Consider the following 144,179-nt stretch of genomic DNA (forward strand, 5'->3'; position numbering starts at 1 on the left):
ACTTAATGATCAGTCAGTCAGTATTCACTGAGCACTTAGTGTGAGCAGAACACTGTACTGTTTTGGAAAGTACAATACAACTATAAACAGACACATTCCCTGTCCACAATGAACTTACAGTCTAGGACTTCCTACTATGGTGGTGAAGCCATTTGCTAATGTAGAAAATGTATGAGACATTAGTTTTATTTCCCTCTATCAGCACTCAACAAGTGCTGAAGTGGACCGTCTACCCTAAACCCTAAATTACATAGAAAAAAGCTTCTTAATTCACCTGGCCAGAAAGAATTTGTGCTTTTCATAGCTGTACTGTTATGAGAAGACACCAATTTGCATTAATTAGAATCATGTAATTAATGTGATGTAATGAAATTAGTTTTGCTTGTGATGTAACATGCTAATTACAAGAGATAACAGTATCAATTGACTAAGATATACTGGCACAATGGGAAAAAAATAAAACTACACTTCTGCTTTTTTCAGTTTTACCTTGTGATGATCCTTCTGTTAGTACTTGTCTGCCATCAAAGTTGCTTAGATTCATTAGTAATTTATTTGAACACCAACAGGCTCTCATAATTGAGCTTCTGTTTGTAATTGAACTGTGGGTTAACTTAAAAGACCTAAGAGACCTCAGTAAACTACCGAGAGGATAGGCAAGAAACATGCTATAATTCATCTTGCCTTGTTACAAGTGGAAAAAAGGGGTGACTAGCCAGGCTGACCCAACCACCCACACAATCCTATTAGATGCTTTGGGCAGCTGTCTTTAATAGCAGGCCAGCTGGTAGAGAGAGTCTGGTAGCATGAGAACTACAACTTCAATCCTTCCTTCCCACCCAATAATCTGCCTTCCCTGCTTCAGAAAAGGCTGTAATGACAAAAGGGTTACAGAGAATAATGCAAGATAATCATCTTATCTTTCCCAATGGAGATTGGGAATTTGGCCAGGGGGAACCTCCAGGCTTGCATAATCAATAGTACTGGTGGTGAGCATATGCTATCATTCCCACTAGGGACTATGCAGTCAAAATACCAGCATAAAGTAGAATTAAGAGAGCAAGAGAGAGTGAAATTTAGTGGTATTTCATTTCCAAATATAGGGCTAATGATGATGAGACAACAACTGTGTATATAAACTGGATAAAAAGATCAATGCCCAACTCTTTTGCATTGTATGCATATAAACTTACTGTCCTATTGCAGTCTTTATATCCCAAGCCAGAAAATCTCTGCTGAAGGAGAGTAACCTCTCATCTGATTATTGCTCTCCTGTAATGCATACAGTTAAAAGTCCATTGCTTTGTCACATGTGCTTCACCATGTCTTGAAATTGCTTTTCCTGCTCTTCCTTCCCATTGCTCCTTTTTAATCCACTTCATAATAGCTGCCTATATGCCCTATTATCCATTCCCTCATTTATATCCCATCCAGGAAGGTAGATGGCTATGCACATTGTCTCAAGCCTAGTTTGCTGACTACATTCCAGGGACTCATGGTTGTTAGATCTGCCATTAGATATTGAATATGGGTTTGAGCATGTAGTAGTTTTTGGATGACTGTCCAAAGACTTTACATTATAAAAATAATAATAAAAATAACTGGGGTATTTAAATGCATACTAGGTGTCAATTACTATTCTTTAGCCTTTTGAAATGGTGTCCTGATAGATAAGAAGTATATTCTGACCCCAGGCCATTGGAGTAACTACTTTGGAACTACGAGGAATTGAAATGTGACTACTCAGACACCAATGAGAGAACCTTTGGCATTTCTTGTACGCAGAGATGAAGGGATAATTGACCAGATAGTTTACAACTACATACAGATATTTATACAAGAAATGAATTGGTGAAAAATAGTGACATCTGGTCCTACCATTAGTCACATAAAGGTATAGTGCTGTAGTCCTGTTCATTTTTACACTATGATTTATTGTATTTTTCTGTAGGAAAAGCACATCAAGCATCGAGAGCTACATGCTGTTGAATATAGTCTCATCTGTCTGTATTATACCAACCCAAATATTGCCTCAACACAATATAGAAAAACACACCAAAAAAAATTAACCTGTCTCTCTTCTGTGGAGAATGGAAGTCCTGACTCAACAAAACACATGAAGAGGTGACTCAGTGTTCCACTGTAGCTATCTCTAGGAAGTAGAACTTTACTTGCAAATCCCAGGTATTAAGGAATGAGAGCTGGAAGAGCTAAGAGAAGGAGAGGAAAGGGAAATAGAAATTAGTCTGTTTCAGTTGCCACTAATACCATCAACCCCTATACCACACCTCTCTTTCTACCCCCTCACCACCCCCTGCCCACAAGTTTGGCTTCTGAGAGTTGTGAAGCCAACTCTCTCTTTCTACCACCCACCCTGCACGCTCTGCTCCTCCGCCGCCCACCTCCTCACCGTCCCTCGGTTTCGCCTATCCCGCCGTCGACCCCTGGGCCACGTCCTCCTGTGGTCCTGGAACGCCCTCCCTCCTCACCTCCGCCAAACTGATTCTCTTCCCCTCTTCAAAACCCTACTTAAAACTCACCTCCTCCAAGAGGCCTTCCCAGACTGAGCTCCTCTTCTCCCTCTACTCCCTCTGCCATCCCCTCTTTACCTCTCCGCAGCTAAACCCTCTTTTTCCCCTTTTCCCTCTGCTCCTCCCCCTCTCCCTTCCCATCCCCACAGCACTGTACTCGTCCGCTCAACTGTATATATTTCCATTACCCTATTTATTTTGGTAATGAATTGTACATAGCCTTGATTCTATTTAGTTGTCATTGTTTTTACGAGATGTTCTTCCCCTTGACTCTATTTATTGCCATTGTTCTTGTCTGTCCATCTCCCCCGATTAGACTGTAAGCCCGTCAAACGGCAGGGACTGTCTCTATCTGCTGCCGACTTGTTCATCCCAAGCGCTTAGTACAGTGCTCTGCACATAGTAAGCGCTCAATAAATACTATTGAATGAATGAATGAAGGCCTAACTCATATCTCCATGGCCAGAAACTTGGGCATCAGCTTGTCAGAATTTTCTGAGGTACCAATGGGAGACAGTATAACCCAACTCTTGGCAGCAGGTAAAGAAAGATTCCTGTGCATGATGAGATAGACTTTCAGTTAAGGTTGTTACAAGACAGGAGGGTTTCCCTTATTGGTTAAGTGAAAAATTGAATATTCATAGATCACTATTTCATTCACATCCAAATTGTTAAACACTAACTTTAACTTCTATGTAGTTTAGGCTCAGAGCACAGGGGATAGTCATCTTTTCTAGTAGTCAACTTATGACAAAAACAAATTGCACATTATTTTCCCCAAAAGTACGTTGGGCTTTTCGCTCATGGAAAAAAAAAAAAAAGCAAAGTACTATTTACGTGACCAGATCACATTGTATCATCAAACTACAGGGCGCTCAGAGAATACTACAAGATGAACCCAAGCAAATCTCACTTCCTTATCATACTTCAAAGTACAACTGTAAATGGTTTTATTTCAAAAAATGTAATTTTCAAGTTAAAGACATACAGTATAGAAGGTAAAGCTGCCTCACTTAAAAGTTGCATTTATTGAACCATGACTACAACAGAACTCATGTCTAAAACAAAATGTATTTTCCTAGCAAGCTCTGTCCTACCCCTGACTATCCCATCACTGTAGACAGCACCACCAACTTTCCTGTCTCACAAGCCCATAGCTTTGGCGTTATCCTTGACTTCTCTCTCCATCTCCAATCTCCAAGGGCTCCTTCCCCTCTGCCTTCAAACATGCCCACGTCTCCCCCATCCTAAAAAAACCCGCTCTTGACCCCACTTCCCCCTCCAGTTATCGTCCTATCTCCCTACTACCCTTCCTTTCCAAAATCTTAGAACGAGTTGTCTACAATCGATGCCTAGAATTCCTTAACTCCCATTCTCTCCTAGACCCCCTCCAATCTGGCTTCCGTCCCCTCCACTCTACCGAGACTGCTCTCTCTAAGGTCACCCATGACCTCCTTCTTGCCAAATCCAATGGCTCCTACTCCATTCTGATCCTCCTTGACCTCTCTGCTGCCTTTGACACTGTCGACCATCCCCTCCTCCTCCATACCTTATCTCACCTTGGCTTCACGGACTCTGTCCTCTCCTGGTTCTCCTCTTACCTCTCTGGCCGATCATTCTCGGTCTCCTACGCTGGAGCCTCCTCCCCCTCCCATCCTTTAACTGTTGGAGTTCCTCAAGGGTCAGTTCTTGGCCCTCTTCTGTTCTCCATTTACACTCACTCCCTCGGTGAACTCATCCGCTCTCACAGCTTTGACTACCATCTCTACGCAGATGACACGCAGATCTACATCTCCGCCCCTGTCCTCTCCCCCTCCCTTCAGGCTCGCATCTCCTCCTGCCTCCGGGACGTCTCCACCTGGATGTCGGTCCGCCACCTAAAACTCAACATGAGCAAGACTGAGCTCCTCATCTTCCCTCCCAAGCCCGGTCCGCTCCCAGACTTCTCCATCACCGTGGATGGCACGACCATCCTTCCCGTCCCGCAGGCCCGCAATCTCGGTGTCATCCTTGACTCGTCCCTCTCGTTCACCCCACACATCCTATCCGTTACCAAGACCTGCCGGTTTCACCTCTACAATATCGCCAAGATCCGCCCTTTCCTCTCCACCCAAACGGCTACCTTACTATTACGGGCTCTCGTTATATCCCGGCTAGACTACTGTGTCAGCCTTCTCTCTGACCTCCCTTCCTCCTCTCTCGCCCCGCTCCAGTCTATTCTTCACTCCGCTGCCTGGCTCATCTTCCTGCAGAAACGATCTGGGCATGTCACTCCCCTTCTTAAACAACTCCAGTGGTTGCCTATCGACCTCCGCTCCAAACAAAAACTCCTCACTCTAGGCTTCGAGGCTCTCCATCACCTTGCCCCTTCCTACCTCTCCTCCCTTCTCTCTTTCTACCGCCCACCCCGCACGCTCCGCTCCTCTGCCGCCCACCTCCTCGCCGTCCCTCGGTCTCGCCTATCCCGCCGTCGACCCCTGGGTCACGTCCTCCCGCGGTCCTGGAACGCCCTCCCTCCTCACCTCCGCCAAACTGATTCTCTTTCCCTCTTCAAACCCTTACTTAAAAATCACCTCCTCCAAGAGGCCTTCCCAGACTGAGCTCCTCTTCCCCCTCTACTCCCTCTGCCATCCCCCCTTTACCTCTCCACAGCTAAAGCCTCATTTTCCCCTTTTCCCTCTGCTCCTCCACCTCTCCCTTCCCATCCCCACAGCACTGTACTCGTCCGCTCAACTGTATATATTTTCGTTACCCTATTTATTTTGTTAATGAATTGTACATCGCCTTGATTCTATTTAGTTGCCATTGTTTTTACGAGATGTTCTTCCCCTTGACGCTGTTTAGTGCCATTGTTCTTGTCTGTCCGTCTCCCCCGATTAGACTGTAAGCCCGTCAAACGGCAGGGACTGTCTCTATCTGTTGCCGACTTGTTCATCCCAAGCGCTTAGTACAGTGCTCTGCACATAGTAAGCGCTCAATAAATATTATTGAATGAATGAATTCTCTCTCATTCAACCAACATGCTCAATCCATCACTAAATCCTGTCAATCCAACTTTCACAAACCACTAAACTCTGCATTCAATTGCCACCACGTTAATCCAAACATTTATCCTATCCTGCACCTTGATTACTGCATCAGCCTCTTTAATGACCTCCCAGCTTTCTGTCCCTCCCCACCCCAATACATACTTCACTTTGCTGACCTGATCATTTTTCTATAAAAACACTGAGGACCTTCCCCCACTCCTCAAGAACTTCCAATGGTTGCCCATTGGAACCCTTCCACATCAAAAAGAAACTCCTCGCCATTGGCTTTAAAGCACTCAATCACCTTGGGCCCTACTAACTCACCTCACTACTCTCCTACAGCAAACCAGCCCTCACACTTCCCTCCTCTAATGCTAACCTTCTAACTGTACTTCCAATCGCCTCTATCTCACCACTGATCTCTCACCCACATAATGCCTCTGGCCTGGAACTTCCTCCCTCCTTATAGTCAACAGACATTACTCTCCCCACCTTCAAAGCCTTACTAAAGGCATTTTTCCTCCAAGAGGCCTTCCCTGATTAAGCCATTCTTGCCTCTTCTACCACTCCCTTCTGCATTGCCCTGCCTTGCTCTGTTTATCCCCCTTCCCAGACCTACAGCACTTATATACATATCTGTAATTTATTTATATTAATGTCTGTCTCCCTCTAGACTGTAAGCTTGTTGTGGGCAGAGAATGTCTCCATTATACTGCTATATTGTACTCTCAAACACTTCGTACAGTTCTCTGCACACTTTAAGAGCCTAAATACGACTGAATGAACTGAGATATATCTTAGACTTTTAAAGATAAGAAAATCTTGACTTTTAGAAAACCTCAATTCACATTTTCTATTAATGCGCATGAGTAATATGCAAGGGCATAACACTGGACTCTGCCAATTAATAAAGTCTGTGCTCCAGAATTTTAAAATCCTCATAATACAGGATATTACTGAAGAAAATGTACTTTAAAGAGCAAAAATCTCTATCTACAAAACAGATCTTAAGCTCCCCAAGGGCAGAGATCATATTAGTTGTGTTCTTTCAGAACCTTGTACACTGTTCTTACAGCCAAGAAGATACCCACTGAAACAATGGTGAATACACAAAACAGTGAGCACTGTTTTATCAGCTTTCATTACTGAGAAAAAAATTAATGATAATTCATTCCTGATCTATCTTAGAGAATGTTACTTTGAAGTTTTTTGGGGTTTTTTTTGTTTTTGTTTTTTTTTTTTTTAACACAGCATGGATACTATTTTACCTGTAATGTCACTTATTTTCCAAATTCAAAAATGTTAAGTAATAGTTACATATCAATTCAAAACTACTAGGCAATATTCAAATATTTTATTGTTTAAAATAATTTTAATCTATACTTGAAAAATAAAATTGAGAAAGTGTAAATTAAAATTACTCTTATTGCATATAGAAAGTAATTATTTTCATGTTTTAATCACAGTATATTTAACATCTCTATATGGACTCCACTTAGCCTTCTTAAGCCTCCTCAACCTTTTAAATACGCAGGTTCGAAGAGACATTCAATGTTAATGTTTCATCTATCATGTAAAAATAATGGGTTTTTTCCATAAATTATCCACTGGTAGTAAGTCATATTTACATATTAACCCAAGGTTATGATTTTAAATTATTTGGGGTTTTAAAATTATCTGGCTTGAGTTTCTTCAAATTGTATTTGGAAAACCTAGCACTTTGACTTATTCATATTAATTTGTATGAAGTAGTTTATTGTACCTTAGTAAAGATTTCTATGAAAATCAGGATAGCATTCATTCAAGCCTCCCAGTGATTTGTTGTTAAATTCCTACTAATACTGAAACCCTGTGAAACTCATACGCCTCTTCATAAGGTTTAAAGTAGTTTTAAATCTATGAGTAACAGCTGTCAAGACTTGTTGTACTCTCAGATTTGAAATTTGTTACAGATTTCAGTAATCCTCAATAGAAATTTGTTGAGATTATTTGCAGTTGCCAAAATAATTATTTTAAGCAACTAGAAAATGGTGAGCAGAATAAGTGCTAAGGTATGGCATAGTGGGATAGGGATACTGAAAAGTGGAGAAACTGAAATATATCACAGACATTTCTGGGAGATTTGCTCTTCAACTCCCAGTGATGAATATTTCTCCCATAACTAAAAGTTTTGTGAAACAGATTTTCTTATTCCCTCAACCACTGCTAGTACCATATTTTTTAGTAGAGCATTCTTTTCTGTCATTTCATTACAGTGCTGACCTAAACACACTGGACTTCCTTCTCCCTTGGAGTTTGGGTGGGAACACCATTGTGCCTTCATGAATTGTTAGGTTAGGAAGCAAAGAAAGTATCCCATAACCCATATTCCTGATTGTCTGAGGTGGTGACATTCATAACCTCCCCCAGAGAGTCTGGCAGTTGGTACCACAGCTGTTGTTCCTTGTGCCATGGCAGCTGAGAGAGTTTTTCCATGTGCTAAGAGTCAGCACATGAGAAAACAGCTTTAGGTTAGGAGGTTCAGAACTTGTGAACCCAAATCACCAGCAAGGCTGCCACACATCAATTTTCTGCTTGGGCTGCAGAGGAGGAGAGCATAAGACAGACATTTTTTTCCCCATACTATGCCATCTGTCAAAGAGGGTTTCCCTACCAGGGTCTAATATGGTCTGCTGTTGGATGTTTGGGAAAGAATGGGATTCAGTGAATAAGTTCAGACCTAAAATGATATGAAGGAGAGTTTCCAGAACATACAGCATCCTACAAGTTAATAGTTTAAAATTTTAATTTTAACTATGATTTGCAGATTATTTGCTTAATTCTGCTGCATTGCACTCTCTCAAATGCTTAGTAAGAGCCCTGCACACAATAAGTGCTTAATAAATACCACTGACTGATTGAGTCTTTAGAGACAATAGACAAAAAGCAAATAGCACTGGCAGATGCAGTGTAATATTCAAAGAATTGTGGCATGGTGACTAAAATGATCTCATTTGCTTTGGTTATGCATCCTTTTGTGAAACTAAGTGGCACCTTGCACTCAAGTTATTGTAGTGTGCTTTTTTTTTTGTTGTTGCTGTTCTAAAGGTAAGATAGAGGTCCACAGGACATCTACCAAATTATTCTCTTCATCAGAACTCTGACATTCTCTATTGAAAGGTAACTAACTGCAGTAGCAGAAAATATTCTGTTCTTTATTTCAATATCCTTAAAATTATAATCAGATCATGTGTTTTAGAAAAAAAATATTCCATTCATTCTAATTTATTTCTATTTTAAAGTTTAATGGCCAACTGGAAAGGACACAGGCATAGACACTACTACACAGACTCTACTAAATGCTCGCTGTGTGAACTTGGGCAAATCACTTAACTTCTCTGGGCCTCAATTCTCCTGTTCTTCCTCCAACTTTGACTGTGAGCTCTATGCAGGACAGGGACTAGATCCAATGTAATTCATTTGTTTCTATCCCAGCGCTTAGAAAGTGTTTGACACATACTAAGTAGTTAGCAAATACCATATTGAGAGCAGAAGTGTAAAAAATAAGCAATTTGGATTAAGTAGGGTAATCAAGATTCTTTTTTAACCAGCCTTAGGCCCATGTTAACTATATTTTTTTGGATGTTTAGTATTAAATGGATTTATCCTAAAAGCACAAGATAATCAATGTGATGAACAGGTATTTTATCTAAAGTTAATATCATTACAAATGGCTGGCATGAATGAATCCAGACTATATGGATAAATTATAAATTTAGAGAGAAGCAACATAGTGTAGTGGATAGAGCCTAGGCTTGGGAGTCAGAAGGTAATGGGTTCTAATACCAGCTCTGCCACTTGTCTGCTATGTGACCTTGGGAAAGTCACTTAACTTTTTAGTGTTTCAGTTACCTCATCTGTAAAATGGGGATCAAGATTATGAGCTCCATGTGGGACAGGGACAGTGTCCAACCTGATTTGCTTGTATCCACTTCAACACTTAGTACAGTACCTGGCAGGTAGTAAGCCTTTAACAATGACTATAATTATTATTATTATTATGCATTTCTATTCATCTGTCCTTGAATTCATTTATACCTTGAATTATATGCATTTTGGTTTAAGTTAAGTGAAAATAGAAGTCCTAGATGATTTAAAAGATTTATAGATTGTCCTTTCACAATATACCACCTCATCATTTGTACAGAAATATGGCCAGCTCACTCTCAGTACTCAAAAGAAATAATTCCCTCTATTTTCTTCAAAACGGCTGCTTAATTTTCAGACATTTGGAAGATGTATTTGGATTTCAAAGTAATCTAAATAAAGTAGTGCATTCCATTAACCATCAGGGATTAAGAATGACCTTTCATCAGGCAAAAATTATAACCACTGAACATTTTACATATTTATTCTCAATATCTAAAACATAGCTAACTTACACAGCCATCCTTCTCTATTTATATTAAAAATGTAATAAGCATTTGAGAAGCCTGGGATACTAAGATGGATGAAATCCTTAATAAGAAGGTTCTAGGTGCCACGATAAAATAAATCTTATGTAAGTTTCAGATAATCTGTTTCAAACGACTTAATGCAAGATAGTTGAATGTGAAAATAGGTGAATGAGGAGGCTCTGCAAGGGTCCAGCTAAAGGTTTTGAAGGACATTTCCAATGAAAGTGAATTATTGAATATATTTTTTAGTATTTTGCCAGTATATTTCTGCCAGACATTCTGATATGAGAAAGGCAAACCTAAACAAAATCCACCACTTTGACAATGAATTCTTCAGTTCAATTCAGTGTTCTGAAATTCACAAGTAAGAGCCTTAGGGTCTATTGCAGAAGTTTCTAGTAATTGCAGGCATAGCTTTCCCTCAACTCCCCGTTCATGTAAATGTAAGAACATTCATTCATAAGGAATGCATTTAATGGTTCAGTTAGTCATTTCTGACTTTTCCACGTTCTGAATATTCTAATAACCCACATAGATCTCTCATCTATTTTTCTCCCAACCGTAATGAACCTAGCAACATTTTTTGGCCTGCACAACCTTCTGGTAATAAATTTGAAGTTTATCACTTGGGCAAATAATTACTTCCTCTTCTGGTTTTGAAGTAGCCTTCAAGCAATGGATCCCACTTTATTTCATGGTGTTATGGTCAACAGCACTTCTTTGTTCAGGTTGTCCACAATCTAGAAGCAGTGTGGTCTAGTGGAAAAAGAACAGGTCTGGGAGTCAGGAGACCTGGGTTCTAATTCTGACTGTGCCACTTGTCTACTGTGTGACAGTGTAAAATCTCTTAAATCTTTTTTGTCTCAGTTTCATCATCTCTCATATGTAATTACCTATTCTACTTCCTCCTTAGTCAAGATTCCTATGTGGGTCAGGAACTGTGGTTAATTTGATTGACCTGTATTTACCTCAGCATTAACAGTGTTTTACTATGTGTGACCCATAGTGAGTGCTGAACAAATGCCAAATCAAGCATGGCCTAGTGGCAAGAGCACGGGCTTGCAAGTCAGAGGACATGTGGTCTAACTCTGGCTCTGCATTTGACTGCTGTTTGACCTTGGGCAAGTCACTTAACTTCTCTGTGTTACCTCATATGCAAAATTGGGATTAAGACTATGATCCCCAGGTGGGACAACCTGATTATCTTGCATCTACCCCAGTGCTTACAACACAGCTTGGCACATAATAAGCACATAAATATTATTATTATTATCATTATTATTATTATTAAAGGGGTATAACAGAATAAATCACCATTTAGAGATTTCCATTGAAAAGGAGGATTATTGAGGACCTCAGTTTAGGAAAGTTTATTTTATTGCAGAGATAATCATATTATCCTCATTCTTACCTCATCCTGTATCTGCCCAAGTTGATGAGAGTGAGAAATGAGGGAAAAACACATTGTTCTACATATTTGTTTTAGGATTTCAAATCCATGATCATATGTTCTTCAAAATTCCCTGCAGATCTTAATCACAAGATTATGAAACTTCTGTCTGAGAGGGGTTTGGTTATAACCTATGCCAGAATTATTTTTCAAATGGGATGGTTTATAAAAACAGTAATTTGCTTAGTGATGTCTTTCAAAGTGGATTACAACATTGCCCTTGAGAAAGAGTAGAGGCCAATTATCCAAGGAATGAGGTTCATGGAGTTAGAATAAAGTAAGACAAAATTTATATTACCATATTTTAGAGGAAAGGTTCAGTCCTGTTAAGTTTCTGTAAAATACTGCACATAACTACTTACTGGTTATATGGCCCCTCTGTAATAACAGTGACATCTTTTCCACAGCCAAAGTGGAACAAAGAACAGCAAATCTTGAAGCCAGTTTCTCTTTTATGTTATCTCAGTCTACTAAAGTTTTGTGCAGTTTCTTTAACAGAGACCCCAGTGGCACACCAATAAATGGTTTGGCCACATAAAATAAATATAGTGTAAACAAATAATCGAAGACTGTTCCTTAAAATGAAAATAAAGGGGGAGATCCATATAGAAAAGGGATAAATTAACTTAGGAATCAATGTTGAATCTACTGGGGTTTTACCTAAGGATTACATCAGTAAATAAAGACAGTGTCTCAGAAGTGAGTACATTACCTGAGAGATGTGTTCTGAACCAGAAAACACTACCCTATATGTAACTTTAATGCCACATCAGTTCCCTCCTCCAAACTCTCCAAAAATTACCTTTTTCATTTTACATAAAATAAAAACTCCTAATATGACTTTTCAAGGATGACTTCAACAAGTGATGTTGATGATGAAGGTCTAGAGATTGGGTTAGAATGTAGGCTACAAACATTTTCTTCTTCTAAAGCCAATTCAAAAACCAAGAAAATGAATGTCCCCTTTTTGCAAAAGTTAGAAACAAAGGTTGATTCAACAAAACACAAGGGATTCTCCTGAGCCTATGCAAATTGAAAGACCATCTCCAAAGCCTTAAAGCATCCCTAATTCTACAGGACAGAGTTTACTGTTTCCATAACACAGTACATCTGATTGATGCCCACTAGTTTAACCTCTAAATTCCCCTCACATTCTGACTGAGCAGTTTGACTTCAATTGTGAAGCATTCTTCTGAAGCAGTAACATTCTCTAATGGAAAGAGCAGAAAATAATAATAATGGTAGTATACTAGATTTAAGGCACTGTATTAAGTAAGAGCTGGGGTAAATACAAGGTAATCAGGTTGGACACAGTCCCTGCCCCACGTGGGGTTCAGAGTCTCAATCCCCATTTTACAGATGAAGTAACTGAGGCCCAGAGAAGTGAAGAGACTTGCCCAAGGTCACACTGCAGGCAAGTGTAAGAGCAAGGATTAGAACCCATGATCTTCTGACTCCCAGGCTCTGCTCTATTCACTATGTCATGCTGTTCCAAGTCAGAAGTCCTACAGTCTAATCCTGTTCTGTCACTTACCTGCTGAGTGACCTTGGGTAAGTGATTTCACTTCCCTGTTTTCTCAGAGAATTCCTGAGAATTCAATACCTGTTCTCCTACATACTTAAACTGTGAGTCCTATACAGGACAAGAAGTGCCTCCAAACTGAGGCATAGGAGATACAAGATTATCAGTTTCCTCATTTTTTAAATAGGGTTAAAATATCTGTTATCCTTCCCATATAGGTCGTGAGGCCCATGGGAGACAAGAAATGTCATTCATCGGAATGTATTTTATCTACCCCGGCACTTAACACATAATAAATAATTAACAAGTACAACAATTATCATTAATTAAAATTAGTTAAAATCCTATGTTAAAATGTCACAGGCATTAGTTACTCCAGTGATATTTGAAAGAAAAAAATATTATTTGTTTGAAGTTTACACACAATATGACTGTGGATGGTCGAGAAGCAGAGTTCATTTCAAGGACCTCAGTTTGTGGGTAGAAAGAAATGCGGTGCTAAAACCCAAATGTGCACATCCAAACTGAAAGAAAACAAAAAACGACTGATTATTTTATTTTTCTGAATGTAAGTTTAAAAGGTATTAAGACATAACTGACCTTTTTAAATCAATTTGTAAAATTAACTGCGCACTAGCTCTTCACAGAAAAGTCCCATGTCACATACAAAAGTGCAGTGGTTTAAAAAGGTTAAATAACATTAGTAAAATTCTTCAGTTGATCATTTTAATAACACCAACCCCCATACCAGCAACTTCACTTAAAATGCTCCTTGTCATATTTCAACTCCAATCTTCTGTTTCATGCCAACATACTAATGTAATTTGCTAACATTAAAAATATTGAAATCCTTCATGTTTCCATAGCCAGAGCTATCTTCCACTCAAAGTAAAGGGTTTCTGGCCCTGAAACCTTAATAGAGCTACAAGTTATCTAGAGAAGAAGGAAGGTCTAAAGTAAAGCTAGACCCAAAAGACAGAATATCCAATACATCACAATGATATTGAGCGGAAAAATTTCTTTCACATTTTGTGAAGGATATACAGAAAAGTGTAGCCCCTACCAAATTGTCTCAGTAGACGTACTTCAGCTTTATCCAACTGTTAAGGCCCAGTTTACACCACTCTCCACCCCTCCCAAGTTCACCTCCTAACTATACTTCATGCTCAACTTGCCTGCCTTCAAAATCTTGTGTTCTCAGCTTGAAACTCTGACCCCCAAATCTTCCATATTTCAGTACTTCCAACTTCCAAAATTCTTCTAAAGCCCAATTCCTCCAGTGAGCATTCCCTGACTAATTTCACCCATCCTTAGTGCTTATATGTACAATTTTTTTAGACATGGATTTGAATGTGGCATTCAACACTGTGTCTGGTAATTGTGTTTTGAAACTATTTATAAAGAGTTTTAGATCTGACTCCCTCTCAAATATGAGCCATCAAATTATGAACTCTGGGAATAGGCACTGTATTTCCTGTTTCTGTTATACTTTGCGAAGATCCTAATATAGTGAAATGCTCAACAAATGCTGTTACTGTGGCTACTTCTACTTCACTTTGGAAGCTTAAACTACCACACTGAGTGCGAGGAAGGAACTCTTTGAATGTGAGGGATGGAGGCCTCTAGAATTCTAGCTGCTTAGATCCCATCAGGTATTATAAATGAATAGGGTGCTTATTATTATCATATTAAGCAGTTACTATATGCACATCACAGTAGTAAGCACTGGGGAAAAAACCTAATTCTATGGATAATTAGAACTTAGAGCTATGTTGATGTGTGATTCTGTGTGGGTCAATTTAGAAGAAAAGAACAGATAAGAAAGGCTGTGGGGTATTTAGAAAGGAAAATGCATTCATTTATTTACAGATCCCTTTTTAGATACTGGAGGAAGTTTAGTATAGTTTAGTAAGGTCATTTGCTGAACCAAAGGAGAGGTGGGATATACATTAGTTTATCTCAAACAAAAATACATCCTCAACAAATAAAGTCGAGGTGTGATCTAAGTATAGCCCAAGAAAGGTGAGCAGTGGAGAGTTCTGCTGGTAATGGGCATCTTCAGAAGCTGGTATTTACAAACTGAAGACAGCACCATCCTCATCTCTCAGGAATGCACGAAAATGCTGGCAGGCTATTCTTAGGGGTTTTCAGATTAACAATGAGGAAACTCCTCTGAGGCTCTCAACTCCCTTCTTGCTCTACTTCATCTGGTTTCATTTCTTTTCTCGGCCACAGGGTCCTGTCATACTTCCGATTAAGGAAGCAAGAATGCAGAAAGAAAAAGAGTGGATCAGCATTATAACTCTTAGCAATGGCAATCATTTGAGTTTCCCTTAGATGTAAATGCAAAATTTATTGTGTGCAACCTAGGTGCCCTACTACTAAGTTATACCTTGTTCATTTTCTAGCATTACTTCAGTTTTTCCCTGACCATTGCCAGAGGTCACTTTTAAAATGTAACCTTACATGTGACAGCATAACTGCTAAACAACAAGGAGAGCAAGATACAGTGTACATTCAAAAAATGTTAATCTCAGTACTACTTACATTAGTCAGAGTGGCAAACCTTAGCTTAAAGCTTTAGCATTCAAAATGAAGGTTGACATTCTGTTCTCGTGTAGCTGTGATGAAAAAACACAGTGATGGAGTAAAGAACAGAATGACAGCTGCTATGTATATAAAACTTCCCTCTTTCTTTATGTACAAACTTGGGGAAAAATCTTTATTTGACAAAAGACATACATATACACAGACACACACACACGATAATATTCAAAGTTCATAACCTTTCACACCCTCTAGTTCCCCAACAGTTCAAACATTTCAAAACCAAGAAGCTTATATGCCTCAAACACTTTGACTATCAAATCCATCAGTAACTAGGTTTTTATATGGATAGTCTAATTTTTTTTTTTTTTTTAACATTTCTGGATGCATTCTTAGATACATGTAAAAGTCCAAAATGTCCATTGTTTCAGTAGAAGCCCAAGGAGCAGAATTTGTGATTTCAGGAAAGTATAAATATTGGAGTCAGAGGTCATGAGTTTGAATCCCAGCTCTACCACTTGTCAGCTGTGTGACTGTGGGCAAGTCACTTAACTTCTCTGTGCCTCAGTTACCTCATCTGTAAAATGGGGATTAACTGTGAGCCTCACATGGGACAACCTGATTACCTTGTATCTACCCCAGCGCTTAGAACAGTGCTCAGCACATAGTAAGCACTTAAATACCAACATAAAAACCCACTTGTAAATTTTCCACTATTAAAATTTTCATATATATTTTCAAATGTATAGAGCCCAACCTATAGCTAAAAAATTAAATGGTACATATTTTTCCTTTATATGTGTTTCCCCCCATCCCAACCCCACAGCACTTTTGTACATTTCTGTAATTTATATTGATGTCTGTCTCCTCTAGACTGTAAACTCATTGTGGGCAGGAAATGTGTCCATTTATTGTTATATTGTACTCTCTCAAGCACTTAGTACAGTGATCTGCACATAGTAAACGGTCAAAAAATACAAGTGAATGAATGCTCGAGTGAAATAAAATAGAGTTGTATAATGATAAATCTTCAAGTAGCAGTGTGGCCTAGTGGAAAGAGTACAGGCATTGGAGTCAGAGGAACTGGGTCTACTCCCAGCTCTACCACTTGTCTGTGCTGTGACCCTGAACAAGTCATATAACTTCTCTGTGCCTCATTTACCTCCTTTGTAAAATGTATATTAAGACTGTGAGTCCTATGTTGGACAGGCACTTTGTCTGACCAATTATTTTGGACCTACTGCAGTGCTTAATACAGTGCCCTGCACATAGTAAGAACTTAGCAAATAATGAATATTTTTAAAGATGACCATTAGTAAATACAAAAATGATTATTTATAATGGATTTCATTTTATAACAACTGCCTGAGTTTCAGAAAGCACACATTTGATTATCAACTATCCCCACATGAGCAGGTTACATCCTACAACTAACAGATATGTATCACTGCTGCAGCAGCTGAACTACTAGAGGAGCAGCGTGGCGCAGTGGAAAGAGCACGGGCTTTGGAGTCAGGGCTCGTGAGTTCAAATCCCAGCTCTGCCACTTGTCAGCTGTGTGGCTGTGGGCAAGTCACTTAACTTCTCTGTGCCTCAGTTCCCTCATCTGTAAAATGGGGATTAAGACTGTGAGCCCCACGTGGGACAACCTGATTCCCCTGTGTTTACCCCAGCGCTTAGAACAGTGCTCTGCACATAGTAAGCGCTTAACAAATACCAACATTATTTATTTATTATTATTACTCAACTTGGTGTGCATCATGTATTCAACCCTCTCCCAGCCCCACAGCACTTAGGTACATATTCATAATTCATTTATATTAATGTATATCTACCCTTCTAGACTGTAGGCTCATTTTGGGCAGGGAACAAGTCTACCAACTCAGTTATAATGTAATCTTCCAAGCCCTGAGTACAGTGCTTTGCACAGAGTAATAGTTCAATAAACAAACTGATAAAGAGGGCATGTGAACAGATCCCTTCTGCTACCTAATGGTCACTGTAGTTACAATCTTGTTTCTCATCTAACAAAATAGGGATGGGAAACTGGGGCTTGTTTCAGATGACTCTGGTTCTCTTTGACAGTGACAGGCAATATTAATGAAGGCCAGGTAGCAGGAAGTCCAAAGATAGTGTTTTCTTCTCGGGTGTGTACTTTTCGATGGACCTGGGCTTATCCCTAGAATGGAAGTTGATGCTTTCTGCCTCCCAGACCGTCCACAAGCCTGCCTGGATGCCAGACTCTTCCTGAAGGCCACACAGGCAAAAAAAAAAAAAAAATTATTGGAAAGATAAGAGATTGGCAGGGGGTGAAGGAGAGATGCTGTCAATCAGGAAGACATGTTGACTTCAATATATTTGGGCAGGGTTAGAGCTGTTCACCTTCTGAACAGTTCATTCCATTATCACCATTTCACACTGTGACCATGTGTTAGGCCTTAGGTGGTTGGCAGGCCAGTGTGGTACTGTGCCTGAAATAGAGTTGTCTACTGAAAATAGAAATCAGGAAAAACAGCATAGTGTAGGCCCAATATGTTTATGAAGGTCTTCAAGGCCCTGAACCTTCCAGAGTGGAGAATACTTAACTGGAATTGTAGGTCCCTTTGGCACTGGCAGATGATTGCTCAGTAAAGTAAAAGTTTACTTAAAAACTGAAAAAATTGGTGAGTTTTATAACAACCTATATTGAACTGATTTGATCAGTCTTACTAAAATCTCCATTCTAACTTCAAGCCACCCTACTTGTTAACTTCTTGAGGGCAGGGATAATGTCATGTACTTTTATTATACTCTCAAGTGCTTATTATTATTATTGACAATAATAATAATGGTAGTTTTTTGAGCGCTTATTATGTGTCAGGCACTTTTCTAAGGCTGGGGTAGATATGAAGTGATCAGGCTGGTCACAGGCCTTGTCCCTCATGGGATTCACAGTTATCCCCATTTTATAGATGATATAACAGAAGCACCGAGAAGTTAAAGTGACTTGCCCAAGGTCACACGGCAGACAAGTGATAGAGCAGGGAATAGAACCGAGGTCCTTCTTACTCACAGGTCCTAGCTCTATCCACTACACCATGCTGCATTGCCATAGTATTAACCATAGTAGGTAATATGTTAGAGTAGGTTCTCAATAAATTCTCTTAATTGACTCATGGAAAGAGTTTAAAGAATACTTTTGATCTGGTTGAATAGGAATGTGTTCAGAGAATCAAAGAACTACAAATATAGTAAATCAAAATATATATATATATAACTAATATTCTCAATGAACTGGAATCAGGATTATAGCTACGTACTCTGAGATCCCAAGTATAAAACTGGCAGAAAAATTGAATTAATTTTGCAGCCTTTAAAGTAACTCAGGCCAGTAATGAGATAAAGCTTCTGCCACTATCTAAGGACAAAGCAACTACAATCAGTGACCAAATCATCACCATAAATGGTATTTAATAAGTCCTTACTGTTTGCAGGGCACTGTATTAAGCACTTGGGGGAGTACAATTCGACAGAGTTGGTAGACTTGTCCCCTGCCCACAGTGAGCTTATTGTTCACCTTATAAAAATATTCACATTTATGGTATCATTTTGAATTTTATTATTTTAGATTATCTCTAGGTGCCCTGTAATTCAGTCCAGAAGATGTCAGAAAAACAGTTGATTCCTTTCTTTTAAAAAGCCTGTTTAATATTTTATCACATATTGCCCCAAACATAGTTTAGGGAAGGAAAAAAGTGATATTGTTAATATGGTTGCAAAGTTGAGTGTGAAATATTCATGTGGCTATAGTTTAATTGTATTATAATGATATTCAAAAGTATGGAAAATATTTAAAAGAAATTGACATTTAAATTCTTAATATATGAACCCATAAAACAGAATATGCTAAGCATGGTTCATTCATTCATTCATTCACATTTACTGAGCGCTTTCTGTGTGCAGAGCACTGCACTAAGTGCTTGGACAGTACAATACAGCAATGAAGAGAGACAATCCCTGCCCACAATGGGCTTATAGTCTAGGGTCTAGACTACAGATAGGTTACAGTTAGACTACGGTCTAGAGGGTGTGGTTATGTATGAAAGGTTAGAGTAAAAAGACCAAAAGACTACCCACAGTTAAAATTGTCATATGAAACGGAAGCCAGGGAAAATAGAGCAACAGATTTATAAATTGTCATTAGGATGTTTTCTTAAGTGCTTTCTCCTTTTGTAAATGTATGGCTTAATTTTAAGCCATGGAATGTCTATGTTTGCTTAGCTCCTGGCCTCCTCATGAAAAAGTATCAACTTTATCACTTTGTAGTGCATGCTGCTTGGCTCAGTGGAAAGAGCACGGGCTTTGGAGTCAGGGCTCATGAGTTTGAATCCCAGCTCTGCCACTTGTCGGCTGTGTGACTGTGGGCAAGTCACTTAACTTCTCTGTGCCTCAGTTCCCTCATCTGTAAAATGGGGATTAAGACTGTGAGCCCCACGTGGGACAACCTGATTCCCCTATGTCTACCCCAGCGCTTAGAACAGTGCTCGGCACATAGTAAGCGCTTAACAAATACCAACATTATTGTTATATCACTCAGTAGAGGCACAATTTATTTAATGTGCTACCATGAAACAACGCATTCACATGGTTTGCTATCACTTCCAATGAAATCATTTTAGTTTCCATGTCACTGATATTATGACAGTATTTAACAGTAATTCAATAAAACCTCCATATCACCTTTATATTTTTCTACAAATCTCAATACAATGAGAGGAATTAAGGCCATGTATAAATCCAGTTTTTTTCCTTCCAATGCTACACTCAGGTTGAACGGTTGTACTTTCAGTAAAGAATAAAAGGAGTTAACAACACCGACTCCATTAATGTCACTGGGAGCTTAATACCTGAATCATGCCCAATAAGGGATTATTAAGGTAGCTTTGACACTAATTTCTTGTGTACACAGAAAAAAAGGAAAAAGAAAAAAGAAGAAACATGCTCCTGAAAATATAGCAGATGGCATAATATAAAGCCATGTGGTGAAAATATAGTTCCCCATTTAACAGGAAATCCCTTATTCTTTAAATGAAAAATATTTCTTCTTTCTCAAAAATTTGAGGTTAAAAAAGAAAGAAGATGGCATTCTCCAAGCAGAATGTGAAAAGTTTACACAGTTTACACACAGTTCTTCATTGAGGACATCCTTCACTGATTAAAGCACTCCTTTTAGAATTCACTGCATTACCAATGCCACATATATGTTCACAGCAATTTCTTCTGCCAACATGTCACACTCCATCCAGATAAACGTATGGGTCAGTTGAATACTCCCTAATTTTGCCATCACATTCAATCCAAAACACATAATGGAAACATACATTATGACAGAATTAATCATATTTAGACTTTAGAGGGAAAAAGTTTTATGCATCAGATAAAAACATTTGTGTGATGGAGACGTATTCAACAGGTTACAATATGACTTTATATGTGACACTTTTGAAAAGAATTAATCTAAATGAAAATCCTAGACTGAATGAGAACTGGAGTAGACATTACCAACCTCTAGAATGAAAATTTTGATAAGCATTAAAAAGTTGACTATTCCGAGTAACTATCAGGAATTGTTCTGACTTTTTCAATTATTCCAGTGAATGCATTTTGCCAAGATAATTGAAATCCAATTGGAAAACGGTTCAGAATGAAGGAGATGTCAACATATGGACATGGCACGATAAACAAAATGAGATCATCATGAGAGATACATTTCTGAAAAAATGGACCAACAATGGGTGCTAAAAGTGATACAATGGAATCAATCAATATTTAGATCATATTCTAAACTAATTAGCACCATTGTGATTACAAATATAATAAAAACATTATAGGTACAAATAAAGTGAATAGAGAAAGGGCAAGATTCCTGCCCTGAAAGAAACTAATGGGATGCCTTAAGGATTCAGCTGGGTACTGTCTTGAATGACAATTTTCAAAAGCAAATGAACAGCTTGCTAACTTGATCTAATAATTCAAACTGAGATGATGAGACTGTGTGTCAATATGCATGCCCAAGATGTTCAGAGAAATTTGTGTATGACCCTCATCTTTTCCTCAGTGGGCATGTTTAAAGCTCATGCGGAGATATCATAGATGCTATCTCCAGGACCAGTCACTTTTTTGAGTCTGCCTCTATGACCTTCCAAATGCACTTGCTGTAATTAACTCCCCATTTCAGACTGCCGTACAATAGGCTGGTCTCTTCACTACTGTTTCCCAGCAGTTTTCAGGTAGCCTGAATTATTTAAGGTCATGATTTGTGTTTTAAAATCTTGTTCCATCCTCTTTCCACATGGCAACCTGGCTCCAGTACACCTTACAAAAGTTGCTTTGTGGTCCCACTGTCATCCATTCTTCTCATTTGCCCACCCAAAACAAGCTGTAATGCAATGAACACTGCTTCAGTGCTGGTGGACTGACAATGTTCCAGGATCTTGATGTATGTTATCCTGTATTGGCATCTGTCAAACATGGCTTACCTGGGGAGCTTCTGCAAAAATTATATCTGTGTAAGCTCAGGTTCTACCATCCATACAGGAGTTTGGCTGCAATATTGATTTTTAGACCTTCACTGTGTCTCAGGTTTGGAGCCAATCTGGTGCCAGTTTCTCAGAGGCCAAGCCACACTTCCTGCTTCAGTTTTCCAGTTTTCTTTCCTTTAGTTTGCCTAGGTAAATTGAGATTCAGGATGGAAACTGTAATTTACTTGAAGTAAAAATGTGAAAATACAATCTCAATGTAAATGAGAAAAATAATGCTGAAAGTTGAAGGCTGAAAATTAGAGGACAGCCTCCAAATGGTACATTCAGTTTTAAATAAATCCTGAGGTGTTTGAGTGTTTGTTGGGCTCTCACTTTGGGCAGAGAAAGGTACTAGTCTCCATAGAGCAACTTCACTAAATTAAGGGCAATTTCAAATCCCATATGCAGAGCTACTATATCATGGAGCAATGAGATTCAAGTTCTTCAGAATATAACAAAGGGAACCCGGTCCAGGAAATACTGTAGTTCAGGACACTATAATGGGAAACCAGAAGCCACTTACAGAAGTGTAGCCAATATGATTAACGAGGTGAGAAACAACAAGCACAAGAAAAGTCTTAAAGAAGTAAATGCGCACAGTTTAGCTGAACAATGACTAAGTGGGGACGCAGTAGCTCTGTAAATATCTGAAGGCACCAAAGAGCAAAGAGGAAGAAGAAAATATCTATCATGATACAAAGGCACATAACTATGAGTAATAGGATGAAAATAAGAGAAGGAACATTTTAGACTTTCTATAAAGGAACGCTTTCTGAGAGTGAGATGTATTAGATTGTGAATAGCTTCCCAAGGGGACTGAGGGAAACCCCATCATCTGAGCTATTTAAAAACTAGGCTGGGAAAGTGGAAAGTGCACTAAAAGGAACAATTGACCTTTACCTCTATGACTATAATGAAAGGAAGAAGCAGGGTGAAAAAAGAGTGGCTATAATGACTAGAAATTCCATCACATAATCATTCTTCAACCTTGGAAGGGATAAGCCTGACACCCCAAAAGGCAGAAAGCGCAGGTTGAAATGGGATAAGAGCATTATTGGCAGGTATGACAAAAGCAATTAAACAAAGAAAAATTGTTTGATTTTTCCTCAGTAATATGAGTTCTGCTTTCAATTTTCCTTGTTGTCATTTCAATTTTTCACACATTCATTTGCGTGACTGTGTGTGTTCGCTTTGTACTTTGCTGTGGGAACATTACCCAGCCCACTGTTAAAGGCTACTATTTTCCAGCATTTCACTCAGCAACATCAAATGAAATGGGGAAATAAATTTTCCATTTGTGCAAAATAAAAAAAAGGTTCTACTGCCAATTCTGAAACTCATGCTGACACATGTTTGCTAAAAGCAGAGTCTGGTTATTAGTAAAATAATTGTTACCCTTTACCATTCTTCCTTGGTCTCGCCATTGACAGAAAGCACAGTGTTCACAAACCTCCCTTTCCTAGTCACCAGAATTTGGCTAAGCCCTTCCTATGGCATGGATGGAAACCTCTTTCCAAGCTTATGTTCAGATAAAGGGAGAATTCAAATACAGGACTTAGAGTCCTTGTGTTCTCCCTTAAGGAGGGTATCTTTGCATTCCTTTCTGGGAGCAGGATGCGGGGTGGTGGACCAGTTTGAACCATACTTCTAGGGAAGCGTGGCCTGGCGGATAGAGCACAGACCTGGTAGGCAGAAGGATCCATGACTTCTCTGCTGTGAGACCTTGGGCAAATCACTTCTGTGCCTTGATTACCTCATCTGTAAAATGGGGATTAAGACTGTGAGCCTCATGTGGGACAGGGACTGTGTCCAACCCATTACCTTGTATCTACCCCAGCGCTTAGTACAGTGCCTGGAAGGTAGTAAGTGCTTAACAAATATCACAATTATTATTACTACTTCCACTCTCCTTTTCCAGGCTAGGTAACCCAGAGATACATGGGGTATAGGTGCCAACTTCTTATATGGAATGAAACTTCTAAGGGAAGGAAGAAAGGAGACAAAATGAGATAAAGGTACCAGAGGAGAGGGGAGATACAAACCTAGAGACAAAAGATTTATTTGGCTGATCTCCTGAGCAGATTGGAAGTGAAAGAAGCCCGAGTCAGGGTGGGGCGATGCACTATCAACTCATTAGACAGGTGGCCATGTCTGGTGCTGTGCTAGGCCCAAGCAACACCCCACCATTCCAGCCCTATACCTTAATGGTGTCAAAATGGCTTAATGACAGATTGGTGCACTTTGCATTATTACATTTAATCAGAAAAAATCCTTTGATATAATCCAACAAATGAACCATTTATATCAACTCCTGATTGCCTTCATAATTTAAATGACAAAGCCACCCAATCTTCCAATCAAGTAGTGGTGCAGGGAAAGGGGATGGTAGGATTTTCCATGACCCTGGTGGGCCTCTCCCCACTGTCCCTGCCATTGTGATCAGCTCTGGAGGAGGACCCTGAGTGGACTTTCTCCACCGCCCCTATCAGACATCAGGTCCAGAGGAAGGAACTCGGCACAAGGATCCATGGTGGCTCTGCAGTGAATTGAAGGTGGGGTGGGTGGAAAGACAGGTGGAGAAAAGAAATTAAGACTACTTAAATTATGTTCTCAGTTTCAATTATTAATCATTAATTAATAAGAAGCCACCATCCTTGTGGTTTTATCTTTCACATCTCTCACAGATCACTTCCTCCCAAACTGACCCCCAAAGTGGAGGCCAGGAAGAGAGGCTCTGAGGTACAGGCTCAGGGGACAAGGTCTCTGGCATGAGGTTTCCTCTGTCAAGGACCCATGTGCAGTTTCCTCCATGGGGACATATGTGGATTGCAGGGGGCAGGGAGCAGACCCAGACCAGGGGCCAGGCTGTCATCATATTACATTTTATGACTGGCAGATGTATATCATAGGGGAGATGGATCCACTTTTATTTGTAATTCAAAGTCTACTAGGGATTGATCAATCTGATATGGCACCCAGACACATTAATTATCCAGACAAACAAGTCTTTATGCAAAAATTTAATCCCCATCATATGCACATCAAGAGATCCCCTTCATTATCGTCGGGAAGCTGGAGCAAAATGCAAGGCCCACCTCAAGAGGGTTCAAGAGGCAGAGATGACAATGAAATGGTTTTGCTCCAACACCACCACAATAGGACTGAAGGCTATCTTAACTCCACCATCCCACTACCCCAAACCATGCTTGGAATTGGACCCTAAATTATGGGGCCCAGTGCCAGGAAAAACGGGTAATGAATGTTCTTTTCCAGATCATCAAATAACGTTACTTAAAAGCCATTTTTTTTTTTACTGAGGACCCATAGAGGACACCAAAAACAAAATGCATCAACAACTTTGAATTGAAGCTGAGCCCATCTGCATAGGGACTTTAGAAAGAAAGCTATATTCTTTTATGGCTCTAAAAAGTTATTTTCCCCACCAAAGATCCCCCATTTATAATCCAATGACATGAAGCTAGACCATTCTTGTGAAGGCCTGCACCTTCCTCAAAAGGGAAAACAATAAGCTTCACATCATTTCTTAAAAATTAACTCTCCTTGCTTTAGAAGTTTGTTTCCCATTTTCAAGTTAACACTCAGGCACATCAAATTTGCTTGGCCCAAAAAGGTTCAAGAGTAAATCCACAGCAATTCCTAGTGGCCAGACATGTGGACCTGCAGCTTGTTGTTTTGTTTTTTTTCCACTCCTTCACCAGGGCAACACGGCTCCTCAAGCTGCCAATGGTTTTCACCATCTAAGAAAACAAGGGGTTTAATTTCATAATGCCAAGAGCCTACAGCTCATTTTTTTCCCCAATGAACAGACTGGGAAAGACCAACAGCTGGTGCCTAGCTGAGAACTGGAAAGCTTGTTGTAGGTGGTACAACCTGTGCTTTGCTTAATTCAGCCTTAAAATTCTGTCATTTCAGGGCAAATATGGGTGGGAAATGTGACAATGACTCAACACTGGGGGAGAGAGGGAGAGAAGATGGAGAGGAAGCAATAGAGGGGGAGAGAGTAATCACTGTGCCTATCTCTTCATCTAGAAAGGAGTAAAAACATATTTAAAATTTGTATCTGTGTAGATGGGAAATCATTTTTTTCCTGCTAAGGGATTTTAGCACAGAGAGAAAGCCCAAATCCTGATGACTTCCTGGTTAAAACCCTCATGGCCTAAATTCATTTGCAGCATTAGGTATATGCGCTATTACTGATCTTTCTCCAGTTGATGCCATTTACTAGTTTGTTTATCTTAAACTCCAGAAGAATAATGCATTTTGCCAAGCTTATAACCTCCTTGATCCTTGTGGTTGCTGAATCTAAAATGTAAGCTGGCAGTGGGGGAGAAGGGCCTTCCGATCCCTTAGAAATGAGATTTCACAAGATTAAGGAAACAGGACTCCAAGGGGGTACTTAGCTATGAAATAGATCTTCAAAAGGGCAGTTCAGATAGTTCTTGAGCTCTGAATAAACAACATGAAAATTAAGCTCCCTTCAACATGTATAGGAACTTGTATAAAGCACAAACCCAATATTTAGCTCACCAAATTATTTGGTAAAATCCAAAGGTTGCTTTCATTCTAAATGTTAAGATGCATTGTAATTAGAAAACTGAAAGAGAATTTTTTTTTTAACGACAGCTACACTGACATGACATATTTTTTTATATATATTAATGGTATTTGGTGGTGGTATTTAAGCTGTTTTAAGCTGCTCTAATTGTCTCAGTCCTTTTTACGGGTTCCTCCTTTGCTTCCCACTCCCTAAAACTGTGCGAGTCCGAGACTGTAGCCTAGGTCGCTTTCTATTCTCCAACTACACCCACTCCTCTGGAGAACTCATTTACTTCCATAGCATCAAATACCATCTCTAACACAGATGGTTACCAAATCTACATCTCCAGCCCCAACCTCTCTCCTTTTCTGCAGTTTGACAGTTCCTCCTGCATTCAGAACATTTCTACATGGCTGTCCCACTGACACCTCAAACAGGTGCAAAACAGAATTTTATCTTCCCACCCAAACCCTGTCTTCTCTCTGATATTCCCATCACTGTAGAAGCACCACCACTCTCCCTGTCTCACAAGCCCATAACCTTGGTGATATCTTGGGCTCATCTCTCTTATTCAATCCACATATCCAACCTGTCACCAAATCCTGCCAAGTCAATCTTCACAACATCACTAAAATTTGCCCTTTCCTCTCCATCCAAACTGGTACCACTACATTCCAAGCACTTATCCTATCCCACCTTGATTACTGCTTCAGCCTTCTTGCTGACGTCCCTGCCTCTTCCCTCTCCCCACTACAGTCCACACTTCACTCTACTGGCTGGATCATTTCCCTACAAAATCATTCAGTCCATGTTTCATCATTACTCCAGAACCCCCACTGGTTGCCCAGCCAACTCCACATCAAACAGAAACTCCTTACCATGGCTTTAATTGCCCCCTCCTAGCTTACCTCACTGTTTTCCTACTACAAATCAACCCACATACTTCACTCCTCTAATGAAAACTATTCCTTATACCTCTAGCTCATCTATCTCACCACCGACCTCTCACCCACATCCTGCCTCTGGTCTGAGACATCCTCCTCCTTCATATTTGACAGACTACCACTCTCATCACCTTCAAAGGTTTACTAAAAGCACATCTCCAAGAGGCCTTCCTTGACTGTCTTCATTTACTTTTCTCCTATTCCCTTCTACATCACCCTTGCAGTTGAATTTGCATTCTTCATTTAACGCTCAGCCCCCCAAGACTCAAGTACAAATTATCTATATTAATGTCTATCTTCCCTTCTAGACTGTACATTTGTTGTGGACAGGGAATACGTCTATCAACTGATATTTTGGCAGTGTGGCCTAGTGGAAAGCACAGGTCTGGGAGTCAGAAGGACCTGAATTCTGTCTGCTGTGTGATCTTGAGCAAGTCACTTAAGACTGTGAGCCCTATGCAGGACAGGGACAGTATCCAACCCAATTTGCTTTTAATCCTCGCCCCCAGCATTTAGTACAGTGCCTGGCACATAGTGCTTAACAAATAGCATAATTATTATTACTTCACTTCTCTAGGCCTTAGCTTATCTGTAACATGAGGATTGAGACTGTAAGCCCATGTTTAATGGAGACTGTGTCCAATCTGATGAGATTGTATTTATCTCAGCGCCTAGTACAGTGCCTGGCACATAGTAAGAGTTTGACAAATGCCATTAAAAATGCTCAGTATGTGCTCTGTACACAGTAAACCCTCAACAAATATGATTGGATTGATTGTCAATCACTACACTAAGTGCTGGGGTAGATATAGGATATTCAGGTCAGAGATAGTCCCCTGGATAACTACCCACTACTAACTACTAACTACCGATAGCTAATATCGGGCACACAATCTAAATTATTTTACCTGCAATAAATAAATAATACTCCTTAAGCCAATCCAAGCAATCAACCACTGGAATTTGAGTGCTTACTATGTGCAGAGCACTGTACTAAGCACATAGGAGAGTACAAGAAAAGGAGTAGGTAAGAGAAGAGCCCTGCACTCAAGGACCTTACAAATTCTCCTTAAAATTATTTGTTAGCTTCCTCCTTCTCTTCTTCAGACTTGATTATCCTAAATTTAGCAATGGAAAACAAATCCACTTTGGAGATCAGGAGATTACTTTGGGAGTAATGGAATCATCTTTATCGAGCTTCCTTAATTCTTGGAATAGGTATTGCCCGAAAAATATTGTAGATATTTCATACTAAATGCATATTGGATATCTTTGTCTCTTCAGCAAGTGCTGCAGTCTAAACTGCTAGGAGACAAGACATCATTTATAGATAGGATTCTAGTGATGAATGTGACAGTCACCTGTGAATTGGGGCGAGACCTGTGGTGTGAGACTTTTCCATTCTAGAGGAAGAAGTGTTTTACCTCTCTGCTTTATATAGCATGCTCTTGCTAATACTATTGCTGTTTAGTCTGGGTCATACCAAACTTGGTGTGATGTTTGGTTCTTTTGAACAGGTCCTTATTTCTAATCTATCCTCATCTGTTCTCCTTAACTTAGAGGAAAACCAGAGTGTTCTAGAAGTTGGTACTAGTGTATTGGAGCTATAAAGATTGAACTCCATTGCAGGTAAAATAATTTAGATTGTGAGCCCGATATTAGCTATCGGTAGTTAGTAGTTAGTAGTGGGTAGTTATCCAGGGGACTATCTCTGACCTCAATATCCTATATCTACCCCAGCACTTAGTGTAGTGATTGACCAATCAATCCAATCATATTTGTTGAGGGTTTACTGTGTACAGAACACTCTACTAAGCATTTTTAATGGCATTTGTTAAACTCTTACTATGTGCCAGGCACTGTACTAGGCGCTGAGATAAATACAAGCTCATCAGATTGGACACAGTCTCCATTAAACATGGTTACAGTCTCAATCCTCATGTTCCAGATGAGCTAAGGCCTAGAGAAGTGAAGTAATAATAATTATGCTATTTGTTAAGCACTTACTATGTGCCAGGCACTGTACTAAGCACTAGGGAAGAAACAAGATAGGTTGGGTACAGTACTTGTCCCACGTGGGACTCAGACTCAATCTCGATTTTACAGGTGAGGTAAAGGAGACACAGAGAAATTAAGTGACTTGCCCAAAGTCACACAGCAGACAAGTGGCAGTGTCGGCATTAGAACCCGAGTCCTGACTCCCAGGGCCATTGTCTTTCCATTAGGTCATGCTGCTTCCCACTAGTTCTCCTATTTAGTGCCCCCCTTCCTAGTGACCTCAGTGTGCTCTGTACACATTAAATGCTGAATAAATACAATTGAATGAGTGAATGAATTCTTTCCCCAAAGTCCTGAATAACTACCCACTTGCTGTTCCCTTTCCCCTTGCGACCTTTTCTCCAGTCACTCAGAAAACATGTCCCGTAATTTAAATGCCCCCTAACAGGTGTTTTTTTTTTTTTTAAGTTTGGGATTTAGTGTTTAAACTATGAAACAAAATATGAAATACCAGGTGACATTGAAAAAACTATTTTTGACAAGATGGTTTTGTTACATAATACACTAAGACCCCCAGTATCAAAACCATCCTATCATCTTTGAGAAGCAGGACGTCTGAGGATAATGGATGACAACAGGATGACCAAAAGCTCTCACATTGTGAGCCTAAAGGCAGTCACCATACAGAGTGAAGAAGAAACTCTTAAAAGATACCAAGACTTAATTCTTTAAAGATGAGCCATGGCAGTGGACAGGTGGTAGAAAGGATTAGGAGATAGGTCAGTCTGGTATGGGAAATTTTAACATTAAGAGGGAAAAGTGTCAGGGAATGTGGAGGACAAATATGAAAATATGGTGAAAGAATAGTCTTTAGTCATATCTGCACCTGCATGCGCACACAAACACACAGTCTGTGGAACGGATATTAAGTTACACACCGATACCAAATGATTAAAACCTCAATTTCACAAAAATCATTTGTCTAAAGGACACATAGTCCTTGTAAATTTCAGTGCAGTTCCCCACCACTCTCATTCAGCAGATGGCTACATGAGCTGAGAAGTGACCTGGTATGGTCTTTAGGAAATACACACACACTTTGGTCATGTTAGTACTTCGGATTTAAAAGGACAATGCTCTCATCTGAGACAATTGCCAAAAGGCTTTGCAGCTATATTCATTCTCCAAGATAGTGTTGTTAATGCAGCTTGATGGTCTATGTGGTAACTCCTGACAAACTGGTGTGATGAGTCCATTTCTACTTTCATTAAGTCTAAATAGTTTTTATACACCTGTCACTTCGACATGTTGAAATCCCCCTTGATGAATCAGATTATATCATGTTGGTTTTCTGCAATAAGATTTTGTGGAAAAAAATGTATTTCTCCTCATCATGTTTGTCATTGGTTCAGAGAAGGCACTTATTACAATGCCACAGGGCATTTGTTTGAGGGGTAGGCATATTTAGGAGGTTTAAGAATACATCACTCTGAGGATGAAGATCTCCAGAAGAAAGAGCAGTCAAAACCTTTCTCTGTGGTTTGTCCTGCATCAGGAAGTATTCATTGTACAAAGTGAAGTCTTTAAATGATGCTTTCACACATACCTCCAGGTCATGTCATTCACTTTACCCTTCTAACTCACAAGAGCTTACTTGAGAATGATTACGCACTAAGTGCCAGAGTTCATCCCTAAGGCATGCATCAGTCTTTGTCACCCATCAGCCTGCCTTACCAAATCAAATGCCCTACATGCATTTTGTCTTGTATTCTAGTGGGCAACGCAGAGATCCTTACAAGAATCTGTCAAGTAGAAAGCAACCGATGAGAAAATCAAAAGGGTAGAAAAGAACCATTTACTGGGAGGCAGAGCTATTGATCTTAACACTATATAAAGAAGAGAAGCAACACCACTTGTAAAGATGTGGGAGAAGTTGGTTCTGCATTTTAACCGAACTGAAATGGGAAAAGTGAGGAGACAACAACAATCTGTGGCTTTTTTCTTGTACTCTTGAAAAACTGAGGAACTAATTAGAAAATGATTTTCCTGGGCCACCTGACTTGTCAGTGGAAAAGGTACGATAAGCTTTCATATCTCCTGCTTCCCTTTCGAAATTTCAAATCAGCAGCTCAGGCAGCAATAACTTTTAAACATCAATGATTGACAATCAAATCACCTTGACAGACAGACAAATTGCATCAAAGTGTTCAGCTGTCTGAAAGTAAAAGGGGAAAAGAAAGGTCATTAAATCTAAAGTGTTTAGAAACAATCGTTTACCCTATCTGTGAATTTCTCTGGGATGTTTTATCTACCAGGGATAAGAGTTGTCATGAATTCAAGAAAGTAAGATTGTCATCTGCACCAGAAACAGGTAGATATTCTTTGTTAATCAAAACTGTCTCAAATTTTCTCACTCTAGGTCTAAATGAGATGGATATTGAATGGTAAGTAATATAACAACATTATTTGATCCCAATTTGCTGTCTTAAGTTTGTGCATTTTGCTTTAATAAAAAAGATTATTCCATGGATATGTACTGTAAATACAATACATATGCATTAAAAGTGCTTCCTTTCACAGCATTCACACATTTTTATAAAGAAATTACATCTCCAACAAGAAGGATTCAAATGTACCAATTTGTCCTTCTGCAGTATGGTGCAGGTGTGGATTCTCGTTCACTTAGAGTTGAAAATGTGGTTTCACTAAATTTCCCCAAAAAGAAGAATAAAGCCTAAGAGAAATGGTGCCAGAAATCATTATGATAGGCCTGGTATTGAAAATAATTTGTGGTTTCTTTACTGTACTCTTGAAAAACTGAGGAACTAATTGGGAAATCATTTTCCTGGCCACATGACTTAGTGGAAAAAGTGGGATGCCCCAAAACTCTCCAAGAGGGACAAAGACTGCAGCTCCTGGCCAGGATCTGAAATGGCTGTAACCTCCCAAGGGTGGGAAGTGAGGGAAAGCAAGAGGGAATACACCTGGAGACTCCAGTAAGCAGGTCTACTCTATTCTTCTCTGAAGTTACAACAGAAAAGAAAAATTGAGATGCCAGGAGCCCGGAGCTAGTTCAGTAACTAATCTGAGGAGGGAGAGTCACAATATTAAATCCTTAAAATGTCTGCAGATTTCCCACTAGTTTGCACATATATTACAGATAATTACTTAAGTAATAACTTACCATTATTAGAAATTGCTTCAGACAATGATAAATAGGGTTTTAGTAACCACATATCTCTGGGTCTTCCTCCATTACTTGAAGCTTGTTCCAGTAAGTCCAAAATCAGCATAGCATAGACCTTCAATGCCAGAGGGCATATCTGCACTGCACACCACAAATACTGTATGCCTCAGCCCTCTGTCATTTTTCTTGGCCCCAGAGCAGTCCTCAGATCCCAGACAAAATTGGCAGTTAGATGGAGGGGGCAAAAGCTTAAAACAATCAGCACCCCAATGACTGTCAATGAAGAAGTTCTCCAATCCCATCAGGATACGTTCCCATCAGAACCATCATGGGACAAAAATAGTATATTTGTACTAGCTTAACCAAACTTGCTGTAGGCCTACTATGTTGAATTTTAGCTAATGAGTCCTGCTGGCAAATCACTTTAATATGAGTGCCAATGAGTCAGAGCTTTCTCGTGTGGTTAATGCACAGGTATTATACATGAAATGCCTGCCCTGGGCAGACTCAGCTACTCTGAATCAGCAAATGACATCTAGCAACTAGTTTCTAATCACTTTTAAATTTTTTAAGTGCCCAAATGCTTCTTAGGAAAGTAGAATAGAAGTGTTCCACTTAACTCTGCTATTGCAGGTCAAAAATGCCCAGGGAGCACCTTGGTAGGCTTTGTATCTATGACCTTACATACACAGTTCAACTACTTTAGGGCTACAGAGCTTAAGGTTCTATTGAATTGCCTTTACAGGACATGTAGTAGAAATAATTGTATTTGTTAAGCACCTGATGTGTCAAGCACTGTGCTAAGCACTGGGATTGACGCAAGATCATATCAGAAACAGCCCCTGGACCCAGATGGGGCTCACAATAGGAAAAAAACAAACAGGGATTGATAATCCATTTTACAGACAAGACTGAAGCACAAAGAAGTTAAGTGATTTGCCCAAGGTCACATAGCAGATAAATGGCAGAGTGGGCTAAGCACCCAGGTCCTCTGACCCAGGCTCACAGTCTTTCCCCTAGGCTGTGCTACTTCTCTGTGTGTTAACTATGTAAAAGTGAAAGGGATTCCTTCAAGACATTGCTAGTGAGTCACCATCAAACTCACTAAATAGAGCCCTACAGAGAAGCAGTGTGGCCTAGTGGAAGGAACCGAGACCTGGAAGTCAGAGGACCTGATACCTAATGCCAGCTATGCCACTTGTCTGCTGTGTGGCTTTAGGCAAATGACAACTTTTCTGTGCCTCAGTTCCCTCATCTGCAAAATGGGGATTCAATACCTGTTCTCCCTGCTACTTAGACTGTGAAGCCAATGCGGGACCTGATTATCTTGGATCTACCTTAATGCTTGACTGTACAGTCATTGTGGACAGGGAACATGTCTACAAACTCATATTTATACCCTCCCAGAAACTTAGTACAGTGCTTTGCACACAGTAATCACTCAATAAATATGACTGCTTAGTAGTGCCCCACAGCACTTCTGTGTGTGTGTGTATGTATATATATATATATATATATATATATATATATTAGTTTGTCTCCCCCTCTAGACTGTAAAATCACTGTGGGCAGGGAATGTTTCTGTTTACTGTTTTACTGGGATCTCCCAATTGCTTAGTATAGTGTTTTGCATTAAGTACTCAGTAAATATGATTGAATGAAAGAATGAATACAGTGTGTGGCACATAGTGCTTAAATACCACAATTAGTATTATTATTAGATAATCAAACTAATAGTATGAATTAGACAAAAAATTAAACTATTTTCCAATCATTTTCCAAATCCAATGAATCTTACTCTAGTTTAAAGAATGTCTGTATTCTGTTTTAGTTTATTAAACCACAACACTGATATTGTGGATGGCATTAAAAGCAGAACATTATGTATGTGTATGAAGCCTGTGCTTTATACAGAGCAATTAACATGCCATACCAGTTGTCAGTAACAAATGAATGAATAACTTTGGAACCGACAAATTTTTTCAGTTAATGATACACACAATAAAAATTCAAATCCTGAGGTAAATACACTAGAAAATGTAAAAAGAACTGGGTGAGTGTGGGTGTGAAAAGACACTGAGCAACATACTATGTTATAACCTCATAGAACCTGGGGGTATTGATACGGCAAATAGACTACTCTAGTCTACTCATCACCCTACACAATGTTTTAGTGGTAGTCATTCACAGCACCTGAAAAGCTTAGTAAAATAAATTTTTTCAAGGATACTATCCAGAGGATGTGGGAAATAGAAGATGGAATGTAAGTGGAATTATGATGATCTAACAAATGTAGCTTAAACTTTCTACTGAGATTTAAATACTCTTTTTGTCTCTCTCAACTTGATTTATGAATATTCATGATTTAAAAGCAGTAGTTCTAATGGAGGAAGGTTGGACAAAAAGGAATACTAGAGAACAGTTCATTTATAATTATAGAAAGACTTTACAGACTTCCATCTTTCATTTATTTGAAATGGAAAAAGAGGAAAGGAATTAGGATTATTGTTAAAAGTTGAATTGTGGATCTCATCAAGGTACAAAAACAGAATTTATTTGGGCTAATTCTAATTAAGTGTTGATCATTGCTTTAATTTCCCCCTGAAAAGAGTCCTCCAACTTATTCTAAAGTCTAACAAATGCTAGCAAAAGCTCTGCTTTAGAGTTCCAGAATTGATCAACAAGATAATCCACCTCCAGTACATTTGAAGATTGGTTAAAAATAGAGTACAGCAATTTAAATATAGCAATTGCTGCCACTCTACAGCACCCAGTATGAGCCCTACTACTTAAGGTACTAAAGCTAGCCTATGATATCTGTATATATTTTATGAAAATGTCTTTTAGGTTTCCCATTAGTAAAGACCTTCCACCACTGTCATCCATACTGACTTTCCCTTGTCATATTATAGGTTCAGGAATACAAAAGGAGTATTCATGATAAAAAGACAAACATTCTGAAATGTGAAATGAGACATAACCTTTCTTTCTAGTTTAGAAATATTTTTCCAGATTAGGAGTTTCTTTCATTCCCTATTGTAACAGAGTTGTTTCACCATTTAAACTAGTGTTCAAAATTGAAGAAATCCAAGGCAGTTTCAAACTCCTAAATATAGTCACATGCCATTCATTCCATTTCAGAAAATCCCTATGGTTTAGGCATAAAAAGATAGCCACCTGTTTCAACTTCAAAATAATATAAAGATTTAAACACAAAGGCATTATATCACATAGGTGTCCAGAGAGCAGAAACAGAAGATCTAGGTGACAATCCCCAATCTGTAACTCTTTGACCAGGTGACTCACTATTTAACCTACCTAGCCAAAAGTCTTCTGAAAACTTCAGCAAGAAAGGGCCTTAGACAGAAAAAACTTTACCACCTATCCACTTACTGGGGGACCCTAGAGATGCCAGTTTCTAAAGCTGCTCAGTGTTATTGTGCCAGAATAACAAAGGTTTTATTACGCATCCAAGAGCTGTAATATTTATTTTGAATCACAGAGTAACTAGCTGCCTCAGTTCTTTTCTCCACTTGTACAATGGGAAAGCTGCATTAAAGTTGTGATGGTCTTATAAAAAACACATCCCTGAAAATATATTTTAAGAGCTTACAGGAATGAGAGAAACCAAAGACATGTATATTTTGTATTTCAACTTCCTAGGGCTTGTAATTTATTCCTGGTAACATATTGGATAATTTGGTAGGAGCATTAATCCTGAGACATTGGCCTTATTTTAATCCCTCTAGAAAATATACCTAAATAGAAGATTCACAATTCTGGATTCCTTTGTCATACATACTAAAGAAACACAGAAAAGCAATGTCAGAGATGGAGATGGGGGAATTTTATGAAACATTTCAAATCCCAGACTTATTGATATGAACAATAAATTGATATGAACAATTAGATAAATTATAAATTAGATAAATATATAGAAATTAATCATCCATTAAATAAATGTAGCTCAGATATGGCTTCTTTAAACTGTCCCACTAAATTAAGCATCTTATGTAACAGCCTAAATCACCATAAATGAAGACTTTCTATTAATTCTATTTATTTGCTATTGTTTTATTTATATTTTATATTGTTTGTTCATCCCCTTGATTCTATTTATTGCTATTGTTCTTGTCTGTCTGTCTCTCCCAATTAGACTGTAAGCCAGTCAAAGGGTAGGGACTATATCTGTTACCGAATTGTACATTCCAAGTGCTTAGTACAGTGCTCTGCACATAGTAAGCGCTCAATAAATACTATTGAATGAATGAATGAACTTTAAAATAAATTTTAACCCCTACAAGCCAAAAAAGACATTGATTCCTTTACCATCATGAAGCCTCTGATTCCTCTGACTGAGGCAACAAGCCTTTATTCTTTTCCCCCTACTTAATCTTATATATTGACTACAAAACAAATATAAATAGTATACTTCCTGTCAAGTGTGCCCCTTTGTCTGAAGGAAAGGAACTAGCCAGCCCATCAATTTCAAAATAATCTCATCTTCTGTTCTGTAAAGTCTACAAAAGAGACATTGTTGACAGAGTCCAACAAAACAAAGTGTTCTATGCTAGTGAATAAAACTTTGAAAAGAATTGCTATGCTTTCTTATGTGCACCCAAACAAAAGAAATACTGACCAAAGAGATCTTTACACTTTGTTCTTTAAAAAAAAAAAAAAAAAAGATTCAGCAGGATTTTCTTGAATTCCTGATTCAAAAATTGTAGTGATTCAAGTCTAATCTCAATTACAGTACTATAAATTGTGGCCCAGGTGTATTACGGTATTTTCTTAAATGGGCTCTTAGCCAGGGGACCAAAGTGAATAAGGGAATGGAAAGGAAAATCTGTTTGCTATTTACCGTGTTGATTCTTGTTCTTTCATTCTTGGAATATAATCATAATATTTCCATAATAAGAATGAACACACATTACTCTGAGAAATGATTTAACTTTTCCCAACTGTAAATAAATGTACCATCAACTCTTTGCAAGAAACTCATAGAATAGAAACAAAACTTGGATTCTTCCCATTTGAAAATATGGTAAATGATCATTTGCTCCCCTGAAAGTAGGTAGGAAAGTTCAGATAACAATGTAAGCAATTCAGCCTATTAAACATTTTAAAATCATGCTGAGAGCAGGGAAATTATATGGAAAAACTGATAAAACAAGTTGCAGTTTTAGGGGGCCTGCCTAGTATATCTAATTTGGAGGGTTTTTCTTCATCTATATCTCTAATAGGGGTTGTGATGCTGGATGCAAAGAATGGTATCAAAGTAAGGAGAGGAGGGTTTTTACTGTTCCTCTCCACTGCTGTCTCATTCGTTGATTTTTGACTCATGTTGCTCAGTTTTTACTTTTCCCCAACAGCATTCAAAGAATAATTTAAATGACTTTCTCCACTGTCTATTTCAGTCATGGTATTCATGTTTGTAAAGATTTAAAAAATCTGTGTTTTGTATATAAAAAAACCAAGATAAAATGGCAAACTGGCACAGATGAGGCAGAATATGGAAATTTGATTGTTTAGACTATGGAAAAAATGGCTGGGATTTCACAAAATGACCATCTTCAATTAGGAGTACAGGACCATTGCAGAAGAGCATCAGCAGACTTTCTCTTGACACTGAGAACAAAGATTGATTTAAATAGTCCTTGTGGATATATTTTGCATGATCTTATATAATGAAAAAATATTGTTTGTATGATCTAAGCATCCATCTCCCGATCATAAATAATGGACTAACTCTGTCCCCGTCATGGAAACTTTGGGAGTGGGTAATGGCACTAAGACACTGATTAGCATTCTGCTTTTTCCAAATGCTTCTCTGCCAGGCATGTTCCTTCTGGGGCAGTGGTGCAATAAGTGAGGAGTGGGATGCTATACCCCTGTCAAATGACTTCAAGAATAGTATACAATGTTGTTTGGGGCCCAAGCCTCTGTAGCACCCAAGACCAGCAGGTGGTTTCCAGGGCAACTGAATTCTGAGCCTTGATCATCTCTAGTGTGAATGTATATAAAACATATGGAGAAAGCTTCCTCGAATGGTGTATAGCAGTAGGATTTATGGGGGAATCGGAAGAACTAGCTTCACTGAAGATTTGAAAATATAGATGAGTCACAAATCCAGAGAGATCGGTGACTGTCTAGATTTGTTTGAAGCTTACCAGAAGTAGACAATGTGCTGGACAGCGCATGGCCAATTATGGCTTGTGAGCCACATGTGGCTCTTCTTCACTAGCCATGTGGCTTACGCACCAGATTGTATTATTGTTCTGCATTGGCAGACTGCGCTGTGCCATTAGTCCTGCCCGATTGGCAGTGGTGGCAGCAGTATCACCACCCACATGGGCCCGTAGTGGGGAGAAGCAGACGGACCCACTTCATCCATTGACCTGGCCACCCCAGCACCCCCCACACCCAGGAATGCCTGCTCTCCAGCACTTGTCACCCAACACCGAGTCTCACCAGAGAAGTTTCCTTATTTCAGCTGGTGAAGCCCTCATATGTGCTATATGTTTGATTTGCAGCTCTTTAGTTCATACAGCTTGCCTTCCCATGTAGTAGGCAGTCTCTTGATATTCCTTGCAGTTCTTTGTATCTTTAACACTTGTACTTTTAAACTTTTTTTCATTTAAAAATCTATTCTTAAAATCATTTTTTTTTTTTTTAATTCTCTCTCCACTCCCCCTAGAGCCTAAATCATTATGAGCCAAGCAATAAAAGGTAGATCTGTCTTCCCTAGGTAAGAAACCTTTCAAACATAAATTGCCTTTTTAGTTGTATAATATTATAAGCCACTCAAGCCTGGACCCAATCAATGCCTATGACAGCCATCAGTAAATGTTTGATTTCATCATTCCTTTGCCATTACTAATTTAATGGTTGTTCTTGAGCTTTTTGTAAAATATTTTCAGTTGCTCAGTTAAAAATTATATAGAATACCCCACAAATTGATGAGCTGATTAATACATATTACCTACTTTAGTATTCATGCAGATTTCATCTAAGTGCCCATACACTTTCAAAAACCTCCCATGTGTGACCAGAATGAAGGTAAAAGTGTCTTATAGTGTCCTTTTTCCCCTTTCAGCCATAGAAAAATTTAAGGATACAAGCCAGGGATGAGTCTTGCACATACTCCTTTTTAAAGGAGATGAAATAGTGCCATTCTTATAAATAAAAATTCCTCAGAGCAAGCATAGTAGGTGTTGTCTATGCATTTTATAGCAGAATGAACTTTGCCATCTGCCAAAGACTCATTAGATTTGCATCTTGCACTTACTTTTTTCATCTCACTGTATCTTTTATCTAGAGATTTAATCCTTCTTCCTAGCAAAATATGGTAAGCTGTCCCAACTGAGACCAGACCCAATCCATTTCCCCAGATTGCCCAAAGAAGTTTATTTCCACTTGCCGAGCACCTTCAGTGGCACACCAACACCCCAGAAAGCCTTAAGTGCTTTCTTAAAATAAAACATTCTGAGGTGATTTGTGCTGCTTCAAGTGGTTAGGCAGCATATGGAAAGTAAACAGACTCCTATGCCCACGGGATAAGATCTATTAGAGTTAGTAAGAGCAAGAAAACAAACTAGCTCTAAAGTGCAATTGGCAAAGTATGTTAGGGGGCAAAAGGCTCTCCTACTCATCTGACTAGTCTCCCTAAGTATGTCTGAAGTTTCACTTGGAGTCTGTATGATTAGGGCACAGATTTAACCAGATATTTGCTTCAAGGGTTGAATGTGCCAGAGACCTGACCTTCACTTTGGTAAACCTCAGAAGCAAAATCCCCCAGTTCTTCCACAACTTGTGGTTACACTTTGTGTTGTGGATAGAAGGCTGATGCCCTGCCTTATTTTGTTGAATCGTCTCTGATCCATAGCAACATCATGGACACATGTATCCCAGAATGCCCCATCTCTATCTGCAATCACTCTTGTAGTGTATCCACAGATTTTTCTTGGAAAAATACGGAAGTGGTCTAAGTTGTCTCCTTTTGTGCAGTAAACCTGAGTCTCCACCCTCAACTCCCTCCCATGCCACTGCTGCCCAGCACAGGTGAGTTTTGATTTGTAGCGGATTGCCTTCCACTCACTAGACATTACTCAGGCAGAGGCATTTCCGTTCCATTCCTAGCTTGACTCTCCCTCCTGTAGTTGAGACAGGTAGAGTCCTGGAAACTCTCCAGGAGCAACCCTGAGAGGGGAGAATGCTGCTAGGGAAGTAGAAAATACTCTCCCAACAGCACACATCTATCTGGATAGAACACAGTAAAATTTAGGAATAAAGGGTTGTTTACACTTGCACAGCACTAATCTACCTGAGAGTATAAATACATAAATTCCATCAAGAATGAAAATCCCCTAGGTTATAGAAGAACCTTGTGTGTTTTTTTTCCATTAAAAATTTACATTTACATGGATAGCTGAAATTTGATTGATAATTTGTTTTACATGCCCCCAAACTGGGTGCCAAGAACAATCACATTTGCCGGTTGGACAGATGTCAAGACCATGAAGGCTATATCTTCTATTAGATATTCCTTGAGACCAGTTATATAGAAGCATTGGAGCATATTCCACTAAAACTTTACTGTTTTCTACCTTGCAAGCAATGTGGAGATGCTCCAACCCTATCTTATCCTACTGAGGCTATTTTCAGCTCATTATTAAAATCCTTGAGCGACACGGAGAGTGTGCAATTCTCCCAGCATTCAATAAAGTAGGCACATCACCAATATTAGTACTATTACTTAGAACAGGGACTGTAGGGGTGGCAACAGAGGCTTTCTGAAGATACTAGGCCAAGGGTAGCTATGCTTTAAGTACAAAGGGTACATCATCCCTGAAGTGAAATAGTCAGAATATCCATGTCTTACAAATAATTTTAATTGAGCATCCTGAACAATTTGCCAAGCAAATTATGAGTGTATCAAACCATACTGTCAAAAACACATATTCTGTTGACTTAGCAACTATCTGCTGTTTCTAGTAAAAGACACTTCATTATACTTTGAGTTGGGGATTATATTCTCTAAGAACCTTTATGGGTGATAGATGCTTAAGTCATCTTCTGCTGTTGGTCGTGAAGCTGGAGAGAATACTAATATCAATAAAGCAAGACCAGGTTTTCTCTAGTTTGACATCATACTGGTCTCTTCTGCTCTAAGCAGGGATTTGATAGATATGATTATCTGTCTTCTCTCCACAAGCAGCACATGAAACATATTTTAAATGTTTATCCTCTCGGATCATGCTTCAATACAGGCAGGACGGTGAATGAACTGTTGGAAATATTGCAACATATTTGCAGAGCACAATTAAACTAGCCAGAACTTCTTTATTGACTGGCTTTTTACTCTGTCAGGTTCTATTCTCACAGAATTTTCTGGGTGTGAAATGAATATTAAAAAGGAAACAATGAAAACCTGACGCTGCAAAAGACCTATTGCTTCAGAGCCGGGACGAATAAAGGAAATGGCAGATGTGACTCTACAGGCAGTATTTGGGGATGTAATGTAATGTAAAAGGGTTTATTTCCACGTTAGGCATACAAGCATGAGTGTGCATAGGATGTTCTCTGTAGAACCATGAATAGCGCTCAGTGGAGTAAAACAGTTTTAAATTTCTCTTCTGTTCCAACTCTATCTCTCCAGTAAATGTTAACTGTTTTCCAGACTCAGCATTTATTTCACTTGTGCCTTGCTACTGAGAAATGGCTATGTGTGGTTTGGCCTAGAAATGGCACCCCTGGAGAGATGCATATAAAAGAGTAACTAATGCACAAAGTTGATTTGCAGATTTCCCTGCATCTAATGCTCATTTCATCACATTTTCACCAACTACTTTTTTCAACACTCTGGAGAATTAAGGATTGACAGTTCTGGAGACTAAAAGGATCTACTTATTCACAAAACAGGTAAAACCTGCATGCAAGACCACATCGGGGTGCAGGGGTAGGGGAGTGGGAGCAGTCCGGTGGTGGGAGTTCTAATAGCCTAGGCATTGCCAAGAAACTGAGATGTGAGCATGTTCTCAGGAACACAGTACTATCAAGTGTCCCCAGAATGAATACTGGAGACCAGAAGCAAGGTGAGGAAGTATTGCCTGTTTCATGGTTTCTTACAGCCCTCTTTGCCCCTGGGTTCACCCTCAGAGGAACAAGAAACACAACAGGACAATGCACAATGCTTCACAGGATTAGAATTGCTATTGAGCACTATTACACAATTTGCAGGCATCCCATCAAGCCCTTGCCAGAGATGCCCTGACTTCCAAAAAACACATATCCTCCAAGCTATCCTAAATAGCTCATAAAAGCCATTCTGCAAATGGGTTACCTGAATTTAAGAGCAAATTCAGTTGGCCTCATTGGTGGACCTTGTTAGTGCCCTTGACTGCAGTCATATTAAGGATGGCTGGAAACCTACTGGGAGGGCAGGCAGGCCAGACATTCAGGCAAAAAGCAAAGACCCTGTTTAGGAGTCCTTTAGCCTTCACCTCTGCATTAGCACTGTTACAGTATTAACAGTAAAGTGTTCTTGACTGTTTCAAATCCAGTGGTGTAGGGTAATTGTACATAATTTATGAGATACTGTTTTCAGATATCATAATAATTCCTCAAGAGATGAAAGAACTGATAAATAACAATGGCAACTGGGTGGACAAATAGCATTGTTTTTCTCTCCCAGACTGAAAAATGAGACCTTTCACTAGCAAAAAATGCTACTATATTGCATGACAATTATAACATTTACTAAGCACTTTGTGCTAAACATTGGAGACAAGATTATTATTTAGTATTAAAGCCTTTCAAGACTCTACATGGTATTGAGCATTCTCAGAGAAGCTGCCCTTATTTGTTGCTACTTACATCAAAACTGAAATCTAGATCATTTTTTTCCATTCAATTCAACTTAATTCACCATCATGCAGAGCTGCAGAAATGCTGCTTAGAGACATTATCAAAACAGATGCAGCATTACTTTACCAGATCTTGCGTTGTCTAAGTGTGTATTTTTTCATTAAAACCAGTGTGCTTGTCCTCATTTGCTACCATTTACATTTTAAACATTCATTTCATGATGGGATTTGGCTGCACCTGGCGAACTACTGCTAAAATAGCCTAACATGGTTTCAGGAAATAGAGACAAAACAGTGCTAGATCAAGGCAGAAGATAAATCCAGGAAGGAAATATTATGGTACTCCTTTTTGGAAGCTGTCAAGAACCAGCAGAACATAGCATGGAGGAGGGATGGGAAAAGTGGGAAATTTCACAAATTTCACACAGGTAGAAATGCAACCACCTTTGTCCATGCTTACCAAGCTAATGGCCAGGCTAATGATCCACTCATTAGGCTCCTTCCCTGTTCTCAGAATGGCAGGATGGCTACACTTCAGGGAAGCTACTGTTGCAGTGAAGGGGTCCTTCAACAGCTGGGTCAGTTCCACCCCATTGATTACTCTCTAGTTAAAGCCTAAAAATGTTCTATACCAGTGAGGTCTAAGAATGCACCACCCCCACAAAAAAACCACTGTGTGCTTGCCCAAGTGTATCTCTGAAATATGCATTTTTTTTTTCTTTTCACATTTTAAATGTGAGAAGCAACATAGTGTAAAGCAACCTAGTGTAAAGAGTATAGGCTTGGGAGTCAGAAGACCTCGTTCTCTAATCCCAGCTCAGCCATTTGGCTGCACATGACGTTGGACAAGTCACAATTTTTCTGTGCCCGTTTCCTCACCAGTAAAATGGGGGATTAAATCCTACTCTCTCAGACTATGGACACCTTATGGGACAGGGACTGAATTCAACCTGCTAATCTTGCATCTACCCCACTGCTTCGAAATGGCTACGTATGGTCTAGCCTGGATATGGCAACTCCGGAGAGAGGTCTAGTAAGAGGAACTAATGTACAGAGTCATTGCCTTAATTAAAATATATGTGCTTCAAAGAAAGGAGAAAAGAAGGATGGTGGCCTAAGATATCAGGGATAGGCAAGAAAACGTACAGTGGGGTTAGCAGAGAGGATCATAACAGATTTCCAATTTGGTATTTTTTTTTCCCCTCTTAGGGGAAAAAATCATTGTGGAAGGTACTCTTCTTTGATAAGTTGAAGAGAAGCTCTGGATCAGTTTGATTTTTGTCAATTAATACCTTTGTTTTAAATGGGGTGTAGTGGCCACAGTGCCTTTTAAGTGTTGCCACTTGTCTGCTGTGTGACTTTGGGCTAGTCACTTAAGTTCTCTGTACCTCAGCTATCATCTGTAAATGGGGATTAGGACTGTTAGCTCTATGCAGGATAGGGACTGTGTTCAAACTGATTGTCTTGTATCTACCCCAGCACTTAGTACAGTGCCTGGCATATAGTAAATGCTTAATACCATAAAAAATAAAATATATAAACTAAAATAAAGGACCTTGGGGGAATCAGACAATGGTTTGAAAAAGTATATCATCCCATTCACTTGTTTGCTGCCCCAAGACATAAGCCTCAGGGATGAGTGATTCTAAAGAAGTAGAAGTGATGCGTAAAGCACCAAATGCCATCAATTAAGCTTCAAATAACAGCACTGTTCCTTTTTCAGTTCCAAGTGCAGGTTGCAGAAACCAGGCATAATGAGCAGTTTCAAGATTTGCCATGGTTTGCCAGTGACAAATAGTACATTCATGCTGCAAACAGGTGCTACACATTGGTGTCATTTGCCACACATTCTGCCTTGTCCTAAGTCACAGTGATATACTGGTACAAGTTATTCAATAGGAAGTCATGAGTTCCTATTTTTTTGTTTCAAGAACACCAATTAGACACTACATGTTAAAATAGGAGATGTGATAATTTCAAAACTAGTCCCTCAGCCTAAAGCAATTAAGAAAAGTTTCAAAACACTTCAATAAATTTTAGGGTATCAAATTATATGGAGGGCTTTATTACAGATTTTAGAGATCATTACTTTTCTCTAGCTTAAATTGACTCATTCCTTCAAAATTATACTATTTATTTATTGTGAAAACAGGCCTTGGGAAAGTTGACATTCTAAATCACATAAAAGGTTAGGTAGAGGTGGGTTAGTACCAGAATGTCTGAAATGAATGTTATTGGTGGGCACATCTAATTGATCTATTAAAAGATGAGACAGCCCACTGATAAAATCCCATTCATTCCAAGTTGATCATGTGTGCTTATTGGCAGTTTTAGAAGATTCACAAGTGGGGTATTGCTATTCTATTCTCAATATGATCACATTAAGTTTAATAAGAAGGTTCACAAAGATCTCAGTGGAATTTTCCTTCTGCCTCGGTTTTCATTCCCATAGCAAATAACTGAAATGTGGGCTATTAAGAACTTGGCTACGAGTCTTAGTTTTGCCTCTTAAGAATTTTGCCGAGAGAAATTAACTTGGACAGTCATTGTTTGGGCAAGTATTTCAAGCACAGATATAATAATCCAGGCAGGAAGTCAAATGAGTTCTACTTAGGACAACTGGACTAAAAGCCTCAATATACACACTGAGCTCTCCCCTCAAAATCTCTCTTTTCAGTCTAGACCTTGCTAAATTCAGAGAACAGTAAAACACCATTTCATAAAGTAAAATATCTTCCAATTCCATTCTTTTTTTAAAAAATGGCATTTGTTCTAAGCCCTGGAGTAGGTACAAGTTTTATCAGGTTGGAGACAGTCTCTGTCTCACATGGCTTTTACAGATTAAGTAGGAAGAATAGGATTTAGTTTCCATTTTAGAGTTTAAGAAACTAGGGACAGAGAAGTGAAGTGACGTGCTCAAGGTCATACAGCAGACAAGTCACAGAGTCAGAATTAAAACCTGGTCATCTGAATCCCAGACCCGTGATCCTTTCACTACACCACCGTGCTGTTTTGGAAATCTGATAATTGAAATTAATTTCAAAGCTCACATATTTTAGTTCCCTGAGCATCCTACCAGAAGTTACTGAACTTTAAAAAAAAAAAAAATTTTTGAAGTTCTCTCCCCTTCCCACCAAATTATCCTCATCAACCCCTAGAATCCAGTCCACACAGACTTTTCTCCTCTAATTCCAAGTTGCTTATTGTACTTTGAGCTCACCTGATTGACCAGGGCTCATTGAGCAATGTTCTCTCCCTAGCTTCCAACTCCTTTCCCCTTCTTATCAAACAGACCACTACTATGATCCCCTTCAAAGCCTTATTAAAATCACATCTCTTCCAAGAGGCCTTATTTGACTAATCCCTCATTTCCTCACCTATTTATCCTCTCTTCTACATTCTTATGCACTTGGGTCTGTACCTTGTATGCATTTTGATTAATTCCCCAGCCCACATCACTTTTAGGCACTGTGATATTCACCCCACCCCAGCCTCACAGCACTTAAAAAAAAAAAAATACTCATGCTCTGCTGTATCCCCTATTTTTAATTCATTTCAATGTCTGTTTCATCAGTTAGATTATAAGGTCCTCAAGGGCAGGAATCATGTCAACTCTTTTGCAACACAATCTCCCAAGTGCTTAGTACAGTGAGAGAACAGTGCTGCATAAATACCAGTGATTGAGTCCTTTTCTCTGCTAGAATATGACATTTGCCCCTTGAACCCAGTACTCAAAAGCTAGTCAATTTCCCCACCTATTTATCCTCTCCTAAATTCTTATGCACTTGGGTCTGTACCTTGTATGCATTTTGATTAATTCCCCAGCCCACATCACTTTTAGGCACTGTGATATCCCCTTTTTCCAGAAGAGGTAACAGGCACAGAGAAGTTAAGTGACTTGCCCACAGTCACACAGCTGACAAGTGGCAGAGCCAGGATTCGAACTCATGACCTCTGACTCATAAGCCTGTGCTCTTTCCACTGAGCCAAGTTGCTTCTCTAGTAAGTGCTTAACAAATGTCGTCATCATTAATACAACAATTAGACACATTCCCTGCCCAAAATGAACTTAAGGCCGAGACGGGGAAGCCAGGCATCAATACAAATAAATTAAAGATATGTACATCAGTGCTGTGGGGCTGGAAGAGAGAACAAATGGAGCAAGTCGGAGTGATGCACAAGGGAGTGGGGGGCAAGAGGAAATGGGAAACTTATTCTGGAAAGACCTCTTGGAGGAAATGTGCCCTCAATAAGGCTATGAATGGTGGGGGGGGGCGGGGGGAGAAGAGTAATTGTCGGATTTGAGGAGGGAGGGTGTTCAAAGCCAGAGGCAGGATGTGAGCCGGGGTAGGCGGTGAGACAGGGTGATGGGGGGCATAGTGAGAAACTTTGCATTAGCTGCAAAGTGTGTGGGCTGGGTTATAGAAGGAGAGTAGCAAGATAAGGTAGGAAGGGGCAAGGTGGTGGAGTGCTTTAAAGCCAATAGTGAGGAGTTTTTATTTGATACAGAAGTGGATGAGCAACCACTGGAGTTTGAGGAGTGGTGTGTTCAAAGCAAAAAGCAGTCTGTAAGAGTACCAGTACTATCTTGAAAGTTTGAGATTGATTGTGTGAGGTTGAAAACACTGCTCAGTGTGAGATAGGTTTGGTAGGCCACCTGATTCTGATACCCTGATGAGCCCATGAGACTGCCAATATAGATCTGAATCCCAAATCACAGTCTTTGTGATTAACAATTACACCCTTGAAACAAATATGTTCAGTTTTTACAGCATTTGGAAGATAAATTGTATGCAAACTAATTTAGCAAAGAGATCTAAGCAATTCCTGTTAATAGGGTCTTAATAAATTGTGCTAGGTAATGTAAATCTTACTGATGGTACTTTTTGTAATACTAATAATGTTGCTATTTGTTAAGCTCTTACTATGTGCAGAGCACTGCTCTAAGCGCTGGGGTAGATACAGGGTAATCAGGTGTTCCCACCTGAGGCTCAGAGTCTTAATCCCCATTTTACAGATTAGGTAACAGCCACAGTTACACAGCTGACAAGTGACAGATCCGTCAATCAAACCCATGACCTCTGACTACCAAGCCCGGAGTCTTTCCACTGAGCCACACTGCTTCTCTATTGACCAATACATATATATTATATATAGTCTAAAATCATAAAAACAAAAAGATTCAGAGGGGGCTGGAAATTCACAAGGGAGTAGTGGACAGACATAAGTGGGTGACTTGCTATATATATATATATATATATATATATATAAGATGAACAAGATGAAAGGTGGGAAACAGATGAAAGTGCATCACAGAGGGGAATTGAGCTGATAGAATCAAGTCATCATGTACAGAGGTCTCAAATGGCACTGCAAAATAGGATTTAGACTAAAGAAACTTTCATTTGCACTTGCTCCATGTTAAGTTATGGGATAGAGAGAGAGGCGTCCTTCACACTCAAAAGCAATGCCACTATTGAAAAACTTCACCTATGTTTCCATGTGTGGATATGTCTGTACAACTCAATGTGTGACCCACTGCCTTAACTACACGACGCATACACAATGCATTGCTGTCATGCTTGTTTGCCTTACCTAGTGGCACTTGCACCTCTTTCAGTCATGATACTTGTGAAAGTTCAGCCACAAAGGAGCCTCTCCATTTTTTTTTTAATTGCAGTGCACCATGCTGATTTACCTAGAGAAAATGACTCCCACTTTTCAACCGAGTTATTGTAGTTTTGCTGAATCTTTATGACTTCAGGGACATTTTGCCCAGTAACTAAACACAATGGACGATGAAGGGGCAGAAGAAAGGGAAATGGTAAAAGGAAGAGGAGAAGAAGAGGAATGGAATATGGGAAGTGGGAACCGAGGAGAGAGGTAGAAATTACATCATGTATCCCATCTGATGCACTTGCCAGCATCAGGCAATCAGAGTGGGATTCTCCATCTGGTAAGTACCAACACCCCAGAAGCTCCCCTCTGGAATGTAAGCTTAATATAGGCAGGGAATGTGTCTGTTCATTGTCATAATGTCTCTTAAGTGCTTAGTGCTTAAGCACTCAGTAAATATGAATGAGCAAGGACCTATTCTCCTGCCTCAGGAACTGCAAGGACACAGGGAAGGCATGGTGGTTCCACAATATTGGAATCCCAATGCAGGATTCTTTCTTAAAAGTTGCCCAGAATGGGAGTTCCTAAAACATCCCTAAAACATTCTTTCACAAACTTTCAGTGGTCCTGCACACTTAGTTTTTCAGCCACCCTACAATCCCACAGCTTCCAAAACCTGCCAAACCAAGGGGGAAAGAGGTAGATGAAACTTTCCCCAATTCCTGCCTGCAGCTCTGTATTTTCCAATAAGATGCATCAAATCCATCCTGATTAGACTTAAGATAGCCATGCTCTGTGTCTGAAAGAGCTCTCTAGTAGAAAATATTCATTGTTTATGTTGCTGCAGGTTGCTTCCCGAATATTAGACAAAAGGCATTTGGAGGAAATGATTCAGAATTTTATCAGAAAATGCAGGCAATCAAGAGTTTCATTTAGACTTTGTTGATGTTTTAAGCTGAACCTAGAAAGTTAAATCAATATATGCAACATTCGTTGCATCTGGTTTTGATCCATCACCTTCAAACAAAATATGAACTGAGTAAGATGTTTCTCCACAAATACTTGGTACCTATTTCATTTTGATTTATATAGGAAAAAGTGTCTGAATATTTCTTCCCAGTTCGGAACTAAGGAAGATCCTGTGGGTTAGACTCAATAAAGCTGCTCAAATTATTTTTCATGTGTAGGTTCAGCAAAACCACAAAATATGTCTCTGCTAAGGTTACTTCACATGCATTTTTAAACTCAAATATATTTCATAGCAATTGAATGTATGCCTTTTGAATTTATTGATGCTTAAATGTTTTAAAACCTTCTGTAAGATTGAAACCTCACAAATGAAGTTCAACTTTTTCTAATATCAGAAAACTCAGACAAAACAAACCCAAAAGTTCAGAATTTAAATCTTAGTTTTTCAGATTATGGACTTTATCACATCCAACATACTATTAGAAATTTTACTTAACATTTAAAATTGATGTTTATACTATCCTAAATTCAGCTAAGACTTAATAGTTTAATACATGCAAAATACTGTACTAAGCACTTGGAAGAGTGCAACCTGATCAGTATATATAATTGCAGCTCTTTGAAGGCACGAGCCTAGTGAAGAATTCACTTATATTCCAGGTAAGGACTAAAACATTATGTAAGTGTACACATAAATGCTGTGTGGGTTGGGAGAACATAAGTGGTTAGGAGGTGTGGAAAGTTTGAAGTGGGAGTTAGGAGATACAAAGTTCATTCAATAGTATTTGAGCGCTTACTATGTGCAGAGCACTGTACTAAGCGCTTGGGATGAACAAGTCGGCAACAGATAGAGACAGTCCCTGCCGTTTGACGGGCTTACAGTCTAATCACAGGCTAACAAAGTGAGAAGAGGGGTCACTCTTGGAGGAAAGTGAGCTTTAGAAGGCTTTGTTTTTCCTTGCCAAAAGACCCTTCCTATTTTCAGAGTTCCAGGAAGGGAGAGGCTGTGAGCAAGAAAATTTGATGGCCTGAAGAGAAAAAAATAAAAATGTGAGTGGAATAAAGACTGCTGGCTGAACTGTAGTGGGAGAAGAGAGAGAGAGATGTTCAAGGGAGAGAAAGCTTGTTGAGTGCTTTGAAGGGAATGGTCAAGAGCTTCTGCTTAATTTGGACAGGAATGGGCAAGTTTTAGGGGAATGGGGAGGGATTTGCAGAACAATGCTTTTTATAACAATGACCTGAGAAACACAGTGATGTTTGGATTGGAGACAGGATAAACTGAAGCTGTAATCAAGTCAGGATATAACAAGCAGCTGGACCAGTGTAGTAACCACCTGAGTGGACCTTAGAACTACAATGTTAGATAATGATGACAATGACTTAGTGATACATTGCATATGAAGCTTGAAAGAGAAATAGGGATAATACTAAGGTCATGGGCTTAAGAAAGAAGGGTACCCAAAATAGAGCCCTGTGGGACACATTAAGGGTGTGAAAGGCAGACACAGAGCCAGCAAAAGGAGAGACAGAGGATTAGACAGAGATATAAGAGAGAACCAGGATCAGACTCCATCAGCATAAATGTTAAGATTAAATCAGATTAAATGTTGTTGTCACTAGAAGAGAGTAATCCACTATGTGGAAGGCAGCTGAGAGGTCAGTGAAGACTGGGACAAAGAAGATAGTACAGAATAGATAGATCCACATCCTCCCTGACTTGCCTGCCTACTGTTTCTCCTCTCTTGTGCTCTCCAACCCATCCTTCACTTTGTTGTCTGGATCACTTTTCTTAAAAACAAAAAATTCCATTTCCCAACTCCTCAAAAAACTACAGGGTTGTCCATTCACCACTGCTTTAAAAAGAAACTCATTATTCCCAACTTTAAAGCACTCAGTAAACTTTAAAGCACTTTTACTTTTTCATGCTGATTTCCTACTACAACCCAGCCTACAAACATTGGTCCTCTAATGCCAACCTACTCATTTCTCCATCTCATCTATCTCACTGTTGATCCTTGACCCACATCCTCCCTCTGTCCTGGAACTCTCTCTTCCTCCGTATCTGACAGAAGACTCTCCACATCTTAAAAGCCTTACTAAAATCACATTTACTCCAAGAGGCCTTCCCAGGCTAAGCTCTCACTTATCCTGCTTTCTCTCCTTTCTGTGTTGCCTGTGTACTTGGATCTATACCCTTTCAGCATTTGATTTTTTAAATATTACAGTATTTGTTAAGTGCTTACTACATGCCAGACCCTGTAAGCATTGAGGAAGATACAAACTAATAAGTTTGGATACAGTACAAGTCCCACTTGGGGCTCACAGTCCTTAAATCTCCATTTTATAGATGAGGTGAGTGAGGCACAAAGTTAAGTGAATTGTCCAAGGTTCCACAGGAGTCACATAGCAGAGTCAGGATTAGATCCCAGGTCTTCTGATTCCCACGACCTTGCTCTTTTCACTAGACCATGTTGCTTCTCCTACGCCATATTTCTCTTAAGCCACATTGGTTTTCATTTGACTCACAGCCCCAGAGAAGAAGTTTATGGACATATTTGAAATTGGAGGTGGAATCATTTTGGGATTAGATAACAGCAACTAAATAATAAAGGTGTGTCTAGAGGCAGATGATGTAGAGGCCTCAGGGAAAAAAAATGCGAATAATGAAGGAATTGAAGTGGTGCAAGTGACATTGTGGGGGTCTTATATATAGTGGGGTAAGGACTTGGGGCACCGTTGGTGAGGGCAGACAACCTTCAAAGAAGCCCAGAATAAGCTAGTTGTGGGCAGGGAAAGTGACTGCTGTATTTTTCCAGATGCTCAGTAGAGTGCTCTGCACACAGTAAACACAAACTTGATTGCTAGACTGGAATAGCCCTCCTAAGAATCTGGGTTTCTTCGGCCTCCACTAACTGCTCCCTTCCCTGATATATTACTTGCAGCATTTGTTAAGCACTTATGTGACAACTTTGTTGTAAGCACAGGGGCAGAGCTCATGGTTTAAGTAGGAAGGAGTAGGATTTAATCCCCATTTGACAGTTGAGGTAATAATGGCACAAGGAATTTAAGTGACTTGTCTAAGGTCACAGCACACAAGTGGCAGAGCTAGGATTAGAACTTAAGTCTTCTGATTCCCCAGCCCATGTTCATTTGACTAAGCCACAGATATGCCAAAATACATAACATTTGCCTGGATTTCTCTAACTAATTATGGTACTTGTTAAATTCTTACTATATGCCATGCACTGTTGTAAGCCCTGGGGTAGATGCAAGTTAATCAAATTGGACCCAGTCCCTGTCCCACATGGGGCTCACACTCTTAGCTCCATTTTACAGATGAGGTAAAGGCATAGGGAAGTGAAGTGACTTACCCAAGGTCACAGTAGATGTGTGACTGAGCTGTGATGAGCTGTGATTCGAACCCAGGTCCTTCTATCAGGACCACCATCTATCCACTAAGCATATGCCCAACTCCTGCAACACCCCTCCCCCACCACCACGGCAGCCAAAAAGAGTATTCTAACACTTCCAAGGATTCTGCTCTTCACAAGCTTTCTCCTGAAGCATGAGACACAATTGGAACTGCCCCAGTGAACCATCAGATTGGATGCCCCGATCTATACAAAACTTGAGGACAGAGTTTCTGGATAACCTGGCAACAATGTTGCTAGAGAATTCAAGTGCTTATTGCTGCTAATATAGCATTGGATAGAGGCATTAGGGGACCCCACTGCATAGCATCTGTCCACTAGACAAAGGCAATGATAAATTCCTCTTCTCCGTCCTGCTTGTTTACTTATGCCAACTTGGTCCAACACCTACATAGGACCAAATGGGTCAATAAAATTTAAGAAGTGATCCATTATAAAGGTTTTTGTCCGCCCCTTCTCCCCCCACAAACCCTGCAACCTCCAGGTATTGACACTAGACAGATCATATTCTTCTATAAAAAAGTATCAGAAAGAAATGTGGTTCTTGACCAACAACTGTTAAAAAAAGGTGCAGGATGGGAAAGGAAATGACAATGAATGGTATACAATAGTTTGGGATGGGACATAAATTACACAATCAGAGCTATCTGATCTCACATAAATGAATAAGTGACTCGCATTATCTTCTTCTCTCTCCCTTGTAAATGACTCAGAAATTGGCTGGCCACCGTACTCATTTGTCTCTCTTTCACTAACATATTTGTCTTCTTTCTCCTTAAATCAAATGAATGATCAATATGATGTAGCTATGGGGATATTGATTTGGTTTTTTTTTACCTCATTGTAAAAACTTTGCTGTTATTTTCAGTGTATATAATTCTTGGTGAAAGTAATACCACTGTATATGATCTCTCATTTCAACTGCACAGTAAAGCTGTTAAAAACTGATTTTTGGTTGCAGTTGTTTCTTTTAAATTACATTTACTTCTCCTACAACTTATTTACCCTTTGCAATCTGGACCTGGGTATCCTTGTTAAGGTCACCACAGGATATACAAAAGATATAATTTCCAGATCAAAAATATCCCCCGAAGTTCAGATTTAGAGAGTCCATAGCACAGAAGTCCCAGGACACTTTCTGGACTCAGGGAATGTTGGAGTACACAGAACTTAAAGCAACTATCTTGGACATCCATAATACTACAGTTGTAGAAAATACCTTTTGGGTAGTTTTATGTTTTTCTTAATTATAATGTTTCATATCCAACAAGGAAAACAACTGTGGGAATCTCTTCCCATGTCACATGCTCATAGGTTTCCTGACTGCCTCACGAAACAGGCTCTCACTTCCTTTGCAAGTCCAGGTGAAATATCCGCTTTCTCAAAATCAGCCATTTATCTAGTCCTCGATCTATCACTGCTTGCTTCCAATCTCCCTCTAATATACAACCAGCCAGAGTCCCCTTAAATGGCCCGTATACTTGCCCCTGGATTCTCTTGAAAGAAGAGTGTGTCTCTGATCTATTAGTAGGTAATCAAGTGTAACAGACTCATTCCTTTTGAAAATCTCTTCCTTATCCTTCTCAAATCAATAATTGTGGATACCTTATTTTCCTGGTAAGATCAGTGAAAACCAAAATGGTTAAATTACCCAAAGTCAGTATTTCCAAAGATCCAAAACACTATCCAGACCCATGATTTGTTCCATTTTTGAAAAATGTGAGTCACTGTCAGAGGTTTGGAGGAGGAAAAAAAAACAAAGCAGTGAGAAGCCAATAAAGGAAAAATACCCATATATGGATATATTCAGTGTAAACGGTAATTCACATTTTTCCTGCTTGTATTTAACAACAAAATTGTGTGTGAGCACTAGAGAATTCCTTGGATGCAAGACTAGCTACTTGAATTGATATTTTCAATGCAAGGCATTTTTAACAAGTCTGGTGCTCCCTAAATACAATTAAAAGCCATGGTTATAGGCTAAAAATTAGCACTGCTTTTATCAGGACGTCATACAACTCATCAGACCACCACTGGAGCATCACCTGCAGAGCCGCTAATGAAGAGGCCCTGGGAACATGCCTTGACCTGGTTTATGTAGACAGAAGGAAAAGAGTGCAATCCACACATTAAAGAGATAGTCAGCCAAATTGGGCCAAATTGCAGAGACAAAATGGAGAAATGTTGCTTTAAAAGAATGGATATGCAATACAATGTGAAACTGCCAAAGCCGCCAAATTTGTCATTCAAAGTCTGATTTGATCACTGTGGGTCAGCATAGTGACTCGAAACTCCTGCCTAGTTGCAGGAGTTTGTTGAGACAAGTGCAACCATCAGAACCATAATGTGTGTCACTTTCTGCTGGTAAACTGTCATACCTGCAGGAAAGGCAGTTGATGAGCTCAGAGCTTTGCACTGGGGATTCTATATTAGAATCCATAGATTATATGTTCTAAGCAGTCAAGAAGATAATTTGGCCAACACAGCCTTCCCCCCCACCCCCCTCCAACTCCTACCTTTTTTTATAGGAGAGTGTAGAATAGACATCCTCAGTTGGTATTATAGCTATTTAATAATAATAATGGTATTTTTTAAGTGCTTACTATTTGTCAAGTACTGTTCTAAGTACTGGGGTAGACATAAGATTATCAAGTTGTCCCATGTGAGACTAAGTTTTAGTCCCCATTTTACAGATGAGGTAATTAAGGCACAGAGAAGTTGAGTGGCTTGCCCAAGGTCACACAGCAGACATGTGACAGAGCCAGGATTAGAACCCACATCCTGGCTCCCAAGCCCATGCTCATTCCACTAAGCCACACTGCTTCTGTATTCTAATTACTACAAGAGTCTGAAATATTTGTATGCTTAACTAAATTGGCAACTTGCCAGGTCCTTGTTGCACACTGACAGGCCTTGAGTTACTGGAGAAATTTCTGATCTCCTGAGGCCAAATCAAAATATCAAGGACAAATTTAATTGATGTGGATCAGTTCTATACCTTCTTTTACTTCCTCTCCTTCATAATATCCATTATTTGTGGAAAGTGGGACTTGTGGAGCTCAGGCAAAGCACTTAGCTACTTTGGGTGGGGGAGTGCTTGCGGGAATCTGGAGCTAACCCTCCCAACTTATTATAGCCAGAATCAGACCCAAAGTTCAAGTCAAATTGGCAGAATCCACCTATTGCTGTTTGTCATGGGATAGAAAAGAAGTGGAGATATAGAAGGAAAGAAAGGAAGGAAGGAAAGAAAGGAAGGAAAGGGAGGAGAAAAAAAAATTGGAGAGGCAGAGGAGGAGTTAGAGAAGGAGAAGCCATTTTGTTTCTTCTGGTCCTAACATCTAACTTCTAACTGAAGATTCCCCTTGCCCTCCTCCAAGTAGCACTGCATGAGGGAGCTACATCCTCATGGGTTCAAGTGCCCCTGCCTTTGGAGCTATGGCAACAGCCTAGAATGTCTGGTACCATAAATTTGTCATGCCATTTTCAAGTCAGGATCTGCAGAAGCTGCAGTGTCGCTGGGGTGTAGCAGCAGTTGGTGAGTCAAAACTGGTTCAACCCTTGTAAGCCCCTGTGGCCTCTGTGTAAACATAACTACAGCAGTGCAGGACCTCTGAACTGCAGGCTACTCTCAGAGGAGTTCCCTGGGGTGGCTCAGGGGTGCTAGTGGGGGTTAGACATAAGGGTGGTTGTGCTATCTCCTCGGGGTCTTTGTGGAGGGGGTAAGCAGAATTGCTCTCAAACAGCCCTGGTACAGATGGAAAAGTTCAGAATACAAATACTGACACACTTGATTTGGCAGTGAAGTGATCAATGCAAGTCAGAGCGTTTGGCCCACAATTCACTAACCCTTTCCCTACTGCTACATTACATTTGTGACCAACACCGGCTAGGTCACTTTTTGATCTAGACTTCTAGACCTTAAGCTCGTTGTGGGCAGATAACCTGTCTACCAACTCATACTATACACTCCCAAGTGCTCAGTACAGTGCTCTGCACACAGTAAGCACTTTCTATGACATATTGATATTAGATGGCCCCAAAAATTGAAGAGGAGTCTCTCTGACTTACATTATGAAAACTTGCTTTTTCATTTTAATATCAGTGTTTTGTCAAAGAACTCTGCTTTTAAACAAGGAAGGGATTTTACACCTCCCCCATATCCCTGGGATACCACAAATGGTGTTCAGGGAACAGTAAGGCATGTGCTTCTGCTAATTAAGCTCTCTTACATATGAGCTATTTCAAGAAACAGAAATTTTAACTCAGAAGGAGTCTCCAGATACCATTAACTCCTGGCTGGAACATTTCTATTAAACTCATTATCATCATTTTGTATTTAAAAAGCATCTTTCATTCAAGAAACAAAAGCTTAAAAACACTATTTATCCCAGAGTTAAAGGATGACAGGATGGGGGTACTGAGAGGTTATATGAGTTAACCAGCATTCCAGAGTTTGTGGATAGCCAGAGCCTGATTTGGCAGAGAGTGCTCCATCAATCATCGGATTTTACTGAGCACTCATGGGGGCGGTGATCCTCAAACAGGCCCATTTCCATAGCATTTTATATTCTACTTTATGCTCTTCTGCTTAAATCAAGAGGCAATGAAGGAGTTCAGAAACATTGGGGAACAGAGTGGAATCCCAGAAAGGAAAACTACTGAGTCAATCTGCTACTGGCTCACTATTTTCCTGCTTTTCTCATTTGGGTTATGGGTCCAGAACTCCTTGGGTTTCAGTAAAGCTAGTTTTAGGAGTGACAAATTAGGCAGATTCCTGTGGGCCACCAGTTTTCAGGGGAGGCAATAAGGGAATTATCTAGTGTGGATGACACAAGAATAAGTTCTGGGCATGTAATAGGGAGGCAAGACTAGAAGGAAGGAGCAGAGGTTTAAGGAAACAAGCTACCCTAACAGCAAGTTCTTCTACCCCTTAAAAGCAACCCCTATTTCATCAGGTATGGAAGCAAATTTGTCCAACTGCAGAGGCAGAGCTGCAAGTCCAAGGATTGTGCCTTGAACCATCAAATCTCTAAAAACATCTGAGTCTTGGACATGACTAGTGTAACTCAGAACTTCCCTCCAGTTTTCCTAATATTCATTCTATAGTATTTATTGAGCGCTTATGTGAGGAGCACTGTACTAAGTGCTTGGAATGTACAATTCGAGAACAGATAGAGACAATCCCTGCCCAGTGACGGGCTCACAATCCAAATAGCAGCTCCATTATTTTAACCATGAAGAATTGTAAAGCCTAATGAGATATTCACGGTGGGGAAAACCCAAAAGGAGATTATCTATACCCTGAAAATGCTAAGGGGATTTGGAGATGCAATCAGCATTCTTGTCACCACGGTTTCACTTGCAGGGACGCGTGCAAGAGAGTAACAATATCATGGTTGCTACATAAGCAATAGATTATTTTTTAACAAATATTTGCATTTTTATACAAGTTATGAAAAGAAGTCTAACTACATTTATCAAATATAAAGTCTTAGTTGATTAAACATTTTCTTGCACTTGTGTTGTAACTTCCCAATAATAGTTTTTTTTCCATAAAACATTTAATGATTTGGTGTTTGATTTGGGACTGGATGCAATATTGGGGAAAAAAATACCACAATTTTTATTGGAACACATCTATTTGTTCATTTTCTTCTCAACTCCTTTTATCCTCAAATTGTGTTTCCCTTTCTGCATAGCATGATAGATGTGCTGAATGCTAATTATAAAATTCTCTATTAGGTCTGGAAGTGATGCCTTTAAATTCCAAGTAACATGCCTTTCTTTCAGAATTAGGGGTGTTTGTTTTTTTTTCTTTTTACTTGAAGCATCAGTACTATTCCTTGATAGATGTAACTGAATAAATTACATCAAACTTGGGGCACAATAACAAAGCATCAGACAGTCTTGCAAATTTTGAGGTAGATCCATAATGTCACGTAGGCATGACCCAGAATAAGGTCATCGTATTTCAGATATCATTTCTGGGGAATGGTGGGATTTAAAGAGCCCATGTCTGCCTAACTGATTTGGCTTTTAAAGTTTGAAAAATGGTTCATTTTATATACCTGACAATGATAACTAGTTTTACATGTTAAGAGTAAAGCTGAAAATAAAATGAGAAGTTTAAGAGAATTTGATCATGGTAAACAGCCAACAAGGGTAATTTAGGCCAAATCCAATTTCAATTTCTGCCCCTGACAAACTTCCTATCTCCCATGTCTTCTCTCAGAGTGCTATATTATTCCTCTATGTAGAGGCTTTGTTAGCTTAATATTAATTAAGGAGATTAGAGATTGTTAAAGAAATTCAGAGCCCAAGTAAGTATTTCAATATTTCTGGGAAAGTGACTATTTAGTTACAGAATTAGACTTACAAAATGCTGTCAGGACATTTAGAAGAACTGCTGTGGTAGTGTCAGACAACAGTCAAGTGGTAAACTCCCTTGTATAGATTTTGGACTCTTGGAGATACACAGGATAATTATATTACATAAGAGAGTCGGAGGGTAGGGGGGCACATGTGCTGGGTGAGTCCATGGAGTTCTATTTTGTCTAGAATAACTACATCATGGCTAAACCAACTGTATAAGACTAAAATCAATGTGACCCTGAGTTTTTCCCCAGGACTAGACTTTCTAAGACTATTGCCCCCACCTATCCCCTAACCCGGAGCCTGGACATTCCCTTTGCTTCACTCATTCAATCATATTTTTTGAGCACTTCCTGTGTGCAAAGCACCATACTAAGCGATTGGAAAGTCCAATTTGGCAACAAATACAGACAATCCCTACACATCCTGATATCCCACTTTTGATACCTTAGCAAAATTTTCCTTTCTGGCCTTTATCAATCATATTTATTGAGCACTTACCATGTACAGTGCACTGAAGAAAGCACCTGGCCGAGTACAGTATACCAAGTAATAAGTCAATAAAGTATCTCTTCCAAAAGTTCATCCACCAAATGGCAAGGTTCCACTGCCTACCCACTATTTCACATTCCCTATCACAGGAAAATGTGAGCCAGGGTCATACTGAATAGAAAAGCATAGAGCACCTAGTATTTCTGGGACTCCCACATCTCACAAGAGGAATTTGTTCTGAATCCTGCAAGTCATGATTCCAGAAGCTGTTGGAACCAGGCTAAGCCCTGTTCTTCATAGTGAGATACCTATTTGCATCATTTTGGAAGCATGGACCACCTCAACGATCATGGGTTAGCTTCTGGGGAATTCCTGTTCTGTTCATCAATCCCTCAAAGATCATGGAACAAAAGAAACATTTTCCCCCCAAATTCAAAATGTTTAAGTTAAGCCCTGGAGTTGAGATTTTCAAATACAATTTTAAATTATCACAGTAAATTTAAATGCAAAGAGTGAAGACTCCAAAGAGAAACCACATTGAGTACCTAGCAAGAATGCTGATAAAAGACTATTTGCCTCATTGAATCAGTTGCTATCCCTTAGTCACACTCCATCTACTGCTGTTTCATTTATCTTGGCTACATCCCTGTGTGTGTTTCCCTTTAAGTTTGCATTTTTTTTCCTTTTATAAGAATATCACAGCTATACTCTAAAAAGCATTATTGGAACTAAGAGTGATTGCTGCCTGGCATATAGAAGACAACTAACCTTAAAAATGCCTCGGGTAGCTTTCAGGGAGAGAGAGGCACCTTAGAACATCCAAGGCTCATGTAAATAGGTAAACAGTCCTAGAGCAAATGTGCAAACTGATGTTATAAAAAGAGAAGCAAACATCAGTGACTAGAGAATATATTGTTTTACAGGTTACTATGGAAGAGCAAAACTGTAGGGGACAAATACTGAACACTGATAAAATTGTAATGGAAATGAATAATTAGAATGCATCTGGATGATTTCTACTGAAATAAAGCAGCAAGAATTCTAAGAGAACAGCAGGAAGCAAAAGGTATAAGCATTAGTCATGCAAGCACAAGATGTGGACAAACTATTGCTGGTAAGCACAACAGGGAATAAAACATGTACACAAATAACAACTCGTGTTAGTTTGAACTCATCCTGCTTCCTGGAGAAGAGGAAGAGATTTGTTGGAACACATCATGGTACTGTTGCATAATTATCCCCAAGAGAACTCACCACTATCCATTCTGGTTTGTGTCATGTAAAATTTCAATTCTCCATTTCCAAATTATTGACCTATTGTTGGGGCCTTTAGGAATTTTAAAGATGATTTGGAAATATTTCTGAAAGTGTCCTTCCAAATAGGTGCATGTTCCATCAGGTTGAATTCTGACTCCTCTAGCACTGACTCAAGGGGGAATCGAGTATTCCCTTCAGATAAGCAGGTGGAGCAAGCTTGAATCCAGTTTCTCTCTTTCCACCAGAGCCAGAAAAGTGAGGAGAGAATTACAAGTCTGGATGGTCAACATTAGTGGAAAGCAGATAGGGGGTTAATCTTCATGGTTTTGTTACCCTCCAGGTTATTGCATATTTTTCAGGAGCTTGAAACTGTGAAAAACTGATAGGAAATATAAAAGGCCTTCCATGGGTTGCCAGATTCCTTGTTGAATCAGCTGTCTGAAGGCAGAGCCAATTACGATGGCTTGCATTTCCTTGTGCACAAACCAGAACGCATTCATTGTTAAATAGAGTCATTAAATATTTAGGGGAGGAAGGGACGTTTTATGAATTGAGATGATAGGAATAGCAAAAACTGACACCTAGATTTAAAAACAGTAAGAAAATAATTTCCTTAAAGTATGAGCTGACCAATCTAAAATGGACAGTTATAATTTAACGATTTCACTTAGTAGTTTGTCAGCTTAATGTTGATCCATAATTTCTTTGATTTATAGCAAGAAAAATGTTAGTCTGATATTACGCTAATCACTTTCCTCAGCATTATGGAGGAGGAAATCTCAAAGTACTAGACAGACAATTTCATTTGATTTCTGACTTCACTAAGTACTTGGCTCAATGACCTTGGATATGGCATACAAACGCTCTAACTCTGTGTAGCATGCCCTTACTCATGGATTGATGATATTGAGATGATATTGAGAAATATCATTGATTTTTCTTAAATATTTGAAAATCTTATTACTGCCCGCTAGAGTACAAGCACTCACATTGAGTCCACTTGCCAAATTGATTCGTGAAGATCTAACATTTAAATCTAGAAGAATTAAACAATGAAAGTTGAAAACAGCAAAAAGTTTAACAAAGTAATTCCAGTATGACTTCATCCTCTCAATTTTTAGTTTAGATATTTAGTGCTGAAGTTGAGAGAAAGTTTCTAATTAAACTATATGAGATTAGTAAACACAACTTTATTTCCCCCTCCCCTCGAAAAAATTGGCTTTATTTGGTCAACATCTGTTGAACAATCCCCTGAATTGATTCCCTTTGGCAGAAAGTAGAGACATCTCTTCCAAGTCTTAGCCTGTTAGATACATTGTACTATTAAGAAGAAAACAAACCTTAACAGAAAATATTGAATATAATGGCTCATGTATAACCAGTAGTCCCCATCCATGAACAAAGTTAACAGCAAACTATGGACAAGAACGTGCTTACCAACTCTACTAAGTGCTTAGGAGAGCACAAAACAAAGTGTTCTGCACACAGTAAGCACTTAATAAATAACACTGATTGATGGATGTAGTGATTGTCACACCAATATCCACTGCGTGGTCTAAGGTATTGGGAAAAGACAGCAAACACTGTATGACTACCTGACAGGAATCAACAAGCAATAAGCAAATAAGTCTCCAGTGCATTGGTAGGTCAAGTAAATGGTGGGGCGGGTGAGTGGCAACTGTGGATGATGCTTCATGCAGGGTTGATCATAAGGGTGGTGGGTCCCAAAAGTTATAAATAAGGTCTCTACTATTCTGATCCCTGGTAGGCTGGTCTCTCTGGGTCACTTTTCGTTTTTTTCTGGACCACCTGGGAGAAGCACCTCAGTGTCTCCCGGAAAATATACTTTGCAAAGTCACTGCATAGTTTCAGATGGGCTTATGCTATGGAGTCCAACAGGGAGAGTCATTAAGTCCCATAAAGAATCCATCCTTAAAAATCAATTAATAAATCTCACCCATCAGTAGAATTCAGGTTCTCAGTACCAAAAAAAAAAAAAATAAATAAAAATATCAAGGAAGCCAAGTTCCTAAAATTCTCATCCATCCAAGTACTGTAGTTTAAAAATTCGGGTACTCGTGGCTACCTAACTCCACCCATTCCTGGTAAGAAGAATAGGCAATAGGCAACTTTTCTTAAAACCTCCTACTGAGGCCTTATCAAATTAATCAGTGGTATTTATTGAGAGTATACAACATGCACAAAACTGCACTCAGATTGGATAGCCCAATAATTGATAGACATGAACACTGCCCACCAGGAGCTTGTAGGCTAGTGAAGACATATATTGACAAAAGTTACAGATTAAGAACATATCTTTGTACTGTCTCATTTCTCCTAAGTTACTTAGGGTATCAGTTGCTTAAAGGATACAGATGAAAGTGCACAGGCAAAACAAAAGAGAAGGTGAATAAGAGAAATGAAGGTTTAATTGGTATGGACTCTTCAAAGAAACATGATTTTAGTAGGACTGAAGGTGGGGAGAGTGGTGACATGGCTATATGAAAGGTCAAGAAGTTAGAGGGCAGAGAGAAGACATGGCTATGGGTATGCCAGTGAAATATGAGATCAGCTGGCATTAGAGGAGTGAAGAGTGTGGACTGGGCTGAAGCAGAAAAATCAGTGAGTTAAGGTGGAGAGCTGATCAAGTATCTTATAGCTAATGTTAAGGAGTTATGCTTTTTGGTTTTGTTTTTTTAAATGAGATTTGCTTTTTAAGTGCCTGTTCCAGGGATTGTAATAAGTGCTGGTATAGATACAAGATAAGCATATTGGATATAGTCCATGTCCCACATGGAGCTCAAAGTCTTAATCTTCACTTTACAGATGAGGTAACTTTAGACAAAGAGAAGTCAAGTAACTTGCCCAAGGTTACACAGCAGAGATGTAGTGGAGCATCAGGATTAGAACCCCAGGCCTGACTTTCAGGCCTGTGATTTATCCCTTGGACCATGTTTCTCTGTTTGATGCACGGTTGGGTGAACAATATTAGGAGGTTTTGAAGAAGTGAAGACACAGGTGGGTTTGTTTTTTGTTTTTTTGAAAAAACAATCCAGGGATCAAAGTATAGACTTGAGGTGGGGAGAGACAGGAGGCAGGGAGGTTACTCAAGAGGCTGATGCAGAAGCAAAGGTAATAATAATTATGGTATTTGTTAAGCACTTACTATGTGCCAACCACTGTTCCAAGCACTGGGGTAGATACAAGGTAATCAGATTGTCCCATGTGAGGCTCACAGTCTTCATCCCCATTTTACAGATGAGGTGAGAGGCATGGAGAAGTGATAAGTGCTTGGATCAACATAGAATTTGGATGGAGAATAGAGCATGGTTTCTAGAAATAGCAGATATTTTCTTCTGAAGAAGATTGATTTTATTCAGCTCCTCTTCCCTGCTTGTTTTGACAGTTTGGTCATGGGTTCTACAACATTGAAAATGCCTCCTGGATTTTGGTTCACTTCTCCACTTGGAGTTCAATTTTAATATTTCTCCATAAAATTCTATCAAAAATGGTAAATCTGAAAACAACCTGTGCAATCATTGCTTTATGTATATTTGGATTCTAATACTAATTGTCAAAGTGCAAGCTACAGTATTTGTTTTTATTGCATAGAGTAACTTAGTCAGCATTTATTGTTAGGGTGTAGAACCATTAGGGAGAAAATGATGAACACCTGCACCTCCACCATTAAGTTGAATTTTACCTAGACTGAGCAATATTTATTACCATCATCATGGTAATTTTTTAAAGCACTTTCTGTACGTAAGACACTGTACTAAGCCCTGGGGTGGATACAGGCAAATCAGGTTGTACAGAGTCCCTATCCTACATGGGTTTTCCAGTTTCAATTCCCATTTTACAGATCCGGTAACAGAAGTGAAATAAACTTGGCCAAGGTCACACAGCAGAGCTGTGATTAAAACCCGACATTCTGACTCCTAGGCCCATGTTCTCTCCAATATGCCATGCTGCTATGAACCATTTCCTCATGCCACACACTTGCAAGACTCTTTTCCATGCTAATACTAATTCTATTATAGTTAAATTGTTGCCAGATAGATTCCATCTCACTACAAGAAATGTTTCTTCCTAATTAAGATACTTAGAAGTGGCAGTGTTGAGAAAACTATTATCCTGATTAGAAGTTACAAAATCATATTCTTCTTGTGTAAGTCACAATTAAAAAAAAAAGTGAGGTGGTATTTTGGTATGAGATTAACTGTGAGTTTTAGGTCATAACTGCAAACACTGCAATCATGACTAGAAAGCAAACCCTCTGGAGAATATTCCACAATACTAACTTAAATTTTTAATATTTCACAATTCCATTTCAGAAAACAATACAAAGAACATTCAGTTGAGCCCCTTTTAAATGTGAGCTTCTGAACATTTCAATGAATGGGAATTAACTGTTCCAATGAACAGGAAGTGACTAGTCATTTTGTTTTCCCCCAAGAAAATTTGGCTTTATTTGGTCAATGTCTGTTAAAGAGTCCCCTGAATTGCTTCCCTTTAGCAGATAGTAGAGACATCCTTCCCAAGTCTTAGCCTTTTAGATACATCATACTGTGAAGTAAGAACAAGAAAACAAAGCTTAACAGAAATTGATTAGAACGGTTCATGTCTAACCAGTAGGCTCCATCAATGAACAAAGTTAACAACAAGCTGAGAAGCTGAGGTTCTTTCTAAAAATTGACTGGACCCAGTTACCATGCAGCTCCCGCAGCAAGTCACCCATAAAAATTAGAACAAAATGATATCCCTTCTTCTGCAAAATCTATTTCCCCCAAACATGTATTGATTTTAATCTTTTGCTTTTCATATTTCCCCTCACCTGTCACTGAAACAATACCATTACAAGAAAATAGGAGCCATAAATCAGACTTTTTAATCTAAATTGGAAGTGCAAGTCTTTTGAGGGCAGGTACTAGTGGTGTGAGTTTGTTTATAATCACCTATCCTTTGTAGGAAGTTTTAAAATGATATTTATTAAGCTTTAAGAGCTAACTTTTGGGACAGAAACAAAATGATATTATAGTCCCCAAACCACCCACAGCTCATATTCCAAAAGGGAGGAAGAGCAGCTATTACACTATTATTTTACAGATAATAATGTTGGTATTTGTTAAGGGCTATGTGCAGAGCACTGTTCTAAGCACTGGGGTAAATACAGGATAATCAGGTTGTCCCACTTGGGGCTCACAGTCTTAGTCCCCATTTTACAGAAGAGGTAACAGGCCCAGAGAAGTTAAGTGACTTGCCCACAGTCACACAGCTGACAAGTGGCAGAGCCAGAATTCGAACCCATGACCTCCGACTCTCAAGCCCGGGCTCTTTCCACTGAGCGATGCTCAGTATCATGCTCAGATAGTATCTAGACTGTCACACAATAGACCATGTGCATAGGTAGGATTAGAACGCTGGTCTTTCAACTCCTTTACTTTTGCTCTTTTTCTTGTCCCAAGTCACATGATCAATAGCCTGAGAACAGTCTCAAAGTATTGTAATATTTTACTTAATATGCTGACAAATAAATATACTAGGGATCATTAGCTGATTCAAGGCTTTTTTTTAGTATTTGTTTATTTTTTTTTTTTTAACTTTAGGAGTACCACCTTCCAGCTATTCAAACATTTTTATCTTCCTGTCCAGGGAAGAGAACCAGTTAAAGTAGCTTTTGCAAAGTTCTTATAAACTTCAGTTTTCAACTATACTCCTGCTGGCTTTCCAAAGCCGGATTTCTCTCACTCTTTATGCAGTGTTCGCCAGAAATACTTGTATCTGATGCTTCATTTAAAAAAATAATAAATAATTCTTCCTTTGACCTGTAACTCACTCCCCTTTCCTATCTGACAGATCTCCAGCCTATCCACCTTCCAAGCCCTTCTAAAAAATCTTATCTCTTCCCAGAGGCCTTCTTAGACTAATCCCTCATTTCCCTCATCACCTTCCCCTCTGCATCACTTATGATCTTATGATGTAACCCTTGAGCTCTTGGATATTAACACTTATGAACACTCCCCATACTCCGAAATTCCCCTCTCTGTAATTTAAATCTGTCACCCTCTCTAGACTTTATGTTCTTGTCTACCACATCTCATACTCTCTCAAGCATTTAGTACAGTGCTCTGCATACCATGAGCACTAAATACCATTGATTGATGAATTTACTCTGCCATATTTTACTATACTTGTACTTCCATTGCACCACACTTTCATGAATTAATGTATCACTTAACCTTAATGCAATTGTCTATTATCATTTCAAGGGGAAAATAACTCAAAAACAAAAATGGAAAGTTCAATTACAAGAAAGAACAGGCACAGTTTTTAAAGAACATGATGGACAGGGATTGAACCTTGCAGCTTAATGAGTAGGATAAATGATAAGCTTTAGGGACAGCAAGACTAAACAACTGGATGCACTAACAGAAAAAATGAGAACATTATATGTCAGCAATGCTCAAAGCCTCAGAACAGATTAACCAGGAATGTAACGGACAAAATTAGCATTAGTATCTCCAGAGTTTACAAACATCATAAAAACAGAGATAAGGCATTTCAGTATGCACATAAGCCAGCAATGTTAAACTACCTCTTTCTTAATTTGGAAGTTGAGATTTACTTATAAAGCTGTGTGGATTAAAGATAGAATTCTTTATTCTAATATAACACAGAAATCCATGAAGTGCATATTGCATATAAAATGAGGGACTTGGCGAATCCAAAATGGTTTTAAAAGTTTACCAAAAAAAAAAAAATAATAATCACTAGACAACTGAACTAATGACTGCCTTGATTAGTATTCATACTGGTTGCACTGTACAGCTAGGAACCAAGTCACACCAATATTTCAATTTTAGTATTACAAGATTAAATCTGTGAAAATATTTATATATGAATTAAACTATGGTGTTATACAAGAGGTGATGAATGGGCTGGAAAGCAGTTTACTGTAGAATACCCTCAATTAAGAATTTTAATAATACTAATACTATATATTATCACATTAATGTTTTCTTCTTCACATTAAGCCAGCAAATATGGGTGACATATTGCATGAGTAATTAAATTTGATCTGCAGTCCCCAAAGGTTGGGTGTCATGATAAATAGAATGCCTGAAGTGATGAAGGATTTTAGAGAATCATTTCAATGCCATTACTTGTTTTTCCTTCTCATGGCTCCTCCATATTTTGTGTGAAATATGATAGTTAACCCTTACTTCAAAATGGTGCCTAGTAAGGCAGGTGATGTCAAAGTCATCAAAGACTCTGCAGCATAAATATAGAAGGTAAGCTTTCTTAGTGACACACATAGTATCTTCACCCCAGGAATCTGGAGAACAGTCCTTCAGTGAAGTCAATTTCCCCTGTGCTTCACATCCAAAGTAAGCTATTTAGCCACTTTAATGGAAGAGCAGGTCACTTGATTCCCTTATTCTAAAGGGCTTTTAAGGAGCTCTATACAGCTGTCTGGGGTATAGATGTTGTAAACACAAGTCAGCAAAACTAGTTTCTGAACCACACACACTTTCATTTGCCCTAACTGCCCTTGTTTTCATTAATATTTCTAAGACCTCTGCTGGCAATTTGTCCTTCTCTCACCTTAAACTAACATTGGCTCAGGAGACTCAGTTTTGCTTTTCAACTACCATCCCTATGCAGAGGATTTTCAAATCTCATCAGCCCTGCTTTACAACTTTCCATCTTCTCCTGCCTCTGGGTCACCTCCACATAAGTGACTGACGTTTTAACCTCACAATGTCAAAAGTGGAACTACTCATCTTCCCTTCCCTCCCACTTATATGGAGAACCCCATCTAGGGGAAGGACTACATCCAACCTGATAGCTTGACACATACTATACACTTAATACAATAAAATTAAGATGGTCTTTTCATTTCACCCACATTTTGACTAGAGAATACCTCACGGATCTGCTCTTTCCTCTCCAATTTTATATGCCCAACTACATTACTCTTTGGATACTGCAAAAAAAATGTCTCCTTATTAGTCCCTCTACCTCAGACTCCCTCCAGTCAACCCAACATGTACCTGAGTCCATCTTTCAAGAAAATTGAGATCATTCCCCTCCTCAAAACCCTCCAGTGGCTAATACTACTACTTACTGCTTAGTATAGAGGTCTACACACAATGACCTCAATATATACCACTGATTGACCTCATTAAAGAAAGCATAGGCAGATGTATAATCCCATATAACCATTCAATTTAGAGCTCTCCATCAGTAGCTCCTCTTGGCATTCTTTCATTCCATTATACCTCAGCCTGTACTTTTCTCTCCTAACTACATCTCACTTTTGACTCTCCTATCTACAACCTACAAGCCTTTTAATCTCGTATGGAATTTCCTCCCCACTCAAAATTGAATCCATCATTCCCACTTCCCGAGCCCTTCTCAAGAGGCACATCAGCACTTACTCTGTGCAAAGCACTGTTCAAAGCACTGGAACCTGCAGGCATTCCCCCAAATCCCCACAGTCTAGGCTTATCCTATGCCATCTGGCACTATTGCACTTGGAAATATTTGATTCAATAGCTTATTGTTATTATTTCTATCTACTCAATAGCTGAGAGTTTGCTTTTGTTTCTGTCCAACTCCCCTATTAGATTGTAAACGCCTAGAGATATAGACCATGTATTTTACTATCTTTGGTTTCAGTTCTCATAACAGGTGGAAGTCAGTAAATTATATTGGTTCTGAAGGCATAATAAAAGAGGCAAATAAAGAGAAAAAACCAAAGTTTTGAATAATTAGAATTTCAAATCTTTCTAACCAGAAAAGCCTAGTTATAAAATAAACTGCTGAACCAATGGATGCTACCTCCAGAATGTGGTGTTATCTCCTTCTAGTCACTAAGGCTTGTAAAACTAATTATTTATGCATATGAAATATGTTCCCATCTCTTTACCATGTCATAGGAGGCAAGACTTAATTGTCAGAAGGAAGAAAAGCTTCTGTAGAGCCTCTCTTAGACCCTGAACCTCTGATGGGACAGACATTCATCCAGTTCCGTGTTTCCTTCTTCATAACCAGAAGGCAGCTGATCTTATCAATAAGTTGTGGGTGAAAAAGATCACACTCCTTTCAAGATAAGAAACTAAAGAAATGATTGAGCAGCAGTTTTGGTTATATTTACCAAGCAACCTTCAAATTATAATTACCTAGAGGGCGGGGAATAGGAGTTTTGTTTTGTTCTACTTTCTAAGCATTTAATATAGGACTCTGAACTCAACAGGAGCTTAATAAACTTTCAAATGATGGATTTATTTTGCACAAAGTGCTAAAAGATAGTGAGGGGTGGTAATCATTTCCTCTGCCAAATATAGGGTAGTAGCATAAACTCAGCTCCAAAAGTGTCAAATCCATTTCTATACTAAGAAGGTTCATTTTTAATCAAATCCAACGGCAGCATATGAGTTAAAAAATGCAAAAGCCATCAAAAAGCATTTTATGCTCTGAAATGCAATGAGAATCTCCAATTCTGCTGGACTGATTGTGCTCCTCATTGTTTGTGTGCTTGCCTTAACATTTGATGTTTAAGAGGTGGTTAGGAGGGAAGTAATGTGGTCTAGTATAAAGAGTACTGAGAATCATAACTATGTTATGCAATAATGCAAGTGATGTGGACAGCACAATAAAATATGAAGTGGCAATATCAGAAGTAGGAAAGCCTGCGAGAAGGATGATGAAGGGATAACTGACTGAAAATGTAAGGATAAAGCCGAGGTGTAGCCTTGAGAGACAGGGAGGATAGGACTGTCCGATGAGACGGAGGCAAGTTTAGACATGTTTAATTTAGGCTGCTAGTGAGACATCTGTTTAGACATATATTGAAGGCAGGATGAAATGCAAGATTTCAGAGAACGAGAGACTGTGGCCAATCAGGTGGATCTGGGAGTCATTCCTCATTGAAGTAGTACTTGAAGCCAAAAGAGCTGATGATCTCCCTATTTGACTGAGTGTAGATTGAGAAATGAGTGTAGATTGAGAATTTAGCCTTGCATGACATGAAAAGTTAGGGAATGGGATGCAAAGGAAGAGCCAGTCAAAGAGAGCCTAAGAAGCAGGATGGCCTAGTGGATAAAGCATGGGCCTGGGCATCAGAAGGACTTGGAATCTAATCCCAATTCTGCCATTCAACTGCTGTGTGATCTCGGACAAGTCATTTCACTTGCTAGACACCTCATCTGTAAAATGGGGATTAAGACTGTGAGCCCAATGTGGAACATGGACTGTGTCCAACCTGATTAGCTTGTATCTACCTTAGTGTTTAGTAGTTTCTGGCACACTATTAAGTAGTTTGTGTTGCTCTGAGAAGAGGGTTTATAAGTCTTGCTGTTACAGGCCTTGGTCTCATATCTCCTTGGGAAATGGGGAGAAAGAAAATGGGCCTCTAACATGCAGCCTCAATGGAGAATAACACTATTACACTGACGATTGTTCATCAAAAGAGAATAGAGAAATCTAGAACTAAGGCTATATTAAACAAAAAGTTTGCATTATACATAGAATTTAGTATCTATTGTTTATATAGCAAGGGGTTTGAGTAAATCATGGAGTTTGGAGTAGAGGCAATGTTCTTATTCCCACTCAGGAAAGGTCTTAGGGAGGAGGGAAGATTGTAATGTCTTTATAAGAGGGTAGAGGTGTTTAGCAGAGTTGGTGGAGACAGAGAAAAGTGAGATTTTTAGAGAGAAACATTAGGCAAAAGGAACAATGTCAAAGCATTATTGTCATTTTGGCTGCAAACCAATGCAAAGAGATATTTCTAATAAAATATTGACTATGAAATAAAGAAACTTGATATCAGTGGGCAAAGCCTGGAGAAGTCAGGTAAGAATGCACATAGCCTGTTGGATGTTTATTGGTTTTACACATCACACAATGAAAGGAGTTGGTTAGTTCATTTTCATTTTTCCTTGCAAACAATGTGGTACTGTAAAAACTATCCAATGCCACAACAATTAGTGCATATCCAAGGTAATAATATAATGATAATTGTGATATTTGTTAAGTGCTTACTATGTGTCAGACACTGTACTAAGCACTGGTGTGGATACAAGCCAATCAGGTTGGTCAGAGTCCCTGTCACACAAGGGGCTCACAGTCTTAATCGCTATTTTACAGATGAGGTAACTGAGGCACAGGGATGATCTGACAAAAATTAAAATCTTGGTAGCTATAACCAAGAGATGCATTTGTGGTTTCATTTAAAACCTTTAAAGTTGCAATCCATGCAAGCCAGTTTAGCCCTTTGATTATTTTTATTTGCAATGTAAATATGATAAATCTGATTATGAAAATCTCTACCAAGGGAAGTGAGGAAGAAAAAAAATCCACCACAAAGAAGATTGTCAGTTCCAAGCTCCTTCAAATATCTCAGAACAAGCTTTCAAACCCCCAAACTATGCAATAAAGATCCATGTTCTTATGCCTGCCTCCCTCTTCCATTATGACTGCAAACTCCTTATATAAAAGGGCACAATGCTTAGGCTTTTTTGGTACTTTTCTAATTGCTAAGTACAGTGTATTGCAACCAATGTGCACTCGATGGCAGTTTAACGGAGAAGGCAGAGCAAGAAGAATATAATAAAGTTTACTTAGCACAAGTCTAAATATTAATTTAGTTTTCATTGTGAAAATTGTAGTGAAAATAGTGTTCATCACTTTTGGGTAATGTTTTCCATCTTCACATTTTACAAATTACCAATTAGTCTTCATAAAAGCCCTTTGGTGAGACAAATTATTGTACTTATTGTTGCATTTACTACTAACCTGGCTTATATTTCAGGGCAGGTATGAGTGAGGGGAGCTTCCATGATACAGAAGATATTATCAAACCCATTCCCAGTCACAGACATTGCTCTGACAAGTTGCCATTGACCAAGGTCTGACACCTGTGTTGGTAGACCTCTGAACCTGAATGAACCCCACTCAGAAGAGGTCCTCCCCTGTATTCCTAAATGGAATTAACTAGGATGCTAATGGGTAAGGAAAGTATATGAATTCATCATGATGTACAGATTTGATCTGTGAAAGGCATTTAATGATGGCACACCACCCCTTCACCATATCCCATTTCTGGATAATTGTGTCATCCTTAGCAAACACTTCCAGAGCCAAAGAATCTTGATGGCCATTTTCTCTCGGTTTTTCTACCCAGAGAATAGTTGTGCAGTATGCTAATGGATAGCATTCTCCAGCCCTTTAAAGTTAATGGGTATTTACTATGATGGTTTTTAATGCCATGAATTTTTAATTTAATCAATGCACTACCTAGAGTGTGTGGGGATGAAAAATGGCTTGTTAAACTCCAGCATTAGTAGCCTGTGTCTAGCAGTGTGGAATACACCACAGTATTACTCAGCTGGATCCTCCACATGGCAGGCTAGCTTCTCCATGGGTTGCAAAGCTCAGTATACTTCCATTATTAGGTAGTTTTTTCTTGTCTAATGTGGACATATGAATATTTAAGAGGAGCTATATCTCTAGACAAATGAAAACTCATTAATTGTGAAATATTTTGTCATTGACAGCAATGACTGCCTATGCTTGCTGAGCTAGGTGATAGGAATTTGGGGACTTATGAAAATAAGTATGCTGGAGATAAGCTTTGGAAGTCATTTACATTTATGTGGAAGAGGAAACTACATGAATAAATGAGTTTGAGTTCCTGAGTGAGTGTCTGTAGAAGAATGGAGGGTACAGTAGTTTCCTATGTTTTAACAAGGTGCCAATTGGATATACAGCTAGTTTTATTTTTCCCCACAGGATAAATTGAGGCAGCTGAACCTATGAAAATTAACAAAGAATTCCCACACCTGTAAAGTTGAAATACAAGCATGGAACTCCTTCCCCATGTGAACATGTATTTGTTGTTAATTAGACAAATTGGCCATATATTTCTAGTATCTTGACCCCATCAAGTTACCATCAGAAGTTTGTGTGCTTTTCCCATTCCCTCTCAGGAAACATAAAAGTGGTGAAGGTGGAGAAAACATAGGGTTTGAATCTCCCAGAAATTTGGGTCATTCCTATCTCAAGTACTAGGATACTCTTGAACCCAATCTGGATATGAATTAAGCAAAAGTATAATATAATTGTGCTATGTGTTAAGCACTTAATACAGATCTCTCTACACAATTTTTTAAGTAGAATTTACGAGTTTACGATGTGCCATGCATTCTAAGCAGCCCTGGGGTAGATACAAGTTCATCAGGTTGGACACAGTCCAACATAGGGCTCACAGTCTTAATCCCCATTTTACAGATGAGGAAATTGAGGCACAGAAATTAAGTGACTTTCTGTAGGTCACACAGCCAACAAATGGAGGAGTCAGGATTAGACCACAGGCCCTTCTGATTCCCAGGCTCTATCCACAAGGCCATTGTTTTAGTCCTGGGCTAGATACAAGAAAAATGAAGTCAGACAATCTCCCCCATATTGAGCTCACAACAAGTTAAGGGAGAGATGTAATCCCTTATAAATAATCTCCAGTTTATATCTAAAGAAAGAGGCACAGAGATTAAGTGACTTGAGCAAGGTCACACCACAGGGCAGAACTGGGATTAGAACCCAGGTCCCAAAATTCCCAGAACTACGCTCTTTCCACTAGGCCACACTGGGTATTTAACCACAGCCTGCTCCAATTCCAACACACAAATATGGACATTTATAAACTACCAAGAAGTACTAATGAATCATGCAAAGTAGGTTGTTAGCAAGCACACAATTTTGGTTTTAGTAAATATTTAAGTGCTTAGTATGAGTCTGTTAGCCCTAGCTTAACCTGTAACACTGCCAGTTTAAAATTGAAGCACAACTCCAAAGAAAATGTAATCTCATCTCTTAATTGTCTGAATGGGAAAGGAGTTTTGAGTTACACAATAATATATTCAAATATTGTTGTTCTCTGAGCAAATATGGGAAGTTGTAGAATGCCCTTTCCTCATGTAATTGGAGCAAAAGGAGTTTAATTCCACACGAAGTAAGACCAAAGGCAAGGAACAAATTGTCCATCATGAAAGCAGCTGGCACAACAAAAACTGTCAAGCCTCCAGCTGGCACTTCATACTACCACCAACTAGCCAACTCTTCACTTGGGAGAAGTGCTATGTAGTTTTATGTGAGGAAACAACAAAATAGATATTTGTGAATAAATATTGGTTTGACAGGAAGTCATACAAAATGCATTTCTTACTCACAGACAAGTTTCATGCACAAGGTGACAAACAATATTGGTAAAAATAAAGGAAAGAGAATATCAGAATTAAAGTAATACCAGGCCAGATAATCCTTCCAATTAGTCCTCCTTTAGGCTTAGAGGATAAAAGAATATTCCAAATCCAAAGTTTGACAAAATATGACCCCCAAACTGCCATTTCACAATGAATGATCTACCACAGCTACACCTACTTGTATACATTTTGATATCATAAGGAAAAGAAACATCTGGAATTGACAGGAACCTTCCTGACTGGTTCATCTCTCTCAAAGTTCTAAATATAGAGTCTCTCTAGTTCTTTGATTCTTTGTGACAAGACTAGAGTTAATTTTATATCTGTCAACTAAATATGGATTAAAGCACTACACTGCCCAATTTTTAAGAGCATCTTCTTCCTAGAGAAGTTATGTAACTTTCATGTTCTCATTGAAATGTGGGCATTTTTGATATTCAGCCTGAACTTTAATTTCATCTCACTACTTGTGTTCTATATCAGGCTACATAAATTTCTCTCACTTTCAATATTTTCAATTGCACTTAGGCTCTGAATTGTCAGTTTACATAATGAATACTTAATCCTCTTGTTACCTTATACATAGGGTGACCATGCATTTGACAGACATCACAGTAGGGGGTGGGGAGAGGAGGTGAGGGGAGATTATAAGGAGATGGGGCATGTTACTCAAAATGTTCATGATTTGCCAGATGTAGCTATCAGTAATGTCCCTTTAACGTTATTACCCTTCTTAAGTAGTTCTTTGTCTTTAGAAATAGTTTCTTTTGACCCCAAAATTAATCTGCAAACTTTAAATAGAATTAATCAAGCTAATAAAGACTGTCACCTCTTAAGATATAAGGCAAAGACAGGGACTGACTAGCCCACTGGTCTACCAGGAAATTTCCAAGACAATGTGAGTTGCTCAGAACCAGATCTGGCTCAAGCATAATTATGCAGAATTTGGAGCCACTAAGGGGTTACTTAGAACAAGTTAATAGTCTGGTGGAAACGAAGTTGAGGGGGAAAAAAAAAAAAAAAAAAAAGGCACCTGGATTCTTAAATCCCCCCAAATCCCCAGAATGTGAACTACCTGTGGGAAGGGAACATGTCTCATTTTGCTGTACTTGTATCTAATAGTAATACAGTTCATTACATCAGTAGATACTAAGAAGTTTACTATTACTTATTTGGTCACATAGGGGTTTCCTTGTAATGATTTCAGAGTCAGTCTAGTTTGGCTAGACAATTGTCACAGTAGTTAATCATATTTTATCATTTCATTATTCAATTATATTTGAGTGTTTACTGTGTGCAGCGCACTGTAATAACTGCTTGTATAGCAGCAACATGACCTAGTGGCTAGAGCATGGGCCTGGGAGACATGAGGATGAGGGTTGTAATTCCAACTGCCCCACATCCGCTGTGTGACCTTGGGCAATTGACTTAACTTCTGACAGTTACCTCCTCTGTAAAATGGGGATTAAGATTGTGAGCCCCAGGTGGAACAGGGGCTCTATCCAACTCAATTTGCTTGTATCCACCCTGGAACTCCTTAAGTGCTTATTACAGTGCTCTGCACATGAAGTGCTCAATAAATACCATCAATTTATTGATTTAGCCTTGGCATATGTGTTTAGATACTTGTAGGTCAGACACTGGGAGGAGGCAGAGCCCTTCACCAAAGATAAGAGGAGGGGGATCAAGTTCTCCTCTTGAATATTTAAAGTTTCTAACTTCTTCACTGAATACATTCTAGGGGGATTCCAGAAGATTTGGGGGAAATGAATCTTTCAGGATTCTTGGAAATGCGGTCACCTGAAAGAAGATAACAGGACTAGTCTTCCTGTTCCTTCTCACATAAAGACTAAGTACTCAACCAACATGCTCACTGTCCTCAGGAGTTCTTTTGTCTCCATTTTTTGCTTTTTCCTGCATTGACATCTTTTCCCTTTCATTACCTTTCATCTTGCCTGTACTGTATGTTTTTCAATCCTTCTGATGCTATGAGAGCACACAGCCCCACAGAAGAGAGAAGATACACAAGCAAGAACTTGCAAGGAAATACCGATAAAGTTCCTTCTGACCTCTCCTGATTGCTAAGCCAGTTCAAAAAATTTGAGTTCAGGTTCAGATTCCTAGCCAGGTTTGGTAGGTCAAACCCAGGGCCCAACCCTTTCAACCACTTTTCAGACTTAGCTCTTCCCTAAGAAGGGAAACCCAAAGAGATTTCAAAGAATGAGTTTGCCAGGTGAGTGTAGATTATATGTAATATACATGTATAAACCCACACACTCACTCTAGTGTGTCACCCCTCCTCATACCAAAAATAGAGTCAGTATTCAGGGTCAGAAAATTTTACATAAATGTCAGGTCATAGTATGGGGCTTTATCTGTACGCAAGAGAAGGAGACTTTTAATAGAGCGTTATAATTCATTCAATAGTATTTATTGAGCGCTTACTATGTGCAGAGCACTGTACTAAGCGCTTGGGATGAACAAGTCGGCAACAGATAGAGACGGTCCCTGCCGTTTGACGGGCTTACAGTCTAATCGGGGGAGACGGACAGACAAGAACAATGGCACTAAACAGCGTTAATAATAATGTTGGTATATGTTAAGCGCTTACTATGTGCCGAGCACTGTTCTAAGCGCTGGGGTAGACACAGGGGAATCAGGTTGTCCCACGTGGGGCTCACAGTCTTAATCCCCATTTTACAGATGAGGTAACTGAGGCACAGAGAAGTTAAGTGACTTGCCCACAGTCACACAGCTGACAAGTGGCCGAGCCGGGATTCGAACCCATGACCTCTGACTCCAAAGCCCGTGCTCTTTCCACTGAGCCACGCTGCCGAAAGGGGACAATCTCCTACTCACCTTGCACATAATTCTTAGGTAGAAGAGTGTTATTTCCCCTTTAGCCCCTTGACCTCAAAATGAGGTGTGTTAACATTGGGCTATCAACCTGTCTGAAGAGAATTAAGATTGAATGCAGCTGACCTAATCACCGTCTTCATTTGAAAGGACTTCCAGAGTGTTAAGTGGAATAAGAAAGAATTTGAGCTATTAAAAATTAAGAAAAAGATTTAAGCCTTATGATTCTCATTTTACATGTACAAAGAGGGAGGTTTAGTGATTTGTAAAAGGTCAAATGACTCATGAGCTTAATTATGGGCTTTAACAGTCTTTATCTCTGGCCTTATATGAGAGAGACAGAGCACTGTCTTTCTGTCATTTTCTAGTATCAAAAGAGTTAGTACCTTGGGAAAGCTCTGGCCACAGTCCTCCCTCAGATATTCAAGGGTCACTTCTCAGAAGTTTTGGTGCTTCCAAACCTAGATCGCAGTGAAAGAGAATAATACAAGGAAGGCAGAGGTAGCACTGTTGTGATAATTTCAACTTTATCAAAACAGATTTCAGACCAAGTTAATTCCCAGAGGGAAATACTTATGCTGTTTCAACAACTTTCAGCAGATAAACAAGAGTAATCCCTCAGTCTAAATAAAAATCACAGCCCTAGGAAGGATGTGCTTGTATTTCTTATGCATGAAGTGACCAATTTTTCTACATTTTAGCCAATTCAAGTTTTCCACTGAGATGAAACTGCAACTCTTCGATCTGAATCCCACAGGATTAACTTTCTATCCAAGAGTACTCCCCCATCACCATTCAAATGTGAGCACTTACTATGTGCAGAGCAATGTAGTGTTTGGGAGAGTACAGAACAACAACAAAGGCATTGCCTGCCCATATAAAGCTTTAGTCTTGAGGTGGGAGACATTATCGGTTATGGCCTCTATCCATCTAGCTGCTGGACTGCCTCATCCACATTTTCCCTGGACTTTTCTTAGCATTAGTGTCATCTCCAGAGAATTAGTCCTCTTGATTGTGTCCAAAACATGCTAATCTAAGTCGAGTCACAAAAGACCCATGGAAATAGAAAATTCCCTTTCCAAGACAGCATAGGGATCCTTAGGTGGATGCTCTTGAACAACACTGGTTTAGAGTCAGCACTATTGAGCACGCAATGAGTGCAGAGTACTGTGCTCTACATTTGGGAGCAAATAAGAAGAAATAAAACTGATACATCTTGAGGAGTCTAGAGTCTTATGGGGAATGATCCAGTGGAAATGGCACTCTCCAGGGTTGTGATCAATGGTCGACAAGGCAGATGTCTTAGGTGCCCTTGCTGAAAGGGTAACAGATAGAACTGATACATGGACTTCCCTTCACTGCGTCACCATCCTTGCAGTGCTCTCTTAAGCCAGGGGGAAAAGCAGTGCGTGTGAGAGAACGTTTACTTAATAAAAAAATAAATAAATACAAAAAAATTAACAGCCCTAGTCTGCAAACCCAGAGTTCTCACTGCCCAACCAAAGATGGTATCAGGCCTCAGTTTGGGTAGGAGTAGTTTGAAAAGATTTAAATAATTCTCAGCTACAGCAGTAGGTAATGTGAACTTAAAAATCTCTTACAATCCTCTATTTCTGAGCCTTTGTCTTCTTTCCTGGACCCTCACCAACAGCTTGATACAGCAGCTCCACTCTGACACGGGCCATTGTTTCCACGGCATTAATATCACCTTTCGACCAGCAGCCCTACACTTAATTTGTCACTAAAACCTCCTTCCAAAGTGAAATCTTTGCAGAGTTAAACCTTCTATGCAAAAAGTATATTTCAATAGCTATTCACAATAGGAGAGTCAAGATTCAAAAAAGCTCTAAGAATATAAAATTGAATTTCAAGATCTAATTTACATTAGGAAAATGAGAAAATGAGATTAAACATTTAAATGTATACCATCTTCTATGCAAAGCATACCATAAGTAAGCCTGAAAACTTAAGAGTGCAAAAGAGATGAGAAACTGTCTGGCTTCACATCAGACCTCTGAGTTCTTTGCTTTTCTGGCTGGAAAAGTCAGTTTCTATTTCAGAGTCAAATCATTGTTTTGAACCTAATTAACTTAAGGACACAAATATCTGTTTCTTGCCTGGATTTTTTGTGCTTAACTAAAGAAACTACCATTGGATAGCCCATTTCTTAAGCAAATTGTTGTTTCATAAATTGATAGTGTGATGCCTAACACCTAATGCATTTCATTAGTTACAGCTATAAAAGGTTGCATTTCAGAATAAACCTATTTTAAAGGCTATTTCCCCTGTGGTTCAGTCATTTGCACCGAAGTCATCTCCTGGACAATCCACAAAGGAACTAAACACCATTAAGGACTATTGATTGGTTTAACTTTGTGTACAGTCAACAAGGAGGCTGATTGACTTTAGACATGTAGGTTAATGATTGGCTGTGAAATTGGTAACACCTATTTCACAGATCTAACTACAGAATTGGTATTCCTTTTTAGATGCTTATTAATGTTTAATTGCAATGAGTACTGTTTAGTTATAGTATTTCCATGAATGTCTCCACTGCTAAAAAATCCCACCAGGTCAACGTTAAATTATCCCCTATTTGTTCAAGGGGAAATGTTGATTCACACTGAATTTCTGTTATAGTAGTGAGGGTATTTGAGTGGTATCCTCTAAACACAAAGTCAAAGATACACTCCCTGTCCTCATGGAGCTTACCTATTGATAGTAGAGACAGAAAAAATGTTCACTATACATACCTTAAAGTAATAGTTTAACTACTTACCCACTCTTGTTCCCATTCTCTTGATGCATGGACTATTAGTATTTCTATTTATTTGTGCCACAGAACCCATTCTCCAACCTAGACACTGGAAAACTGTACCTATACAGAGAGAAGGTTATAAGGACTGGTGGGGGAGGAAAGACAGTAGAGAAGAAAAAGACTACTTTATCTTTGATGATAAAGGAATAATTTGCATAGGGTCCAGAAATCGTGTCTCTGATTTGCACATGTCACAGGCAGTCTGTGCCCACCAGTGGACAAATGGGTTGGCAAGAGATTTTTACTGTTCTCACATCTTTGCAAGTGATAGTGCAATTAAGACTGGCCCCCAATCTTGTATGATAAGTAAAACATGTTAATTTCTAGACAAGTTGAAAAAGTAAGGCTAGAAACAATTTCACTCAGTATCATCTGGGCATGTTTCAAAATTGGTAGAGCCACTCACATTTATAAATACTTAGAGAAACTTCTGCTTACTCAGATTATTTCAAAGCAGCCTTTAAAGATGATGCAAGGACTACCACAGGCTAAAGCAATGAATTCCATGCTAAGAGGCAACAGAAAAGTTGCACAAGGAAAATGCTTGATTACTTTGTTAAAGCTTTTTTAATAGTCTATGCCTATTAGAAGAAATATCAATTTTGATTCCTATTATTCAGTTTTCTACATTTCATCCTTTTCTCCTTGAATTTCATCACTATTTTCTTTTTTACTTATTCAAAGAGTAGTAGTCCCTAAGCCCATGGAAAGGCTGAATGAGATCTTCAGTCTGTTAGCAATTGAAAATAAATTAAAAATACAAAGGTTAAAAATATAAAACTGAAGAGAATGTATAAGTCATGGCTCACTACTAAACTCATTATAATCAAATCATTGTTCCCTTCTTCCACTGAGATTACTCCATACTATGTAAGCAGGTGAAACAAATAAATAGCATCCATCCTCATGACCATGCAGTTTAGGCACAAGGTGACTGTAGGAGCAGGCAAAGAGCCACTACTCTGCATCAATCTCCCTAACCTAGAAGACATTCTAGGCATTCTGGGCTAATAGAGGTAGTGCCACTCTTCAAAGCACAAGTAGGGAAAACTTCTGATAGGAGGATTTGAGTAACAGTTTTATATACATTGCCTTGCTCACTCCAATTCAAGTAGAAGCTTCAGGAATCTGGGAGTTGATGAGTAATGTGGATCTGCAATAACTTTCAGAAGTGATCTTATTGAAAAGGAGAAAAAAAAAGGTTATTTTGTGTCCTTCATAGCCTAAAACAAGTAGACAAGGATGTCTCACCCCTATCGTATTAAACAGAAAATGTCTAGTTGGGGAGGCTAGTTCCAATATCCTCAATTTGAACTTTGCCTTTCTAGAGGACAGTGTTAAATTGGGGCAATCCTGATTCTTAGAAATCATTTGATATTTCTGGAACTGAACAGTCATTTATCAAAAGGTCAAGAAGCAAGTTTATAAGCTGATGGATTAAGGAAAAAGAAAGGAAGGTTGGAAGAATTGTATTTCTTCAGCAGACACAAGTCATATCCAATAGTTCAATTGAGTCCTACAATTTTTTTTAAAAAATGCCATACAGCCAAAGATTAAAATTCAAGGTATTTTCTAAAAATATGCTCTTGTGAGGTGATACAATAATGAAGTCTTTAGAAATAAAATATATACTATGTGTGGCACTCATGCCTGGTCAGAACTTAACTGTTAACTGAGTTGGAAATTGCTCATAATAGAGGACACTTTCAAAAATCACCACAAGTAAAGTAGTTCTCCAGAATATATGCTAGTTATTTAAATCCTTTGTGTTCTCTGCACCAGTTCACATTATGATAGTGCTGGTTAGGTCAGTCTGTCAAGCAGTGTCTGATTAGATTTCAATACAACCAGCAGCAGATTCCCCAGATGAAAGTTGCAATCTTACTAATTTTTAATGATCTTAAGTTGAAAGAACAAGTTTGTTACAAAGAGAAACTAGCTTTCCTACTTCAAGAGTGAGGTTGCTCACCCAGTCATGTTGTGTTCTCTACCAGAATACCTTGTGCTGTGTATCAGCATCTTCCCTCATGTTAAAATTTCCCATGCCCACTGTAAATAGAAATTGCCATTCAATTAATAAAAAGTGTAAAGAAGCATAAAATTGTAAAAAGGTTATCACATCATGTGTAATTCTCTTGATTTAGTCTTGCTTCCCTCTAGAATATAGAATGGGAAACATTTTCGCTTACAGATTTTATTCTTGACACTATTTACCCTTATTCATTTTCAGCAGTCAAAACTTAATTGCAAATAATTTTTCCAGCTTACTTTTGATACTGTAGCAATGTTTGTATTGTATTGCCTAGTTTTTCCACTAAACAGATTTGTCAAAAAAGTTCCAAAAAAGAATGCATTACAACCGTTTTTGTATAGATTCTTAAAATTACCTTATGAAACTATGGCATGGTGTGATATTACCACTACACAGATGGTAATATCTTAGCCTGTTATATTTATTTTTTCCAAAAATGTACAGCAGCAAGTACACTGTGAGGACTCACTAAGTATGAGTCAGTAGAGTAGAATACATTCAGTCATTTAATTTTAGCCCAATGAACAAACAAGGTCAAAGGGTGCAAAGAATCATTTCATGATTTAAGAATAAGCATATACTATTTGCCAAAAGCATAGGGGTTATGTTCTTGCAAGACCAGGCATTAAGGAAAATACTGCACAATTCAGCTGCACTGATACCACATGACTGATTACTTGTTAAGGGCTTACTATGTGCCAAGCTCTGTATGAAGCGAAGCAGTATGGCCTAGTGGATAACACACAGGCCTGGAAATCAGAAGGAACTGGATTCTAATCCTCAGCCACATGTTAGCTGTATGACCTTGGGCAAGTCACTTCAATGTGCCTCAGTTAGCTCATCTGCAAAATGGGAATTAAGACTGTGAGCTCCAGGCAGGAGAGAGATTGTGTCCAATCTGACACACTTGTATCTACCCAGCACTAAGAACAGTGCCTGGAACATAATCATGTGACAAATACCATATAAAAAAAAAATGTGCTGGGGTAAGTACAAGATAAACAGATTGGACATAGTCCCTATCCCACAGATGGTACACAGTGTATGTGACTAGTAATAATGATAAATAAAAATGATATGTTAAGCTCTATGTGTCAGGCACTGTACTAAACGCTAGGGTAGATACAAGATAAGTGTGTTCCTGTACCACCTGGGGCCCACAGTCTTAATCCCCATTTAACAGATGAGGGAACTGACGCAAAAAGTGGAGTAACTTGCCCAAGGTCACACAACAGACAAGTGTTGGAGCCAGGATTAGAATCCAGGTCCTTCTGATTTCTGGCTCTATTCATTAGGAAAGACTGTTTGCTTGACTGCTTAACACCTTTTAAGAAAATGGCATAACTTCTGGAATAGAATGCATTGATCAACATTGGCAAGAAAGGTAAAGTCTTAATAAAAAAAACCTGATGGTCAAAACCATGCTTTTATATAAACCTGATCTAGAATGTGCAGGCATTTTATAACATCTAATCAAGGTAGTTGAAAGGATCACCACCCAGGCACAGTCACCAACTTTGGTCCCATACTCTCCTCTACTAAGTGGCCTGTGGAAGTCTTGCTTTTCTTCCACCTATTAAAGTGTCAAGTATCAATGGGCCAATGCATTTTGGTATGAAGAGACATCTAAGCAGCATGGCTCAGTGAAAAAAGCACAGGCTTTGGAGTCAGAGGTCATGGGTTCGAATCCCAGCTCTGCCACTTAGCTGTGTGACTGTGGGCAAGTCACTTCACTTCTCTGTGCCTCAGTTACCTCATCTATAAAATGGGTATTAAGATTGTGAGCCCCATGTGGGACAGTCTGATTCCCCTGTGTCTACCCCAGCGCTTAGAACAGTGCTTGGCACATAGTAAGCGCTTAAATACCAACATTATTATTATCTAAGGAGTCAAATCCCTGAGACTGTGGAACTGATTTTGACCCAATCCCCACATTTTTGGATCATATGTACATAAAATTAAAGTACACATTAATATTCATTTTGCCCTATGTTCACAAGCAAATAAAAAAATTAGGGGCCAAATACAGTATGCTTGGATGTATTTATCTTGTGTGTTCGCAAAGTTTCATCAAAATACATTTTCCAATCAAATGCCAATCATGAAAACAACATTTTAAAAACGTTCACACAAAGCATATTCATTTTTGAATGGAATAAGGCTGAAGGAGGGAAAATAAAAAAAAAATGAAGCTAGGACACTTCAACAATGGTGGTCCCCACTGCAAGAATGACAGTCAGTTTATATAAGCTCATGGGATGCACTTGTAGTACTCACTGGTGCTTGATAAGGAATTGATTCTGAGTGCTTTCCCACAGTTCTGACTTACTCTAAAAGTCAGAACTCTTAACTCCCTTACAGTAGGATTACATTGTTCAAAAAAAAAAAAAAAAAAAAAAAAAACTCCCCTCCTCCTCCATCTCCCTTGCGCATCACCTATGCACTTGGATCCATAACTGTTAAGCACTTGCAAGTCACCCTACCCTGAGCCCCACACCTCTTAGGCACATATCCATAATTTATTTTAAATGCTTGTCCCCTATGCTAGAAGCACCTTGTAGACAGGGAATTTGTCTACCAACTCTGTTGTAATTCATTATGGTACTTGTTAAGCACTTACTAAGTGCCAAGCACTGTTCTAAGCACTGGGGTAGTCAGGTAGGAGACAGTCCCTGTCCCATATAGGGTTCACACTTTATCCCCATTTTACAGATGAGGTAACTGAGGCCCAGAGAAGTTAAGTGACTTCTCCAAGGTCACGGCAGACATGTGGCAGGGCCAGGATTAGAACCCATGACCTTCTGACTCTGGATAGAGCACGGGCTTCAATAAGCACTCTTCCAAGTGTTTAGTACAGTGCTCTCAACATACTAAAAGCTCAATAAATATCATTGATATTACCAATATGCAGTTTTGGTTTATGAGTCAAATTTTTTACTATTATTCCTAAGACTCCTTTCAGAAATGTTTTCTAAGCTAAATAAATTTGAAAATTGAATCAGTAGTGCTTTTAAGTGAACACCAGCTATGTCTGGATCTGTCATGAATTCCCTCTGTCTCTGGTCCTATCCTTAATAATAGTTGGTCCTTTATTTCAGAGAGATAAATAGGATTCTGGATACGGTGAAGCCAGTATGTACTTCTAGTATGGTCTAACCAGATGACAGAATATCCCAGAATTTTTATTAAGTGATAGAGTCATACAAGACATCATTTAGAACACAGAATTCAATATAGGCACTGACCAGAACGATGGTTTTTAATCTTTAGAAAAGCACTGTGGCCTAGTAGAAAGACCATGGGCCTGGGATCTAATCCTGGCTCTGCCACATGTCTGCTGTGTGATCATGGGTATGTCACTTAACTTTTCTGTGCCTTAATTACCCCATCTGTAAAATGAGGATTAAATCCTACTCCCTCCTAATTATACTGAGTCCCAGGTGGGACATGGACTGTGTTCAACTTGTTTAGCCTGTACTGACCTCAGCTATGTCTTATGTCAGACAGTGCTTGACATTCAATAAGCACTTGAATATCATGATTATTTGGAAATCTACACAACTCTGCAGTTTTAATTTCCCAAATGGACCCAACAATAGCCAAAAGAGAACTCTGCAAGCCTCCAAACACACTGGGATTGGAGGTAACATACTTTGGTATAGACACCTGTGAACCTGAGAGTCTTAGAAGATAGAAATTGCACATGTAGGGACTTTCCTTCCCGTGATTCCAGAGTTTTTACATCCTTGCTCATCAGAAATGTGGGGACAACCTGTCTTTGGTTTTCAGCACTTTTCCATTCAAAACATTGAATAAGCTTTACAGTTTTCTACACATATGATTTATCCCCAAACCTCATCCTCACTACCAAGGCTGTGGGTGAAGAGAAAAGTTCAGCTAATGAGTCCAACTAATATTTGTTTCTAGTACAAATCACTCCATACATTGGGGCAACAGCTATTTGCAAGGTTGCATTTTTTTCCACTTTTGAAGCACCAGGAGTTTTACAGAGTGCCAGCACTGCCCAGCATGATCGGAGGTTTGACAGAAGCTAAGATTTACATAATCAATTAACACTGTGGAAAGACAGGATATTCCTGTCAATCACTTCACAGGAAGTCTGTGTGTCATTCGAGACATTAAATTTGAAGGAGACAGAAGACCAGAAAAATCATTGGGTGAGTTGTAAAATTAAGAATGATTCCAAATTAGTTTACTCACACACTCAGGTTTGTGAAATATATGACTAATGGCCTGAAATTGAGTAACAGTGACCAGGAAACATTCCTTATCTGGTGAACAGCTTCCATATAATTCAATTTAAAATCAATATTATCTAGTACCTAATAGTCATCCTTAGAACTTACTTGTATGTGTTTGAGCTGTACACATCTATTTTGACTTCTTGGATGATAAATATTTTCATGCCCTTCTCCATTAGAGTGTAAACTCCTTAGAGACCAGGAAAGGTGTTATTTTGTCCTTTCTTAGTACTTAGTACAGTGTGTTGCACCTAGTGAGGGTTCAAATGCTTGCATCCTCTCCAGTGCTTAGAACAGTGCCTGGCACAAAATATGTGCTTATATACCACAGTTACTATAGGCATTCTTATAATGGAAGAGATCACACTGCTTTGAAAACAACCTCAAGGGAGCTTGGGATCCTGCAGGTTGATCTGGAAAAACTACCCAATGAAAAAGTTGCTTTCTGGAGGTACACTAGTTCAGGAAGGAAGCAGAAATCCTGAACTTCAAAAATCACAAGCTTTTCATTTGATTATTAGTTAATAAATGACATGTAGAAATGGTTTCTGGGACTATTCCCCCCCCCCTTTGGCCTCTCAGCATAGTACCTACAGCATTTACACTGACTAGCATTTCAAATACCCCATTTAGCTCCTTGGGTTTTTCCACCTCCAGTTACCTAGCCTTTGTCTTACTATAGGTAAGTAGATTAAATCCATAAAACTTAAGTTGTACTATTACTTTGGCAGCCAGATGAATATTTCGTTATAGGCATGCTTAGCAGCTTGCATGCAATACACTTTTATATAAGACTTCCTAAAAAGGCCCCTACACAAAAAAAGGTCTCACAAGTAGCACCTGCTTAATTCTATTGGATAACAGGACCTCCTGATCAGATACGTGGAGGATATACAAAGGAAAGAATCACCATTTTTTCCCCTACTGCAAAACACAATACACAAAACCTAAATTTAATATAAGCTATATAAAACAAACTTGTTTGGTTTGGGTTAATCATTAAAAAAAATGACTTTAGTCAAGGTGATTCATTGTGGTCCTCAAATGAAATTATAATCATTACTAAAGACTTGGAAGCTTTCATATTCATTTGGACTATCATAAAAGCAATTTATCTATGTGGAGACTATATATAGGATTAAAACATCAATTAAAAAAAATGCAGAGTTCTAAAACAGTATACCTTCTCTTCCAGACTTCATCCTCACTATATCCATTAAACTCCAATTCTCAATCAAACTTGTGCTTCCTTTCTCACTCACACAGTTCTGTAGCCTGATTCTCTTGATCTAAACTCCAGGGATCAGTAATACAGTTGCTTAAGTCATAGAGTGATCTGCCAAATGAAACAGGTTTACTCCGTTACAAATCAGGGGACTGCCAGACCCAGCAGGAGTGCTTGGTGTTCTGTGCTCTCCTGTACTCTCTGAAGGAAGAGATAGACATGGAGTTTTTGCTAAGGAGCACAGCAGCTAGAGTTAAGTCCCAGGATAGTTGAGAGTGGCTGAGAAGAAGAGATAGCTTGGATCTAAACAGCAGTTTAGGAATTTAAGCATTCCCTGCAGGGGTTAGAGAAGAGGGGTGGGGGAAAAAGAAATTGAGGCCAGTGACTCTAGTGGAGATTTTGGCAGTACCAGAAAAGTCAACTCAGCCCCATCAATACCTTGTTCATAGCACATGACCAGAACTGAGAATGAAGGGTCCTGTCACTCAAGACCAGGCCCTTTTGGGGCTTTTCCAAAATTAAAGCAATATGCATCTTAACCATATTTGAGGGAGTTTGGTGTTGCAGAGCACTGTACTAAGTACTTGGGAAGTGATAACCCAGTTGGTATAAAGTATCCTTGTCCTCAAGGAGCTTAAAAAAAATTCTTAGCAATGTGTCCTCACACAAAGCATTCTCAGATGCTATGCCAGTGGCGAGATGTCTGCCATTGTGCTATCAATTATCCAATTCCAGGCTTCAACCTCAATTAATATGTTCTGGCACCATAATGTCTAGGGGTACACCCTTCAGGGCAAATACTGGGAGCAGAGCACAAGGGGAAGCCAAAATTCCCCCTTTTTCCAGGTCTGCAAAGGAAAACTTAATAAGTCTTCTCTTCTCCATCTCCCTGAGGGGGAGAACAGAACTCATTTTTCACTCTGTTGCAATTGCTTTTGATTTGGGATTTTCTCTCAGTTGAACTTTTAACCATGAAAGAAATACAACTAAATTAGCTCAAAAAGGATAATTCTGGATTTTCATTAGTCATAACACTGACCCAGGGCAATGACGGCTTTTGGTACACCCCCTCCCTGCTGTACAACCTATATGCTTTGATCTCTACATCATAAGCATCTGTTATTGACCCCACCTTCAGAACTTACGTATGAATCTAATTTATCACAATGTCTGTGTCCCCCTCTAGACTGTAAGGTCCTCAGTCAGGAAACATGTTGACCAGCCCTGGTGTATTGTCTTCACCCAAGCATTTAATATAGTGCTCAAGAAATACTATCGATTGAACACTGCCAATATTTTCCATTTCTATAGCTGTTACTAACAATGATCAGATTGCTCAGCACTCCTTTAGTTATTGTCCAGTATTCCAAGAAAATCTCATTCAAAGATGAGATTCAAAGGATAACCAGCATTTAAAAAGTGGCTTCCTCTAACTTCAACATTCTTTCCTTTTGGAGTCTCCTCATGATTTTCTGTGGATCCAGCATCAATTGTTTCTGTCTCTAACTTCATTCATTCAATCGTATTTATTGAGCACTTACTGTGTGCAAAGCACTATACTAAGCACTTAATACAATATTCCCACTCCTAATACAAAGAATGCCATCCTATTCTTTACCTGCCTGCTTCAATTCCATTTATGTCAGTCTATTTCAAAAATTCTCATTTATCTCTCTTAATTTCTCCCAACCCAGTATTTGCACTGTCTGCTATCAAACAAAATCCATATTTTTTTGGAGCATGGGTTGATAAAAGTCCGCAACATGAAAAATGTACTTTTAAGTTATTTCATCTATGCTGTGAATGGGAATATGAGTTTGAAACAAAACTGCATAATTCATGTTGCCTGAAAAGTCCACTTAATTACCTGGATTGGCACTTGAAAATAGTTTCTTGTTTTTCCACTTGAAACATTCATTAAATTAAATGATTTTAAATTAATAGGTCAAACAAAATTAACAGCCCATCCATGGAAACACAATAAAAAATACAGCAAAGGTTGTGAAGGCAAAGTCAAATAAGGAATATAACCATGCTTATGAAAATTATGTAATTTTAAAGAGTACAATTGGACAAGTTTCTCAATGCCTTACTGATTTTCATTTCTGTTCCTCAGATTAGACTGAAAAAACTAAATCAATAATGCCTTCGTCTATTTGGTCTCTACCTCCAAATTGTCATTGCACCTGGGAGAAATGTCTGGGCAAGTTTCTGCAATAAATCACCTGTGAGATTTATTTTATATCATTTATGTTTCATCTCCTGATTCTCAACTGGATACATAAATGTAGCTACCAGTATTTCAGAAAGCTTCAAGTGAATTAATAAAACCAGCCCTGGATTCTTTGATGGTATTCAACTTAAATGACAGTCTTAACTTTCCCATTATGATAAATAGAGAAACTCAGAATCTTTAGAGATTAACAGCCTGATTTGTCTTACTCTGCAAGCAGACCTTGAATCTTGGATCATCCTCACTATAATGTCTCTTCAGTAAGGGTACCTTCTAATTCTGCTCTAATCAGTCAAACACTGCAGACTACTATTCTTGCCAGGTTTAATAAGATGGGAGAAGAGTTTAAAAAGATAAATAAACTCAAGATCCCAGAGAACATATACACACTAAGTGCGAATATTAAAGTGGAATCTGAAGGTGAAGTGTAATTTTGATTTGAGTGGTACTTACTAACTGTGATCAATAAAAACCAATTGGGATGATTCAATCTTAAATACCTTCAACCTTCTACTCTGTCCGCCCCCCACCCCCCTTCAAGAATGTGTTTTGTTTTTTCTCCTGGATCCTTGCTTAACTACTTGCTGGTTCCATTCAATTCTGTTAAGAAACTCTACTTTTCATGCCTTCAGCCCCATAAGCAGATGGATCTGTCACTACCCTGAAATATAATTCATCCTTGGAATGGTGAATTCTGAATGGTCATACAACCACAAGAATTAAAACCAACCCAAAATTTACCACAGCCAAATCTCAGCCTTTAGCCTATAATGGAAATGCAATCAGAAGACCATGTTAGTGTATACCCAGAGCTAGTTCAGTAAACTTAAAGGTACTTTTCTGATTTGAAATGAAAATCAGGCATAAAACTGCTTTAACCTGACATAAAAGCAGCAAGACAAAGCAGGAAAGATGGAGCACCAAAACTGTCTGGGAAAGGATAATGCAAGAGATGAGAAGAAATAGATGAATTTTACACAATCAGCAGGGTTACAGAAAGTGTTGCACTTTTAGGTCAAGTGATTTCATGACTTGGAATTTTAACCTTTACCTGAACATGATTTGACACTGGATAAGTAGTGTTCAAACAGAAATTTAGAACTATCAAGATAAACTCCTACTAGATAAGAAGTTCCCTCCAAATCTTATTCTGGGACCAGGTTTTTTAAAAAAAATCCTTGAACCTATATTTCTAGCTATAGATCTATCGATTAGGGAATTCTAATTCCCTGTGGATATTTAGAAGAAGTGCACAATCTGGAATGCTTACAATTTCTTTGGATTCAACACATTTAGGTAGTCAAGCTTGTATCTCATTTGTGCATAGTCAAAAAAAGAACACTTCTGTAGATTACATGGGAAGTTTGTTTTCCAAGATATAGAAGCATGTAATATTACTGTATTCATTTGCCTAAAATGTTTTCACTTTTGAGCAGTATGTGTAGGAAAATAAAAACACTCGAGAAACATGAGTCCACTTGAGAATGCATCTTCTATTGCCCTTCCCTAAGTAGTATGTAAAATAGGATGTCAATGAATGCTTTTTCCAGGTTCTCATTCTTTTTCTCCTCTATGCCCTAAATGAGTTAATTACCACCACCTGCTTTTTCCCTGGTCTTATCCTCTGCCCTTCCTCAGGTGCTATCTTGGTCTTCACCCAGTCCTCAGCAATTCTCTCTCCCCCTCAGGTGCTATCTCGGTCTTCACTCCATCCTCAGCAATTCTCTCCCCCCTCTAATCTACAACCTCATTGTGTGCAGGAAACATGTTTAACAGCTCTGTTGTATTCTCCCAAGCACTTAGTACAATGCCCTGCACACATTAAATGCTCAATACCATTATTACAGGTTACAAAAAACAATCCTTTATTTCCTCTTAAGACATTGGGTGGGATAGTTATTTCAGTACATACAGTATCTGTTTTACACTACAGGGACTAAGACAATGTTTTTACACTGCCAAATAGCTATTTTTATAAACCCTATTCATTAATGGATCTGGAATCCTGGTATCCATAATTAAAATACTTATCCAATATGTTAACTCAAGGGAGAGTTTTATTTTACTAGTGTTTCACATTTGTTTTTGAATGTTTTGTAACTCAGTGACCAAAATAATAAAGATGTGCATGATCCCAGAAAGTGAGATAGAAAAAATATTCAAAGTTGCTCTTGATTTACACACAATTACTGTTCTATCAGTGTGAATGAGAATATTCAGTAATTCCACTTAAAATATTTGTTGCATTGCCTGCTGAAAACATACCCCTTTTTTTTAAGCCACAACTTCTTGTACAATATGGAGCATAACAAGATCAAGAAAACTGCTGAAGCTTAGGTTTACATAGTCAAAATCTGGAAAACAGCAATTGATCAACAGTTTCAATTCTCACCTCAAGGTTGGAGATACAGCCTTTAATAAGCAAGACTTACTCTAAATCCCATACATATTTGAGATAGAGCATTGGCTTTCGAGTCAGAAGGTCATAGAGCCTGGGAGTAAGGTGGTGATGGATTCTAATTCTCTGTCCCCCATTTGTCTGCTGTGTGACCTTGGGGAAAATCACTTCTCTGGGCCTCGGTTACTTTAGCTCTAAAATGGGGATTGAGACTATGAGATCCACATGGGACAGGGACCTGTCTACCTTGATTTGCTTCTATACAACCCAGGGCTTAGTACAATGCCTGGCACTTGGGAAGTGCTTAAATACCATAATCATTATCTCTTGTATATCACCTGCAACTATTACTCCATTCATTGCTTTCTGGTGGGTTTTAAACTCGTCAATTTGCTCAGCTTTTCTCTTGACACCCCAGTAACATCTCCCTCTTACTGCCTTATCCAAGAAGCTTTCTTTTCTCTCCCTTCACTGTCACTGCTTTGAGGCACTTTTGCTGTTTTCTCTATGCTGAAGTCTCTTAAAGAAAATAACCCTATTTCATCCACCCAAAAACACAATAATAATAATAATAATAATGTTGGTATTTGTTAAGCACTTAATATGTGCAACACACTGTTCTAAGCTCGGGGGAGGATACAAGGTCATCAGGTTGTCCCACTTGGGGCTCACAATCTTAAACCCCATTTTACAGATGAAGAAAGTAAAGCCCAGAGAAGTCAAGTGATTTGCCCAAAGACACAGCTGACAAGTGGCAGAACCTCGATTTGAACCCATCATCTCAGACTCCCCAGCCCATGCTCCTTCCACTGAGCCAGGCTGATAACTCACTCAGATATGGCTAAAGTAGTAGCCATAACACCCTGAAATAATAGAGCTTAGGTTACAAGGAGTCAGATACAATCTATTTGGAGTTCTCTGTCATTATTAGATCCCAATAATGATCTCTACCCAAAGGTCAGATGGCTTATGGGGATAGGGATAGTTTGCTTTGGTAAAAAGTAACATCAGGCTACGTTTTCCTACTCCTCAAACTCCAGTTGTTGGCCATCCACCTCTGCAAACAGAAACCCCTCATCATTGGCTTTAAGCCACTCAGACACCTTGCTCCCTATTACCTCACTGAGTGGTAATAATAATGTTGGCATTTGTAAAGTGCTTACTATGTGCAGAGCACTGTTGTAAGCACTGGAGTAGACACAGGGGAATCAGGTTGTCCCACGTTGGGCTCACAGTCTTCATCCTCATTTTACAGATGAGGAAACTGAGGCACAGAAAAGTTAAGTGACTTGTCCACAGTCACCCAGCTGACAAGAAGCAGTGTGGCTCAGTGGAAAGAGCACGGGCTTTGGAGTCAGGGCTCATGAGTTTGAATCCCAGCTCTGCCACTTGTCAGCTGTGTGACTGTGGGCAAGTCACAACTTCTCTGTGCCTCAGTTCCCTCATCTGTAAAATGGGGATTAAGACTGTGAGCCCCACGTGGGACAAGCTAATTCCCCTATGTCTACCCCAGCGCTTAGAACAGTGCTCGGCACATAGTAAGCACTTAACAAATACCAACATAAGTGGCAGAGCTGGGATTCGAACTCATGACCTCTGACTCCAAAGCCCGTGCTCTTTCCACTGAGCCACTCTCTTGTAATAGAGTGGTACTCTATTACAACCCAGCACACATACTTTACTCCTCTAATTTTAACCTTCTCAATGTACCTCAGTCTTATCCCACTGCCCTCCTGTCACCCACATCCTGCCTCTGGCTTAGAAGACTCTGACTCATCATCACTGATAGACAATTACTTTCCCCCGGGAGCCCCCAAGCCCTTATTACTGACATCTTCTCCCAAAGGCCTTTTCTTTTTAAAGCCCTACTTTCCTCTTCTCCCCATCCCTTCTGCTTTGCCCTGACTTGCTTCCTTTATTCATCCCCCTTCCCAACCCCACAACATTTAAGTACATATGGATAATTGATTTATATTAACATCTGTCTCCCCCTCTAGACTATAAGTAGGGAACATGTTATATTGAACTCCCCCAAGCATTTAATACTACAGTGTTCGGTGCACATTAAGTACTCAAAAAAAACAAATTGATTGAATAGTACATGTACTCCAACTCAGCATGCTAAAAAAAAATAGATCCTTATAGTTCTTTGGCCCTTGGAATCCTCTAGGTTAAGGAGTGTGGATAATAGTAATCTCTACAAAGTTCTGTCACCTTCAATAGCCAGTTTTTCAAAAGCCTACAATTAGAATCTCAACTCCCCCCTCCCCCCCACCATCTCTCAGCATTCAAATACATGCGGCAGACAGCAACTGCACTGTTAAAAAAAAGGTTCCATAAGGTAAATCAGACAGCTACACATGATTACATTAAATTTTAGTTACACTTCTTTGCAATGGCCTTAAATCCATTATACAAAATAAGCAAAAGTATAAAAAGTCATTTTAAAGTTACTTAGCTTACATTTAAGCCACATAAAATTCACTTTAAAACTCTTCCCAAACCTTACAACACAATCAGCTGGTTGAAACTTGGCAGACACTGCAATTTGATTTTACAAATTCCCTGACTGCAATGATAACATACATACATTAACCAACAATTGATTGATCCCACTACAATATACACTTTTGAATCTAGCATTCTAAACTTACCTTGGCTCCACGGCGGTAGCCAAGATGCTCCATCTAGGACAGAAAAAGAGCTCTGATTTACTCGCAGCTATTTGACTCCAAGTAGCCAGGTGGCTGAATTATCTGCATCACTGCTGATGACTCAGCCCCTGACTCGGCCTGCGATTGGCTGCTGAGTAAATGTATCAGCCCAATGAAGACAGAACATGTTACTTCAATTGCTTATAAATGTGGAAGAATTAGCATGCTTCTTTCTTATTGCAGGAAAATTTCATCTTTACAAGCCTGAGCACTGTTTTTCCTATCTCAGCTCCTGAGAAAACAATCCAGACCCTCAAATTTTCTAATAGGTAAGTTGTTCTTTGTGCCTGTGAAATATTTTCAGAAGCATTAAGTTCTTTCATGTTTCTTAACTAACTTGTTAAAACTCCTTAAGTAATTATCAGTAGTTGGCTGGTTTGTGACAATGGGAGATAAAGATTTCTGATTTGATGAAGGGGGTTTATCTCTAGGCTAGCAGTTTCTGACGTCACATTGCTCTCATTACCTTAGTGTTTTTCTGATTTTCTTTTCTTTTTCTTTATTTAGCCAAGGGTCTTATTTGAATTCTGATCCTATCCTAAAATTCAGTTGTTGACTTCTTACAGGACTATTTACGGGTCACTGTTGTTATTGGGTTCCTATATCTCTAAATCCATGTACTGATGCCAATCACAGTCCTGCTAGGAACGCATTCTTCAACCTGTGCTAAATTAGGTTGTTATGGCAAACAGGTGAATTTAACTGAAAGGTACACTGAACTACATTTGTACTTCAGCTGTGTTGTTTTCATTTCTCAAATATTTAATGAAAAGTCTTATTATTTAAGCTTTTTCCATAAACTGCCATAATCTGTCAACTCTTTCTAAGGCACACTGTGAACAGTAAGTATCCAAATCTTTTTATCAGTAGAAAATAGACACAGTTGCTTTTCAGTCTCATTCTATGAATTAGATACTTGTGCCCCTGTATTCTTCAAAAACCAACTACAAAAGTTTACTTTTTAGATAGCAGTTGAAATAAATATCTTTCAATAAAGATAGCTTTCTGAACTAGCTAATGCTGATAATGCTTGCTCTTTGTTAGTGGTAATGGGATCTAAGGATTTATAAACTTTTTTTACTTATAATGTTTTTAGAAATTGAGGGAGGAAGCCTATAATTTTTGTGATCCCTTCATTAAGCTACGATACCAAAGAAAAATATCTTAAGCTTTTGATGCAATGATATTGTATTTATGAAGATGTTGACTACCCCTAAAGAAATCAATTTACCCTGTGCCAGCATTTCAGTTTATTTTGATTTTGCTTGCTTAGTTTTTAATAGTTGACACCAGTATGTGCATAGACTAGTCTTTGTTTCAGAGGAGCAGGGTTGCTCAGTGGAAAGAGTCTGGGCTTGGGTGTCAGTCATGGGTTCTAATCCTGACTCAGCCGCTTGTCAGCTGTTTGACTTTGGGAAAAGTCACTTAACTTCTCTGTGCCTCAGTTACCTCATCTGTAAAATGGGAATTAAAATTGTGAGCTCTACATGGGACAACCTGATCACCTGTATCCTCCCACAGTGCTTAGAACAGTGCTTTGCAAATAGTAAGTGCTTAAGAAATACCATTATTAATGTTGGCATTTGTTGTTGTTATTATTCAGGGGTTTTAGGATCTGATCACGCAGTTTCTAACTACCTAAATGTTTGGTATTTTTAAAAATATATTTCAAATGCTAATCTTTGCACCATATATCATTATGAAATCCCATTTTTTAAGTCTTTCAAAGTGAAGCTGCAGTAACGGATGACAAAAGACTACTTGTAGCTTCATTCACCATGAAGGGGGAATTTTTGGAAATACGTTTAGCTTGTAATTGAAATCACTGACAAATTCATTCTTCCACCCCTTTTTCAAGTGTGTTGCTTTGACAGCTCATAAGCAGCAAGCTCTGAATTTACTAGTCTTCTACACTGCTGCTCACTGCACACTACATCCACATTAGTCCTGCAGTTACCATACATTCTCTTTGATATTTTTTGCCCCTAGCTGATTATCTTAAATATCTATGTGCTTACTTTTACAAACTGTTTTTCTAGCCTTGCTCTCACACTCTCCTAGAACTTCAAAATTAGATTGTCTTCCTTTTTGATGTTGACTGATCACGCCCTTTCTGCCCTTGAATTTTGCATCATCAGCAAATGTTGCCCCCTTCCCAAAATGGCTTTTGGCAAGGGAAGAAAATCATCCATCATGCTGCTGGGAATTCCTTTTTAGGTTCCAATTGAAATTGTTCTCTCTCTCTTTCTCTTTCTTGCTTTGTCTTTCTCTCTCTCTCCATATATATGTATGCATATCCATATATCTGTCTATTTCATTAGCTGACTTCCATATTAACATTTAGGTATGCATGGACCTGTGTACTTATGAGCCGATTTGTACAATCCAAGCGCTTACTACAGTGCTCTGCACATAGTAAGCACTCAAATACTATTGAATGAATGAATTATGATGGAATATTTAAAGATCTTGCTGAAATCTTCACACTGTGCTTTGGCTCTCTAATTCTTACTCTCCTTATTCAAAAGTACTGTTCTCTGCCTTAATTCATCTCCAAGCCTATAAGCACATATTCTTTAGGAGAATCTCTCTCATTCTGTGACCTTATAGGTTCCCTTTTACTGGAATATACTAACTCCCATCGTTGACATGTATCATTTCTGATTTTTTTTTTAAATAAATTGAGGGAGTCTAATGACCTCACTGTGAATTTATACTCTGTTAGATCATGTTACCATGGGTTGTGAGAAGAAGGTTTGAGAAAACAGTGCTGTTTTTCTCATCTTGTGACTTACCTAGTCATGTGTTTTGGCCTAGGTCAAAACATTTTTCTCTGAGCCAAGTTCTGATACATCCCTGCAGAGATTCTCTCTACCTTTTCTGAGCTGCTGTTAGTGAGAAGTCTCTTGACACAGTAGTTGATAGCAGGCTCTAATTCTCAGCTCGAGGGAATGCTTCCTTATCCCACAACCAAAATTATCAGGTTGTCCAGATATAGAGTAATCCCAGAAACAGACTAGTCCAAAGATTTTATGCTCATACACTGTATGTAAACTGGAATGGCAGAACCTCACTCTGGGGTTTCTAAAGATCTCTGCTGAGGTGTGGAGAAAGATTTGATTTCAGCCTCTGTAGCACAGTTCCCTCATTTGTAAAATTGGAATCATAATACTTACCTGTCTCTCTGGGGTGCTGTAAAAATTAATTAGAATGTTATAGTTCTTTAAGATTCTTGAATGGAAGTGCTTTACAATGGCAAGTGATAATCGCTATTCTTAATGATAATATTGATAATATGATTTTTCTCCCCATTTTCAGGTTTAGGATGGCAGATGACTAATCTGTAACTTTTAAATAAAATGAGAATACGTAAAATAAGAAAAGGACAGTTGTCTTAAAGTGTTAGGAATTGTACAACCGTTAGAGTTAAAGAAGTTTTTTGAATCAGGAATAAAATAAATCCTTCCAAGGATTTTTGATGGAATGTGGGTTCTATGACTCTCATCATGAGGGCAGGAACTAGCATGTTCTATAAGACTATATGAAACTGAGAATGATGTCAAAACTGGGTACTAAAAGACAGTGTTCACACTGATTAAAAATTATCATAAAAGAATAAGTATAATACCCAGAGAACCTATACATGGCCTCTTTGGGGTATATATGTCTTTGTGTAAGTATTCTTTGTAGTTGTTTAATTGCTGGATTATATGGAGCCACTGACTTTCCTGACTCAGTACTTGATTAGTACAGTGCTTTGCTTACAATAGCTACTCACTAAAAACTACTGATTGATTGATTAATCCTCAAGGAAGGGTTACTGTTTAAATGGCTTAGAAACAGGATCTGGACGATGATATTTTAGCTAAAATAGTTCTCAAATGCTGGTTGTTGTTTTTGTGAAGTGTCTTTGCCTTGCATTCTTCTTTGAAAGTTCCAATTTTAATGTGAATCATTTTATTATAATGATAATAATGAGCCCACTATGTGCTTAGCACTGGAGTAGATACAAGAAAATCAGGTACTACATGGGGCTCTTAATCTAAGTAGGAGGGAGTATAGGTAGTGCATTCTCCTACCCCAGCGCTTAGAACAGTGCTCTGCACATAGTAAGTAAGCGCTTAACAAATACCAACATTATTATTCTCATTTTTACAGATGAGGGAATTGAACCACAGAGAAGGTAAGTGATTTGCCTTAGGTCACACAGTGGACAAGTGGCAGGGCTGGGGTTAGTAAAGAAACCAGTTAGAGAGCATAATTGTTTCATTGCAAATTACTAAATTTGAGGAGGAAAAAAATGAATAACATACCAAACATATTAAAGACAACTAAGTTTTATATCAAGTTCATGTCTATAAGAGAAACGGCTTCTTGAATCAAATTAAATGGATGGTAGTAAAGAGTACTAAAGACACAATATCTTGGACTTTTATGGAAGATCACTTCTTAAGTAAATCTAATTTTTGACCCACCCTCCTATGAACTCTTGCTCATTCTGATTCTCCAATCTTGAATTCCTTTATCTTCAATATGTTAAGCCACTGTTCTCCCCACCTTTAATCCATTCTAAAACCCTAACTTCCTAATTACTAAAAATATCACATCACATCAGACTTAAACTCACACTTAGCATTTGTAAGTGTTTTTCTGTCCTCAAAACACAAATACACACACACACACACACACACACACACACAATTATATTATGTATAAATCATTTTCATCTTTATCCTCCTTGAAGGCTGGAAATGTGTGTCTTCATGCTGTTTTATTCTCCCAAGTACTTACTACCTAGTACTAAACAGGTATTCAATAAATACCATTTTTGATTGACATATATGTATAACAAACTATATAAACTAAACTACGCTATAAAGCAATTGTCAATGAACTGATCAATTGTCAATGACACCCCCAGCCCAACTCCTTCCCCGAACAAGAGTGGGGATAACATATCTACAACATTTCTCTGCTCACACTAAGTCTCAATAAATACTATTGATGTTGACAAGTCTCTGGGTTACATTGCCCTTTCCTCCTTTTCCTCCCTTCTCCACCTGCCCCTTGTCCCATTTGAGTTCTAAAAAGCCAAGATCATTTTAAGTCTGGTAAAACTGCAGGAAGTCTTGATTGAATTATGCATTGCTAAAGTGTGAATCTATTCCATTAACTAGCAACTGACAAACCATTCTGACTAGAGTAATGAAAGAATAGCTTAAGCATTTCAAAATCACTGAGGGGATCTCTTGCAGAAGATTGGAGTTTTGGAATGATACTTAGGTACATCATAAACTTAGAACTGTTTTCAGAAGCAATTTATTTAAAAGAAAGAGGTGAAAAAACTTATGATCTTCAGCCATTGCACCTACTATGGATGGACAAAATCTGAGAACTAAAAGAGAAAAATGAAAGCTTGTAAAGATCAAAGGGGAGTAGCTTATTTCTTGCCAAGATGAAATACACAATGGGTAAGTACCACCCTAGGATAAAAGAGCCCAAAGGATATAGAGATAATAATAGCATAAATTTTTCCTCTAGGAAGATGGAACTCATTATAGGAATTTCTGCTTGGAATTACATGAACCTATTTGAAGGAATAACTTTTTCCAGTGTATACACGTTCTAAGGTAGCTTTTTAAAAAATTCTATTTAAGTGCTTACCATGTGCCAGGCATTGTATCAAGCACTAGAGTAGGTGCAAGATAATAAGGTTGGACATAGTCCCTGTCCCACACAGGAATGCAGTCTTAATCCCCATTTCAAAGATGAGATAACTGAGGTATAGAGAAGTGATAAGTGACTTGCCCAAGGCCACACAGCAGACAAGTGCTAGAAATGGAATTAAAATCTCTCTAGCCCGTGGTATTTCCACTGTTTGCTTCATTGCCCATTATGCCTAATATTATTAGAGTCTCTATACTCTTGTCCTGAAATTTACTAAACAAATGAGGGAAGATGGCAATCTTCACATTTCGTTGATGTCTATTTAGCCAGAGACAGTTTTCTGTGTGGCTGAGGTAACAGGACTTAGAACCAAATTTATATTTCAATTTCATAGAGTTGGAACCTCAATTTTTTTTTATAAGAAATTGGGCTCTAAAGGCTGCAACAATTCATAAAAATATCCTGAGTTGTACAATCTGTAATTTTGCATCTGTAGTCTATACAAGGCTTCAATGAAGATGGATTTTGTGATGCATTATACTAATGTTATTTCTCACAAACTGATTTATATATTCTGTTCGCTGATAGTCATATCACAAATAGGTAGTGTTGAATACCATAATTACTGTCTTCAAAAAGCTTATTAATTCATGTAAAGCTCTTTGCAGCTCAAAAACACTGTTTCTCCCCTTAGTTCTCAGTGTTTAGGGTTTGATATGCTGGTCTTCATCTACTCATGCAAATTTCATTGATATTAAATTGAAGTTCTAGTAGGAGTTCTTTTATGGACTGGATAGTACATATTTCCCTAAACCTATTAATGATACATCATTTCTCAATACTAAGAATACTCTCAATAAACTTTGGGCTTTGCTAAACTTTTTGATGGCTAAGTGGTATTAAAGCCATTATTCTGCTTTAGAAAATCTATGCATAATAAGTATTGAGGTCAATGTCAAAGAATACACTGATATTGCTTGGAATCAGTTACATGTATGGAAATGATTTCCCCTTGGCGATCTCCAAGACCTAACAGGATGCTGCTTTAATTTTTTTTCCCTCTTTTCAAATTTGGGAAAAATCAATAGTATTTCTTGAGGAGCTATTATGCAGAGCACTATACTGCGATGTTATTGGGAGAGTGTAATATAATTAGTAGGCCTGTTTCCTCCTCTCGAAGATTTTAATACAGCAGGGAAGACAGACACTACCATAAATGGCTTCATGGAATTAGAATTTGAAGAATTCATAGGAATGAAAATTATATGCATAGTTTTTTATTTTACTATGATATTAAATCCTGATACTGTTGTAGGTAAACTCTTGGTTTTGTGTTGAGCAGGTCAGGGCTCTTTGCACGTGTAAATTGAATAGTATGTATTGTAAAAGTTTGAGGTACATAAACAGAACAAAGTGAGACATTTCTGAATTTGTTTCCCTTAAGATAACTTTTTTTCCATAAATATCTGGTGGATGCCAGTATAATTATTCCATTAACCTATTTTGCCCTCCTCTATGTAGGATGAGTATACATGTAGAAAACATCAAAATTGCCCACTGCTGGAGGCATAAATCTAGGCTAGATAGACCAATAAATATATTTGGCATGTCAAGTTATATTTTAGATTACTGAATCACAAATGAAGGGCCATTATGTTATAAATATCCTTAACATTTCATAAACAGAAAGGATCTTTACTTTTAAAAATATCAGTTTAGGGATTTGGTAGAGTAAATTTGGCAGGATAAGACTGATTGCAAAGGGTGTAGATTTGCGGTTTAACTTGAGGGCAGGGAGCTCAATTTTCTTTCTGCAGAATATTTATATGCTTAATACAGTGTTCTGCTCTAATCTGAGTCAGTGTTCAGTAGTTTCTGTTGAAAATAATGATGATGAATAGCTCCTTTATCACTAGGCTCAGAAGCAACTGAATTCTCCCCGTTTGCCTTGAAGAATGCCGAACTGTGACCTCCAGAACCATGAGGAAGAGGCTTTGACTATCTTGGGGCTTCTTCCCCTACCCACACCTGTAATTTCACTACTCCAAGTTCCACTTCCTTACCATGGAGCATGGTAAAGGATAAATAAACCCTTTATAAATATTGGCACATTAGAGATTTTCTGTATTCTGGAAAGGGAAGGGAAAGATGAGATGACAGAGGAAGAAGGGATCATCTGAGCAAACTTGTGGATCAGCACTAGTTTAAATGTTCGTCTTCCCATTCCTGTCACATTCCATAATCCCCCCTCTTCGAATATGAGCTTCTTGTGGGCACAGAATATTTTTAATTATTCTTATGCATTCCCAAGCAACTGTTACAGAGCTGGTTGCATTATAGCTGCTGTTCAACAAATATTTTTGAGAAAGTGGATAATTGAGGTTTTTAAGTATTTATATGCCAAGGCCTGTACTAAGTGTTGGCAAAGACATAGTTCAGTCCCAGTGCAAGACTGACAGTCTAAAGGGGAAGGAGAACAGGTGTTAAATCTGTACTTTACAGTGAGTAACCTGAAGCACAGAGAAGTTAAGTGACTTGTCCAAGGACACAGGAGGCAGATGACATCCAGGATTAGAATTCAGATCCTGATTCCAAGGCCTGTGCTCTTTCCACTATGCCACAGTGCTCCTCTGATGACACTCACTGAATATACATCCAAAGATCCTGCTTGAGAAGTACACATTACTCTCATCTAATTGCACTCGAGGCCTATTAGAATGAACATAAGCCTGCGAGTCATAAGACCTGTGTTCTATTTCCAGGTCTTCCCTTTGCCTGTTGTATGACTTTAGGCAAGTCACTTAATGCCTCTGTTCCTTCATTTCCTCATTGGTAAAAATGGGAGGCCCTTTCAGGATTGTACCTGGAAAGTTTCCTGTACTCTACCAATCACTGCTACTGGGGGTTTTGGTTAGTCGATGAAGCGAAAGGAGGGGGGTCAAGAAGAGGCACGTCCATTCCATTTCTAGTTTAGGCAGTGGCTAACTAGTGGAAGGCAATCTACTACAAGTCAAAACTCACCTGTGCTGGGCAGCAGCAACATGGGAATCAAGTTGGAGACTCAAGTTTACTGCATGGAAGGATGCAATGAAAAACCACTTCCATATTTTTACCAAGAAAACTCTATGAATACTTTTACAGAACGATTGTAGGTGGGGCATTCTGGGACAGATGTGTCCATGAAGCTGCTATGGGTCAGAGATGACTCGACAGCACAAGACAAGACAAAAATGGGGAGGCAATACCTGTTTTCCCTCCTAGTTAACCTGTAATCCCCATGGGGAACAGGACTGTGTCCACTTAGTTAAAACTGTACATACCCCAGTGCTTAATACAGTGCTTGGTACAGCAAAAGCACTTGTCATTATCATCATTATTATTATTATTTAAAATTATGCACTGCAACCAAAAAGTTTTTTCTAGGGTTGAAATCCTCACAAATATGAAGTGCAGTCATAAGGAGTTGGGGAACATTTTAATATAACTGCCTCATGGAAAAATATGGGAGATAATTCTTCCTGTTCAAGAGCTAGTCCACAAAATTGACCATATTGATATTTTAATGTTCATTGGAGGGGTTTCAATGTAGCTGAACCATTATAGGATAACTCTCTCTAAGGTTAGTATTTAGTGTTCAGGATAATGTCAAGAATAAGTGTCTAAGGAATCCGGCTGGGGGAGAAGTACAAAACCCACGCACACACACCCAAAAAAACCCCCCAAAACACTAGAGGGAAAGTTGCCAGCGTTCCCTGGAGCCCCTTATTCCTCTCTAGAAAAATCAAAATAAATATGAACTACAAGGGAAACCTAATCTCAAAAAGGTTGCAGTTCAGAAATAATCCTTTCTACCAGTACACACTCACCAATGTAATCATTATAATGCCCAGAGAGTGTCCACGTTTGCATCCTGCTGTGCTGGATACAGGACAAGCAATGTGTTGATGCTTACAGGAAAGCCATTTCAGGCCTTCAGAGGTGATGATCATAGTTGCAATGGCCAACCAATCTCATTGAAAAACAGGAACAGATACACTATTCAGCAGAGCAACAATTAAAATCAATTTGCAATGAAAACAAATGTGAAAGAACCACACTTAAAATTAACAATTTTTGGTTGTCCCTAAGGTCAGAGTCAGTGGTTCTTAAAGCTAAAGAACCCCTGCCTAGTTTGATGCTGGCATAGAGACCCCCATAGTGTGAATCCATTTACACCTGCTGCCTTTGGGGATAAGGATTACAGGGAATCGGATGCCACAAAATGAAACATTTTCTTTCCAAAATGACATTGAAATCCTTAGTTACCCTATCCGGTATGTGTCCACTTACCTCACCCTAGAGGCCAAGCTCTCAAACAATTACTCACTTTTTACCTTGCTCTCCAGTAGCTATTCACTTATTTTTAACCCACCTTATACAGTTACTCTTCCAAGGAAAACACTGTTGTCAAGACTGTAGAGCAGAGGTAAGAGAAGTGGTTTAGAATTTGCAAAGGATTTCTTGGCTTGCAGTGGTTGGGATCCTGCAGTTTAAGTTTATTTTTTTAAAGCAAAATGTTTATGCAATAGGAAAACATTCCACAAACTTCCTCTTTCTATTCATGCTTTTCAATTTTGTTTCTGAACTAGTAATAACAATAACCAGATTGGTTTTTTAATGTTGACCTCATCAAGAACTTAATCCTCAATGAAGAGTAATAATGTAAAAAAATACTTAAAAGAAAAGACATCGGGGTCTAAAAAACGTGTTATGCACTTGCTCCTTGTGTTGTACTTCTAATTGCAAATGGCAAGATAGAGTCAAATGATATAGCCTAATATAATAATACTAAACCAGAAAACAGGTTTTTGAAACATACTCTGAAGATTACGCAGAGTGAAAAATTGAAGAGTGCTTTGTGTCTATGGTTCCTTGTAAAACAAAAAACAAAACAAAACAAAAAAAAAACCCCCAAAAAACTCCCTTGCTTTTTTGACCTTTAAAGATGTTCTTGGAATAGTTAAGTATTTAAACCCCACTGAACTTGAATGCTATGGTGCAATCTAGTAAGGGATTAAGCCTGAATTTCAGAGGCTGTTACAAGAGTTTATTATTTCCTTCCTTTAGTTGTAGGCAGTAATTTTGCTTCATCAAAAATTCACTGGTCTCTCTGCCTTCAACCTCTCCCCTCTTTAGCCTATCCTACATTTAACCAGATGTTACGTTTCTTGGATGTTGTTCAACACACATCTCTCCACTATTCAAAAATCTTTAGTGGCTACTCATTTCACTTCACATCAAGCAGGAAAGTCTGTCCAGTAACTTCAAAGATCTCCACCAACTTTTCCCCATTTTATATACCACCTCTCCTTACCCAACCAGTCAGTGTTCTTTGCTTCTTCAGGTAATCTTTAACTGTTTTGTTTATGTCTGTCCCAGCTATCACCTTCTTACTAACATCCTTTTTGCATGAAATTCCTTCCCCCTTCAAATTAGCTAGATGGCAAATCTCGCTATTTTCGAAGCCTTCCTGAAGTCTCACTTCCCACAGAAAGCAGCTTCCAAAAAATTTACACCACCTCAGGTTGCATCAATTCAACAGTTACCCTTAGCATGTATGAATATAAAGTCATTCTTAGCCCACTTAAATATCCATATACTAAATATAGAGTGATTCAGTTGGTCATATTTGCATATTCTAACCATTACCTGCTGTATTTCTGTCTTTTGCCCTTTCATTTGTAAATATACTGTGAACCAATGTGGAGCAGGGACTGTGTCCAACCTCATCATCTTGCATCTACCCCAGCACAAGTAAGTGCTTAATCTGTACCACCATCATCAAGGCATAATGCCAGTAATTCTCTCCTATTAAAATGTAAGCCTCTTGAGGGCAGGGACTGTGTCTTTGATGCTACAGTTTTCTTGACAATGCTTTGTCCTCTTCCCACCCCACCTTGAGTAGACACTTGAATACGGATAATGATAGCAGAAAACTTCTGGTGAAAACACCTAATCGACTATTCAACCACATTTTAGGCTTTCCCATACCAGCATACCAACATTCAGTAGCCAGCCTGGGTGGCTTTGGGACAGTACCAATTTCTAGGCAGACTAGCAGCTGAAAAGGAGAAACATGGATACTGATTGTCACGAGATCTGCTTATTGGTTCCATAGGTTATTTTACATGCAGAAAATACATGAAGTCCTCTAGATAAAAGCGCATAGATTCATCATAGCTATTTCAGTTTTTCCAATGAAAAGAAGAAATGAGTATCCTATATTTTGATTGTGGTTGGTGAGGCATTAGAAAAATGGAATGTCTGTGTTCTCAGTCTCTTCATGTAACCATCTGTCCTGCATCATTTTATTGTCATATGGGTGAAAGCAAAGGACAGAATGAGAAATTTCAAAGATTGTTCCCAAATCCGTGATACTATTTATGGGTTTTAATCCATTAAAAAAAAAAAGCTCAAAAACAGTACATCCTCACTTGCCTGATCATCTACCACTAGAGTCTTTAGAGAAAACTACATCTTATCATGTTGGACAGTTGTCCCCAAGATACTGCCCAAGATTCTGATGATCCTGTTACTCCTTCAGTATATATTTTACTTTGAACTTAAAACTTACAGTTGACAATAAATCCGTTCTTATCATTCTCATTTAAGGGACCTATCAGACGAACTCTTCTCATTTGAACCAAATCTCCAGTAGGCCTTATTACATCTCTTAAACCAGTTATCCCAAATGGGCTCTTGTTTGACTAGGAAGGCAACTACTGAAGAGAAGCAGTTTGGGTCTAGTGGAAAGACCACAGGCTTGAGAGTTGGCAAATCTAGGTATTTATCCCAGATCTCCCATTTACCTGCTGTGTAATCATGGATAATCATTTAATTACTCTCTACCTCCATTTCCTCATTTGTAAAGCGGACTTAGAAGCTCTGTTCTTCCTCCTCTTTAGATTGTTTACCTCATGTGGGTTAAGGACTGTGTTTCAACTGATTAACTTGTATCTATTCCTGTACTTATGTTTACCAGTTTTACCATGCTTATCTTTCAAGATGCGTTATTGGAACTTCTCCATTGTGATATGTGACTAATTTTGGCATGTACTGTGCAAGAGTCAGTTAAGTCCAGAGGCAAATGATAATATGAAGAGGAACTTTTGTATATTTGAAATAAACAGTTGTCTTCACATTTTAAATATTGCCAAGCCACATCTAATGGGGGAGGAGATCCAAGCCCATTTAGGTTATTTTGCATAAAAAATGAAGAGATGAGGCAAAACACAAAAGCTGGAATATAGTGTGGCAATACTTCAGGATAAATTGATATTTAAAAGCAATGCAGTTGTAATATATGGTAAAATGTATGCAAATATGTTAGTCCAGGTAAACTTAGAATGTAATTAAAAAGAATGAGGCTTAAACTACATCCCTTGGAGTTGATTTTACAACAATCAAAAAAGAAAGCCTACATTATTATACATGTCACCATTTACATTTTATTTACCTCAGGAAAAGCAGTGGGGAAAAAACCTACAGTCCTGTTGAAGTTTTCAAAAAATTAATTTGAAAAGGGAAAAAAAACACTTTTTACCCTAGGATAGGACAATTATCAAAGACAAAGTTTCAATATTCCTTTCAATAGACATTCTTTATTAATTTGCACACTCTCACCATGAGGGAAAAGAACTTTGGTAACATAAATTGTGCTTTACTGTCTTTACAACGTTTTCAAGGTAAATGAAATTGCTGTCTTTTTTTCATGCTACTATTTTCCAGGCAAATTTTACATATGTCACTCAATTATAATTTGAAACATGAACTATACCACTAAATTTGTAATCTTACTATGTAATCATTTTCATAGCATACATTCATACAGATATACAAGTGTGGTTTTGGGTCTTTTTTGTGGGGGTTTGTGTGTGAAAATCTATACACTTGTTCACTAGCGTACTGTCAAATCTCAGTTATAATGTTGGTATTTGTTAAGCGCTTACTATGTGCCGAGCACTGTTCTAAGCGATTGCTGATACTGGGGACTATGCAATTTAGATAGGTGTGTTTCTCAGACAATTTAACCAAATATATCTACCAGACTAATCTACCATCCAGTGTATATCACTCATATTACATGTCCAGCATTCATCAATTTATAAAAGGAGCCTGCATCAACAAAAAATTAAAAAGAGCTGTGGTAAACTGTGCCTTGCAATTTCTGCTGCACTTTTCAAAGAAAAATTCTATTTTGATCTTTATTATTCTCTGTGGTTCACTAAAATTGTATCCAAAATTAATTTGATATACAAAATTGCTCATTCATCACGTTATAGCTCATAATTTCCATAGAATATTGCAGGAGGAAAGTAATATTGTGTAGATAGAACTTGAGGCAGTTCAGGGCTGAGAGTCTATAGTACTGAAAACCAGAATTATGTCCTATTTGAAATCAAGTCCAATCCAAAAGCATAACTGTAATGATGATTATGGGTTGCAATTTTTTTAGTTTCGAAGAATGAATTTCTATAGTTAAATGGGGAATGCAGTATCTACTTAAAATCTAGTTTTAGGAAGTGTGGGTGAGAAGACCAGTAATAGTCTAAATCTAAGTCTACATTTCATCCACAAGGATCAACCATACCTAATCAAAAATCAATTATATGGCAATGATTCACTTAACCAGAACTGACCTTTAGAGGCATTACAGGTACACTTACACATAAATATTTTCTGATGGGAGTCACCTTTCCTTTATTACATGGCTGCCTTTTTTATTTATTCAAATGTATTTGAGTACTTACTATGTGCAGAGCACTGTACTAAGCGTTTGGAAAGTATAATTTGGCAACAGATAGAAACAATCAGTACCCAACAATGGGCTCACAGTCTAGAAGAGGGGAGACAAAATTAAGTTTGACAGACCCCAGGGAAAAGGTCAAATAGGAGTCCTTTCAAGGCCAGACAGAATGACACTGGGGTAATTGGGAAAAGATGGAAATCAATCCATCAGTAGAAGCAGCATGACGCAGTGGAAAGAGCACCGGCTTTGGAGTCAGGACTTAGGAATTCGAATCCCAGCTCTGCCACTTGTCAGCTGTGTGACTGTGGGCAAGTCACTTAATTTCTCTGTGTCTGTTCCCTCATCTGTAAAATGGGGATTAAGACTGTGAGCACCACGTGGGACAACCTGATTCCCCTGTGTTTACCCCAGAGCTTAGAACAGTGCTCTGCACATAGTAAGCGCTTAACAAATACCAACATTATTATAATAATTATTATTATTATTATTATTATTGAGCATTTGTTTTGAGCAGAGCACTATACTAAATGCTTGGGAGAGTACCATACAGCAAAGTTGGCAAACAGATTCCCTGACCACAACGAGCTCTAAGTCCAGAGTGGGAGACAGACATTAAACTAAATAAATAAATTACATATACATACGTAAGTGCTGAGGGGCTGAGGGAGGGAAGAATAAAGGGAGCAAATCAGGGTGACATAGAAGGGAATGGGGGAAAAAAAGGAAATGAGGGCTTAATCAGGGAAGGCCTTTGGGGAATGTGCTTTCAATAAGACTTTGAAGGTAGAGAGTAAATTTTTGTCAGATATGAAAAGGGAGGGCATTCCAGATCAGAGGCAGGACCTGGGAGAGAGGTCAGTGGCAAGACAGATGAAATCAAGGTATCTTGAGTAAAGCTGGCATTAGAGGAGTGAAGTGTGTGAACTAGATTGTAATAGGTTGAGCTGAAGTAGGAGGTGGCAAGATGATTGAGTGCTTTAAATAAGATGGTAAGAAGTTTCTGTTTCATGTAGAGGTGGATGGGCATCCCCTGGAGGTTTTGAGGAGTGAGGAAACATGGATTTTACATTTGGGGGATGAGACCAAAGTCTTTTTTTTTTTTTTTTTTTTTTTACTATTTTCCTACCTGACAGAGCCACACTCTTTCCTAGCAGATGTGACTAGTTTTGGATTATTGCCAGGTAAGGGAGGGGTAACATAGCAGAAGAGAAGAAACTTGTGTGGAATGTTCAAACAACCCACTGGAGAAGTCCACTAGCGCAGATGCCCACTTATTGTGAAGATAGAGGCCTAGAGAAGTGTTGCACTAAACCTATATGTCCTCTTTTATAGAGTCACTTGGAAGTTAATACAATAAGATTTATGTGGCCAGAGAAAGTGTCTACCACTCTGTTTATACTGTATTCTCTCAAGTGTTTAGTACAGTGCTCTGCAAACACTAAATGCTGAACAAATATATATGATTGACTCTTCATCTAGATATTTTTATATGATTATCTAGAGTCACTTCCTTCTCAAATGTAAATCCTCATGGGCAGACATGTCTACCAACACTAATGTACTCTTCCAAGAACTTAGTACATTGCTCTGTACACAGTACTTCTCAATAAATATGGCTGATTATTTTGACCATAATTTATGAAGTTTGCTCCTAGAACATAAATGAATGAACCTTGGCAAAAATGGGTAAATTTCAGAAATTACTTGGTCTTAAACTGGGTGCAAATTATCCAGTCCAAAGCTGTTAGGGAGAACATATCCTGGTTGTCCTTTCTCTGCCAGACATAAGAGTCCAGAGACAAATTCTCTGTGTCCATCCCATGTCAGAAACATAAACATTGACAATTTCAGGTAATTTGCAGTTGAATATAAATTTCAGGCAAATATTGCAGTGGTTTTGTAACTCTCAAATCTCTTGGCATGTAGTTCTTTCTTTGCTCACAGTCTCAGATGTCTTTCCCCAAGAAAGTGTTTCTGGGAAATATAGTCTCAGAACACTTGGGCTTCCTTAACTGCATCAACACACAGGGTGGCAGATGACATGATGTAATCATGGCAGGATGGCTCAGCATTTCCAGAGTAATGTGCCCCAGTTTCTTCTTACATTTTTATGGTCACACTGGCTTCAATCATCCATGCAAATTAGTTAAGTGAACCATGAATTCTGGAATAACAAATTTAAAAAAATTATGGAATTAATTGAAATCAAGCAAGAATTTTAGTAAAATGGAAAATCTGCTAGAGATTAGTGGTCTGAAACGTAAGGCTTTTGATGCTCCTTGATGCTACATTATCGCAATCACATTAGTAAGCCTGAGATGGAGTAAATGCTTTGGAATGTTGATATCAATAATTAGTCATTTTCATACTCAGAATCTTGCCTGAATCTTAATATTATTTCTGGAAAGGAGTCAAAGAGGTGTGAAACAGCCAAGGTTTGCTCTGTACTTGGTGCTGTTATAGGACCAAATTACTATGTAATTTTTAGAGGTATTATACATGTTCTAAATGCTGGGGTAGATAGAAGTTAAATTGGGCACAATCCATGACCCACATGGAACTCAGTCTTAATCTCCATTTTAGAGATGAGGTAAGTGAGACACATAGAGGTTAAGTGACCTGCACAAGGTCACACAGCAGTTAAGTGGCAGAGCAGGAATTAGAACCAAGGTCCTCTGGCCCATGCTCTATCCATTAAGCACTCTCCCAAGTGCTTAATATAGTGCTCTGCATAAGCTAAGTGCTCAATCAATATCACTGATAAATTGTCAATATGCAATTTTGGTTCTATACTATATATTCATATCAACTTTTTCCACAAATATAACCATGTGAATTATGTTTTACTGGTCTTGAAGTACTCTACTACTAATGAAAGTCTTTATTAGAAAACTCTTTATTATAGCCGAGGGTAAATATAAGTGGAATGATGACTTTCCCAGATGAAAATTTTCCTCAACATATATGAATTGCTACCTGTAACAATTAACATTTTGTTCACAAAACCACCACTGAGATAAAGTAAGTCATGGGGTTAAATATGTAAAAGAGTCAGACTTAAGTTAAAATGAAGGGAAAATGACTGAGAGAACAGTTTTAGGGTAATTGCGATGGAAGTGGGGTTTGAAGATTGACTCAATTTAGCTCAGAGTAGTAGTCGTAGTAGTAGTAATGGCATTTACTAACACTGGGGAAGTACATAACAAGCAAGAGACACATTTTCTGTCTGAGGGAGACAGACTTTAGAGTAATCAAATTTTTTTTTTTTAAGTATCATGCTTGAGTGAAGTGTCCAAATTTTTTCCCCTTACACTACATTCCCAGAAAATAATCACCTATTCTAGTTAAAGGATTTTTTAAATTTATTAAATTTCTATAGTACCTTGTCTCTACATCTCTGGACAACTTTTAAACCACTCAAATGACTCTCAGACAATGAGACTTTCTATACAGGAAATGTATGAAGACAGATTGGCCCAGAATCAAGGCTTCAGAATTAATAAACTCCCCTGATTATTGAAAAATGAGAACTCTATGATCATCTATTATTACATCAGCATTCCTGATTTGGAATGTTGATAATTCACTGCCTCAGCATTCGTGATTTTGAATGCTGTTAATCCCCATCTACAGGAGATAAGTAATGATTTATTAGAGGCCAATTTTAGGGTCATTGGGACTCTCTAAACACTCTGCTCCCCTAGTCTTCCCAGCACTCTTCCATTATGCTTCTCAAAATCTGATCTCAGAAACATAAGACCTGCGGCCTGGCCTTACTGCAGTGTGAATCAAGACAAACAGCTCCAAGGTCCCATCGTTTGGAAATGGTGGTTCCTTTCTCCTTATAGTCTTGTGGACAGGAAACTTGGCCTTCATCCCTCTGATCCCCTGACTTCCTGAAGCCTGGTGCAGCAGCATGAATCTGCTCTGAGGGAACAAGGGACCTCTCGATCAGCTATACCACTCTCAACTAGTGCTGCTATTGTTTCAGTGACTCCAAGGGTTTTGAGAGTCTTTTCTCCCCTTAACCTATTTTGGGTGCAGTGTTAGGACTGTGAAAATTTTCCTCCTTCCTATTGTCTCTGAATCTGAACTCAATACTGGAAAGTCAGAGGAGGATATTCCAATCACCTCAGAGGCCCTTTATTTCAGTATCCCAGGGAGAGTCCCCTAGAGGCCCTGCTGCCATTGTAGCCATTAGAGAGGTTTGGTGGGATGAGTGAGAAGAGCCTTGTCTCCCTCACTGTTAATCTCCACAGTTCTAGAATTGAGAGGCTAAGGTTCATGCAGTCCCATGGCTCAGATAATTCCAACACGATCCATGTCCCCTGGCTTGGGCTTTTATTTTCTGCCCAGTAATGTATATCCAAACATACCCCTTCCTTGGTGCTTGACCGTAGAGGCCCCGACTCTACTTACTATGCAAAGAAACTTGCCAAAACCAGTCTGAGAGAATTTAAGGCCTGAGAACAACTAGAAAGATGGTAACTTGCTGAGCAGAGAACACAGAACACCCATACAAAGGTCTCAAGAACATGCAATAGAGTGGGGGACCAAGGTGTTTGGAGCTGAAAATGGTAAGCATTTTCTATTCTGTCTAGGAATAAAAGCCATTCTCAGGGACCGAGAGGAAAACTAGTGATGAAAAATCTCTATCTTTTTTCAATTACAGTCCCTTCTGGAAATGAAGCAGTAATAGACCATAAACAATAATTGATGTAAAATATTTTTATTCAATTTAGCCAATTAATAGCTCCAGAAAACAATTTATATAAAATGCCAAACGTTTGCATTGAAAGAAATTAGACCTCCATTTATATTAAATATTTGTAACAGAAGAGGCGTAAGCAACTTTTAGGGTATAAAAATAGAAAAGTAACTGTAAAATCCTATACCATCTAGAGAGATTTATTTCTAGGGAGATAAGTAATGACCTCATTCTTTTGCTTGTACCAGAATGAAAGACCTGAGAGTTTTGCATCAAGTTCCTATTTTCACAATAGAATTTGTGTAATGTATTTTCCACTGAGGAGTATCACATCCACTAAAATTTAAGGTAAAGTGTTGGTACTATGTATTGCCTTGTTGCCACTTGAAATATTCTTCTCTGCCTTTCTCACTATAACTTTCGTGGTATATTTCTTTGATAATTCTTGCCCACTATTATATCAAACCCATTTTCATTACTACATGCTTGGTAGTGATTACTGACTAAACAAACTGTAGACTTTGGAGGGCATTACCCCACTATATTGCAGGTGTATCATGGCCATATTCTTTCCCTAATTACATTTCCTAGGAAAGTCATAATTTTATTTGGCTAGGTTCTGCTTACGTAGAAAATTAAAATCATAACAGGTGACTGAAGGGCACCTGACATGATCTAATTTTGAATCTAATGTTTCAGCTAATACATATGGAAACTATCAGGAATAAATTTAATAAATATATTTTATTAATGGATACTGTTTTAAGATTCCCAAAATAGTGGATTTATTCAGAGACAGAATATACAATGAATTTGACAAAGGATTCTTCTGAATTCAGTTGGGTTGATAAATGAGTTATGTTACTACTCAGTAATAGGATGGGGTTGGTATTGTTTAAAGAGCAGGATATTTTCCTTACTGATCCAGGCCAAGGACTTAATATGGAGGATAGTTTATTCTGCTGGTTATTCCCAATGTCATCACAAGTTAAGGATTGAGTAAACAGTACCAGGAGCAGACGCTCAAGTTTAGCAGGCAGTACCTGGCATTAATGTGACCTGGTACTTGGCTGATCAACAAAAATGAACATGTTCTGTGACCCTTTAATAGGCTTCCAGTTGGATGATAAAGTAGTTGACTTCTCTTGAATTAGTAGATCATCTCTAGGTTCAGTGTTGTCTAATGGAAAGAGAGTAGAACTGGAGGTCAATCTTACTTGTTGAGCGCTTACTATGTGCGAGGCACTGTGCTAAGTGCTGGAGTGAATACAAGCAAATTGGGTTGGACACAATTTCTGTCCCACATGGGGCTCACAGTCATAATCCCCATTTTACAGATGAGGTAACAGGCACAGAGAAGTAAAGTGACTTACCCAAGGTCACACAGCAAACAAGTGGTGGAGTTGGGATTAGAACCCATGACATTCTGACTCCAAGGCCTATGCTCTATCCACTATACCAAGAAGCAGCCTGGCCTAGGGTAAAGAACATTGGCCTGAGATTCAGAAGGCCTGGGTTCTAATCCCAGCTCTGCCACATGCCTGCTGTGGCATTGAGTGTTTCACTTCACTTCTCTGTTCCTGGGTTCCCTCATCTGCAAAATGGGGCTTTAATAATACCTGTTATCCCTGCAACTTAGACTATGAACTCCATGTATTACCTGATTATTTTGTTTCTACCTCAGTACTTAGTTCCATGCTTGGAATATACTTAACAAATAGTACAATCATTATTAAATTCAAGAGAACCAGGTTCCAGTGCACTCCAGTTGTAAATATTTTTATATTTTTACATCCATCCCTTCTTAGAATGTAAGCCCCTGTGGGCAGGGGCACGTCACTTTATTATTCTGTACTTCCCAAATACCTAATGTAGTGGACCGATCAAGTGGGCACTAAAGTTACTACTACTAGTCCCAGTTCAGTCACTGACTTGCTGTATGACCTTAGGAAACTCACTTGATCTTTGTGCCTCAATTTCCCCAAATGTAAAATGGGTAGAAGATCCTTCCTTCCTATCTTCCTACCTCCTAGATTATGAACTCCAAGTGGGATGTGACTGTCCAATCTGATTATTTTCTATCTACCCAGGGATTGCGCTCTTGGAGTGGATAATAAGTGCTTAATAAATAGCTGAAGAATTATTTTCATTTAGTGCATCCAAAATGGAAATGCTGTTAATTTATAGCATATTGAGAAATCATATTAGGAAAAAGTTGTTGATTATTTTAAAGGAAACTTCAGGAAATATGTCATTGTTAATCAGCTATAGTTATTTTCAGTTAAGTAATGCAGGTTCCAATTTTTTTGTATTGCTTACATAACAATTCTTCCTCCCAAGTACTTAAAAATTTGCATCTCTTTGAAAGGAGGAATAATGGCAGAGCTATTCCTAAGACTAGGGTATTTTAATACTCAAGTGGGTCCAAATATTTTCTGCCTTAAGAGACTTTTCTCCCAGCTCTGATAGCATACTGATGAAGTAGATATTGAGAAACAATAGATAAGGAGTTTTAAACAAAGATTAAAGCACTTGGCTGATAAATCGGGGTCATTTGAACCCTCTCATCAGATTTGCAGATGATTCCAAATTGGATGAGATTGCGAACATTTTGGAGGACAAGAATCAAATTCAGAGTAACCTAGAGAAGTTGGAAAAATGATCCTATAAAAACAGATTGAAAGTCAGTAAGGACACATACAAGTGATGGAGTTAAGGATTAAAAACAACCAACATAAATGCAGGATCCTGAGGGAAAGATGGGTTAGCATAAGTCTAGCAGCAGTAAATAATGAGAGAAGCACTGTAGCCTAGTGGAAAGAGCACAGGCTTCAGAGTCAGAGAACCTGCGTTCTAATTCTGGCTCTGCCAACTTCTTGCTGTGTGACCTTGGGAAAGTCACTTAATTTCTCTGTGCCCCAGCTTTCCTGTTCTCCCTCCAACTTAGACCGTGACCCCCATGAGAGACAGGGACTGTGTCCAACATAATTGCATCTTTCCTAATGTTTAGAACAGTGTTTGACACATAGTAAGTAAACTAAAAAAAAAAAACTATTTTTTTACCAATAGTGTAAAAAAATCACTGGTATTTATTGAGCACTTTCTGTTTGCAAACACTGAATTAAGCAATTGGGAGAATATAATAGAATTAGTAGACCAAGACCCTCCATTAAAGAGTTTACAGTCTAATAAGAGAGACAAACTTTAAAATCAAACACAGCAAGACGAAGCAAAAGAGTTATGTACATAAGTGCTGTTGGGGTGGGGGAAGGATGAGTATCCAAGTACTGAGGTGTTATGGACCAAAGTGCAAAGATGAACCAAAAGGGAGGGAGAATAAGGATGGGGAGGTGAGAAGTTAGTAAGAGAAGGAGGACTCCAATGTCTGCTTGAAAACTGAGTACGTCATCAATGATGATCATAAAGCAGTAGCATAATGCTGAGATGCATCAGTATTAATATAATGAATAGTCATATTTTTGTTATTAAAGTGTATGTTCTAAAAGGATATAGAAAAGACCAGCATAATTATTTAAAGAAAATGACTCTAAAAAAAAGATGATAGCAATTGAGGTTGTTTACACTTGTAAATATAAAATTAAGGAGTAACTTTAAAATTATATTCAAAAATATAAAGATGTTCCATTGGGAAAGTGCTAATGATATTCATCCTGTCTTCTAAGTTAATGGGATGAAATTAAAACAATCTAGTTCAATGGTATAATAATAAAATACATGTACTGACTACCTCAGTGAGAAAACACTAGACTCATCAGCAAAATGAGGTTGTGAACCCATCTATCTGTAAGTTTTTTTTTCAGAAATTGAGAGAATTTTTGGCTTTGATAGGCTATCACTCTGTTTGCTGAGTGAGAAACCAAATCAAATAAGGTTTTTTTTTTCTTTTTTTGTTTGTTTTTAATAGTAGTTGACAGGCACTTAATATGTCAAGCATTGTAAGCACTAGGGTAGAGGCAAATGAATCGGGTCAGACACAGATTGTGAGGTCCAGGGGGAACAGGTACTAAGTAGGAGGGAGAACAGATATTTAATCCCTATTTTACAGGTAAGGAAACTGAGGCTGAGAAGTTAAGTGACTTGCCCAGGGTCATACTGCAAACAAGTGGCAAAGCTGGGATTAGAGTCCAGGTCCTCTGACCCCAGGTCCATGTAGGCCATGCTCTTCCCTTTCTCAGCCACTGCCGGCTCTAGGGTGGCTATGATTACTTAATGCTATGGGGCATGTTGGCTCAATGTACCTGTTGCAATAGATACCTAACCAAGTTGATAATGATGACAAAATGACTATGAAGATGATACTAGGAATAAGATTAAAAAGTCCTGAAATCTATAAACTTTACAAAGGAAGAAAAAGTGCATTGGGGTCTAACTTTGGAGGCTCATGAAAAGTTTGGTCATTGTAAGTAAATGTAGCCAGTAAATACTAAATGAAAGTATCATAAGAGTTTTGGATTCAGATAGAAGCAGTATAGCCAAGGCCCCTAGGACCTTGATGGCATTTGAAACTCTGGAGAAGCTACACCTGGAATTTTCAACATCACAGGAAGAATAGCATAGCAAATGGTGAAAATTTGTCTATAGGAGTGTAGAGATGAGAGGCTAGAACTGCAAGCAGATGTTGAAAGCAAGATATGTTGTTTCTGGATTGAATTTACAGGAAATCACTTCAGGCTCTGAATTGTTTTTATTGCAAAAACACATATGCATTATTGCACAGTAGCTTTCAATACTGACTCAAGTTTCTTGCTTTTCTGTGAATGACTTCTGCTTGCCTGTCCTGTGACAGCTCTCTTAACCCTCATTGAGATTTGATATACTTATCTTTTCCTCCCATCAATCACCAAGTAATGCCAAACAATAAATTGTGCATAAGAATAGTCTGCCCAGGTGATGTTATTTGATTAATCTCATCTATTTACACAATTTTGTTCAATTTTTATTCTTAAACACACTCCTAATAAATCCATAGGCAAACTTTCCATCTGTGCCGAGAGCAATAGGTCACCAGTCTAGAAACTGACTGAGATCCCTAAGACTCTTTAAAGTCAGATCACCACTGAGGTTTGCTGTGTGAAGTTAACAGAGGCAGACCTCTCACAGCAGCAGACGAAGGTTAGGGCATTGTGAGACAGAAGCAAAGAACAACAGGGTTGATTCAGAAGCGAATGATGAAACCACAGAAAGACTCACTATGAGAGACCATAAAAGAAGCCCTAAAGAAACTGTTAAAAGGCAGCAATAAATAGCAGGAAAGCACCGCAACCAAGAGGAAACATCTATGGCAATGGCTCAGACCCGAATGGGGAAGGAAGAAAAGAATATTGCAGAGACTATAGCTCACCTCAAGGCATAACAGAACCAAGAAAATGCATCAAATGCAGCAAAACAGATAGTGAGTACTTGCCGTAACTAAAAGAAAAGGGAAGAGAATGAACTTAAGGAAAGGTACAGAAACTTTGATAAAAATGCCAAATGGGCAACTCCACTGCCTATAAGATTGAACAAACTTCACATTATTTTCAAGGGACCTGAGAGACTCACATTATCTCCTGGAGAAGGTTTTGAAGGGGAGGAAAAACAAGAAAAAAGCCAGAGGAACTATCTGACAAGATGAAATTTATAAAAACAGTGATAAAAAAAATTACAAGATGGTAAAGCACTGAAAGTAGCACTCTTAAAAGGCAGTCTTGAGAGCCATTTACTCTGAAGTTACAACTTAGGAAATAAGTTTAGTAGGCATCATCAAGGATTAAAGGTGAAAAACAATATGAAGTGGCTACTGTCCAGAGTCTCTATCTCAGGGTGAAAGTTTTTAATTTATATGTGGAGAGAAATTAAATCCAGCACAAATAAAATCCATACCCAATAAGGCCTTATTTATTAAATACACATATCACTTTACTACCTCTCTGGTGGCCTCCGACTGTGCAGATGGAGAGGTTAGTGTACTTCAACACTCTTTAGGAGACTATGCCATTTGAAGTTTCATTATCCTTGGCTGGTTCTCCCATAGTCAACCGGAATGGGGTGCATATTTGAAGTAAAAAAAATAGTTTAAATTTTCAATTTACAAGATCCCAGTGGCAGAGAAGACGCTAGAACCACAATAGTTTGAAAGGCAAAAGGAATTGAATCTCTAATTGTCTTGTTCTTTCCTATCATATTTCATTTTATCAAGTACTATGCGGTAGTTGATCTGCAACCACTTCACCACTTTAAAAGATATCATATACTGCTCCATTCTGTAAATCAAAGAAGATATGCAAGTCCCAAATTGGGTAACGGCTGTGACAAAGCTTTAGAATGTTGCTCTCCATCCATGGGCTGAAAGATCAAGCAACTCAATATGAGAATTATTCATTCATTCATTCAATAGTATTTATTGAGCGCTTACTATGTGCAGAGCACTGTACTAAGCGCTTGGGATGAACAAGTCGGCAACAGATAGAGACAGTCCCTGCCGTTTGACGGGCTTACAGTCTAATCGGGGGAGACGGACAGACAAGAACAATGGCACTAAACAGCGTCAAGGGGAAGAACATCTCGTAAAAACAATGGCAACTAAATAGAATCAAGGCGATGTACAATTCATTAACAAAATAAATAGGGTAACGAAAATATATACAGTTGAGCGGACGAGTACAGTGCTGTGGGGATGGGAAGGGAGAGGTGGAGGAGCAGAGGGAAAAGGGGAAAATGAGGCTTTAGCTGCGGAGAGGTAAAGGGGGGATGGCAGAGGGAGTAGAGGGGGAAGAGGAGCTCAGTCTGGGAAAGTACTTATAGCAAGTCAGAAAGACCTGGGTTCTAATCCCAGCTCTCCCACCCTTCTGCTGTGTGACCTGGAGTAAGTCACTTAACTTCCCCTGTGCTTCAGTTTCCTCATCTGTAAAATGGAGATTAAGACTGAGCCCCACATGGGACAGAGACCGTGTCCAACCTGGTTAACTCATATCTATGCAGCGCCTAATACAGTGTCTCGCACAGAGTAAGCAGTTAACAAATACCATAAAAAGAGCTAAACAAAAGGAAAAAACACACACACAAACAAGTGTGTCCTAGTGGAAAGTGCACCGGCTTGGGAGTTAGAGGACCTAGGCTCTAAACCCAGCTCCATCCCTTGTCTTCTTTGGGACCTCGGGCAAGTCACTTAACTTTTCTGTGCCTCAATTTCCTCAACTGTAAAATGGGGATGAAATTCATGTTCTCCATCCTATGTAGAGTGTAAACCCCATGTTGGACAGGGAGTATATCTGACCTGATTGCTTTGTAGCTATCCAAGTGCTTGATACATGGCACTTAAATGCCATTTAAAAAACAAACAAAAAATGACCTGTTCAGGATTGGAAAGGAGAGGAGTTATATCTCTTCTGGGTGAGAAAACTGGAAGTGGACTGCTAAATTCAAAGTTGGATTTGTTTCTAAGAAACAAGTCAACTTAACTTGAGTTCTTAACTGGCACTGAGAGGCTTAAGATTCTCCAGTGCAGAAAACTCTCTGTTAGGATCAGTCATGTGAAGGGGGTGACAAATTACATAGATTCAAAGATCGGCACTAAGACCTGCCACAAACATCTTCACTCCAGAATTGGGGAATACAAGTCTATTTAGGTTTCAGGAAATGCAGTGTCCAATTAATGGCAACAAGGGTAGCAACTGTGTGCAAAACAGCACATTTTCTTTCACATGCGTTTCAGACACGATGTAAGTCACCCATGCAACATAGCAAAGCTAGTGTCATTTACAAATCCCAATTGTCAACAATTTCAAATTTCAAAATCAAACTTTTGATAAACTCAGCCATCAAGGAACCACATTAATCAACGGCTCAATGGTATTTACTGAGCTAATACTGTGTCCTTGCTCACAAGGAGCTCACGTTACATGGGGGAGACAAGCATCAAGATAGATTAGGGATAGGGTAAATCATAAAGTGTAAGAATATTTACAAAAGTACTTTAGGGCTGGCGTTATCAAGTGGTTAAGCCAAGTGCATAATCAATTTATAAAGGAAGGGGGATAAGGGAAATGAAGAAACTTAGTCTGGGAAGGTCTCTTGGTGGAGATGTGATTTTAGTGGGGCCTCGAAGGTGGGAAGAGCGGTGGTTATTTGGATGTTAAAAGAGAGGAGGAGTCTGTTGTCAGCTATTGGATTATCTCAAACTAAATATTAGATGATAGATTTGTTGACAGCTGGCCTCTGTGATTCATTATTTGGTCATCACTAATGTTCTTGATACTTGATGCTACCAGTGAAACCAAAGATGACACTTAATACAGTCCTGACCAACTCCTCTCTGGTATTCTGAAGGAAGATGGACATCCTATTTAGTGATTTTTATTGATAACAATAATAGTGATAATGGTATTATGTTTTTATTATGACCAAGCACTTTATTAAGTACTGGGGTAAATACAAGATAATTAGGTTGAACATAGTCCCTGCAAGACATAGGCTGACAGTCTGAGGAGGGAGAACTAAGTATTTAACCCCCATTTGACATAGGAGGAAGCTGAGGCACAGAGAATTGTGATTTGCTCATGGTCACACAGATGCATATGATGGAGCTGGATTTAAAACCCAAGACCTTTGGCTTCCAGGGAACGTACTGTGGCTACTAGGCTACATTACTGCTCAGATCTTATATTAATATCAGAATTGGCAGGGATTTGAATCTTTGGAAGGGGAATACTGTCCAGGATAGAATTAGAAAAGTTATTTTCAAACACATCTTCTGTGAGAGCAAATGTTTCAAAATATGGACTTAGTCTCACCAATATTCTCCTTCAATCCTAAAGCTAAGTATAAAACAACTTTGGCACAACCTTGAGCAAAGCAGACATTTGGGCATGATTCTAAATTATATGGGCTATGCACGGACCTTGAAATTCCTGGATTGATGAACAATTGATTAATGTAATTATGCCACTAAACGTAACAGTTTCCACAGGACAACTTGCTCTGCCATAGAATTAGCTCAAAACCGGATGATTCAAGGAGCTGAACCAATAGGACCCTTCTTCTCTAACTTCCTGCTTCTCTTTCCTCCAGCTGTTACGACTTAGAGCAGCTGGAAAGTCCCAGGGCCTGACCTTGTCTGAGGACAACCACTGCCTCTGACTGGGTGGGCTGGGATGCCTTGGGTCAGGGAATTTGCACATGTTTGTTTATTTTACAGTATTTGTTAAGCACTATGTGTCATACACTGTTCTAAGTGCTGGGGGAGTTACAAGTCAGGTTGGACACAGTGCTTATCACACATTATGCTCACAGTCTAAGTAACTACATATGAAGAGAAAGTAATTCTCCTAGCCTCAAGGTATCCTGATGTGGGGGAGGTGGGAGGGAAGTGGGGGCAGGTGTTTGTGGTGTGTGTCTCTCTCTTACCTGTTCTCTTCTGATGACCTTCACTGTTGTACCCAGCATAGGCTAGGCATGGCCAATCACTACGTCTGGCTTCCCCTTCCTCCCCTTCTAAGCCCTAGACTGTGTATTCTGTACAACAGCATCCCCACCAGGTGATCAGGTGTTGCAGAAGGGAAGGTGGATGGAGGTGAGAAAATGCTGAAACATTGGACCATCGACCGACTTTCCCCCATACACTCCCTTGCCTCAGCCAGACCCATGATGACCTCCTGCAGGAACAAACAGCACCAGTAATAATTTCCTAACTTTTTTATCACACTCCAGGCCAGCTCTACACTGTGATCTCAGACACAGTGATCTCAGATCACAGCTGGCAATACTTTAGGCCAAGTCTGCTCCTTAGCCACCCCCGCCCCACCTCCAAACCATGGAGACTAGACATGACAATGAAGAAAATGAAAGCATCTGATTTGAAATGATTCCAACCAGAATGGTAACCAGGAATTTACCTTCTAACAGGTGCCCCATTCAGGACTGTTGCAGCTTATTTCTACCCCGGTTCTATTTCCTTTAGATAGAAGATTGTGGAATTCTTGTTCTAAAAGAAGGGAAGAGCAAGTTAAGACCTTCCCAGCCTTGAATTAGTTTGGACAAAAATGTATTGAACTCAATTCTGCTAGCACCCATTAAAGATGTCCTTCAAGTACCAGCAACCTTTGATGAAGTAATCCCTTGAGCAGAAGGCATCCTGAGTACAAGGAATCCCAGATAAAAATGTCTAAGAAGCAAGGAAGGTGCTTGTATGTGGCTTTAATGTTTTCTGGATTGATGTGAAAGTCTCATTAGTGGCTATGCATGCAATGATTTTAATATATTCAGGGAAGAAGATGAAACTGGTTGTGGAAACTACAGTATAATTGTGTAACTTTGGCCAGCAGGAAAGATAATTGCCCAATTCTCACTTCTTAAGTGAGTTTCTTCACATGCTCAGGAGCTTCTAGAATTTCTATGTGAATTTGCAGTGATTTGTAGTCTGTAGCTACACAATGTGTATGTCTACTGGTGGGAAGCGACAAATTTGCACTTGCATAATTAGCCACATTTGAATGTCAAATGCCAGAGAAAGTTGCTTAGATACCTTTTTTTTTCCAGGTTTCTTTTTTGGAAAGATTCAAACTGAAGGCAAAGGCCACCCTGTTGGCCTGTGTTTAACTTGGGAGAAGTGTGATATGGTATCAACTTGGACAGCCAAAAGATGGACATTTCATCACATGTATAACAATGTGGAGTGAATTAGTGAATTGCTAGCCAAAGGGCTAGCAAACAAGTTAGGAAAACTCCCATGTCCCAAAGCATGGATTGCAGGGTGAATGCTACTACTGACTCCTTCAGAAGTTTCTTTTGCTATTGCAGGTTCTAGAATATCCACTTTGACCCCACTGCTCCCTTTCTGAAGTGCTACTCCTGATATTGGTGAGTATCCCCTCCTCTAACACATCACTGAAAAGAAGACTGTTCCTTTCCTCCCTTTGCCCTTGCAGGAGAAGAGGAATACCCCTGATCACCATTCCCCTTTGTTCCATTCCCTTAAACACTGCTGTGGATGTCTTCGTGAAATGCAGTGAAATTTCCATGAAATTTCTGCCAGGTGACTATATCCAAAAAAACCTTCCAGTCTTTTCAATTCCCCAGTTTTCCGGAGTTGTGTTTGTGGAGATGGTTATGGGGGGCGACAGGAATGGGGAGGGAGGTAAGGGTCCAGGGCTTGATTGCTTGTCATTTCCTTGACTGTTGCAGTCAGGTGTCTGGATGTTTTGGGTAGACCTTCTTTACTCTGCAAGAAGTGTGAAATCCATCAGACTACTTACCACCGACTCAGCCAACAAAATGGAACACCAGGTTGAACACTTGGCATTAGTACACAAACGTAGGCCAATAAATCTCTTGTTAAGCAGCCCAGAATCCTAGATGATACATTCCAATACTTCCAGTCCTGGGTTACTGTGATGGTATATGAACAATAACAGCTTCTTCTGATATCTATGAAGACACTTTTCTTCCCTCCTGGAAAATCATTTCACAGACTCCATATTATACAGAGGTTTCAGCGTTATACGAGGCGCTGGCCATGGTGCTGATTCCCTCAATACTTGATTCAGATACATACGATGAGAATTACGTCTCCTCAAGAATCTCCCTAGAACAGAGTATTTTCCACCAACAAGGGACCATCTGTATCATGTAGGGAGGATGGGTGGGTCTGTTTTGCTGTGATGTCAAAGGAGTATAGTCCAGCTGCAAGTGAGTGCCGCATGAGTATCTTTAGTGGCTTTTGACAGAGACCCAGATTTTTTTTAGCCTTAGCATTCCACTTCATAATCATTTTTAACTTAATGTTCTCATACCATAGCATTTAATAACTTTTCTTTATGTCTGATGCTTCAGAAAATGGCATGCTGATGGTGCATCACTTGTTTAACTACTTAAACTCAGATACCAGTCTCAGGAGAGATTGATAAATGTCCCAGTTGGGATTTGGATGGGTTCTTGCTCACCCACACCCAACTGGCCTTGACAGTTGCCCAAAAGAGTGTCTCATACAAAAGGACCAAAATGAGCCATTTCCAAATTACCACCCTTTCTTTTAGGGGGCAGAATTTTATATTTTTTTTTTTTACAATAAATTTGATGATTGAATTGTTCATAAAATTTGCAGTTATCCCTAATCTGGTTAGAATCTTCTGACCTGTTAAGGTAAGAATAGACTTCAAATTGACCTTTCCAAATTAGAAAAAAGAAATAATTATAACAGGATGAAATTTTAAAAAGGACAGCGCAAAATACTATCTGCAGTGGAAGACACAAACAGGCCCATGGTAAATGACTGATTTGGATCCCATTACTGCAGAAAAAGACTTGGGGGTGACTGTGGGCTTTATGTTTAGTATTGCTATTGAAAAATATAATATGTCATTGGGATGCATTAGAAGGAGTTTGTCTCACAAGCTACCCTTCAGAACAAGAAGATAATTCTCTCTCCATACCAAAATTGATAGTACTTTGTCAACATGCTGTGTTCAGTTAGTGTTCCCATAAATGAAGCGTGATTGGCAGAACTTGGAGAGAATCCAGACAAGAGCAAACAAATTACATGAGTGTTAAAGGGTTTGGGAAATTTTAAGAGGAAAGACTAACAGAACTGGGATTCTATAACCTAGAGCGGAGCAAGGTATCAGGGACCCTTCAATGGAGTTTTAGAATAAATATTAGGGTGTTTGTGATTCTCAGTGGCAATCGTCTGTGTGCTCTGTACATAGAACAAATGGGTCTCAATTAAATTGCTGGAGAAGATGTTAGACGTCAGAAAGGTATCCACGGTTGCGAAGGCTGCGGGACTCTGGAATGTCTGGTCAAGGTGAAAAGGAAGTTAGACGTCGGTAGAAACAAAAGTGTTGCTTATAACGTAAGAGAAGGAGCAGCGGGTTCGTACACAGAAAGTGGACTGTGTTTGTATGACTGGATGAAAATGTCTTGCTGATTTGTGAAATGAATGCTGGTATGGTCAAGTAGAAAGAAATGGTCAAGTAATTTGTTAATTAAATTGAAGCACCAGTACAGACTGTAGAAAACAATTACCCTCCCCGTCAAGAATGACTTTTTTTTTTCCGCAGTGTTGAAGACATTGTGATTAGAAAGATTTGGGTACTTGCAGCAATGTTAATAAGTCTCCCCTGAATGTAGAATGGATAAAAATACATCTGGAAAATGGTGATTAGTGTTTGTCTCTTTTCAATGGAGAGAATAAAATGAAAGGATCTAAGAGTGGGCATTATGATGTACTCTTTTTTTCTCTGAAAACAGAATAAGAAAAAAAAGATTTCAAAAGTAGCCTTACGAATTGGGAATAACTTGTTGAACAGGTTTGCGAGAGTTTTGTGAGACGGTGGTTAAAGTGAAGTCCAGACTACATGCTTGAGGCCAGATGTCCGGACAACAGTGGGTAAGAGAGACTGGAACGTGATACTTAGGGAATGTGTGAAGTCACATTTCTTGGCAATCTGAAGTTGGAGAAAATGATTGGCTTGGGTTATTGTATGTGCACTACTTACTGGGAGTCCTCTTGTGTTTGCCTCCGTACCAGAAATCCTCTGTAGCCAACCAATTCCACAGAGGGTCCTCATCTCAAAGTTTGCTCCAGGTGCTCGAGGCAAAACCCAGAAAACAGTTCATCAGAGAGGCACGGGCATGTGAGGCCTCTGGAGCATGCATCTGAATACTCTCCTCACAACTGTTGCCGAATAGTACATTCCAAGCGCTTAGTACAGTGCTCTGCACATAGTAAGCACTCAGTAAATACTACTGAATGAATGAATGCATGAACTTGCAAGGGGAAAAAAATCTTTCTCAGAGTCAGTGCACAGGTGAATCTTGATTGGATTCCTGGAAAGGCTTAATAATTTCAGTTAAAAAAAACCCACCCAGGAACTTAAAAACTCCTCCAGTTTGAGCCTTGAGGAAGATAAAAAAAGAAAGAAGGAAAAAAAAAAGGTCCAGTAGTTAAACGGCAAGGGTTGAATTCTGAAAAGGTTGTGGCAGAGTAAGAACCAAAAGGTTGCGAGACAAGTTGTGATGGCATCCACCTTGATGCTCCTTTTTGTCTTTAATCTACCTCTGGGTACTGGCAGTTTTCTGCTGTGGAAAAACACAGAAACAACAGGCAGGCTTTACCAGGCAGGTTGGGATTATAGGATTCTTTGAACGATGCTCTAGTCCCTTGCTTGTCAATCTCATGTATTACAATCTGGCTGCAGTGTGCCCGGCGGAAACTTGCCACTACTTTGTGCATTCCATGTGTTTTCAAGTACTGTCATTGGTGATTGTATCCCCTCCTCCTTGTAGTTCAACTGCTCGTCCCCTACGGAGGTTTGAGTCCCTTCATAAAACCTGATGTTAGACTGCCTGTGGAAGCCCAACCACCCTTTAGAGGTTGCTAGGGAAAACTAGAAAGGGGACACTGTAGGCTAGGGCTTCTCCCTTCATTCATTCAATGGTATTTATTGAGCGCTTAGTGGGTGCAGAGCGCTGTACTAAGCGCTTGCATGGCGTAGCGGGTAGAGCACTGGCCCGGGAGGCAGAAGGCCATGCCTTCTAGTCCCGGCTCTGCCACTTGTCCGCTGGGTGACCGTTAGCAAGGTCATTTATTCAATAGTATTTATTGAGCGCTTACTCTGTCCAGAGCACTGAACTAAGTGCTTGGAATGTACAATTTGGCAACAGATACAGTCCCTGCCCAATACCGGGCAAGTCACTTCACTCCTCTGGGCCTCAGTTACCTCATCGGTAAAATGAGGATGGGGACTGTGAGTCCCCTGTGGGAAAAGGATTGTGTCCAACTTGATTAGCTTCCATCTGCCCAGCGCTTAGTACAGCGCCTGGCGCTTAGTAAATGCTTAACAAATACCACAATTGTTTTTCTTCTTCTTTCTACTTGGCTTCCTGTTGCTTCCACACGTTTTTATCAAGAGGCATTTTATCTAGACTGTTGAATGCTAGGGAAGGAGAAGCAGCGTGGCTCAGTGGAAAGAGCCCAGGTTTAGCAGTCAGAAGTCGTGGGTTCTAATTCCTGGCTCCGGCACTTGTCAGCTGTGTGACCTCGGACGGGTCACTTCACTTCTCAGCACCTCCGTGACCTCATCTGTCAAGTGGGGATGGAGACTGGGAGCCCCACGGGGGACCACCTCATCACCCTGTATCTACCCTGTATCGGAGTAAGCAGTGTGGTTCAGTGGAAAGAGCCCTGGCTTGGGAGTCAGAGGTCATGGGTTCTAATCCCGGTTCCGCCGCTTGTCAGCTGTGTGACTTTGGGCAAGTCACTTCTCTGTGCCTCAGTAACCTCACTTGTCAAGTGGGGACTGACTCTGGGAGCCCCACCGGGGACCAGCTAGCTCATCATGCTGTATCTTCGCTGGGGCTCAGGACGGTGCTCGGCACATAGTAAGCGCTTAACCGATGCCATCATTTATTGTATTTTACGAGAAGCAGGGTGGCTCAGCGGCAAGAGCCCGGGCTTGGGAGTCAGAGGTCGGGGTTCTAATTCCGGACTCTGCCACTTGTTGGCTGGGTGACTTTTTGGGCAAGTCACTTCTCTGGGCCCCAGTGACCTCATCTGTCAAGTGGGGATTCATTCATTCATTCAATAGTATTTATTGAGCGCTTACTATGTGCAGAGCACTGTACTAAGCGCTTGGGATGAACAAGTCGGCAAGATAGAGACAGTCCCTGCCGTTTGACGGGCTTACAGTCTAATCGGGGGAGACGGACAGACAAGAACGATGGCACTAAACAGCGTCAAGGGGAAGAACATCTCGTAAAAACAATGGCAACTAAATAGAATCAAGGAGATGTACAATTCATTAACAAAATAAATAGGGTAACGAAAATATATACAGTTGAGCGGACGGGTACAGTGCTGTGGGGATGGGAAGGGAGAGGTGGAGGAGCAGAGGGAAAAGGGGAAAATGAGGCTTTAGCTGCGGAGAGGTAAAGGGGGGATGGCAGAGGGAGTAGAGGGGGAAGAGGAGCTCAGTCTGGGAACGCCTCTTGGAGGAGGTGATTTTTAAGTAAGGTTTTGAAGAGGGAAAGAGAATCAGTTTGGCGGAGGTGAGGAGGGAGGGCGTTCCAGGACCGCGGGAGGACGTGACCCAGGGGTCGACGGCGGGATAGGCGAGACCGAGGGACGGTGAGGAGGTGGGCGGCGGAGGAGCGGAGCGTGCGGGGTGGGCGGTAGAAAGAGAGAAGGGAGGAGAGGTAGGAAGGGGCAAGGTGATGGAGAGCCTTGAAGCCTAGAGTGAGGAGTTTTTGTTTGGAGCGGAGGTCGATAGGCAACCACTGGAGTTGTTTAAGAAGGGGAGTGACATGCCCAGATCGTTTCTGCAGGAAGATGAGCCGGGCAGCGGAGTGAAGAATAGACCGGAGCGGGGCGAGAGAGGAGGAAGGGAGGTCAGAGAGAAGGCTGACACAGTAGTCTAGCCGGGATATAACGAGAGCCCGTAATAGTAAGGTAGCCGTTTGGGTGGAGAGGAAAGGGCGGATCTTGGCGATATTGTAGAGGTGAAACCGGCAGGTCTTGGTAATGGATAGGATGTGTGGGGTGAACGAGAGGGACGAGTCAAGGATGACACTGAGATTGCGGGCCTGCGGGACGGGAAGGATGGTCGTGCCATCCACGGTGTTGGAGAAGTCTGGGAGCGGACCGGGCTTGGGAGGGAAGATGAGGAGCTCAGTCTTGCTCATGTTGAGTTTTAGGTGGCGGGCCGACATCCAGGTGGAGACGTCCCGGAGGCAGGAGGAGATGCGAGCCCGAAGGGAGGGGGAGAGGACAGGGGCGGAGATGTAGATCTGCGTGTCATCTGCGTAGAGATGGTAGTCAAAGCCGTGAGAGCGGATGAGTTCACCGAGGGAGTGAGTGTAAATGGAGAACAGAAGAGGGCCAAGAACTGACCCTTGAGGAACTCCAACAGTTAAAGGATGGGAGGGGGAGGAGGCTCCAGCGTAGGAGACCGAGAATGATCGGCCAGAGAGGTAAGAGGAGAACCAGGAGAGGACAGAGTCCGTGAAGCCAAGGTGCGATAAGGTATGGAGGAGGAGGGGATGGTCGACAGTGTCAAAGGCAGCAGAGAGGTCAAGGAGGATTAGAATGGAGTAGGAGCCATTGGATTTGGCAAGAAGGAGGTCATGGGTGACCTTAGAGAGAGCAGTCTCGGTAGAGTGGAGGGGACGGAAGCCAGATTGGAGGGGGTCTAGGAGAGAATGGGATGGGAATGGGAATGGGATGGGAATGAGAATGGGATGAAGAATGTGAGCCCCATGTGGGACAGCCTGATCACCCTGTATCTCTGCTGGCGCTTAGGACAGTGCTCGACACCTAGTAAGCGCTTGAGAAATACCACCATGAGAAGGAGGATGATTTTCTCTGGGCCTCAGTGACCTCATCCGTCAAGTGGGGATGGAGCCTGGGAGCCCCACGAGGGACCAGTTCATCACCCTGTATCTCCTCCGGTGCTCAGGACAGTGGTCGGCACATAGAGAAGCAGCGTGGCTCAGTGGAAAGAGCATGGGCTTGGGAGTTAGAGGTTGTGGGTTCGAATGTCGACTGTGCCAATTGTCAGCTGTGTGACTGTGGGCAAGTCACTTCACTTCCCTGTGCCTCAGTTCCCTCATCTGTAAAATGGGGATGAACACTGTGCGCCTCACATGGGACCACCTGATGACCCTGTATCTCCCCCAGCGCTTAGAACAGTGCTCGGCACATAGTAAGTGCTTAACAAATACCAACATTATTATTATTATTATTATTATTATAGTAAGCACTTGAGAAAGAATAATGATTATGGCATTTGTTAGCGCTTACTATGTACCGAGCACTGTTGTAAGCGCTGGGATAGATAGGTTATCAGGTTGTCCCACTTGGGTGGGACTCAGAGTCTTCATTCTCATTTTACAGATGGGAGAGCAGCAGCATGGCTTAGTGGAAAGAGCCCGGGCTTGGGAGGTAAAGGATATGGATTCGAATCCCTGCTCTGCCACTTGTCAGCTGTATGAGCTTGGGCAGGTCACTTGACTTCTCTGTGCCTCAGTGACCTCATCTCTAAAATGGGGATTAACTGTGAGCCTCACGTGGGACAACCTGATGACCCTGGATCTCCCCCAGCGCTTAGAACAGTGCTCTGCACATAGTAAGCGCTTAACAAATACCAACATTATTATAGTAAGCGCTTGAGAAATCTGAAATCATTATGGCATTTGTTAAAAGAAGAATGATTATGGCATTGGTTAAGCGCTTACTATGTACAAGCATTTAATAGTATTTTCATTCAATAGTATTTATTGAGCGCTTACTATGTGCAGAGCACTGTTCTAAGCGCTGGGATTCGTAGAAGGTGATCAGGTTGTCCCACTTGGGGCTCTGCCACCTGTCAGCTGGGTGACCGTGGGCAAGTCACTTGACTTCTCTGTGCCTCAGTGACCTCCTCTGTAAAATGGGGATTAACTGGGAGCCTCACGTGGGCCAACCTGATGCCCCTGGATCTCCCCCAGCGCTTACAACAGTGCTCTGCACATCGTAAGCGCTTATCAAATACCAACCTTAGGCTTAGTATTATTCCTTCCCATTTTACAGATGGTGCAGATACCAGGAGGAGGATTGGCCAGGGCGAGTGGGGGCCAGCTGGGCAGTGGGCGGGGCTCCAGCCCCCCTCCGGAGGGCGGGATTGGCCGAGCGGCGGCGGAGGGGCGGGGCCTCGGGCGGGGGCCGCGGGGTCCCGGCGCCGCCGGTTAGCTTCTGGCGGTTCCCGGCTCCGCCCCCCCCCGCGCGGCCATTGGTCGGGGCCGGGGGCGGGCGGGCTCCCATTGGCCGGGCGGGGGCGGGGGGCGGGGCCGGGCGGAGCTCGCCCTTGGCTGGCAGCGGGGAAGGAGCCGCCGCCGCATTTCGCCGCCGCTGCCGCCGCCGCATTTCGCCGCCGCCGCATTTCGTCGCCGCCGCCGCCGCCGCCGCATTTCGTCGCCGGAGCCTCGAGCAGCGGCGGGACCCGCCGGCGCCCGCTCCTCCGCGCCGCCCTCCGCTTCTCCCTCGCCCGGCTCCCGCTCCCGGCGGCGGCGGCGGCGGCTCCCGCCTCGTCCCCGCTCCGCGCCCCGGGAGCCCCACACCTCCCGCCTGCAGCAGCAGCAGCAGCAGCAGCAGCAGGAGGAGCCGCCGCCGCCGCCGCACCGGGAGGAGGAGGAGGAGGAGGAGGAATCGCAGCCCCCGCATCCCGCCTCCCGCATCGCGCCGCCCGGATCGAGCCCCTCAGCGGCGGGGGCGGCGGGTCCCAGCCCGGGAGAGGAGCCCGCCCCGCCAGCCGGACGCCCCGCGCCTCGCCGCTTCCCTCTCCCGCGCCCTCCCGACGGGGGACCATGATTTGGAAACGGAGCGCCGTCCTCCGCTTCTACAGTCTCTGCGGGCTCCTGCTACAAGGTAACCCGCCCCGCCCTCCGGCCCCCGCGCAGCGCCTTGCGAAGGGTCCGAGCCTGCAGGATGCTCCCCCGCTGCATCTGGGCTGGGGGCTCCCGCGCAGCGCTTCGCGAAGGGTCCGAGCCTGCAGGATGCTCCCCCGCTGCAGCTGGGTTGGGGGCTCCAGCGCAGCGCTTCGCAAAGGGTCCGAGCCTGCAGGACGCTCCCGCTCAGCGCCTTGCAAAGGGTCCGAGCCTGCAGGATGCTCCCCCGCTGCAGCTGGGTTGGGGGCTCCAGCGCAGCGCCTTGCAAAGGGTCCGAGCCTGCAGGACGCTCCCGCTCAGCGCCTTGCAAAGGGTCCGAGCCTGTAGGACGCTTCCCCGCTGCACCTAGGTTGGAGGCTCCCGCTCAGCGCCTTGCACAGGGTCCGAGCCTGCAGGACGCTCCCCCGCTGCCCCCGGGCTTGGGGCTCCTTGCCCCCTCTCCTCCTGCAGCGCAGCGCAGCGCAGCGCACCGCACCGCAGCCAGTCACGCACCCCCTCCGCTCCGCCCAGATCCCCTACCCCGAGCGAGCATCCCTTCCCCGGCCCGTGCAGAGGCGTGGGATCCCGTCCTTGGGCCGGGATCGTCTCCCTCTGTGTCCAAACTCTACCTTCCAAGCGCTCAGCGCAGTGCTCTGCACCCAGTGGGCGCTCCATCAGTCCGCTTGAATGACTGAATCCCTGAATGAACGAAAGGCATCCCCTCCCTCCCTCCCTCCCTCCCCCCATGGACTTTTTTTACTCTTCACACCCGGGTCCGGGTCGTCCCTGGACAGGGTCGGTCCCTCTCGGTGGCCGAATTGGACCTGCCCAGCGCTTAGCGCAGTGCTCAGCACGTAGGAATCGCTCAATCAATACGAGGGGAAGGATGGAGGGGGAGAGGAAGGGACCGGCCCACTCAGTTCGGTCCCCTGCCTCCCCGGGGTCTCCCCGCCACCTCTTGCCTTAATTAATATCGTGCTTTGGAGTGAAATGCAACCACCGCAGTGGAGGGAAAGGCACGAAATAACTGGCATTATGCAAATTCCCGGATTTGGATGGGGAGGAATTGTCATGCACTCTCCAGACCTTTGTGGGGGGTTGCACAGGGGGGAGGTGGAGAAAGTGGAAAGGGATGCTGAGCATAAAATAAATGGCCATGCATAGAGGAGGAGTCCGTGGAGAGAGGGTTTTTTTTTTATTTTTTATTTTCCTCCCTCCTCTGTACGGGGAAAGATATGCTAGGAAGGGAACGGAGATGTGGCTTCAGCGTGCGGTGCAGGGAGGATGGAGGTGAAGGGGTGGTGGGTGGAATGCCTTTTTTTTTTCTTTCCCCTCCAGATACCTTAGTTATGATTTCTTGGTGGCAAATCTTCCCATCTTGGTTTCCCACCCCCTCTTCATCTCGGGTTGATAGAGGGCAGAGGGTCTGGGAGAGAAGTTGACTCAATGTATTTGTTTTGAGGGTAAAGGAATCTCAAAGTAAAGGCACACACAGACACTCATGCACGCTTGCATACTCTTATACAATCGTTTTCTCCCCCCTTTTTCTCTCTCTGTCTGTCTGTCTGTCTCTGTCTCTGTCTCTGTCTCTCTCTCTCTCTCACACACACACACACACACAGACACACACACATACACACAAAATACCCCCGCCCCCCCCAGCAGCTTTTGGAGGATTTAATGAGAAACAGGAACCATCATTTAGAGAGTTCTTTTAAGTGCATTGGCCCCTGGATAATGATTAGGGACACTGTTTTATTGGTGAGTTGGGGGCAGGTGGAACGAGAAGCCTGAACGAATTGCACCGAATTAATAACTGAGTGACCTTGTAGAAGCTATTTCTTTGAGAATTTTTATTGAAAGAGCATTGTGTGCAGGACAGGCATTTAAGATGCATCAAGCAGTCTCCCAGGAACGCAACGACTTGTGACCTGCTGGGCCCCACCCCGGCCAAAATAACCTGGGTGGCATGAAGGTCTACCCAAATGAGGGTCTGTGGCATGAAAAAAAAAAAATCAAAAATCAGCCCTGGCAGAGCCTCCCGCATCTCTGCTCAGCAAGTTGAATTTCATGGCTCTGCTGGGGAGGGGATGTGAGTGAGCGTGTGTGGTGAGGGGATGACAATCAGTTAATTGGGGGATGGCGATGAAAATTTTACATTGCTGGATCTGTTTTCCCCTGCCAATCTGTAGATTCTGGCCCTGGCACGTCATTGCAAGGAGCTGTTGCTAGAAGATTATTTATTGTAGGGCATGTGTGCAGCGGGCTGCACCTGGGGGCGCCTCCTCTCTGCCGTCTACATTTCCCTGTGAATTGTCGATTCAGTGCACTGCAAAATAACTGTCTGCTGGTGTCTCTCTCCTCCTCCTCCTCCTCCTTTTCTTCCTCCTCCTCCTCCTGTTCCTCTATCCCCACTTCAGTGAAATCGAGGTAGCTGGACGACGGTGTACTTTCTCCACCCTGGAGATTCAATCGACAGCAGTCAGGGCACTGGACCTCCCTCCCCTCCGCCCATCGCTCCCTCCACCCTCGACCCTGGCTTCTTTTTTATTTTAAGTATGCAAACTGATGAATAGAAGAGAGATGCTTTTTTCTCGGCAGTTTGGGGGAGCAGACCAGAGAAAATGCACCACTGCAATCAGCAGCTGGTTCAAGGAAATTCATAAATGCAATGTACAACACAAGCAAACCGAATCCAATCTGCATGCTTGAGGGTTCCGCAGATCAGGCCTGTCTGGGTACACATAAGAAGGGAAAGAGGATTTTCTTCTAAACTACGGGACCGTCTTCCCACGCTTATGGCTGCCTAACATTTATCATGCACCACTCCGTATCCACGTCCCACTTTGTTGGCAAGGGTAGTTCTTGCTCACACAAATAGCTCACCCTTGGGCCCTTTTAGCCTTGCCTGAGAGCAATGCTTTGGGATGCAGGGACTCCCCAGAATGTCCCCCCTCCCAGATTGTTTTATTAGGACATGCTGAAACTGTAAAGCGAAAGCTGTATAGCCTGGACACAGATGAAGGAATATGCAGGGTGGCTTTTTTTTTTTTTTTTTCCTCCTTCCTTCTGGATGCAGTGGAAGGAAGGGGAGAGACCTAACTTCCCCAGTTTTTCCTAGAAGAAAATTATCCTAACTGAAGCCATTGGAACCAGGTGAATGTTACCCTCTGGGATCATTATTCTGATACTTTATCGATCCTGTGGTGTTGCCTTTTTCTTTCTACCATATGATTAAAAGAGAGGGTTATTCCTGTTTGTGTTCAAGAAATCTATCCGGTACTCAGCTTTTGATTTTGAGATCACTGCTTCTTCCTTCTTTACTAGGTTTCTGGTGTCGTTACCGGAGGAGGAAGACCGTGTCGATTTGATCCCAGCTTGTACTAGTGATTATGCTTTCTTTCTCATAAAGAATGATATTGACCGGTTGCCCTGTTGACCTATTAATAGCTGGTGATAGGAGGTTGGTAGTAGGATGAGAAGGAGGTGTTTTGTTCATGGAAGCCTTTAAAGCGACTCAGCACATCTACCACAGATACAAGCGCCACATAGCCTGGAAGACAGAATGTAACATTTTTACCTGCGGAGAGCGGGAGACTGAGCATGGAGGGAATTCGAGCAGCTTAGGCCATTTTCAAAACTCCCGACCCAAATCTCTTCCGGCTCCTGTACAAATCCAGCTCAGTCGTGGAGTTTCACTCTTTGCTCGGGTTTAGCAGGAGCGGGGAAGGCTGTGGGTAATTCCTTCCCCAATTTCATTGAGTTTAATCCTGAAAAGGTGGTAGGAGTTGGAAGAAGGGCAAGGTTAGCAGTGGGAAGAGTACTGGCAAAAGCCCCTTATTCCAGAGTGAGTCAGGCTTTTCTTAAGCTTCCTCAAGTCATATTTCATTCATGAGCTACCCTCTTTCCCCATCCTTCCCTGTCTCCCACACCTCCTCACCCCACACCCACAAACACATGGCACACAGTGAACAGTCTTCATGTTTCTGGGCATCTGGCCTAGGGACATTGCTCTTGAGTTTTTATTTTGTGAACAAATGCTGTCAGGTAGATATTGGATCAGCCATTTAAAGTGCCAGGCTAGCCCACTGGAGACCAGGAAGATCCTGCTGGGCTGATCCCAGTGGGATCCAGTTTGGGCTTTTGACCTGGTCTGAGGGGTTCCTTATTTGCCTGAAGTTTAGAGCGTGCTAAGACCTTCTTGGAGCAAGTAGAAATGGGGAGGAACTTCCACTTTCCAATCGCTCTAGTAGTAATTCAATTATTGAAGCATTTAAAGCATTTACTGTGTTCCAGGCTCTGTACTCAATGCTGGAGTACCTAGAAGAAAAATTGGGTTAGACACAGCCCCTGTCCCACGTGGGGCTTACGGCTTAATCCCCATTTTACAGGTGAGGTGACTGAGGCCCAGAGAAGTGAAGTGACATATCCAAGGTCACACAGCAGATGAGTGGAGAAACTAGGATTAGAACCCAGTCCTTCTGACACCCAGGGCCGTGCTCTAGCCACGGCTCCTGAATCCTGACCCTTGGCTCTCAACTGTTCCTACAGATATTTCCCAGGAATGAATTGAAGCCATTCTGGACTAGGTTACATCACAATGGGAAACTTGGCCAGGGATCTCTTGACAGCAAGCATAAATCTTCAGAAGGAGACGCAGGACAAATCCGATCCCTCCATGTTGGTCACTCCTACCTATCTCTCTCATTCTTCCTGATCCTACTTGCTCATACTCTTCTGCTGAATCTAGATCTGGACCAGCTATGCTTACTGTCCCATGATTGTCTTCCCTTTTCTCCCAGTCTCCCAGGATAGTGATTCTGCATTATTTGGTTGGGGATTCAAGAGTCAAACTGACATAGGTCTAAAGATGCTACGTAATCTAGCTAATGTGTTCACTTTTTCGGCTTTAGGATTCCAGCATTACAAGCCTACCAAAAAATAGCATCCAGCTTGAGGGACTAGAAAGAAGGTAAAGAACAACCTGGTGGTGATGTCTTGGATTCCTTTAACTGGTCTCTCCCCGCCCCCTGCCCCTCCTGATTCCCTTCTTGCGTAAGAAGTCACCTAGGGAAAATCTCCATTGCCTGCATTTCATTTCATAAACAATAATGCCTTACTCAGAAGCAAAGATGAACCTCACGGTTCACTCAAAAGCACAGCACACTGCTTTGGTGGGAGGCAAACCAGAGCAAGCCTTTGAAGACACTTAAGCATGAAAAGGAAACGGCACGGCACCTTTGGAAAAGGTGGGGAGAATTATGCCTGCCTACTTTACAAGACTATTGTGAGAATGGATGATCCTCTTTCTATAAGCAGCTTTGGGCTCTTTGGAAATGCACTATATATATATATATATATTACACTATATGTAAGTGCAGCAGAATGATTATTCCTAGCAGGTACAAGCCTGGCAGTGAAGGAGGAGTGTGAGTCACCATAACTAGAATCAATTCCTCTGTGCAGATTCTCAATCTTGAAAGCTTGGCTTTTGGGCTTTTTTTCTCAATGATATTTGTTAAGCATTGACTGTGTGCCAAGCACTCTACTGAGCTCTGGGTAGATGCAAGCTAATCAGATTAGATACAGTTCATGTCTCACATGGGGCTTAGAGTCTTAATTCCCATTTTACAGATTAGGTAACTGAGGCACAGAGAAATTAAGCAGCTTGCTCAAAGTCACCCAGCACCAAGTGGCAGAGCCAGGATTAGAACTCAGCTCCTTCTGACTCCGAGGCCCTTGCTCTCTCTATAAGGCTACTCTGCTTCTCTTCAGGCTTGAGTCCTTAGGCTTCAGGACTGAGAGTTATCTGTTGTATCCAGCAGGGTATTCTGTCATATTTCTAAATGGCCTCTGAGTGTAGAACTGCCGTATAATGTAAAAAGATCATGTTTTCTTTTCATTGGACTGTACTGAAGGTGAAGGACCCTACCATGTAATGTCATCAACCAGTTAGGAAGTGTGTGATGGGGTGGGTTGGAGGTGGGAGAAAGCGGAGTGGAGATGGAGGGTTTAGAGGTAATTTGTTTTAATGTACGTCTCCCCCGAAGACTGTAAGCTTCTTGTGGCAGGGATCGATCGTGTCTACCGACTCCCATTGTGTTGTACTTCCCCATTACTATAGTACTCAGTAAATACTATTTCTCAATTGATTGTGGTGATCCCTCAACAAGCTGCCTCATCAATGACTATTTGTGATCCCGCAAACAACAAGAATGAAGAGATTGGATTGGCGAAGGCACTGACAGGCTGTATCTGAGCCAGGTGATTGCTGGCCTGTTGGGGCTGAGCATGGAGGGAGCTGTGTCCTGGACCAATCAATCAATGACCACCACTTAGAGCCACAGCTGAGATGCCTAAAGTAGATAAAAGGTGGTGGTTGTGAATTTGGAGGACACATGCTGAAGAAGCGCTAAGGCACCCAGAAAGCAAGAAGCACACACAGAGGGGGGGGAAGCAAAGCCCCTGGAACAGATTGATGAAGAAGCACGCAAGAGAGCAGCAGAAGGCAGCAGCACTTGGAAGTAGAAAGAAGAAGCATCGGCAGAATGGGCCCCCTTGACCAGCTGACTGGTATTGGACCCTTAGTGAAGTGAGTTATTGAGTGTGTGTGCCTCACTCCCTTGCATGCTGGTAAAACTAAGTAAAAACATTCCAAAGTAACCTTGTTGGTCGGTGTCATTTGTCTCTACTACGTGTCACAGAGGCTACCCCAGTCCAGGAAGGTCCTGGTTGGTACCAGCCAGGGGGCTCGCGACATTGAGGTGGACAGTAGAAAGTAAATTCTGTTTTGGAAATACTTTACCTGTTTTGATAGCTAATGGTAAATCCAAAGTGATCTGAATAATACACTTTTAGGACTTAGGCAATGTAAAAAGATCCTGGGCAGTAGTACTATATTAAGAGATGGCCTCAATCTCCACAGTATTTAACTGAATCGTGCTTAGCAGGTGCATTCAAAGTTATGGGTAATTTTTATGTTTACAGAAATGATAGAATATGGTTCTTCAGGAGATTGTGTTTCTTTAAATGAATCAACCCATTTCCCTTCTATTTTATTTTGCTAAACTTTGAAAACACATAATAATAAACAAGGTTTTCCTCCCTTTAAACTATGGATTTCAAAATCATCTCTAGAATACGGGAAAAGATGATTTAAAGTAATTACTGATTAAATCTAAAATATTTAATAGGATGAAAGTGCATCACCAACTTTTTAGTTGAAAACGTCAAGCATTCGCCGAGTATACATCGGAGTTTAAAAGGCAGCTACTGTGAATGCCATGTGTAAAAAGGTGGGCTAGGATTAACTCAGGATTGGAACTGCTATAGCCCCCTGCTGTGTGATAATGCAAACGGCATCTCATGCCTTAATACGCTCTGCTTCTGAGAAAAAACAAGAATTGCATGTCACGGTATTGAAATAGAAAGTTCGGGTCAGAGTATGGTAGTGTAGAAGTGATTTGTGGGTGGTTCTATATCTGCTTGGAACAGTGATGACTGGTTTTAAATTCAATGATCTGATGAAAATGGATGGCTAATGAATCAAGTATCGGTTGCTTACAGAATGATTTACAGATGTCATGATAGTGAAACTAGAAATTCTGCTAGGAAACTAGGCTCTTGGATCAGTTTTGTGAAAAAAAGTAGCAAATTAATATCCGACTTATACACCTGTTTATAGGGAAATGAATGTGATGTAATGACCAGCACCAAATGAGGAAAAGCTTGTCATTTTTAGGAATATCTGTCCCTGAGGCATCTCCTGTTGCACATGCATTATGTTACTCAGACAAATAAGCGATATCTAAAAATGTAATGTGATTATCCTTAGTCTGTTATCTTAACCAGAATTAAGTGTTGTTTCTGTTAGAGAATGATTGCACCAAAGCAGGTGAGATGATTTTTCATCACTGAACAATATTATCAAACAGATGAGGCCAACATTAGGTCCCTTAATTCAGTTAGTTATTACGCCATTGGGTATCACTGCCAACATGCCTATCAAATAACCATATAAACCGGACTCCATAACTTTGTTTATTATGATCCAGTTCATTACCGAATAAACAATACATTAACGGACTCTACGGATTGAATTTTTCAGTAAAGCTAAGACTGTGAAATATCTCCATGCATGAGTTGAAATTAATGTGTACCAACAAATGATTGTTTGTTTAGTTACTTTGTCTTAAGTGATTTACTAAGGATTTGGCAGTTTAGCTGGATTTCCAGTTTGTGGTCTCTGGAAACAAATTCAGTTCATAAACATGAACTGTAGAGAAGCAGTGTTGTAAAGTGGAAAGGGCACAGGCCTGGGACTTAAAAGATCTGGGTTCTCATCGTGGCTGCACCACCTGTTTGTTGGGTAACTTTTTGGTAAATCAGTGAACTTCTCCATGTCTGTTATCTTGTCTGTAAAATAGGAATTAAGATTGTGTATCCTCTGTGAGACCTGAATTGTGTCCAACCTGGCTTTCTTGTGCCTACTCCAGCACTTATTACAGTCCCTGGCACATAGTAAGTGCTTAACAAACACCATTAAAAACAAACCATAAAAAATTGATACAAATCACTTTACAGAAGTGATTGGAACTTGGAACAGCTGTGTTGAATTCATTATTTGCAGAAGAGTCTAATTGTCTCTTACATTTAATTTGTAGTACCTGTAAAATGCTAGAGATCATGCAGAAGTGAATATATATTGGAAGCATAAAATATCTTTAATTCATTTGAAATATCTGTATTAATTGGAAAACCTAAAATGTGCACAAATGAAGAGGTTAGGGAGAGGAGAATGAGTTCATTACTCTGATGGTACTGCTTCTCTTAAGTGAATATTACTCCAGTGTTTGTTTTCTTACTGTTTACGACTGAATTGTTTGCAACTGTAGTCAAGATGAGTAGTTTTTCTTAGTCTCCCTCCTCCTTGAACTTGTTTGACAGGGATGACGATTGTAGAATAAATGGAGAGGGGAGCCTGAAAGGAGATCTGCCATAGAATGTGAAAACCATTAATTATTCAAAGCACATTTTAGAGGCCTTGTAAGTCAATATT

At 39.9% G+C, this 144,179-nt stretch overlaps 1 protein-coding gene and 2 long non-coding RNA genes across 15 annotated transcripts in view; 2 read left to right on the plus strand and 1 right to left on the minus strand.

The window, feature by feature from the left end:
• Window positions 1-9,922: 9,922 nt before the first annotated feature.
• LOC103170640 lies at window positions 9,923-96,570 on the minus strand. 8 transcript variants are annotated; one of them, XR_003765605.2, is made up of 9 exons: window positions 96,504-96,570; window positions 83,669-83,748; window positions 82,787-82,875; window positions 81,661-81,759; window positions 79,268-79,342; window positions 22,034-22,221; window positions 15,516-15,589; window positions 13,393-13,492; window positions 9,923-10,752 (listed from the first exon to the last, which is right to left on the minus strand). It is a non-coding gene; the product is annotated as an uncharacterized LOC103170640 (long non-coding RNA). The 8 variants fall into 8 exon arrangements; XR_005660951.1 differs by lacking the exons at window positions 9,923-10,752; window positions 13,393-13,492 and adding an exon at window positions 14,843-15,207; XR_486315.3 differs by lacking the exons at window positions 9,923-10,752; window positions 13,393-13,492 and adding an exon at window positions 14,843-15,215.
• Window positions 96,571-96,745: 175 nt separating this feature from the next.
• Window positions 96,746-104,339, plus strand: LOC103170639. 2 transcript variants are annotated; one of them, XR_486313.2, is made up of 4 exons: window positions 96,746-96,832; window positions 100,722-100,746; window positions 102,105-102,193; window positions 104,147-104,339. It is a non-coding gene; the product is annotated as an uncharacterized LOC103170639 (long non-coding RNA). The 2 variants fall into 2 exon arrangements; XR_486312.2 differs by lacking the exon at window positions 102,105-102,193.
• A 30,423-nt stretch (window positions 104,340-134,762) lies between these two features.
• Window positions 134,763-144,179, plus strand: part of CADM2 (cell adhesion molecule 2) — a 779,394-nt gene continuing 769,977 nt past the window's right edge. For 3 of the 5 annotated variants that reach the window (XM_029082116.2, XM_029082118.2, XM_029082117.2), the window contains exon 1: window positions 134,833-135,122. In XM_029082116.2, coding sequence (XP_028937949.1) covers window positions 135,062-135,122 — 61 coding nt within the window. In that variant the 5' untranslated portion in view covers window positions 134,833-135,061. Of the gene's footprint in view, window positions 135,123-144,179 lie in introns of all 5 variants that reach the window. The other 2 variants (XM_029082119.2, XM_029082121.2) reach the window with 1 other exon arrangement.

The sequence above is a fragment of the Ornithorhynchus anatinus genome, chromosome 17, assembly GCF_004115215.2.
Source record: "Ornithorhynchus anatinus isolate Pmale09 chromosome 17, mOrnAna1.pri.v4, whole genome shotgun sequence".
NCBI classification, from domain to species: domain Eukaryota; kingdom Metazoa; phylum Chordata; class Mammalia; order Monotremata; family Ornithorhynchidae; genus Ornithorhynchus; species Ornithorhynchus anatinus.